The sequence below is a fragment of the Oenanthe melanoleuca genome, chromosome 5, assembly GCF_029582105.1.
Source record: "Oenanthe melanoleuca isolate GR-GAL-2019-014 chromosome 5, OMel1.0, whole genome shotgun sequence".
Classification (NCBI taxonomy): domain Eukaryota; kingdom Metazoa; phylum Chordata; class Aves; order Passeriformes; family Muscicapidae; genus Oenanthe; species Oenanthe melanoleuca.
This window is the reverse complement of record NC_079339.1, coordinates 10,248,752-10,370,647: the sequence shown is the minus strand read 5'-3', so window position 1 is coordinate 10,370,647 and position 121,896 is coordinate 10,248,752. Positions and strand designations below refer to the sequence as shown.

The 121,896-nt window shown below is 53.7% G+C and overlaps 7 protein-coding genes and 2 long non-coding RNA genes across 16 annotated transcripts in view; 5 read left to right on the top strand and 4 right to left on the bottom strand.

The window, feature by feature from the left end:
• Nucleotides 1-1,890: 1,890 nt before the first annotated feature.
• On the bottom strand, nt 1,891-6,324 carry LOC130254550 (uncharacterized). Its single transcript, XR_008840752.1, has 3 exons — nt 6,031-6,324; nt 4,343-4,449; nt 1,891-3,750 (listed from the first exon to the last, which is right to left on the bottom strand). It is a non-coding gene; the product is annotated as an uncharacterized LOC130254550 (long non-coding RNA).
• Nucleotides 6,325-17,004: 10,680 nt separating this feature from the next.
• On the top strand, nt 17,005-18,365 carry LOC130254545 (epidermal growth factor receptor kinase substrate 8-like protein 2). Its single transcript, XM_056494208.1, has 3 exons — nt 17,005-17,189; nt 17,591-17,723; nt 18,070-18,365. The coding sequence occupies exons 1-3, from the start codon at nt 17,020-17,022 to the stop codon at nt 18,139-18,141; spliced, it is 375 nt and encodes a 124-aa protein (XP_056350183.1). The 5' UTR covers nt 17,005-17,019; the 3' UTR covers nt 18,142-18,365.
• Nucleotides 18,366-21,419: 3,054 nt separating this feature from the next.
• On the top strand, nt 21,420-28,047 carry TALDO1 (transaldolase 1). The gene is made up of 8 exons (XM_056494194.1): nt 21,420-21,667; nt 23,727-23,850; nt 24,252-24,359; nt 24,928-25,059; nt 25,489-25,664; nt 25,804-26,001; nt 27,123-27,268; nt 27,779-28,047. The coding sequence occupies exons 1-8, from the start codon at nt 21,571-21,573 to the stop codon at nt 27,809-27,811; spliced, it is 1,014 nt and encodes a 337-aa protein (XP_056350169.1). The 5' UTR covers nt 21,420-21,570; the 3' UTR covers nt 27,812-28,047.
• Nucleotides 28,048-32,356: 4,309 nt separating this feature from the next.
• Nucleotides 32,357-39,205, bottom strand: GATD1 (glutamine amidotransferase class 1 domain containing 1). Of its 3 annotated transcripts, none has more exons than XM_056494204.1 (8): nt 39,089-39,205; nt 38,286-38,362; nt 37,834-37,939; nt 37,125-37,232; nt 36,277-36,371; nt 35,043-35,136; nt 34,182-34,293; nt 32,357-33,735 (listed from the first exon to the last, which is right to left on the bottom strand). In XM_056494204.1, the coding sequence occupies exons 1-8, from the start codon at nt 39,144-39,146 to the stop codon at nt 33,732-33,734; spliced, it is 654 nt and encodes a 217-aa protein (XP_056350179.1). In that variant the 5' UTR covers nt 39,147-39,205; the 3' UTR covers nt 32,357-33,731. The 3 variants fall into 3 exon arrangements, with proteins under 3 accessions (XP_056350179.1, XP_056350178.1, XP_056350177.1); XM_056494203.1 differs by having other exon boundaries at nt 32,357-33,658; XM_056494202.1 differs by having other exon boundaries at nt 32,357-33,661; nt 39,089-39,198.
• Nucleotides 39,206-39,269: 64 nt separating this feature from the next.
• On the top strand, nt 39,270-40,964 carry LOC130254549 (uncharacterized). Its single transcript, XR_008840751.1, has 3 exons — nt 39,270-39,354; nt 39,650-39,735; nt 40,780-40,964. It is a non-coding gene; the product is annotated as an uncharacterized LOC130254549 (long non-coding RNA).
• Nucleotides 40,965-45,217: 4,253 nt separating this feature from the next.
• Nucleotides 45,218-58,626, bottom strand: CEND1 (cell cycle exit and neuronal differentiation 1). Of its 4 annotated transcripts, XM_056494210.1 has the most exons (4): nt 57,089-57,921; nt 51,321-51,460; nt 49,434-49,589; nt 45,218-49,210 (listed from the first exon to the last, which is right to left on the bottom strand). In XM_056494210.1, exon 4 carries the CDS (start codon nt 49,042-49,044, stop codon nt 48,652-48,654), a length of 393 nt encoding a protein of 130 aa, XP_056350185.1. In that variant the 5' UTR covers nt 49,045-49,210; nt 49,434-49,589; nt 51,321-51,460; nt 57,089-57,921; the 3' UTR covers nt 45,218-48,651. The 4 variants fall into 4 exon arrangements, with proteins under 4 accessions (XP_056350185.1, XP_056350184.1, XP_056350186.1 ...); XM_056494209.1 differs by lacking the exons at nt 49,434-49,589; nt 51,321-51,460; nt 57,089-57,921 and adding an exon at nt 58,497-58,626; XM_056494211.1 differs by lacking the exons at nt 49,434-49,589; nt 51,321-51,460; nt 57,089-57,921 and adding an exon at nt 58,374-58,514.
• LOC130254535 (NACHT, LRR and PYD domains-containing protein 12-like) lies at nt 57,943-66,075 on the top strand. Of its 3 annotated transcripts, none has more exons than XM_056494175.1 (9): nt 57,950-58,108; nt 59,143-59,328; nt 61,191-61,351; nt 62,038-63,748; nt 64,254-64,382; nt 64,645-64,815; nt 65,029-65,202; nt 65,326-65,496; nt 65,662-66,075. In XM_056494175.1, the coding sequence occupies exons 3-9, from the start codon at nt 61,306-61,308 to the stop codon at nt 65,861-65,863; spliced, it is 2,604 nt and encodes an 867-aa protein (XP_056350150.1). In that variant the 5' UTR covers nt 57,950-58,108; nt 59,143-59,328; nt 61,191-61,305; the 3' UTR covers nt 65,864-66,075. The 3 variants fall into 3 exon arrangements, with proteins under 3 accessions (XP_056350149.1, XP_056350150.1, XP_056350148.1); XM_056494173.1 differs by lacking the exon at nt 57,950-58,108 and adding an exon at nt 58,498-58,571; XM_056494174.1 differs by lacking the exon at nt 59,143-59,328 and having other exon boundaries at nt 57,943-58,108.
• Nucleotides 66,076-66,184: 109 nt separating this feature from the next.
• Nucleotides 66,185-70,917, bottom strand: LOC130253641 (antigen WC1.1-like). The gene is given in 14 exon segments (XM_056492362.1): nt 66,185-66,517; nt 66,702-66,842; nt 67,076-67,159; nt 67,373-67,468; nt 67,616-67,759; nt 67,840-67,939; nt 67,941-68,209; nt 68,297-68,605; nt 68,680-69,063; nt 69,200-69,514; nt 69,588-69,890; nt 69,972-70,292; nt 70,381-70,701; nt 70,771-70,917. Coding segments are annotated over 14 exon segments (2,955 nt in total). The 5' UTR covers nt 70,823-70,917; the 3' UTR covers nt 66,185-66,401.
• A 14,325-nt stretch (nt 70,918-85,242) lies between these two features.
• Nucleotides 85,243-121,896, top strand: part of LOC130253630 (uncharacterized) — a 112,372-nt gene continuing 75,718 nt past the window's right edge. The window contains 41 exon segments of the mRNA XM_056492352.1: nt 85,243-85,518; nt 85,589-85,906; nt 85,994-86,314; nt 86,396-86,698; nt 86,772-87,086; nt 87,221-87,604; nt 87,813-87,987; nt 88,174-88,664; nt 88,813-88,907; nt 97,705-97,774; nt 98,007-98,147; nt 98,354-98,436; nt 98,993-99,255; nt 101,137-101,702; nt 101,790-102,110; nt 102,192-102,494; nt 102,568-102,882; nt 102,933-102,940; nt 103,058-103,784; nt 103,872-103,982; nt 103,985-104,467; nt 104,616-104,711; nt 104,925-105,008; nt 105,242-105,380; nt 105,565-105,628; nt 108,188-108,418; nt 108,922-109,171; nt 113,472-113,555; nt 114,107-114,213; nt 114,772-114,906; nt 116,735-116,807; nt 116,923-117,489; nt 117,578-117,898; nt 117,980-118,282; nt 118,356-118,670; nt 118,806-119,621; nt 119,659-120,030; nt 120,111-120,254; nt 120,405-120,499; nt 120,713-120,796; nt 121,030-121,170. Of these exon segments, the coding sequence (XP_056348327.1) occupies nt 85,467-85,518; nt 85,589-85,906; nt 85,994-86,314; nt 86,396-86,698; nt 86,772-87,086; nt 87,221-87,604; nt 87,813-87,987; nt 88,174-88,664; nt 88,813-88,907; nt 97,705-97,774; nt 98,007-98,147; nt 98,354-98,436; nt 98,993-99,255; nt 101,137-101,702; nt 101,790-102,110; nt 102,192-102,494; nt 102,568-102,882; nt 102,933-102,940; nt 103,058-103,784; nt 103,872-103,982; nt 103,985-104,467; nt 104,616-104,711; nt 104,925-105,008; nt 105,242-105,380; nt 105,565-105,628; nt 108,188-108,418; nt 108,922-109,171; nt 113,472-113,555; nt 114,107-114,213; nt 114,772-114,906; nt 116,735-116,807; nt 116,923-117,489; nt 117,578-117,898; nt 117,980-118,282; nt 118,356-118,670; nt 118,806-119,621; nt 119,659-120,030; nt 120,111-120,254; nt 120,405-120,499; nt 120,713-120,796; nt 121,030-121,170 (10,266 nt within the window). The 5' untranslated portion in view covers nt 85,243-85,466.

The following is a 121,896-nucleotide window of genomic DNA, read 5'->3' as shown; positions in this document are numbered from 1 at the left end:
TGGATTCCGGGAACACTCCTGGTGTTCTGGATATTCCCAGGAGAGGATATTCCACCACCTGCCTTTTGAGGCAGGAATTTCAGACCCTGTAAGTCAGTCACATTCTATGTGAGCTGTCCCAATGGTTGGATGGGAGAGGGAACACCCCACATTGCTGTTTGAGACATTCCCATCTGGAATGGGGGCTGATGGGACATTTTGGAGCACTGAGGCCACAAGTTCAGTCTTGAACAATATCCCCAGCGAATGCTGAGGCATCCCATGCCTGTGGCACTCAGCAAAACATCCCTGATGTGGAGCAAAAAGAGGAGAGGGGAAGTCCTGGGTTATTTGGTGGATGTTTCTAGTAATTCTGAATTTCTCCCACAACACCATTCTGGGGGAAAGCTGGTTAAAGGATAAAGACACAGAGGAACAAGTGTTGTGAACCCCCGTGGGTCTCTGGCAGAGCAAACCTTCCAGTAATCCTGATACTTCTCTCTGAGAGACTCTGGGGTCATAAGGTTTTCCAGGAAAGCTAAACAAGGACAGAGACAAGGGAATAAGCTTCCAGTTAATAATGATTTGATGGACATAGGAATGATTCTTGTACATTTGGTGCTCCCCTTTTTATTCCTGGAATAATTTTTAAATTATTCCTTTAACAAATGATCTAAATTTGAGAATTTATATTTGAGAGGAACTGGTGCAAAATAAATGTGTGGGGAGATCGTGGAATCCCCAAATGGTTTGAGTGGGAAGGGACCTTAAGGATCATTTCATTCCATCCCCTCCCGTTCCATCCACAGCCCAGGGTGCTCCAAGCCCCGTCCAGCCTGGCCTTGGACACTTCCAGGGATGGGGCAGCCGCGATTTCTCTGGGTTTATGGGCACAGGAGGAAATTGCCAGCAGGAACTGAGATGTTTCCTCAGCCCCAGCAGAGGTTTGGGAGGCAGAGGGTGGGAACAGGAGCTTTGCCCACGGCCTTGAGGGAGTCTCTGCTGTCCCAAAACACAGCAGAGCAAACGTTTGTGGTTTAACATCCCGTTAAAAGGAGATGACAGGAACAGGAATGGGCTGTGGAGCAGGGATGGTGCCCAGCAGAGGGGTGACCATCCAGAGGGTGCCACCAGTCCCTGGTGGCTGTCCCTGTGTTTGCTCTGCAGGATGAGGAAGCCAAGTGTGCCAAGGAGAAGATGAGAAGGTGTGGGAAGATGGAGACAGTGACCACTGAAGGCTGGGGAAGGCACAGGGCCAGGTAGGAGATGTTGCTGTCCAAGGAGAGGGACTTGTCTGTCCTACTGGAATTTGGGGTGTGAGGCCAATGGAACAAAGGGTTTGATTCCATTTTTTTAAAACAGCCCAAGCAGCAGAGAGCTGGAGTAATTTCCTAGCAGGAACCTGACTTAGAAGCTGCATTCCAAACTTTTGTCCACGTTTATTTTATCTCCCACATGGAGATGCCTAAAGAAGCAGAGGTGGGGTGTTCCTAACAAAAGAACATCCAAATTCATCGGTGCTAGAGGGTTCAAAATTGGAGTGTGAGTGGAGGTGCCTTTAGGACACGTCAAATTCCTTAGTATGTGAATGGAATTTAAATTAAATATCCAATTCCTGACAATCCTGCATGAACTCCAAAGCCTCTGCAAGTGTTTTACAGCCAGGGAGGGAGACAGGAGTCCAGGGTCTCTCCCAAAAAACTGGCTGCTGGTTTGTTTGACCAGGCATGGGAATGATTGTGTATTTCCTGGGGCTGTCCTTGTGGAGAGGGGTTTATTTATGTGCCCTGAGTTTATTCAGTGTATCTTCAAAACGATGGAAACTGATTTCATTGGAATGCCAGAGGTGCCAAATGCTTTCCCCTGCCAGAGCTCAGAGCCAGCCCTGTGGGAAGGGGTTTAGTGCCCATTTCCCAGTCCCTGGAGGCAGCAGCACTGGAGCACTCAAGCCAAGTGTGCCTGAGGTGCTGAGTGCTGGCAGGAGGCAAATCCAGGGACTGGGCAGTGGGAGTTTGCACTGGTGTTGGAATCCCAGACCTGGAACTGTGCTTCAGAGATCCCAGGGGATGCTGCTTCACTCAAACCTCGTTTAAAGCTCAGCATTCCTCCTGCTCCCTTGGAGTTAGGCTTGCTTCCATTGTTGCTCTTTCCCAATATTATGATTATTATTGTAAATTCCCACTCCATGTCTTCCCTTTGCTTCCCAGAGGTGGTGCTTTAGGAAAGCTCCTCCAGCCTGGGAAGGTACTTTTGTCTCCAGACTCATTCCCAGTGCCCAGGAGCAGCAGGACCTGTGCTGTTCCCAGCAGAGATGCCTTTCCTTCCTTCCCTGCTGCACTTTGGCTTTTCAAGGGCTCTCTGAGGGTCTGAGAGAGAAATTCTTTGTTATTCCAGGGCAGAATTAACCATGGTCCAACTAAAAGCAGGAGGAGTCATTTTATCCTTGCTTTTGGATACACATTTTGTGTTTTCTCTCTGTTGCTGACACCGTGTGGTGAAGCAGCAGCTCCCAACCTTGTCAGTGCTGCTCCCTGCAATAGCTTTTATTTGTGACACGATTAATTCCCTGCTGGAATCCCAGTCACAGCCCCCAAGATCAATGTGCAGTTTAAGGTCTTACACCCTGACCAGGACAATTTCCTGTTTCTAGACATGGAAAATGGGGGGAAACTCAGACTGGACTGGAGCCAGAATCCAGAATGGGGGAATGAGGCAGCGTGCTCAGCCCAGGCTGGGGCTGGCACAGGGTGTGTTCCCCATTGGATGACACCTGTGTGGAACAGATCCTTCTCTCCTTTTGTCCAAAGTCTGATGGCAAAGTATTCAGTAACTCACAAGTGGGGCCTGGAATGAAAATGGTTCTGTTAAAATTGGGCAAAGAATTCCATAAGAAAAAATGGCCATCCTTTTTATGTATGAAAATATTAGGGAATAAAATGTTGGAAAGAGGCACTTTTATTTGGTGTCACCTCTCATTTTTTGTGGCTAGAACCCTATAGTGAGCAATCAAAACAGAAGTGGGAAGGCCAGGAGCCTTTGACATCCACAGTGGACTTAATTTTCATTTTCTCTTTCAGGACAGGAAAAACCACATAACTTGTCCCATCTTTGCCAAAAGCTTTGGTGTTTGAGCAGCCAAACCCAACGGGCTCTGGCTGTGCTGGCCTGCACTGGAGGACCCCTGGTCTTGTCTGTGGTGTGGGTGAGGCCTCAGTTAGCTCCAGGGTGTCCTTGCCCTGGTCCCTGCAGTCCCCCAGGCCTGAGACACAGAGAGAGCCCTGTCCAAAGGGGCCTTTGGCTCCTTGTCAGGAATGTGGTGGCAGCCCCAGGAGCAGTTGGAGGTGAGAACTGGGGCAGTGTCTGGGGCTGATCCAGGCCAGGTCAGTGGTTCCCTGTGGGGGGTTGGCCCCACACGCTGAGTTTAAGTGGGATCAGGGTGGCAGATGCTGCATTTTGTCTTCCCTGGAAATTTCCTACTGGGATGTGGCAGTGCAGGGAGCAGAATTAAACCTGCACCTCCCATGGGCATTGCTGGCTTTGTCTCTCTGTTGTGCCATCAGCCTGTGGGAATTTGCTGCTGTCACTGCCACTGCCACCCCAGCTGGGGCTGTGTCCTCCTCGCAGCCCTTCCCAGCCCCACAGGAGCTCCAGTGGTGCCTCTGTGCCCTGCTGGGAGTGTTTGCTGGGAATGTGCCTCATCCCTGGGAGTCTCCTTTTGTTCCTGAGCAGCCAGACAGCTTTTGGGCTTGTCAGAGTTTGATTGCAGAATTCCTGAAAGGAAGAATAACAATGAGGTTTGTCAAAGTGGTGATTTCAGACCCCTCCTGACAGTCTGTGCTTCAGGTTGGAGGTTGTTGTGTATTTGCACTGCAGGGAATCAATGTCCCCTTCCCAATTCAGCCCAGCAGATCCCAAAGGCTCTTACAGGAATATTTATCCTTTGCTTCCCTTTGTGATAACTTAATCTTCACCCTGCCAAGAACCATTCCTTGATTTCTCCTGGAGCAAACCTCATGGCAGAGGCAGTTTGCAAAGGAGCCCAGAGCTGTGTTTGGAGCAGGGAGTGCTGAGAGCTGCATCTGCCTGTGCTGCCCCAGCCTGGCAACATCCACATGGACCAGCCTGGGCAGATGGGATTAGATGGAGCAGAATCCCTTCATGGAAGAGGTTTTCTCCTGTGTAAACCAGGCATGGGGCGGAACTGAACTTTGGGAATCAGCTGATTTCCCCCAGGGAGCATCACTCCCATGAGCAGGAATGACAGGACCTGTGTCCACAGCTCAGGATTCACCCAGCCAAAATCAAGAACAAAGGCTGGTTTGGGCCTGAGAACTTGAAATAACTTTGAAAAAGAAGAAATCACCTTTTTCTTCTTTCTTTCAGATGCTGGAATTGCCTCTGTGGATTTGTGCTGAGCTCTCGCTGCAGGGACTGCCAGGCCTTTATGGCTGTGAGTTCATGTTCTTCTCACTGGGGAATTGGAAATAATGATGAACTAATTGCAGAAATATTTTCTGCAACCCTTCCCCTTTGGTGCTCCACCGTGTGGGACAAGAGCAGAGAAGCAGAGGAGCAGCCTCAGGCTGGGGAGGGGCAGGAGAAAGTACTGAGGGCAAAGGGAGATCCCTGGGGGCAAATGGAGGTGAGGAGTGACAGTTTGAGGCAAAATCTGAGATCTACAGAGAAATAAACAAGGGACTTTTTTGAGGGAAAAAACTGAGGTAATGAGTTCACCCACCTTGGTCCAAGTTGTGTTTGCACAAAGTGAGACCAGAGTTGAAGGTCAATCCAAAACCAACCCTGCACAGCCTCTAAATCCCAGGATAAATTCTACAAGCTGCTCATTGAGAGACTAAAAATCCAGAAAAATGGAACCAAGAGCATTAAGAAGGTTCCTGGAAATCCCATTACAGTCTTGTCATAGTATTTTTAATGGATCTTGAAGCTTTTTATGACAACAATGCATTTCTCTATTCATTATTCACTCTGTGACTTTGGGATTTATTTGGATTTGTGGCCCTGACACTGCTCAGGAGCTGGTAGGAAAAAGAGCTCCTGGCAGGGGCAGGCTGTTTTCCCCCAGAGTGGATCCAGCTGCTGCCTACCAGGGTGGCCAGGAGGGATCTACTTTGGCTCCTGGCCTTTTCCAGGGAAAGAATGTTTTCAATTTATTCAGAAGAGATTCCAGCAGCCTCGCCAGGGCCAACTGCACAGAGAGGAATATGTCCTGCAAGCAGCAGGGGAAGGACAGGAGCACTCACACCCTGAGACTTGGATTGTCCCTCTGGGAGATGCTGGGTACAAGGATTTAGACAATTCCATATATTTGGCTGCTGAAATTTCCCAGTCCAGGGCTTTGGCTGACAAAAATTGTTCTCTGTGTGGTGCCCAGATTTGGGGTTCATCTTTGCTAGTTCAGATGAATTACAGCTACAGCCCTGAATTCCCTGCTGAATTCCTGCTGGAATAATCTCACAGTGCCTCATGGAGTGTGGATATTCTCATGCAAAGCTGCCTGTTTAACACCAGCTGTGTCAGGAACCAGCAGAGGTTCCAAGGAAGCTCAGTGGGACCAGGACAAGGACAGGTTTCTATTCCATAGAATTTGCTGTTTATAATCCTCATCCTCCAGCCCCACCCGTGTCCCTGGGGGTCACTTGACAGAGTTCCCTGGAATTCAGCAGATTCCACCCCCGAGCCTGGGCTGCAGTTGATATTTTTGAGAGGAGAAGGCAGCGAGGCAGCCCCTGTGCCCAAGGGAGGACATCTCCCTGCAGCAGCTGAGTTCATTCCAGAGCCTCAGCAGTGGCATCGGGGAGCTCTTTTCCCTGAGGAAAGGGATGCGCATCCCTGCCTTCAGGGTACCTGCAGTGTGACCCACCTGTGAAATCTTCCCATCAGTTCTGCAGCTCCAGCGGGTTGCCAGGAAAACTACCAACTTAATCCAAATGGGATTTAATTTCTGTGAGGGAAATTCCCTTGGCTTTAACGCTGCTGATGGAGGATGTCCCCAGGCTGGCGGGTAAGGGATTAGGGGTGGCTGGAACATACCTGGTAGCTGGGTGGACTTAATTTCCATTTTCTGGAAAATGCTGCGGCACCGGGAGCGCGCACCGGGGGGCTGCGGGAGCGCCGTGCCCGCGCCGCCGCTCCGTGTCCGCCAGGGGGCGCTGCGGGGGCGGCCCTGAGGGCGCGGCGGTGCCCGGGGGGTGCCGGGGCTGCCCGGGCTCTCCCCGCTCCCCGCCCGCTTCCAGCCGCGATCCAGCGCCTGCTACGGGGAAGCGCCGCCCTCCTCCCGGTACCGGCTCGGCCCCGGCTGCCCGTGGCTACAGCGGGACCCGGCGGGACCCCAGACCCGCACCGGCCGCAGTTGGAGCAGGAGCGGCAGCGCCGGGCTCGGCCCCAGCGCCCGTCCCGGAGCGGCTCCTCCCGCCCACGGTGCTGCCCTAATCCTACAGCCCAGGACCCCCAGCAGGACCCAGACCCGAATCCCCGGGCCCTGGACCCATCTCAGCCCTTCGAGCTCCGTGCAGCGCCGGGAGCAGCCCCTGGTCCGGGGCTCTGTGCAGCGCTCCGAGCGCTGGTCCCGCCGCATCCCGGGACGAGCATCCACAGCACACAGCAGAGCGGGCGCGGATCCGCCGGGATTTGCGGGCGGGGCGGGGCCCCAGCGCGGCTGGGCGGGGCCGAGGGGATTTAAACCCCGGGAATCGCCCCCTCTCTCTTGCCGCGCCATTTGCCCTCTCGACGCTCGGTTGTGGAGTTTACGGCCGGGCCGAGCTCTGTATCTGTTCCTCTTTATCTCTTTTCTTCTATGCTTCTCTTCCTCTGTACCTCTTCTCTTTCCCCACCCTCCCTCTCTTCCCCCCTAACCTGCCCCTCCCTCCCCCCTGGCCCGGTCCCCTCCTACCCCCCCTCTCTATCCCCTTACACATCTCAATCCTACCCTACCCCTCCCCTCTCCCCTTCCTCCTTCCACTTTTCTTTCCTCCCCCCTAACCTCGGCTCCCACCTGGCCCCTCTCCCTGCTCCCCTTCCCCCAACATTTTTCCCCACCTGCCTTCAATCCTCCCTCCCTCCCTCCCTCTCCTTCCTCCACCCTTCCTTCCCACCTCTCCGGCTCCCCCTGCCCCTCTCCATGCTACCTTCCACCATCTGCCTTCATTCCTTCCACTCCGTTCTGTACCCTTCCTTCCCACCCCACCTCCCCCTGTCCTCTCTCCCTGCTGCCCTGCACATCCCGATCCCCCCCCCACACCTGTTCTCGGTCCTTGACTCCCCTCTGACCACTCCCTTCCCCCCCCATTCCCCACTTACATCCCCCTCTCCTCCATTCCCGCAGCCGCGGGGCTCCCCATGCAGTTCGCAAGCACCGCCCGACACGGCCGGGGCTGCGGCTTTCCCCACATCACACTGGGGCTCCCCGGGGGGGTCGGGGCTGGAGCACCGCCCCGTGTGGGGGCTCCAGCGAGGGCAGGGCGCGCCGGGCTCCGGCCCTCTGGGCTTTATTCTCCGGCGCCCCGAGCCCCGCGGCTGCGGGAACGGAGGAGAGGGGAGGACGGGGAGAGAAGATTGGGGGGGGATGAGGCGTAGGGAGGGGCGGACCGGGATGCGGAGGGAATCGGGAGGGGAAAGCCCAGAAAGGGGGGAGAAGGAACGTGGAGAGAGCGGAGAGGGGGAATAGAAAGGATTAACGGGGTAAGGACAGGGGAGGGAGGAGTGGGGGGCGGGGGGGGTTTGGGGAGAAAGGCTGGAATAATTTGAGGGAGAGAGGGAAGAGGGAAAAACGGGGAGGAAGCAGGGCAACACGGGGAGAAGGAAGGACGGGTACAGGAGGGGAGGCCGAAGCCCCCGCGCCCCATCTGGGGAGCGCGGACGAGGAGCCCCGGCCGCACCGTGCTCCGAGTGAGCAAACAGCGAACAAGGCCATTTCCAGGGATTAAATCCCCTCGGTCCCGCCCCGCGCACCTGAGCCGGGCCCCGCCCAGCGCCCCGCCCTGCCGGGATGGGGGCGGTGCCATCGCTCGCGGCCTCGCCCCTCACACCTGCGCCGAGCCAGGGCTGCTTTCCAGCTGTGATTCCAGCTGTTCACATGGGATTTTCAGCCTGTGGGACTCCAATGAAATGCCAGGTGTTGAGCCTGAGAGAACATAATGGGAAATCTCTCTGGATCAGGCAGTGTCCCAAAGGTCTGGCAGTGCCCAGCATTCCTGTCTGGAATTTGGGGATCCCAGCACAGCCCCTCCATGGTGTCCCTGTGCACCTGGCACTGCCCACCATCCCTGGCCAGGGTTTGGGGTTCCAGCACAGCCCCCCCAGCACATCCCACTGCTTCCTCAAGCCCCCTTTAACCAGGGTCCTTTTTTGGGGTGGGGGCACCCAAACCCAGCAGAATTGACTGTAACCAGTTCTGGGGGATCTTCCCTCTCACCTCCTCACCCCATTCCTGCTGCCAAAACCCAGCCTGAGGCTCAGCTCCCCATCCCCTCAATCTCTCCAAGGAATTGCACTTGGATTTCCCAATCCAGCAGGGCAGCAATGCTGTTCTCACTGTGTATCTTAATTGCAGTAACTGCTTAAGAGATAATTAAACTCAAAGAATGAAGAGAAAATAAAGAAGAGCTGCCAGCTCCAACCAAGGGGTGCTCAAGCCCCTTCTCAATTATTTGCTTTAATTGAACAATGCAAATGAACTAATTAAAACCACATTGATACAGTTTTATTCTTTTTAATTGAGTTCTAGAAAAATACTGCTGAATAGAAAATAATCTTTTTAACTCCAAAACACATCTAGGAGATCCACAGGGCAGGGCTGCACTGCAGCCCCAAACTGAGGAGAATTGGGAGAAAAAACAATCCCAGACTGAGATTCCCAGGGGATTGGTGCAGCTTCTGCCAGCCAGAACAATCCTTGGGCTGAACACACACCTGTGAATCCCAGGAACCTGGGACATCATCAGTATCCTCAGGGGCTTTTTATTAAAAGCAGATTTCCACAAAGAATTAACAAAAAACCAGAAAATTAACCAGAAATGTAAAGGAACAGCTCCCCCAGCCCAGCAGGCTGCAGCATCCAAAAGAAAATGAACAGAAAGATGATGGATTGGGATGATCACCAATGCCAAATCCCTCGTGTGGACCAGCACTCTGCTCTGGTTTATAAACCACCACTTCTCTTAGTGGACAAACCCTTCAGCTTTGCTTCCAGTTCACCAAGTTCCCAACTGTGGCCACCAGGATTCTGATGCCCCGTGTCAGGGGGATGCAGGGACACACAGAGGCTCTGCTCCCATGGGAATGCTGCCCCGTGTCAGGGGGATGCAGGGACACACACAGGCTCTGCTCCCATGGGAATGCTGCCCCGTGTCAGGGGGATGCAGGGACACACACAGGCTCTGCTCCCATGGGAATGCTGCCCCGTGTCAGGGGGATGCAGGGACACACAGAGGCTCTGCTCCCATGGGAATGCTGCCCCGTGTCAGGGGGATGCAGGGACACACACAGGCTCTGCTCCCATGGGAATGCTGCCCCGTGTCAGGGGGATGCAGGGACACACACAGGCTCTGCTCCCATGGGAATGCTGCCCCGTGTCAGGGGGATGCAGGGACACACACAGGCTCTGCTCCCATGGGAATGCTGCCCAGGCAGCACACTGAGCTCAGCTGTGCTGCAGCACAGGGAGGTTCTTCCCAAAGCTCCGGCTGCGCTCGCTGTGTCCCGAGTTCCCACGCTGGCACAGCACAGCTCCCTCTGCCCACTGCCCTGGGAATGTCCCTAAGGTGCCACCAGGAAAGGAGCTCTTACAGACACAGAGTCTTGGGATTCAGGGGAAGAAAAGGAGTTTTCAGTCTTTAGCATCTCCCACTCCGTCAGCATTGATAGCAAACATGGCTTCAGCCTCGGGGAGACACGGAGAGTCATAGATTTTACAGATCCTGGTCTCACCTCGGCCTTTCCGCAGGTACAGCCTGGCAGGGAGAGGGAAGGGAAGAGGTCAGGAGGGACAGAAAATCATCCTAATCCACAGAGGAGCAAACAGAGCTGTGTGAACTGCCCAAGTTCATTTTCCTGTGGAGCAAGGCTCAGGAGGGAAGCATGGGCTGCGGCTCTTTCCCTGACTCAGCCATCGTAGCCAAGGCCTGGAACAGCAGCGGGGTCTGACAGTCTCTGTTAAAGCCCCAGCAGAGACCACCTTGTCCAGGGTGTCGCTGCCAGAGGTCATTCCTGCAAAACCAGGGGAAAGAAAGGGATGAACGTGGAATTAGCCAGGAGCTTTGGTCCAAAAGACTGGGAGAAAAACTCACATCCCTGGCAGAGATAAAAACAAATGGAAAAAACGCAACCAGTGGTGATGAAAAGAGAACTAAATGACTGGAACCATTTGAAATGGATAAGAGGAATGATCCCAGGGGAGGCTTAGGCTGGATATTGGGAAGTCTCTTAGAGGAAAGGCTGTCCAGCCCTGCACAGCTGCCCAGGGCAGTGGTGGAGGCTCCACCCTGGAGGGATTTAAAGCCATGTGGATGTGGCACTTGGGGACATGGACAGTGGTGGCCTCAGCAGCACTGGGGAACACAGGGATCTCCCAGGGCTCCTCCAACCTGAACGATTCCATGATCCCAAGGACTCTGTACACAGCCAGCACAGACACACCTGTCTGTGCCTGCTGCAAACATCATTTCACTTCCTCTCCTTCGCTTGGCTGCTAAATATTCCCTGGTGGCAGGGAACATGGGAGCAGTCCTTACTGCAGGAGAAGCCAACAGGATTAGATCAAATTCCCTTCAGAAAGAACTAACAGGACCCAGCCAGTCCTGTCCCAGCTGCCTGGGAAGCTCCCAGTCCCTTCCAGTAGCAAGAGAGGGAAATCACCTCGTGCTGAGGGACAATGACACGAGAGCAGTGGGGAGAGAGCGGCAGGGACAGGAGAGGAAGGGCAACACCAGAGCCTTCCAAAGGGAACACCTGCCAAATGAACCTCCAGGACCTGTGGAAAACATTTTCCAACTGAGCTGTGAGTCCATCTATTCCTGTCTTCCACTCACAGACCTTTCAGCCATGGCCAGGAGCCGCTCTGGACAGAAGGTCCCCTCCGTGTCCATGGATGTGGCTTTTCTCTCACTGAAACCCAGTTTTTACAGTAAATTAACCCCAAGTTATTGCTCTTCCATTCTGCCACAGTTCACCTCAAATACCACTGGATTTGGAGCCTTTCAGTGGCCAGGGCAGCTCCAATTGCCACAGGCAGGACGTTGGTGGAGACTGTCCCTTGTCAGCAATTACCAAGGGACCCTCAAAACACCAATCCTGTTGTTTTCATTTATGGAACTGGTGGGATTCTCAATCCTGCAATAGGCAGAAGCAACCATAACCCTGGCCTTCCCTCACTAGGACTTTCAAAATAAGCCAAGGTTTTGTGTGTCTGTTCAAATTACCTTCCAAGGCACTGATTTAACAGAAAGGGTATTCCACCATTCCTGAAATTCATTGGGAATTAGAAATGGACACAAAATAAAAAGGAATAATTTCCTATTCTGCATGGAAATAAGTAACAGATCCACACCCCCAGAACCTCAGCTCCTACCTTGAAACCTCATGAACACACATGGACACATGCAGTGACACTGGGATGTTGGAGCATCCTGGACACAACTCTCTGCCACTATAAATAACCACCAAGAGCAGATAAAGATCTGCTGAGGGATTATTCCCGGGAGCACTGTCTGGTGTTTAACCCCCAGCAGCTCAGCAAGGAAAGAAATCCCAGGTGCTTTCCTCCACAGGAGGCAAAAATACAGGCTGACTTCATCAGTCCACCCATAGGTCTTGTTTCCCAACATGAGCCCACCATAGTGACCCTTAAGGATCAGGTGCCAGAGATGCTGCACGGCGCTTTGGCTCTCCATATGTGCAGAGATGTTGGAATAATGGAATTACAGAATGGATTGGGTGGGATGGGACCTTAAAGACGACCCAGTTCCACCCCCTGCCATGGCCAGGGACACCTTCTTCTATCCCAAATGGTGCAGGCTCTGTCCAACCTGGCCTTGAACACTTCCTGGGATGGGGCAGCCACAGCTTCTCTGGGCAAACTGTGCCAGGGCCTCCCCACCCTCACAGGGAAGAATTTCTTCCCAACATCCCATCAAACCCACCCTCTGGCAGTGGGAAGCCATTCCCCCTTGTCCTGTCACTCCAGGCTCTTCCCCAAAGTCCCTCTCCAGCTCTCTTGGAGCTGCTTTAAGAACTGGAAAGGGCTCCAAGGGCTCCCCGGAGCTTTCTCCTCTCCAGGCTGAACATTCCCAACTCTCCCAGCCTTTCTGTGTAATGCTCCAGCCCTTGGAGCACTTCCTGGTCCTTCCTGGCCTCCTCTGGACACCCTTGAGGATCTCTCCATTCATGCCAAAGCCACCACAGGTTGCAGAGACAGAAGCTGCCTACAGAAGGAATCTGCTCTAAGGGAAGGGCACACACAAACCCTGCCCTGTTGGAAACACAGGGCCAGGGAAGAGCAGCCTGAGCTCCCAGTGCTGCTGGAAAACATTTCAGCTGAGGAAGGAGCTTTGTTTTGGAGACAGCAGCTCTCTCTTGGCTTTAGACACAACCAAAGGCAAACCACTGATGAGAGGCTGAATAAACAATATATTCCAGTCCTGCCCACCTCTCCCCCAGGGAACTGACAGGGTGCAGGGTTCAGACAACTCTTAATGAGACAGAATTCTAGAAAATGGGGAAAAACCCCTCCCCTTTTTCACAAGTCTTGGAAAGTTCACTTCAAACCCAGAACCAACCAGGCCACCCTTTGCCTCAGGTTTTTTTCCCAAGGGAAAGATGGCTCTTCCACCATTTAACAGTTCCAGTGCTCATTTTCCATCACCAGATACTCCATGGTACAAAACCTTCATCAAAGTACTTTTAGCTCAGAGTTTAGAGGCTTCATCTGCTTCCTTGTTTATATGAGCTCACACCCTGGAAATTGTCACACCTCCAACCTCTTCCCAAATTCCACATCAGTCAGTCCTCTGCCATGATTTGACACAAAGTTTCCAGCTTCTAATCTTTCAAAACTGGATTCCCAGACCAGCAAAGCCCCTGACCACCCACTTTTCTGTCATCAGCTCTAGGCTGGCAAAAAACCCTCAAGCCAGGCTGTTTTTCTATGGCTTTCTGCTCTAGTCTTTATAAAGATTTAGAAGCTTTACTACAAAAGAGTTCAAATCCACAGCAAAAAAACCTTAAATCCAATTATATCAGCAAAATAACTTATTTTTCTCATTCACCCCATCTCTCGTCCTGTTAGAAACATCAAGTGGTACAGATGCAGTGTGGAGCAGGGAAAGAATTAGGATAATTTCTCTTCTTCAATTCCAGTTTTCTCAGTGAGGTTGGGAAAAATAAGGAGAATTTAGTTTATGTGAGATGATTGGAGTCTGTTTTTAATGACTGGCAGGCAACACACACAGGGAAACATTTCTACCTGTCTCAGCACGGGCAAACCATAAATAGCAGGATGGAATTTTGGAACAGAAATGATCAGGTACCTTTAACCAAGGTGGCATTCTCCAGCCAGCAGCAGGATAACCACAGCTCACAGGAGAGGAGAGGAGGATCTCCCTTCTCCTGGGATAGCTGTTGTACCTGTTTACCTGCCTTGCACGCCGTCAACAGCAAATTTTCCTTATGGATAACACGTCAGAAAAAAAAAATTGCAAGTGAATTGTTAATTTGCCAGGATGACAGCCCTGGGACAGACATTTTTCCTGCTGTGCTCCTGCTCTTTTCAGAGTAGCCTGAACAAGTTTTCCAGCCAGGAGACCCCATCTCAGCACAAACAGCCACCCCTCAGTATTACAGTTATTTACACCTCGGCTCTTGGCTGCAGAGAAGTGTCCTAAAGACCCAGCAGGAGAACAGGCTCAGCACAGGTCCCTTTGCACAGTCCAGGTGCACACAAAGCACACACCAGCCTCAAATCCTCCCTCCTGACTCAGTTACCTTCTGGAATCCACAAAAGAAGGAATTCCAACCTAACTGGGATTTCCTTCCCCTCCCTGCCTGCAGGGCAAAGGCAGCGCTCCCTCCCTGGCCTGCTGGATTCATTTTGACTGCTCCAAACTCTCTCCCACAGTTGGAATTACAACTGAAATGTTCCACAGGGGTACAACCAGACCAGGAGCTGTCCCAAAGCACGTGAGCTAAAGACAACCCTGCAACCACTGTTGCAGTATCCAACACTAAATTAGTGGACCACCTAACACAGCTAATGAGGGCAGGAAAATTGATTTAAACTAAGCATAATGGGCTCATTTTCCAACGCCAGGTTTCACAGGTTCACAAAGAACTGAGCTTCCCCAGAACATGGATTTCAAAGCACTGGCCAAACCCAGCAGGTCAGAAGGGGAAAAATAGAGTTGCTGGCAGTGCTGGAAGCACTGACTGCCCTGAGTTACAACAATTTGACTTAAACTGAAGGAGAACCTGAGCCCCCATGAATCAGGCAGCCGGTATCGGTGCAGGTTACATTTCATAAGCCAGAAGATCCATGGGAAGTGCATTAAAATTGTTCCTACCTGTCCTTTCACAAAGCAAGACTGTATTTCCATATAGCAAATGTTTTTTGAATTAAAAAGATAACACTTCACTCAGCTGGAGAAAAAAAAATATGAGATCTGCTAAATTTCCCTAAGCCAGGCAACACAAAACAAAAAACAAAAACAAAACAAAAACAAAACAAAACTTTTCAGTTTGTGTAAAAAAGAGCCTTTCATTCCACTTTTTCACCATTTTCAACAACCTACCATATTCATTTTGTCTCTCTTCAAACAAAAAGTCAATTCAACTTTGAAAACCGTATATTCTGGTGTCTCAAGCTAACACATAAAAGCATTTCTCTTCCCCTGTGCCCAAATACATCTTAGAATAGAAACACCCAAACTCACTTTTCCTGGGAACCTGCAGGACTGCAGCTCAGTGTTGCCTGATGAAAACCCCACGGGTTTCCAGTGGGTTCTACCTGCTTGGATCTTCAATTCCTCTTCCCCCAGCTCCTCCCTACTCTGGCATCTGGGGCAGTTGTTTCCACTGGGCAGGACAGGGAGAGTTTCACACCTCATCTTTCCCAGGAGTTGCAAGGGAGCCTTTGGGTCCTGCCGTGTCAGCCCCCCAGGCCCTAAAGCAGCATTTCCTTCCAGGATGTGCCTCACAGCCCCCTAGGAAGGCCCCTTATGAAACCTCAACAGCCTTGGTTTGCTTGTTCCCAGCCCCAGGGGATTTCACCGAGACAAGGGCTGAGAATCTTCCTCAAAAGAGGAACAGAGGGACCCTGCCCCTCCAAACACAAACTTCTGGCCACCACCACTCCTGTTCCACCAACGAACCCACATTGGCCCTGTTATCACATGGGCCTCCACTAAAACTCCAGCTTTTCCTCCTGCAGGAATTTTGAGGCCCAGAGAGCGCCCAGGAGATTTGCCAAAATCTGCTATGATTTCATCGCACGAAACGCCAACGAGCTCTCGGTGCTCAAGGATGAAATCCTGGAGGTATGTGACCATTCCTGAGAAAAGGTGTGTCCCTTCCCCTTTCCAGGTGCAGGAGAGAGCTCAGGATACCAGCAAGCACCAACTCCAGGTGGTGTCTGAGCTCTGCTCAGATCCAAAGCTGGAACTGTGCTGTGCTGTGTCACTTCCTCAGCTCAAACACGTCAGTCCCACCGTAACCACAGTGAGAAGGGGGAACAACAACTCCCTGTCCTGCCCTGCTCATCCTCTTCTGGACATGAATCTATTCATAACACCAAGTTATTCTACACAGTCCTCAGGAGTTTCATGGGGAAAGTGACACTGGATGAAGTCTCACTGCAGTTTTCATGGAATCACTGGATGGCCTGGGCTGGGAGGGACCTTCAAGCTTATCTCATCATGAGTGTGTGGCTCACTCCCAGTTTGTGCTTCCTGCCTTTTCTGTTCCACTGCAGACCAAAACCTGGAACTCTGGGATCAGCAAATTACTGACTAGAAGTAGCAGAGAGGACTGAAAAGGTCTCAATCCCAAAAGTCCAACTGTAGATTCTCACAGATCTGTCCTTCCACATCAGGCAACAGCCAAGGGGTGATGGAAGGAAAATAAATGGCAACACAGGGGCACAGGAAAATGAGAATGTGGTTCTCGGAAACACGGAGTCCATCCCCCCAACCTCTGCTGGGATCTTCCCCTCTTGCTGTGAAGTCAGCAGGGCAGTTCCCTTATTTCACCAGCCCAAAGGGAACTAAATAACTCAAACCCAGGAAGATGACAAACTGAAGCAAAACCCCAACACCAGCCCTCGGGGAACAGGACCCTGTCTCTGTCACGACTTGGGAGCACCACTGGGAGCAAAGACTCTGCCAGATCAATTTATACTCCTGAGCACAGCTGGAGCAGGAGCTGGTGGGTGTTGAGGGGTTTTATGTCCTTTGAACAGGGCAGGAGGAACAGGGTGAGTTAGACACATGAGAAACAACTGTTCCCACTGTAAATTTGTTCACCAAAGAGGTTAAAGCAAGGTTCTCTCCCCAGTCACACTGCAAGAAACCACAAAGCAGCTTTTTTAGATCCCTCGGCTGGGATTCTGTGATCCCTCCTCTCCTTCATCCTGCAGAACTGCAGAAATCCCAGTTTCTCCCAAAGAGAAAGTGAGGTTTCAAAAGCTGAAGGGAGACTCTTGGCTCAGGGGGAAAGGGGAGATCTCCCACTCTCCTCCAGGGCCCTCCAGTGTCCAAAACCACGGCGATCTCCCTGTACACGTTTGCTCCTGATGGTATTCTGAAGGTCCAAATGCCATTGCTCACTCTGTTGCACTTAACTCACTCTGAGCACTTAAACTTGTTCTTTAGAACTAAAATACAAAAGTAAGCACTTTTCTGGGCTCTATTTACAGAGTTAATGAAAGCGCTGAGCCACATCCCCATTTTCCTTACAATTTCCCCACAGACACATTTAATGGGATTTTTGACTGAAGACTTGATTTCATTCCCTGTTTCTACAGAACTAATTCACCAAATGGATGAGCTGAACGACGAGCTGCTAAAGAAGATCACAAACAATAAAATTCAGCCTCCTCACAGGAATTTCAAAGTGGAAAAGCCTCAGCAAGTTTTTGTGCCCCTCACCTTTGAATCCAGCACTGAAGAAGTCAAAGCCTGGCTGGAGGCCAAGTCATTCAGCAAAGAGTAAGATTTGCTCTGTTGCCACCTGGAATTCTTGTCCTTCCCTGGAGAAGGAGCAGGGGAGGCTGCTGGCACCATCTCACCTGGGACAAGTCACTGGGATTTACTTACAGAGCCTGTGTTGCAAATCAGATTTCAACCCTATTCAATCTAGGCTCTATAACCAGGATCTTCAGAGCCCAGACTTACTCCCTTTCTCTTTTATAAACATTTTCTTGAAGAAAAATAATGAAGGAACTAAGCCCACAGCCACAGTGAAATGCCACTGGAATCACAGGTGCCACCCTGGCTCAGCCCCAGGGCCCTGTGATCTGGTCCCAGTGCAGCTCCCTGCCCCCATCTCCCAGTCCTCACCTCTGGTACCTGCAGCACAACCATCATCTCCCCACTTTGTGTCTCCCCAGGACCATGGAGCACCTGGGCATCCTCACTGGAGCTCAGCTCTTCTCCCTCAACAGAGAGGAGCTGAAGAAGGTGTGTGGTGATGAGGGAAACAGAGTGTACAGCAAGATCACGGTGGAGAAAAACCTGCTGGAGGTAAGTGTTTTTCTGGATAATTCCTGCTGGAATGGGGGCTGTACCAGCACTGTCAGATAGCTCATTAAACAGGCATTTTAAGAAATACAATTGAAAAAAATAAACAAAACACAATGCAACCAAAACCCACACCAGCAATAAAACACCTAAAAATTATGAAGAGTCTTTCAAGCAAAAAGGCCTCAAATCTAGAAGGAAGATCCTCGTTTCCACTAATTAATCTGCTTTTTACTGATATCACCTATCTCTTTGAAACTAACTCTACTCCTACAGCATTCATTAAATACTGTAATTTAACTACAGATTGAAGTTCAAATCCAAACTTCCTGTTTTGTTTCCATTCCAGAAAAGCAGAGGAGAGTCAGAGCTCCAAGAAATCATGAAACGCCACCAGGAAAGGATTGATTCTGCTAATTAAAGTCTCTCTGCTTTATTTCAGCTCTTAGCCCTAAGTAGTGCAGAAAAAAAGGGAATGAAAGCAATGATTCCCGGCCCAGGCCGGAGGCAGCAGAGCTCCCCTTGGGGTCCAGCTGCCATCAGAGTGACAATTCCTTGAACACTCTTGGGAAGGGTTGACATAAGACCATGTCCCACTGGGAAAGGTGTTTTAATTTTGCATGAAGTATTTTTTTTATAACTATATATTTTATACTGGAATTTTCCGTGCATGCTATCGGAGCAGGGTTCACATGGGGCTGGATGTACAAGGGCTGGACTCAAGCAAACAAAGACCCCCAGAGCTTTTCTCCGAGGCCTGTCCCTGCTGCCCCCTCGCTGGCAGAGCAGGTGTGGCACAGCAAGGAGAGGCAGCCTCAAGGCTGGAGCCTGCTCCACGGGAATAAGGCTTTGGAACCCTGCACTGGTTTGGGTTTAAGGAAAGGACATTAAAGCTCATCCTGTTCCACCCCCCATCATGGGCAGGGATGCCTCTCACAAGCCCAAGTTGTTCCAAATCCTGTCCAGCCTCGCCTTGGACACTTCCTGGGATGGAGATCACAACCTCTCTGGGCAGCCTAAGGCAGCCCCACTTCCATTTCCTCCTTGGTGCAGGTGTCCCCTGCAGCCCACGAGCACAGGCCCGGTGACAACTCCCTGTCCCCCTGTGCCCCCTCATTGGACAAGGCTGGAATGGCAACACAGATTCCCAAAGTCTGGCTGCTTCCTTAAATCCACATCTCTGAGCAGCTGAAATGAGCTCTCAGTGCCTAGAAACGAGCAGGAGTGACAAACAAAGGGATCTGGGTGTGGAAATAGGTGAGTTCCACCTGCAGAGGCCAGGGCTCAGGGCAGCTGTGCAGCCCTTCCCTGGGGCACTGATCCTGCACTGGAATGTTGTGGTGTTGCCAAACCCGGCCTCAAACCAGGAGAAGATAAGCCCTGACCATTTGCTCCCGACCCAGGCACACCCACAGCCCTTCCCAGGGTGTTGGTCACTCGTCCCCACCTTCACCTTTTCAGTGCAAAAAGTCAGCTGAAATGATTCCCAAATAGCTGAAACTCCAAAGCACACTGGGAAAGGCAGGTTTAACTCCAAATAAATGGGCATAAGGAAAAAAAATCTAATTTAGCACAGGATGTTGCTCTTGACTTCCTGTTTTCCTTCATATGTGCATTTGTATATAACAATCTGTAAATAGGGGTGAGGAAAATCTCTCTCCCTAGAGGCAGAATTTGTGATTACGCTTCCAAAATTTACTCACAATCTCAAAACTCAAGCAAGCAGCATAGTTCCTGTCCACAGCAAGTCTGGCACACTGCATCTCTCTTTAACTGACAGACCAACCTGACTGCAAAGCAGTGAAGCCAACACAGCTCCAGAGCTGCCCACAGCCCAGGGACAGTTGGGTTTTCTCTCTCAGCACGTGCTGAGTCTTTGCCCAAATTTGTGCCTGTCCTTGCACATTTAATGGAAAAAGCTTTAAAACAGCATCTGGGAAACTCGTGTCTGACTCTGAGAACGCCAGTGCACCTCAGTTTTGGCTTTATTCTTAAGTGTCTCCAATGGATAATCAGTTTTCTTCATGTGGAAGAGGACACTGCTGGCCCCAGCAGAATTAGGGTGCAGGCAGGGGAGGATCCTGGGTTTAGTCACAGCCCTGCTGGGATCTGAGAAGGGCACTCACCTTGTCAGGGAGGGATGAAGAGGACAAACCTCCTGAGAAGCCCTGGCTCTGGATTAGGGTGGAGAAGCAGGATGGCAATCACAGGAGGTGAAGAAGTTTCTAAAATGAAAATAAAAACACATATTGAGCTAGGAAACACACCACCTGCTAATCCTGGGGTGTAGAGGAAAGCAAATCACAGGGAATTATTTATCTGGGATTTAACAGGAGTGTACACAACAGCTCTGTAAAGCTGGGAGCCACAGGAACACTTCCAAAACCAAGTATCTCAGCAGACATTATTGCAAAGGAAAAGTTTACAAATGTCCAAGCAACTGAGCTGTGCATCTGTTCTGTTTGTACTGCCTGCAGACACTGCTATAAAGTACTGTACATTAATGTACCTGAGCGAAGGAGACAATGATATAACCATGCACTGTACAAGAGTTATTAAAATAGTTAAGTTATACTTATAAATCCATCTCTGTCTCTTTCATTGGGTTTTCATAATGGTATGTCACTGAGAGTCTCAGAAACTCAGAAAAATGTCTGAAGCCACACATTTCCTTTTGCGTTTGGGGACTGACATTCAGCAGGAAGGGTGGTATGGCTGGATAGCTGTGTTTTAAAAACAGAGGTGAAAATCTCACACATGATAAGAATTAAGTACCAGAAAAGCTGCAAGCTGAACTCCTTTTCTGGTCTAGTATAGTGGAAGGTGTCCCCAACCATGGCAGGGGGTGGAACTGGATGGTCTTTAAAGTCCCTTCATCCCAAACCAGTCTGGGAATCTGTGATTCCATGACTCACAAGTGAGGCTCTCCTGCTCCTTGGCAAAGAAACCAGAGTCAGTATGAACCTGTTTCCTACACAGTCACAGAATTCAAACAGGACTTAGACCTAAAGCTTCTTTGCATTATCCTTTCCTGGGCTGGGCAAAGGTTGGACAAAAGCACATTCTTGCCTATCAGGAAGGGGAATTTCTGTGGCAGCTGTGGAATAATACAGACGGAAGGAACAGCATAACCCCGTGACACAGCTAAGCGAGAGATTCTCCAGCATTTCCAGCCAAGGGCCGGCCATCCTCTGTCTCAGCTGAATAACCACAGTTAGAAGATGACCTCCTCTACAGCCCAAATAAAGTTTAGGCGAACCAAGAGCCCGAAACACCTGCCCTGCTGGGTCGGGGGCTCTCTTGGCTGTACCAGCCATTCCGAACCTTCCCACGGCAGGGGAGGAAGCAGAGAGCGCCGAGCTCCTGCAGCGGGGCAGCCGCGCCGCGGCTCCGCGCCTCCCTCAGGGCCGCCTCCCCTCAGGGCCCGTCCGCGGCCATCTTGCTCCGGCGGCGCCCGGGCCCGTGAGGGACGGATGGCTCGGGGCCGGCCGAGGGGAAGATCCCCGGGTGGTTCTGGGGACCGAGATCCCGGGGCCGGGAGATCCCGGGGCCCAGAGACCCGGGACACGCTGTGCTGGGGACAATGGCGGCGTCAGGGTCGCCAAGGCGACCACCCGCCCCGACCCCCAGGGCCACGCAGCAGCCAATCAGAACCGTTCTCTCTGCCGCTGCCCCGCCTCGGCTCCTCCCGGCCGCCTCCGTCCCGTGTCCGCGCTCCTGATTGGCCGCTGCCGCCCAGCCGCGCTGGGATTGGCGGCGGGAGCGCGAGGGCCGCGGGTGCGCGCGCAGGCCGGTCCCCTCCGGGCACGCACCGTCCCTCAAAGGCGCGCGAGCCGCCACAGCCGCCGACATGTCGGTGTCCCCCGTGAAGCGGCAGAAGATGGAGTCGGCGCTGGACCAGCTCAAGCACCACACCACGGTGGTGGCCGACACCGGGGATTTCAACGGTGAGAGGCGGCGCGAGGGGAATCCTGGCACCGCGTCTTCTCCTTAGCCCCCTGTCCCGTCCCCTGCACGGAGAGTGGGCGCGCCCGGCCGGAGGGACGCGCGCTGGGGGGAGCGAACCACCCTGCGGCCGGAGGGGGGGCGGGGGGGAAGGCGCTCGGTGGCGGCGCCTTGGTCCCTGTGCCAGGGCAGATCCCGCCCAGCCAGGACGTTTTCCAGACCCTGCCGTGATCTTCCCCCAGTGTGCCCCGAGCACCACGTTCAGCTCTGCGTGCTGTCAGGAAGAAGTGCCAGACTCAAGCCAGGCTCTGCTGTGCTAATGAATTCGGGTTTTCTTCCAGTGACCTGTCTAGATCTGGGATTTGTTTGGGTTTTTCCGAACTCAAGGCAGGGCAACCTGGTCCAGTGGAGGGTGTCCCTGCCTGTACCAGGGAGTGGAACTGAAGAATCTTTAAGGTCGCTTCCAACCCAGTCATTACAGGATTCTGTAAAAATAATGCCAGAGTGCTTTTGTTTCCATTATCTCCTGAGAATGAGCCAGCACAGTCCTTACTGAGAAAGGGAGGTGGCCTTCGATTAAAAAGCCACTTGTTCCCGAGCTGTCACTGCCTGGCCCAGCACGGACACAGAGCCTGCTCCGTCCATCAGAGCCAAGAATTCCCTCCCTGGGTGTCTCTGGGTTGTGTAGAGCAGCCCTTGAATCCGGTCCTGTCGTCACTCAGGCCTGCAGTAATCCCTCCACTGCTTGCCTAATCCTGTTGTTGTAACACTAAACAATCCTAAATGGCCACTGTCAAATGTCTTAAGAGTACTAAACTTAAGGTGAAGAGAGCACAGAGATGGCAACAGCTCAGACACAGGAAAAGAAACAAACCCCCAGGGATGGCCAAGGGGGTGTTTGTGTGCAGGCAGCAGTAAGGATTGTAGAATATCCCATGGGGATCGAGTCCAGCTCCTGGCCCTGCTCAGGACATCCCCAAGTTGTTCTCCGGGCTGCTCTTACCACCTGGGGGTTATTCTTGGAGTCCTAACAAAGCAAGAGCCTTACCTGGCTCACTCCTGGCAGGTTGAACACTGGTGGAGGTGAAGGTGGTTGTTGCTGCTGCTGGTTCCCAGTGGTGACTGTAGGTGTTAGTACAGAACAGAGTTTCATTGATGTGCTGCTCTGCTTTAAGCAGTACCTGCGTGAACTGATGTTCTGAAGGAGTGTTTTCCTCTCTTCAGGATCCTGATCACTGCCTGGGAGGGATCTATGGAAAACCAAGGCTTATTTTTAGAAAAGTTGCACACTCTCCCTTGGGGTTTCATCCCTGGCAGAAAAGCTGAGGAGAAGGGGCTGGTAATACAGATTTTGTTACTTTTTTGACATTTTAATTGCATCGTTGAAACTGCTGAGTGGCCTGCAGAGGCTCTGCCCTGTTTGCCCTGGTGCCAGGCTGTGGTTACAGCCAGACAATGTGTGCTACTGCCTGCTGGAGCAACACTTGGAATCACCTGGACAGGCGTAGCCCAGGGCTTGGGATAAGACCAAGGGTCAAGTGTCTTCCTGGCAGGACAAGGAAATGAGAAGAGCAGATACTGAGAAACTGCAACTGTTTGGAAAAGGTTTAAAAAGCAGTAAGGAAAGGTGCTGGAGTCTCACAAGTGAATTCACCTGTCCTGGCCTCATCAGCTGAACACAAGCAAAAGCCCAAATTTTTGACTGCTTGAAGGGAAGGTACCCTGTTCTTTATTTCCCTCTCTGATTTCTGGAGCTCTGCTATGCTGTTTGGGATGAAGTTTGGAAATTAGTGTTACTACTTCCTCCACCCATAATTTCTATAGGTTTATATTTTTGGGCAATTCCTGCAGTTTATAAACTTTAAAGTTTGCTTTACCTTGTGACTGCAGCCCACTTGTTCTGTACTCTGGCACAAGCCAGTCTTCAGGCAGTGTTTAAACACCACTCGGTGCTGATGTGCTCTGTCATTAACAAGTGTTTACATTCTCACCTGGTTGAGCAAAATCCTTGATTTCTCAGGCTGGCTGGCTGTTTCAAACAGGCTGGGTTTCTTTCTTTAGCCATAGATGAGTACAAGCCCCTGGATGCCACCACAAACCCCTCCCTGATCCTTGCTGCGGCTCAGATGCCAGCATACCAGAAGCTTGTGGATGATGCTGTTGCCTATGGGAAGAAGCTTGGTGGGTAAGTAAAGAGGGGTTGCATCTCAGCAGACCTATATTTAAAATGCCTTATTTATATACAAGCAACGTGCTGGGGTTTCCCCCTCGTGTATTTGTGGGTTTGTCTCCTGCCCCAAAAGGCCTCAACACTTTTGAGAAAAATTCCTTACGCCCATTCCAAATGTGCTTTTAAGAAGTGCATCCCCATTTCCCAGCTCACACCTGGCCCTCCTTGATCAGGAAAACAACAGCACTATAAGAGTGTCCAAAGGCTAATCCTGCTGGCAGGACAGAAGTGGCTCATTTGAACTCTGGAATTTAATGTTAAACAAGCTGTGAAATTTGATCTTCAAATCCACAGCAAAGTGTAAATTCACCTGGTTTTTTACTCCCATAAATGCTTTTGCTCTTTGTGGTTCTCAGGTCAGAAGAGGAGCAGATCAAAAATGCTTCTGACAAACTTTTTGTATTATTTGGAGCTGAAATCCTGAAGAGGATACCTGGCCGTGTGTCCACAGAAGTAGATGCAAGGTTGGCTCTTTTCCTTCTGATTTACCCTGGGTATTTGTAAATACAGAAAGCGACCTGATGTGAGTTGGAGAAAGAATCCTTTTTTTTTTTTTTTTTTTGCCTAGACCAGCGTGACCTATATTAATATTTAAGAGTGTGGATTTCCCTTAGTTTGAGTAGAATTTTGTAAGAAAAACAAGTAGCATTGACCTTGGATTTTCATAATCTTCCTGTTGCTGCTTAAGCAAGGGAAACCTCACACATCCAGTCATAGTTTTGCTCATTCTCTTCTATGTGATAATAGCTGCACAATTTCATAAGAGATCTGTTTGAACAGTTTTTTTCAAGACTTACACAGGACTTGGCTGTTAATTTGCTCAGTATCAATTATTGTTAATGCTCAGCTTCTGAATTCATAATGAGAAACTTCCTTCTCAAAGGGCTGACAGTCCAGGAGGAATGTGAGAACAGAAACCTGCTGTTAGCATGTAAATGCTGATAAAACAGGACAATGTTTTTCCATGGGGCCCTGGGGGAAGAGAATTTTAAAAAATCCCATGTTTTAAAAAGTGCTGCTCTTGCCTCAAAGGTTGTCCTTTGATAAGGAAGGAATGATTCAAAGGGCCAGGCGCCTCATTGACCTCTACAAGGAAGTAGGAGTTGGTAAAGATCGGATTCTCATCAAGCTCTCCTCAACGTGGGAAGGAATCCAGGCTGGAAGGTAAGGCTGTGTGTGCCTGGTCTGCTGATTCATGGCATGCTCCTGCCTGTCCACAGGCACTGACATCGCATTCTGCACTTGAATAAACAGCAGTGCTGAAAGCACGGCATGAGGAAGTCTGTCACAAGCACAGAAGGTGCTCTGCCACAGCTTGCTGTTGAAATGGGGAAAGTTTCTTCATACAAGGGCCAGGCCACAGTTTCCTCAAATACCCTGCTAAGCTGGCTGCATTTGGCTAGAGGAACAGCATTAATAAAGCAGGGTTTGGAAGCACAGAACATTTGCTGTTAGCTGACATCTTTAAAGCTTACTGAGTGTACCTTATTCCTAAATGAACTCAAGGAGTTCAGTGGTTTGAACTTAGCTTGTTCCTGAATATGAATTCCACAGGTGAGCAAAGTGCTGTTCTAAGCCAGCCTGTGTCTGCAGGGTTCTGGAGGCCGAGTATGGGATTCACTGCAACATGACCTTGCTGTTCTCCTTTGCTCAGGCTGTTGCCTGTGCTGAAGCTGGAGTTACTCTGATTTCCCCGTTTGTGGGACGGATCCTGGACTGGTATGTTGCAAATGGAGACAAGAAAACCTACGAGCCTTTGGAGGATCCAGGTGAGCACAGATAAAACACTGCTGAGAAAACAGCAGCTGCTCATTCAAATAGTTACTCGTAAAAATCCTCTTATGGCAAAATGCCAGGTTTGAGCACGTTCTAAATAATCACAATAAAGTTGCTGGTTTCTGCTTATAGGAGTGAAGAGTGTCACCAAGATCTATAACTACTACAAAAAGTTTGGCTACAAAACCATCGTGATGGGCGCCTCGTTTCGCAACACAGGCCAGATCAAAGCGCTGACGGGCTGTGACTATCTCACCATCTCACCCAAGCTCCTGGCAGAGCTCAGCAAAGAGCATGTCAAGTTAACTCCCACACTCAGTGTCAAAGAGGGTGAGTCTCCTCCTAGAGGCTTGTTCTGTCTTCTTTTCTTCTGCAATGTTGAGAGTGGAGCTCCAGCTAGTGCTGTGGCACTCGCTGCCATCCTGCTTTAGGGATAGATCCAGTTTCCTAGAGGAAATATTGTAACCTCAAGAGGAAATACTGTAGCTTCCTAACAACAGCAATGCTACAGTTGCTGACACACTGAGCACTAATTGGATTGCAACGGTTTGGAGTGTGCTTCCATACTCTGCACTTCTCCCCATGGGACAGAGAGAGAAGAGGAAAGTTAATATGCACATGTTCAGGATGAAATTTTACTGACCAGTAGCAAAGATGCCAAACTTGGTTTCATCTTAGTCTGTAGACATGCCAAGAGGTGTTTTCCTTCCAGAAATTACAAAGGAATCATACACAAGACTGATTTGATCTGGTGACACTGTGCCACAATGGCTTGGAATCCGTGTTCCCATTACACTACTTCAGGCCCAGGTTGAATGGGGCTTGGAGCAATCTGGGATGGTGGAAGGTGTCCCTGCTTGTGGCCAGGGAGTGGAACTGAAGGGCTTTAAGGTTTGTTTGCCCCCAGATTATTCCAGAATTCTGTGACACTCTCCCTTTTCTGCAGGCTCATTAAAATGCCGGTTTATATCTCAGAAAGCAGCTCTGTGCACAGCTGTAGCCATGGGTTGCTGCCCACAGGCTGCTGCTGGCCTGGGAGCCTGCTATTAAGTGAGCTTTTGTTACTTCTTGCCAAATAATCAAAGCCCTGATTGTTCAGAATATTTGCTTAGAATGTCTCACTGCTGCGGGGTGGTTGCACAATTCCTTAGAATAGGCCTGGAAGTGCTGTGCCATTCAGCGGCAGGTACCAGATAATGGCACACACAAACACTGTGCCAGGATATACTGATTTATTAGGCTACCTTTTCCCTCTTTGTTCTCCTCCAGCCATAACAGGAGCACTTTCAATCTCACATCTCAGATTGTATTCCTGCAGCAGGTCACACTGAAAGTATTTAAAATTATTCCAACACCTAGAAAGGGTCAGAACTCAAGACAATTTTAGGAAGTCAAAATTTGATAAGGATCTGATCACCTGTTCTGTTTCTTTTTCTACTTCTCCTGCACAGCTCAGGCATGTGATCTTGAGAAGATCCACCTGGATGAGAAGGCATTCCGCTGGCATCACAACGAAGACCAGATGGCAGTGGAGAAGCTCTCTGATGGCATCAGGAGGTTTGCTGCAGATGCGGTTAAGCTGGAGAGGATGTTAAAGGTGGAGATCACGTTCCTCCCATGTGCTGCAGCCAGACTGATGTGGCTAAGGATTAAACTAGTCTGGTCAGGTCTTTATACAGGTTATGTAGAACAGGCCACCTAAATTGAGTGAATTTGGTAAGCTTCACTGCATGCCAAGAAAGAATTTGTGCCAGGTGTGAGCCACACCTGTGGTTTGAGGCCGCAGGACTGGCAGCTGATCAGGATAACTGTCAAAGTGAGAAGTCCCTTAAATCTGATTCTGAGCTATCAGCAGTACAGGACACAAATAATCTGCAGGTAGTGAGCTGGAAATAAATCATGTTTGTACTTGGAGGCACTAAGAAAGAGCATATCTGCTGTCAAAGTCTTATGTCAGATTGTGGAGAGGCTTTCACATGGGATTCATCAAACTGGTTTTTGGGGAAGAAATAGTGATGATAAGTATACCTGATCTAGGCACTTGGTGACTGGCAACTCCTCACAGCATTCCCAAATTCTTACTCAGCTGTGCTTTGTTTTTTTCTAGGAGCGAATGTTCAGCACTGAAAATGGAAAATAAAAGAAGAAAAAATAATAATCAGCATTTCCCTGAGTGCTCTAAGCTGAGGTGATCACCTGAGGTTCAGTGGATGTACAAATGTCTTACCTGTACAAGTATCATGCTGTGTATGGATAGATTTCTGTATAATGCTTTTTTTTTTTTTTTTTTATCAATTTGCAAAGGGACAAGTGGAATTTCAAATTTTTGTGGCACTTTTGTCAATACATGCAAATTAAAATCGACTTGCCTTGTAACATGGTCAATTAATTGCTGCAGGAGACACCTGATACAATTTTAATTTTCAAATTCCTAATTCCAAATTCTTAATTAAGTCTTCAGTCCTAACATATTGAAGAAAACAGTTTTTAATTTCATAGGTTTTACAAGCCTCTCTTGGTGCAAAACCCACAAATACTCCTGTGAGACACACATATAAATTTTGACATATATATCTATCTTACTAGTTTATATAGATCCTGCTCTATGAAGAGTAGACAAGAACAAGTGATAGGACAAGAAGGAATAGCCTCAAGTTGTGCTAGGGAAGGTTTAGATTGGATATTAGGAAACATTGCTTCACTGAAAGCTGTCCAAGCTGGCACAGCTGCCCAGGGCAGTGGCTGATTCCCCATGCCTGGAAAGATTTAAAAGGCACATGGATGAGGCACTTGGGACAGGGGTAGTGGTGGCCTGATGGTCTCAGCAGTGATTCATTCAATGGTTCTAAGAGACCCCTGCTTATACATGGATGCAATTTGCTGTTTCCTGACAAAGTTGCCAGAACTTTAAAAAAAGAGAGAAAAGGCAGCAGTGTGGCCCCAGCACTGACAGACACGTGCTCTGTCCAGACCAAGGGAGGCACTGATCCCTCACCCCAGTGTGACACAGCAGCTCTGCTGTCAGCACATCCAGAACAACCTGGGAGCTGCTGTTCCAGCCAAAGGGACAGCCAGCTACAATCGGACACAGAGAGCTGGTGCTGCACTCCCAGCCTGCCCTGGGAATAGTGCCAGTCTACCAGAGGGAGATGAAGTCCCCAGGGGACTCATCCAGACCCTCTGCCCTACAGCTGTTGGCAAGGGGGAAGCAGACCAGCAGGCTGCCCAAAGGGAGGTAACCTTTCTTCCTGTCAAAGTCAAGCCAGCACTAAAAGCTTGACCCTTCCCCTCCCAATCCCTTCTCAATTCAAGCTATTTTGCATTTTTCACTCTTACTAAACTGAGAATTCCAATGGAGACTCCTAGAATGGTCTGGGAAGAGGACCTTAAAGACCATCTCATTCCACCCCTCTGCCATGAGCAGGTTGCTGTGCTCTAACATCACACACTGCACTCACGAGAGCAGGGTAGGGATTCAGGCACACAGAATTTGGGGACTTGGTGCTATTAAGCTGGCTGGTTAGAGGCTTGCAGCCTCTGGAATAAATGGCCCTTTTTCCCCCTGTGTGAGGCAAGAACCTCCACATTCATGGAATCTGTCTCCTCCCATAGCTGAGACACAACTGGGTCAGTAACACTGTGGAGCTCAAATGAAACTGAAACATTGCAGAAGGTGCTCATGAAGGAATAAAATACTTCAGTGAAAGGGGATAAAGAGGTAGGAAAAGGTGCCTGAGTAACTTACTCACCAACAGACACCTCTCACGAGGGGAACAAGTTATGCTTAAAATGCTCAGTCAAAAGGTCCCTTCCCTGCTGTGGTGGCAGCTGGTGTTTCCTCCTCAGCACTGGAGTTCTTTCTCTGCAGCACTGATGGATGTTATGAGGTGCCTGACATCCGTGGCTAAGCCACAGAGTCCACATCCTTTCTGAAATGGTGAAAAAAACCAAGCACCACATAAACCTTCAGCCTGCACAGCTCTTCAATCAGTCACACAAAGTGTGTTTATTCCTTAACCTCTTCCTTAACTTTCCCTCTCTTCAGCAGATGGAGAGATCTTTCCCAGGGCCCGGGCTGTGCCCTGCTTACAAATTCCTGGATTTCCCAGATCTCCATACCTCCTCAAATTAAGAAATCAAGAGATGTCTCTTGTGTCCCAGAAAGATCTGTGGCTCTCACAGTCACAAGGACAAATCGGGAATTAGGGGCAGATACAAGGTTTGGAGAAATCCCAAAAAATCAATACATAAACTTTAAAGCATTGATTTAAAAATGACAGCCCCTTTCCCAACCTTTCCTTGTGGTGGCTGCTCTCTGATTCCAACATACAGCCCTGTGCAAACATGCAAAGCTTGGAGGGGGGTTGGAGAAACTTTTCCTTCCTCCTCCAGCCATGCCTTGCATCCCATCACATACTGTGCTAAAGGGAGACACACTGCTGCTCCCAGCATGTCCTCCATTCTTGAAACAGGGTACAGGAAAGCAGAGCTATTGGAAGAACAGACACAGTAATATAGCCATTTATATTCATCCTCCCATCATGGAATTTAATTTAAAATTAGCCCTTAGATTCACTAGTTTTGTCTATCCAATACAGCCATCACAGGCCAGTACAGATGGCACCAAACCCAGACAGTTCCATTTGAAATTTTAAAGTAAATCAGGACCAAAGAGCCAGTTCCATCTCTTCTGGCCCTTGTTTGAATGTACACAAGATGAATAAAGCAACAGGTTCCATTAAAAAAGAAAGTGTTTTTTTTTACAAGATTATACTGTGGAAGCTCCAAGGAAAGAATCTTAATTAAATATATTAATACACAAATGGAATGCTGATATGACCAACAACCATCAGCTGCAGACAGGGCCAGAGTTCAAACAACTTGTCAGGATCCCCAAAAACATGAAAATTGAGATCATACCCACAGACAGGGGGCGCTGTTTTTCAGAGTTAAGCGGTTTCCCAACTGCTGCACCAGCACCCCTCTTCCAGTCTGGGTGTAAACCTGCCAGGAAAAGCTCCCATACCTTAGGGATGGTGGGCTGTCCTCTTTTTGGTGAAGAAATCCTTTGTGGGGTGCAGGACAGCAGTGCTCCTTTACAGCTGTGAGCTAACATCCAAGAAAACTCCTCATCCCTTTGGATTCATCCTGCCCCACATGCTGCAAAGGCACTCTGATGCTTCTAGCAGGTACCTCCATAACTGCCTGTAAAAATATCAGAGGAAAAGAGGATATGGTCCCAGCTATTAAGCCCAGAGAAGATGTAACACTGTGAGTCCCAGAAAAATAAATCAGTAAAACTCTAGAAAATAAAACAAAACCCCCACCCAAATAAATAAAATAATAAAACCCACCAGCTGGATGTTACCAGGAACAGATTTCCAAAGAAACAAAGGTGACATTCCTAGGACCAAAGCACCAAGCAATGCACAGTGCAATGCTGAAACAATAAAGGATTGTGTGGGATGAAAATCTCCCAAATTTGAAGGTTTTCAATCCTTTGGGAAGCAGCTTCTGCGCTGGAGACAAAAATCCCTCAGTATAAACACCACTGCTTGGATGCCTGGGATGGGATTGTTCACAGGGCTCCTCAGCTGGACCAGGTAGAAAGTACAGAAGATACAAATTGAGGTATCTAAATTCTTCCCACAGGAAGTTTAAAAGGCAAGAATCATCCAAAAATCCTTGCTCTTTGTGTAATGCCACTTCATTATTTTAGTTGATGTAAATACCTTTTAGGTAAAATAAAAGAAAATAACAAACAAACTATGAAGTTGTACATTTGTAGAACAAAATTAACACAGAAAAGAAATAGAATTAAACCTTCCTGAACACATCTGAATGACATTCAACAACTTCATGCTTTCTACATTCATTTGATCTTCTTTTCCCTGTTTTTGAACAATTTTTTCCAAATCCTGGCTAAAATTGGTCATACTGTACAAAAACTTAAGAGCTATCGTCCCTAATGGCCTCAAGTTGTGCCGGGGAAGTTTAGTTTGGATATTACGGAAAATTTCTTCATGGAAAGGGACATCAAGCACTGGAACAGGGCAGCAGTGCAGTCACCATCCCTGGAAGGGTTCAGAAAACACGTGGATGTGATCCCTGAGGTTGAGTGGTGAACATGGTGGTGGTGCTGCTGCACTGATGCTTGGACTCAACCTTAAAAGCTTTTTTCCAACCTAAATTCCATGATTCTGACTCAGATGGCTCCCAGTTTGTCAGCATGACTTGAGGAGGTAACACAATCCAGCCCACCACATCCAGAGCCACCTCACAAAGCTGCCAGCCCACACCTGCACATATCACCTCTCCAATCTTGCTGCACCACACCTTTCTCCCCCAATTTTCCCAAGAGCAACTTAATGGCTGAGGAGATAAAAGTGAATGTGTGATGGGAAAGAGTGAAACTACACACAGGAACTCATCTTTTTTCTGCTCTCATATGGGACGAAAAAGAAAGCCATCAAGTCCCCAGGCAGGGTTCTTTGTCCAACTGTTTGCTTCCCAACAGAGGCATGAGCAGAACAACTCCAGCAGGTCCTGGATGCCACAAATTAAGGAAAAAAAATTGTACAACAGGGGACTGATCAAAGCCTGTAAGTGGTCTGAACGCTCACCTGGCAGCAGATGAATGAGCCTGGACAGAACCTCATTTAAGCAATGAAAACAGGACACAGGGTGGACACCAATGTTCTATTTTTACAGGTAAGCAGTGAAAGATGTAGCAATTTTGGCAAAATCCCACAGAAACACAGTCCCTAAGGAAATACAGTCTTCTACTTCACAAACAAGATGTGGCTTTCTAGACTGAAAGAATTCCCTGATGGTGTCAACATCAAATCCCCAAGATGGATTCTCAGGAATGAAGACTTTAATTATCAAAGCTAATTGATAATTTAATTTCTACCAAAGTCCAATTTTAATTTAAACTCTGCTTTTAATTTCCATCAATGTCAAAGGTGTCTAAGATGGGGTCCAGAATGCAACAGCAGAAGACCCAAAGTCTGTCTTTTAAAACCACACTGAATTCTTGAGACAGAGCTTATAAAACGGATTTCCACAGAAAAGACAGAATTTGTGTACTCGATGACTTATTAGAACCAAAATATTGTAATATCCTAGTAAGAGAACAAAAATGCAACCCCATTTCTTTAGGGCACTGGAGGAATGTTGCCCATGATTCCAAGAGGGAAGGAAAATCAATTATCTGAAAGTTAATTTATCTACTTTCCAATATATTAAGTATGTTTGAGCCTGCAACAACTTTAAAAAAAAAAAAAAATCTCAGTCTGACTGATTATTGCTTTCCATGCTCAGCTTCAAGCCACACCTCCAGCTCAGAAGGAAGGAGAAGTCCAGACTCCACCCTACAGCTGGTTCCTGAGATGGGACCCACATTAGCCACCTGCATTTTTCAGCGCCCTAGTCCACAAAATTCCAGCAAGAGACAGCAGCAGTGTACTTCCAGAGAGGAGTATTTCCAAGAGAACAAAACCCACAACATAAGCAGCACAAAGGAGAACAAATAAACAATTGTAGGACCATGTTAAAAAAAAAAAAAAAAAAAAGCTGAGCAAACTTTTTAAACACAATCCCAGTGATGTGAACAAGAAAGGGCACGCTGTGCACCAGTACAATGCCAACCCAGAGCAAGGGCTTCAGCTTCAGCAATTTGTATTCACAGCACCAACTTTTGGGAGGTTTTGACAATACAGTTCCCCACATCTGTAAACTGAGGGTCTAGAGAAGCAGTGAGAAAATGGAGCAGCAAAAATGTAATGGGGTGTCCCAGATTCTTCTGACAACCTTCATCCATTCCATCCACACAGAACCTCTGGCACTGCCACTTCCCTGCCACAGTCACTTCAGAGTCCAGGACAGGGGTTCAGAGGGATGTTTTATCTAGGTCACAGCCATGGAAATCCTCAGCCTGCTGGCTCTTCATCCATCCTCTTTGCAAACAGACCTTCTCCTTCATTTCCTGCTGAAGGGAACACACCCAGACATGACAGGACCTGTTAGTGCACAGCCAGGACAGGACTGGTACCACACACTCACCTGAACAAAAGAAGGGGTTTGTGGTTATTCATATGTGCTCTTCTATCTGACAAAATGCCACTCAAACAAGCCAAGCCATTTCCAAAGAAATTAAATTCATTCATTCCCAGAATCCTAAATCAGAGCTGACTCAAAGCCAGCCTGCCAAAGCTCAAGAAACATGAGATGTTTCCCTGAACAGAAATGTTTACCGAAGCCTATTCAGCATTTTACTTTGCCAGTTACACTACAGCTGTGCATTTCCCCACACATTTTCATCTTCTTAGATAATCAAATGCTCTTTGCCAAAAGACACAACTGCCTGGCTGGCCTGATCAAACAGAAGTGGCACACTTCAGCAGAAAACCAAGGGGAAACCCCCTCTTCTGAGGGACAGTATTCCTGAAACCAAAAGATACAGATCACCACTGGCTATTCCCAGTTCTTTAAGCCCCATCTTGCCTCACCTGACGTTGCAAAGAATCAGAAGGTTCTGGACAGCAGGAAGGGTGGAATTCTCATTCTGTCCTGTCACCAGGTGCCTGTCCAGCACCACATGGACAGCATCTGGGCTGCTGGCTGAACACAGGAGAAAAACACAGGGATTGTGTTAGAGGACATGAGTTCAGTGCCAGAATCACACCAATGATAAACCCAACACAACATGTAACTATTTTGGCCAGACAGATTTGCTGGGTGCTGATTCTATTACTCTAGCAGAGAGGGGCAGTCTCAAGCCCCTCACCCTGAAACAATTTCCCTAGAAAATCCTTTTCTGAAAGGACAGGACTGGGTCCTTGATTCAGTTAACACCAGGTGGGTAAAGCACACATCAGGAGATTTTTGTAATAAAAACCTCAAAGTATGTATTTGAAAGTTACAATTATCTCACAATACAACATAAACTCTTCTTATGCCAGACAATCAGCTGTGATCAACATGCTACAAAAACCAAATGCTCATTTTCTGACCAATTACAACACCCCAGTGTGCTCATATCTAACAGCAAATGCACAGCACCCCAAATAGAATTTTTAAGTTATCTCATTCCATGCAAACTCTCAGATTGGTTTGGGTTGGAAGAGATCCTAAAGCTCATCCAGTCCCATCCCCCTGCCACAAACAAGAACACCTGCCACCATCCCAGGCTGCTCCAAGTCCAGTCCAGCCTGGCCTTGCAAATGACCACTGACATACTGGTATGCCACTGGGAATGCCAGATGAGAGATCCTGCCAGTGTCCTCCTCAGATGGATACAATCAGCACACAAACAGTCATTTCCCAAAGGAGACACAGAGTGCCCATCCTAGACACCAGGCATGACCCACCACTGAATGTAGCTCCAGAATCCTTCACAAAATCCTCCACAATAATGGACAAACTGGAAAAATTTGGCTGCCTCACCAGCTCGTACACAGAGGGCTGAAAGAGATCAAAAGGAAATTAGTTTGGCTGGCTGTTTACAGAAAAAGCCAAGCAAAACCAGCACATATTTCCCTGAAATTTGTATTTCTGTTCCCTCCACTGTTCTCCCAACCACAAGCAGCTTTGATGGATTTTCTGTAGGGAGCAAACTGGAAACTCTTAAGTGAGTTAAGTAAAGAGGAAAACCACCACCAAACAATTTCTGCAGGTTTGATTAACTTCAGGAAAGCACAGACCCGTCTGTCCGTGGCACACAAATATTTGGACACAGATGCTGTGCCACCTGCAGAGTCCAAAAACAGTAATCCACGTTGGAATGAATATGGGAAGCAGCTTACAGACAGAAAATTTAGGAGCACTTGGAATATTTATACGCAAAAGGAAGAATTTTAATTTTATGGTTTCTACAGCAACCATAGCTAGGCCACAACATGATTTAAAATATTTCATCATGGACTATAACAATCCATATTGAGCCATAAATAATCCTTAACTCAAACAAAAGCACATGAGAACACTAATAGGTTTTGTGAGTCACAAAATTTTAATTGCTTAACTTTCCATGTGAATTTTCCACTCTAGAAAGCTGCACTAGGGCATTCTGCATCTCTCTGACACTAAAAAATGGGTTGTGAGGTCACAGCACACAAGGTAAAGTATCAGCAGTAACCGGCTGCTATAATTGCAAGCCAGTTTGTCCAAACAGCATTTTTTCCTAAAACTTCCTCTAACTTTTTTTCTTAAGACTCCCTCTACCTTTTAAAAGGAAACAGCACCTTGAGAAATATAACTTATCTCTAGCATTCATAAAAAACCAAAAATTTTTATAAGTCCTCAACAGAAAATGCAAAGACCTGCAGCAGGGATTTCCTTTTTTTTTTTTTTTTTTTTTTTGCTTCAGTTTAGAGTTTACTGAACAATCAGAGGGAAAGCATTCCCCACATGCCATTTAAATGGGACAAACGCTTCATGCACTCAGGGCCCCTCATCAAAGAAACTCTGCACATCTTGCACAAGCCAAGGGTACAAATTGATAATTTGTATTTATAGAAAGTTCCTGGGTAAGACCAAAACCACCAGAAATCACATAGCAAAAAAAGCCCCCAAACAGCAAAATCAGGTAAAAGCTTGACTTACCCCTGTCATGCTGTATCCCTGAAAAACCCAGGACTTATCCTCATTGGTGGCACAACACAAAGCTGCCACTCCCTGTCCCACAGCACAGATAGGCTCTAGAAAAGAATTACAGCACATTTGTGAGCATCTCCAAATACTTAAAACACAAGTGGGTGTGGGGAGCCTCATGCTGCCCTCCTGCAGTGAAGTTATGCACTTAGAGTGTTCTTTTAGGTTGGAGGGGTTTTCCTGCACACTGCAGTAGCAATTACTGTAATAAGAATTACTGCAATTATTTTATTATTACACTAAGAGGAAGAACAAGAGTTGCAGCTTTTCACTTTGAGCGCCACTACTGCTCAAATGTGGAGCAGACCCCAAGTCTTGGTTAACTGCAGCCTTAATGATGATCCTGGGACATTCCTCACTCGGCTCTGAGTCTTGAATATTGATGACTTGGACAGAGCCATTTCTGTACCACTGTAAGGCAGCAAATCCTTCTTCTGAGACAAGCTCTGGAAAGCTACTGGCATTGCTCTTTAAGATACTTTAAGACCTCTTTTTCCTTTCCAAGGCTCCCTTTTTCCTATTTAAGACACGTTAGGACAGTAGTTTTTTTTCCTTTTAAGACTCCCTTTTTCCTTTTTGAAGACATTTTAGGATACTTTCGTTTTCTTCTAAGTCTCCCTTTCCTTTTTAAAAGGCCCATTAAGACACAGTTTCTCCCCTTGAAGACACCCTTTCCCTTCCCAGTTCTGAAGGTTCTTTAGCCATGCAAACACTCTGAAGTCTCTGGAAGGCAGCCATCCTGCAGAGGCAGCACAGGAGCCCTGTTTCATCCACCCAGCCCCCCGAGGATGTTCACCTACTGCTCTCAGTGCTGAAGTGCTGCAGGATCTTGGCCAGGTACCCGCTGTTGGCCAGGTCAGTCACGGCCCCGGGGCAGTTTGGGATCAGCAGGGCGTGGTACCGAGCCCCTGGTTGGGAGGAAAGCAGGAGCTGATTGTAGGACAAGTAAAAAACCCCAAAAACCTGACCATAAATCCAATGCACATTTGGGAAAAAAAAGGACAAACCCACATAAATCAGCTAAAAAAGACCTAAAGAAACTAACAGAACTACACAGAAGAGAGAAAAAGGTCCTTCTTAGGACGAGGGACACACATTTTTAATGAGCCCTGAGAATCCAAGCAAAACTTACAACTTTTCTGTCTGCTGGCTCCTAGTCCAGCAAAATATTTATTTTTATAAGTAACAATGTAATGTGTGCTTATCCACAACACAGACATTATATGTATATATTGCATATATATTAAAAGAGACTGACCATTCTAAGATAAATAACCAAATTGCAAAGCAGTTGCCAGGACTTCCTCTCAAACAGAACGTAAACCAAAAACTGTGGCTGCCACAGTTTTCTCTTGAAACACAATTTCCTCCCTTTTTTGTGTTGTTCTTCTCCAAAATCCTGGCACTAAGCAGGGGATTTCCCTTACAGTGTGATGAAAGCCCTTACAGTGAGCATTTCACTGTTTTCCTGGCAGTGGAGGTGACAGTGGCCCCTGGTGACACCCTTACCATCAATGGACTCCAGCTTGGCAGGGTTGGCATAGGATTTCATGCGGAAGTCCTGGATCCAGCGTGTGTTGCCCTCGTTCACATCCACAAAATCAATGGGCTTCCCCTGGGAATAACATGGTTCACACACTGTGGTCAGGATCACTGCACAAGCACCCATGATACTTCCTGAAGGATGGACATGTGGGATTTTGAGATGCTTTCAGCTCTCAAAAAACTCAAGTTTTCCATTTTTCCCAGTGAATTAGTGCTAACAGCTTCCCCTCTACTCTTTCTGGGAACAGATACTGGACACAGAAGTCCAAATCCATGCTATAGAAAGGATGCAGTCACTTCAGTACTGTGGTCAATAAAATACTTCTCAATATCTTTATAGTACAATTATCTCATGATAACTGAGAGATCAATTGGTTTCCGGCCTGAAATCACAGTATTTGCCCATTTCCACTCACCCCAGGAGTCGCCACTTGCAGGTTAAAGGCAGAGCTGGCCAGAGTAAAGCAGTGAAGGAACGACTGGGCTGAGACACCTGGAAAACAGATTCCAAAACCTCAGGGAAACAACAGTGAGAGTTTAATGCAGGCCACACTTTATCCAGCAAAGTACACAAGCTTGGGTGTTTGCTCATCTTGAAAGCTCTAGATAATTTCAGAGGATTATTTTGTTATGATTTAATGATTTTTAGACATCAGAAATGTACAGCCTTCGTTACAGGTGAGCTGTGTGCTGGGGAACAGAATCCTGGAATGATATGGGTTGGGAGGGACCTTAAAGCCCATGGGCAGGGACATCTTCCACTATCCCAGGTTGCTCCAAGCCCTCTCCAAACTGGCCTTGAACCCTAACAGGGATTGGGCAGTCACAGCTTCTCCGGGCAACCTGTGCCAGGGCCTCAGCACCCTCACAGGCAAAGATTCTTCCCGATAACTTCCGACCTGAGCCAACCTTCCTTCCCCTCAAAGCCACCAAAACCACACGCACAGCTGCACACGGAGGCCACACCTGCAGCGCGGACGGAAAACCAGCACAGCTGCGCAGGGAGGGCACACGTACGGCCGCACAGCTCGGCTGCAGCGACAACCACACGGGCACACGGCAAGCGCTGTGGGGCGGGCACACGCCGCCACACCGGGGACGGCCCCGCGCGGCACCGCCCCGCCGCTCGGAAAGGACAGCGAGCACGGGACACCCGCAGAGCCCGGAGCGGCGGCTCCCCGCGAACCGGCGGGGTCTTTCACCCCCGTAAGCGTCTCACCCGCGGCGGCGGCGCTGGCGACGATGAGGCAGGAGGGCTTGGCCAGTCGGTCCGACATGGCGGGGCCGCGCCTGAGGGGAGCGGCGGCGCCTCGTGCGGCCGCGCCTGCGCAGTGCGCGGGGCGCTGAGGGGCGGGGGGAAGCGCGCGGAGTCCTGAGGGGGGCGGAAAAGCGCGGGAAGCGCTGAGGGGGCGCCGCCGCCGCCGTGGCCTTTGGAAGGCCTCGGGTGTCCCGGGAGTCCCGTAGTGCCACGTCCCATCGGCAGCTGTAATTTTTTTCCTCATTTCCCCGCTTTTTTAAACCTCAGCGTTCAATTTCTGGATTTGTATCTGTCATCGCTTGTGTGAGTTTAATAGGTTTATCCCTTGCTGTCTGCTTGTGTGTTACAGACACAATGCCGTTATAAAATGAAAGATATGAAATAAAGACAGCACAATACTGCTATTGGCATTTTATTTTATTTTATTTTATTTGGCTTAATTTCTAACCTGGTTTCCTAAATGAAATGTAGCTTATGCGACCTTGTCCAGCTCTCCAATCATCTGTCTCCTTTTCTTTCCAGAACTGTGTTCTGAATCCGAACTGTGTTCTGAATCTGGATGTTCCTCGCTGCTCCATCTTTGGTACCGGAAAATTATTTTTAAAAAGGTAAAAATGCATCTCACTCGCTTTGGTTTTGCTGTTGCATGGGGTACCTCAGGACTTAGTGCCTCTCCAGCAGCCTAAGCCTTTATATCACAGAACATCACATTTATGTCCTTATTCCCTGCTTTTTAAACAAATGCAAAGGACAGTGTCCCAACCCCTCCATCAGCTCTTCCCATCTTCCCTACACTGCTCCAGGCCTGTGCAATTCCACACATTGGGAATGTGTGACTGTGGCCAGTGGGAGGGTCAAGCCTCCATCCATCCCAGCCTCTCAGCTCCAGCATTCCCACTCAGAAAACAGGAACTTATTTGATCTCCTGCTCCTGTCAAGACAAACTAAAACTTGAGTCCCCAGCTGTGTCTCTGCGGCAAAACCCTCAGATAATTACACTTTTCCAGCTGAGGGATGCCCTTTCTTCCTGACCCTGTGGAATTTACAGGATTTTTCTTCCCAGTTTGTAAGAAATTAATTTCCAAAAGCCTGCAGGCTTCTGTCGGACCCCTGACTGGAGCTGGTGTAGCACATCAACCCTGTGTGGTGACAATGCTGCCAAAACTCCTCCCCTTCGAGAGCCTGGAGGGAATCCATGCACAGGGACCCCACAGACATTACCCAGTGCTCAGGGGATGGCTTGTTTGTCAGGTGTTCCCAGGCCATCTTAGAAACAAAACCAGAAAATCAGCAGGAGAAATTTGGCAGGAGAAAAGTCACAGCAAAGAACTGGGGGTGAAGGCTGGAGACCAGCCTGTGGGATAGGGAATCTCTTGGATCAGAAATGTTTCCCCTGTGTCTCTGGGTAAATCTATGATTCAATTTAGTTCCTATCTGGGAGTAACAATAATCATCCTCTGCCTGCCTTCCCTGGGCAGGCTGGAGTTTATTTGGGGCAGGAACTGCCTTTTCTCATAGTTCTCAGGGGGATTAATAGTCCTAGAAAACACTGAGCCTTCAGGAAACACAGACATAGAATCCAGAATCATAGAATGGTTTGGGTTGGAAGGGGGACTTAATGCTCACCTCGTTCCACCCCTTGTCATTGGCAGGGGCACCTTCCACTATCCCAGGTTGCTCCAAGCCCCATCCACCCTGGCCTTGGACGTGTCCAGGGATGGGGCAGCCACAACTTTCTGGGGACAACCTCCAGAGGGAGCACCGCAGGTTCCACTCACACCCCCACATACACGAAGATGCTCACGGGAGGAATTAACAATCTCTCTATGTGTGTGTATATATATCTATATATAGTTTATTTCTCACAATCCTGGTAAGAGTTACAGGTGTATTTGGGAATCATTTACAGTTTCACAGCATATGGAGTGGCCATACAGCTTGTGATGTGAGTAACATACAGTGTGTAGAGAGCACACGATTCCGACCCATCCACCCACCACTCACACAATGGGTTTCCAAAGCTAATACTAGATTTAGCTACAGAGAAAGCCTGGAAAATGTCAGGGTACAGCGTTGGGTGTCGTACAACACCGTCAGTCACAATGGGACAAGCTAAACTACTTTAAATTTTCAATCTAGTATTTCTAGTCTACCTGCATTATTGCATTTATACGCTTTTTTTGTTTTCAAAGTCAAAGTAAATAGAATACTATATGGGAAAGGAAAAAATTCTTGACTATTTTAGGATTTGAGCTGCAGCCCATACAAAGTGTCCATAGAAGCATAGACAAGATTATAAATTCAACAAGGTATAAATTAGCTGAATAGGTTTGTGTGTAGGTAGGTGTCCATTTCCCTCCAGGAAATGTGTCTAGCAGCATATTGTTTCTGAGAGCAAAAAAAAAAAAAACCCCAAACCTGTATGTTGAACACAGGTAAAGATGTGTAAGTGCCAAGCAGGTCTGGTTGTACAGGGAAGAAATCAAGGTGTCACTTGGAAAATTCCTATTGCTTGGAAAGCACACTCAGGAGCTGATTCAAAACCCACCAAAAGAAAGGTGCCTGAGGCTTCCAAGGGAACAGCAAGCATTTCAGTCTGACTTCCAAGGGCTTTGGATCAGTCCCTGGAAAAGTAACAGAATCCAAACAAACCGAAAGCAAAATAAAAATCCCCTGTAATCTGACCTTTGAGTTCCCTTCCTACAATTTTAGTTCCTCCACAAACTTATAGCCAGCTTGCACCTACACTGAAAGAGAGTTGGTTTCCTGGGGAGGTGAAAGTTCAACTTTTAAAGGCTTCAGTTGGAACAGTCCTGGGAAAAGGCACCAGGGTTATGAAGGGCTGCACAAAACTCAGTAAAGCCAAATTATTCCCTTGTTGGTTGGTTGGTTTTTAACCAAACAAAATTGTGTGGCACCCTTGTTCTCATCAGCTTGCCCCAGAAGCTTGGCTGCTTGAAGTGGCTGTGGCAAAACCAGGGATACAATGCAGGACTTGACTGTTGGAAAGGTGATTAAAGATTCCTCTTGTCCTGGTGGGAGCTTTGGTGCTGCAGCATCATCACACAGACAGAAAGAACCTGGATGTTCATGCTTGGGCTGCTGTGCCGGGGCTGAGAAATGGAAAGGTGACAGAACTGTTTGAGGATTGCAAGCTGGGAACAACCAGAAGAGAAATGGGAACACCTGTCCAAAGCCTGTGTAACCCAAGTAATGCTTTTCAGCAGAAAAAAAAAATCTATTTAATTTGAAGAGCATCAAAGAGTAGAGGGCACAAGTCCCAGAGTATTGCATATCCAAGCACACGCTGTCCAGAGGAGGAAGCAGAGCTGTAGCACAAGGTAGATCCAAACTCACTAATTTGGAAAGCCAAAGGCTCTGATCTCTCACAGGAGGCCTACAGTTCTCTATCACCCAGTGACACCTGATCAGCTTATTCTGATGAAACAATCCTTGCACTTCCTGTACCCATAACCCTGGCACAAAAGGTGATCCTTCCAGCAGAAGTACATGTCCTCGACTTCAAAACTTCTCTTTTCCCTCTGTTTTTGGTGCTCCAGTGGGCTGACAGAGCTCTGGCTGCAGCCAAGTGCAGTGTGTGCTCATACCATGTCAGCCCCTCTCAAGCAGCCAGAACACCTCACAACTGACTGACAGGGAAGGACAAGAACAGGACCTTCCTGGGGATTTGTCATCCATGACAAATCCAGTGGCAGATGAGCACTCAGCCTCTTGCAGACTTAGACCCTCAAAGGTAAGGGGAGAGCAAAGCTTCACACATTCCCTGCTGTGACACACAGTCTGGGAGCCCAGCGCTGTCTGTATTTTTGGGGCACCACCCAAAACCTGCCTTAGCCAACCCAAAATCTGCCCCAGCTTTGGGCTATGGAGAGGCACATCTGCAGAGCTACCCAGGAAGAAAGTAGGGAAAGGAAAGGGAAGGGAATACAGTAGTGGCCAAAGAAGGAAGAAAGAACAAGCAGTGAATCAGATCAGAAACCAATGGAACCCTGCAGTTTGTAGCAGCTGAAGATCTGGTGTGAACAGACACCCCAAGAATTATGGAATTCAAAAGGAAAGCAGGTTACAGGGCTGGACTCATGATCTCAAAAAGAAGAGGAAAAAGTCGTCATAAACCCACTTTATTCAGTGGATCAAACCCCCCCAGGGCTGCGGAATGAGGGGAGGGGGGGCACAGGCTCCAAGGCTTTTTGGGGCTGTCAGTCAAGTGCCACCCATAAGACCCAAAACGTGCCAACAGATCCTCAGCATCAGCAGATTTCTCCCCAAAATAGTAAAGGACCAAATAACTCCATTGTAAATAGCAGGAAATATTCCCAATTCTAACATCTTGCAGTAGAATTTACTGGAGTACAGAACTGTTGTGCTCCAGATCAAAGTCAATTCCTCTTCATGGTGGGGAATGCCCAACCTGTACAGCAGAACTGCAGCCAGCTCATGGATGTGATGCGATATGATGATGCTTCCTGCCCCTACAGACCTCTCCCAGCTTCTTGGTAAAGGGAATGACACCACAGCAAGGCCTGGGAAGGGAATCAGCATTCCTGCTCCAGCAGGAAGAATGGACCAGGGGGATGGAAGTGTGAGCAGGCTACATTTGCAGTCCTTGTGATAGCAAAGCACGTGGAAAGCTCCTCCTAAAGTCCTGGCAATTCCCTTTAATCATGCAAAACTGGTTGTAGAAAACTTCAGATATTTTTCTAACCCTTTAACATTGCACAGAGCCAGCAGGAATTCATCTGGAAAAGGCAATTAGCAGAGGTTAATTTGCTTGGCACCAGAGCTCGTCATTTTTGAGTTTTTCTGAGGAAAAAGAAAAAGGGGGGGGAAGAGGATATAAAAGTTAGCATGTCCTTACCAAAGCTATTAAGATAATTAAATAGTGCTTTTTCTCTCCACTTCTCTGCTCTGTTCCTTGCACCCTCTCAGAATTTTTACTGACTTGAAGCTTTCCATGGATCTGATTGAAATTCCAAGAATTTCACCTTTCAAATGTATTTTTTCATTGCCTTCCTTTTCTGGTTTATTTCTCAAAGAATCATTTTTCTCTCCAGTCTCCAGCACTGTCATTTTCAACCAATTCTAAGAATAGTTAGAAGGCTGCTGAATTCTAAACCCCAGTAGCATTTCCAGGAAAAGCAGGGAATATTTTAAGGCATAAATAATCTCTCACCAGCTCCAGGGGTTTTTGGTTGCACTGCTGTTGTTCATACACAAATCCTGATGCCAGTATAAGCAGAGCTGCCTCAAAGAAGAGACTTCCCTTATGCTCAACCTAAAGAATGTTTGTGTCAATTTAAAAATAAATGTGTAATTGAGATGATTTTATGATGGCCTGTGATCATATCCCTGGTGCCAACGAGAACTCAAAGGTCAGACCATGGTGAAGCCAAAGGAAAAATTCCCTTGTTTTCTGTATTCTATGGATCAGCCTTCAAACTTTAGTCCATCAGAGACACAAATGGGTGTTTAATTTATCACCCAGCCTGAGGGAACTAAGAAATGCTTCAGGGCAAGTGACTGTTGTGTGCTGTCAATGAGTCCCAGGCAAACAGCACCTGCAGGAATGTGTTCTTACCCTCCCAAAAATGCTTCTGCATTATCCCCTGGCTGCCAGATTTGTTTTCATCCTGCTGCAGCACTGTTAGGAATAACAGGATTTATCTACAGGGTATTAAATCAGTAGGAAGAGGAAGCAGAAGCATAATCCATTTCATCTCTCTTAAAATAGAAGCAGCAAAAACCTTCCACTGAGTTGTCCAAGACAGCAAAATGACATCTTTATATTCAACTAAAATTTATGGTTCCCTAAAAAGAGATTGAGATTGGGTGCAGTAATTCAATCAAGAGTTTTAGTGATAAGCTGAAAGGTCCGAAACCAGTTTTGCCAATATTTAATTTATCAACTTGATCAAGAGTAAACTAGCAATCTAGATCTCTTCAAACCCCAAGCACAGACTCTGATTAGTTTAAAGTGTTAATTCACTCTCCCCACGGAGATGTCACTGGAAGGACTTCATACCACAAAAACCACACAAAGAAGGACATCAAGCAAATAACGGCGTGTGCTCAGTACGAGAAAAGACAACTATTTATTTAGCACAGCGAGGTCAGTCATTTCAGCCTTCTGCTTCCACAGATTTGGGGCTGAGAGAGGGGGAATCTGCTCCCTCGGCCTGGTGCTCGCTGGACATTTTTTGGCTCAGAACGAAAGCACTGCACAGCCTGGCACAGTAAGGCAGGACAGGAGGTGTTTGCAAGTCAGGGCTGCGGCGCGCTGCGGCGTCTACGCTGGATCTGCCCAGCTCAACACTAGACCCACACTTGGAAAAGCACTACAGCACATCCAGGATAGTCTAAAAGTGCCTCATTTTAAAGCAAAGAGCCCACACGACTACCCAGGGAGGGAAGCAGGGGCTAGGAGCACACCACACAATCAGCACTTCACCAGCCAGACATTCCTTGCACTGAGGAGAAGCCAGGACCGGAAAGGAATTCAGGAGCTGCATGGCGTGGTGGGAATGGCACAGAAAAGACATCACAGATACTTGGTGTGAATGCAGGGAACGAAGGAAGGGGCATCTGCAGCTTGGATTCTCTCCCCCTCCCAGGCTGCAGCAATACAACACAAAGGTTTTTACATACACACACGCAGGATGTGCTGCAAGGCACGCGCACACAGACACAGACAGGTGTTTTCCAGACCAGACTGCCAAAGAGGTGGGTTCCAGGTGCTGAACCTGGACTATTAAGTGACCACAGAAAGTGGAAAATCCCTTGGGAACAGGACAGACCATGTTAAAAAATCCCTTACAAACAGGACATACCAGGTTTGCCGTGCAGGGAGGGCTCGAATGAGTGACATGCCCCGATGAGGAGCTGCAGCCCCCATCACCACCTCTGTGGTGTTCCTGGATTAAATTGGTGGCCTTGCATCCGAGTGCTCCAAGGGCAGGCAGGATTTGGAGGTGGAGAAAAGGTTAAGGCCATTGGCTGAGAACTGTTTTTCCCCTCTTCTGTTGCCAAAGGTGAAGACAAGGAAATAAAAACATTTTAGAAAGTAAAACTGGAGACTCGAGTGAAGCAGGTGCTTCACTTTCCTCCCCCGATCTATCTATGCCCTGATCTGTGGTCAGGGCAGAATAGATAGATGCTGTGCCTAATGTCACACTAGGCCAGAGCTGAGAGGGGGGGAGGGGACAGGAAAGGTAGAAACATCTCTTGAAAACAGAAGTCACTGTCTGAAAATCACTACCTTACTTGGCAAAACATGAACCCGAGCAGGAGGGGGTGATTTCCCTTTCTTCTGAGCAACATAAGCAAAACTCCCCGTGAAAATTTCTCTGCAAAGTTGTGCTGCAGAAATCTGAGAGGAGAGGAGGACCTTCTAATTCTTCTGCTTCTAATTCTTCCCCAGGCTGTAAGTGACACACTGCTACTGGGAGACACATTCACTGCTCATGCCAAGAGTGCTTTAGGCTACTAGGATCTCACCTGGAGCTGTAGCCCTGCTTCCTAAAACTCCTGTGAGCCCAACACACCTGCTCCTGCCTCTGTCCTGGCAAAGATGGAGGCATCAACCTCCAACTGCACCAGGACACGGTGTCTGATATTCCCAGAGGCCATAGACCTCATTTTCTGAGCTCACCATAGGAGTAGCCATGCATTCCAAGACCATGTACATTCAGCATGTAAGATTTGAAGGTAAATAAGACAGACATGAGCCAAGAGAAGAATTGCCAGGTCAGGTTATACCCCTCCACTGTCCCATCCAGGGACTGTGCCAGAGGCAGACACTGCATAGGCAGCACCTGAGGAATGCACACCTCCCTCTATCTCTGCAGACCCTGAATTCATCCATCCATCCATCCATCCATCCATCCATCCATCCATCCATCCATCCATCCATCCATCCATCTCAGTAAAGGTACACAACAGGCTCTGTACCACAACTCACCCCACTATGTCACAGCCTCTATCTAAACATCACTCCTGCCCCTGCTCATGGGCGGTGGCCACTGCCAAGCTCCCATTGGACCTCACCTAATCTCTGACCCAATTTAACCCCAAAATGTAAGGGGTTTTTATAATACTGTTTTGCAGCAGCCAAGAGAAGCCTAATGGAAGCTTTCAGAGACAGATCTCCTTACCTCTTGCTGTTTAGTGCTGAGCACTGGCCAAAGCACTAAACAGCCTCTCTCCTCCCCCTCACAAGGTCTGGCTTTAGAGCCAAGGTACTCACCCATGAAATCAGGCTGCTCTCGAGGCTGGGATTTGTTTCCATTTCCAAAGTGTGGATGAGTTACAAATCCCTGCTACTACTGTCACAAGAGGGAGGTAAGAAATCCACCCAGGACAAACTCCAGTGCCCCTTGAAAGGGGTTTCCCTGGTATAAAGCAGGTAGGTCAGTGTCACTCTCATGGGGTCCCAGGCCCTCTCTGCCCCAACATCAGCTCATGTCTCCCCTTTTCCTGTCTTCCCATGTGCTGAGACCACAGCCTTCAGTGGGGGAAAAAAATCCAGTGAAAGGCCTTATCCAAAGCCCGAAAAAAATGAGCATAAATAGTCCAGCCAACCACGAGGGAGCTTGGACTGAGGCCACAGCACCCTGCAAAGCCCAGCCTAACTTCAGGAAATACTAGATCCAAAACAAAGTCTCTCTATCCTAAACACTGCCCACGTGACCCTGGTGAGCCCTGGGACCCCGAAGGCTGCAATGAGACTTCTCTGGGCCACAGCACAGCCGCTCTGGTCACTGTCCAGCTGGCAGCTCAGCCAGAAGAGTGACCTGATGTGACATCCCAGGCTCACTCTCAGCTCTGCCACGCTGCAGCCTCCACCTGCAGCTGCCCTGGTTCCTCTGGAGCACTTCCCAGGCAGGTGTTCCAAGGTGGGATGATGAGTGGCAGATACACAGACACCGATTAGGGATTGCCAGTGGCTGCTGGGTCAGGGAGCTGCCTCTTCCCTGCCACTGTGCTTCCCTTGGCCTGGGGGGGCTGGAAAAACACCCCCAGCGCACCAGGACGGGCAAGCCAGGCCTTAGCACTCCCTTTCCATCTTCTTTACCACAGCCCAAGTTAAAACAGAACCAAACAGAAACCAAAACACAAACTGGGACTGCGAATGGGACGTAAAACACTTTGGACTTGAAAACGGGACTGCAGGGGGGAAGGGGGGGTGTCTCCCAGGGAGGACAGCAGGGGAGGGGAGGGGACACCGTCATTTACACCGATCAGGAGAAGCTGTAATCTATACACAGCAGTATAAGCCAAGATATATTACATGAAAGAACACACTGAGTGCATGGAGTTACCCGCAGCGGGTCAGACTGGCACAGTTGTCTTGAACAAGACCCTGGAGTTGCAGTTGGTGTTTGTTGTTGACCTATCTAGCTCACTCTCTATATTTATAGCTATGTATAGAATTTTTCTGCATGCATTTGTCTCAAAAGGAGCTGTACAGCTGGGCTGGGTTTCTCATCCCCACCCCGTCTTGGTCTTCATTTTTTCCGGGCTAGGAATGCCACTCCCACAATCACAGCCAGCGCAGCCACCGCCACTCCTCCGACGATGATCAAGGGCTTCATGTTGTCGAAGAAGCTGCCCGGTGACTCCTCGGAGCTGTTTCCCTTGTGGTCAGAGTCAGAGGACTGGCCGCTGGCCTCCTGTGCCTCCGTGGCGGCGGGGCTGCCTTTCAGGTTGCTGTGGTTGTTGGCGATGGCGGCATCACTGCCCGCCTTCTTGGTGGCCGTGGCAGGAGCAGGCTGCTCTTTGGGGGTCTCCTTCTTGTCTGCATTCGTGGCAGGCCCAGGGTTGGGTTTTTCCGGCTTCCCAGAGCTGGCGGCCTTGGCGTCGGGTTTGTTTCCGCTTCGGACGTTGCCTTTGGAATCCATCCTGGGGTGCTCTGGGCAGTGACTGGACACGTGGGGCTATCCCAGCTCTTCTCCCTTGCCCGGCTGCTGCAGGAAGCAGAGGAGCCACCCGAGCTTAAGGCCTGAAAGCAGCAGTCTTGGGATGCTTGTTATGCTGGCAGTGTCCTACCTGGACATGGTACAGCACCTGGAGGGGGAAGTAGAGCAAGGAGAGGTGAGTGACAGGGCAAAGCAAGCCAGTGTTGCTGTGCCTGGAGGTGACAGAGGAGAACAGAAAGGAAGACTGGAAAACTCTTGGCTCCTTCTTTCAGAACTGCGAACTCCATTCAGAGCATTTACCACAGGCTCTGTGCCTGTAACAATCACAGAACCAGAGAATGGCCTGGGTTGGATGCAACCTTAAAACTCACCTTGATCATGCCACGGGCAGGGACACCTTGCACTGGATCAGAGGGCTCCAAGCCCTGGACAGCCTGGCTTTGGACACTTCCAGGGATGGGGCAGCCACAGCCTCTCTGGTCAATGTGTGCCAGGGCCTCAGCACTCTCACAGGGAAGGATTTTTCCCTTAAATCAAACAGGAATATCAAATAAGTTGGACTGACTGTCATCTATGGCTGTCACATCTGGGCATCCGTAGTTCAAGTCCATCCTGGCTGTGTGTGTGAGGCCATTTGTCAGCAATGACAAACTCACATCCAACTATCCAACCAAATAAACCTTACTTTACCTTTGCTCACCTTTTCAATTCCTTCTGGGTAAGGAGAGAACATTTTGTTCCACGGAAAAGGAGATGGATAGATCCTCCCTGCCTGTCTCACCCTCCACCCTTCCTTTAACAGCACTATCCCAAGGTGCATTTAGGAAGTGGGTAGTGTGTGATCTTGTGTGATACTCTCCCTCCAGATGTGTACTGCAGGAAAACCAGGATTAATTCCTCAGTTCTCACAGGTATTAGAGATAAAAGGATTATTCCTGCCAACATTTTGGTGGAACAACAGCAAAACAAAGTGCCAGGTCACCAGCTAGTGCAAAACAGAGAACTGACTGCACGGATTTACAGCAGAGCTGGATCTCTTGGTGACAGAGACATCTCACTCCTGTCATCTCCTTTCAGGGATTGCTGGACTTTTCCATGGAGCCAAACTGGTAATCAGCTGGGGCTGTCTTCCCCAGGGAACTGGTGGAAGCAGTGAACAGCTCAACTGCACCACAGGAATTAAGCGAAGGGATAAAGTGGGCTTTGAGGGGATGTAAAACTACTGCAACAACTTCACCCCACAAACCTGGCAGGGCAGGGCGAGCTGAGGATGGAGCTCCTGTGACTGCATTTCCATGTGATGGGAGGAGAGGACCATGCTCTGGGCATTTTGCCACCAGGCTCTGGCAGTTCAGCACCACATCAGCTCCGAGCTCAGGAAATAAAGAGGAACCAGGAGGCAGCATCGGATCCAAGCCGCCGGCTTTGCTGGTTCCCTGCTGACCTTCAGGGCTGCCAGGAGCCTGCCGGGAACTTTCTGCCTGCTAAGTGAAATCAGAGCTCATTGTCTGGATCCAGAGCTGAAGAGGCTCCTCAAAAACCTCAGCCAGCAAAGGTTCCTTCCACAGCAGCTCAGAGGGCAGATTGCTCCTCCAATGACAGGAACAAAGTCCCAGGACTGCAGCAATGATCTGTGCTGCTGACTCTGCTGGAAAAGAGGCTGACAGACATGGGGCTTTCATCCCTGTTTAGGCAGGAATGGAGGAAATCCCACAGAAATTACAGGTTTGGGACTAGAGCAAAGCTGGGCAACACCTTATGGCTCCTAAATATAAGATGGAAATGCCTCCCTCTCCTGCTTTCCCTTACTAGCCATTGCTTGGTGGCCACAGATGCTCCAGTGCCAGTCAGCTAGAGCAGACTGAGGGAACTGCAGCACCAAAATCATGGAATTCCATGGCTCTCACAGAATATCCTAAGTTGGGATGCACAAGGATTTCCAGTTCAGCTCCTCATGCTGCACTAGGCATGGTGACCATAAAACCCCATATTTCTCATGGACTGCAGCTGGACAGTGCTTGCATTCCTTAGTTTGGGATATTAAACCCTTTTGGAAAGCCTAGACTGTGCCTCTCTCATGGTTTGCTGAGTGTGTATCAGACACTTGGGTATCCTGTACCACACAAACACCAACCGGATGCTCACCCAACTTCAGACCTCGCTGTGGTCTGGGAGGGAAACAAGGGCCTGCCAAGTCCAAGAATATTTTCCTCTCAGTGCTCATTCTCTAATATTTCTGTAGATATCACCTTCCTCACCTTTTCCTATGCTTCCAGAAAGCATCCATACTGCTCTGTCAGCACAAGTCCTACATAAATCCAGGGCAGAGGCTGCACAGTCACTTCCAGGACTCTGCTCCTCTGGCTTGGGACCAATTTATCCTTTGGTTTTTTTCAATCTGGTACAGTGAGACAGAAAGAAAGAGTAAGTGGAGCCCACAACAAAAGTGGGCTCAGAAGTTAAAGCATGGAGAGTCAAATTAATTGTGGCATAAATATTAATTTATCTTCTTTGTTGCTTTGATATCAGTTAACTGGGCCACTCACACACTCTGATATTTGTGTTGTTACAGCACATGGACCAAGCATTAAACTTCTGCTCCTTCCCTAGGAAAATCACGTGCAGCCTATGGAGATGGTGAGGTAAATCAGAGAGGGGGAACTCACCTTTTTGCTGAGAAATGGGGACTCTACACAGCTCAGGCCCCTCAGTGTTTCTCCACAGCCCTCACTGATCCAGATTCCTGGGGGCAGGAAAGCTGGTTTTGCTTGGAGCCCATGCTGGGCCATGGAGCTTTGTCCTGCCACCATGCCCTGCATTGCCACAAATAGAATTTCCTAATTCTAAGTGCATTTCCACTAAAAGCAACTAAAACCCCTCATGCAGCTTAGAAAAGGTTTTAAAAGATGTAGAAACCAAACTAAGCCAAAAATCAATGTCGGCAGTTCTTAAGGTCCCACATAAAAGGGCTTTTGTCTGTGGTTTTCCATCACTGCAAGTAGCCACAGGATCACCCAGCACCTCTCCAGACCCTCTGGCCTGGCTCCTCCTCCTGTTCCTGGGTACCTTTAGCAGCACATCCTCTTCCATTCCTGTTCTTAATGCTCTTCTGTGTGCTCTTGGCTCCCTGCCTTGGGAATCATCTCTCCTCTGCATCCTGTACTTCCAAGGCCATGACCATGGGCTCATCTTTAAGCACCTCTGTCTTCCCCAGCCTGAAGAAAGAGATGCTTTCCTCATTTCCAAAAACTCAGCCTGCATATGAGGGTTCCTCCCCATTTCTTTGTCTCCTCCTCTTGCCTCATGCCATCAGGAAAACCAAGTTTTCTCTAACGACACATTTTCCTACCTTTGCTTTCTTCTTTAAAGATCCTCACATCTTTTTATCGCTCCATTCTCTCTTGTCAGCTGCTGTCTCTGCCTGTCTACCCATTCCTCCCCCCTTTCAGCTCCCTCTCTGCCTCCTACACAGGCAGCAGCACTTGGCAATAAGATTTTGTGGGAGACAGGCTTCATTCCCTCCCTTTTCCCTGCTCCCTGCTATTTCTGTTTAACAATCAGTGCCCTTTCAGGAAGGTTCTCATTGCCAGCAGTTAACCAGCTCTTTCCCAGGCTGGGAAGTGGCAGCTGGTATAATAAAACCAGGGATGAGAAAGGAGAAAAAGGAAAAGGAAAGCCTTCCAACTTGCTGCTGCTGCAAAGATTGGCACACCAACGCCACAGCTGCCCTGGGATGCTCTCAAGGTCAGTGCAGTCAGACTCACCCAGCGCAACAAGCTGCAGCCAGAGCAACAGGAACTGCTTCCCTTGGCTCCCTGAAGGGCACTTTTCCTGCCTCAAATCCCAGCAAATCACCAGGCACATCTATTCATCTGTCTGCTGCGTGCACAGATGAAAGCTGCATCAATCCTGCACTGAAGGCAGCGCATGAGTCATTGCTAAGCTGTGCCACAGCAGAGCTCCTTCAGGATGGCCCCTTCCCTCTGCAGGACCAGCCCCATCCCATCTCCAAAGCCTCTCATCCTCCCCTACTGCTGCCATTTGGAAGGAAAAGTCAGTCACTTTGCCAGGCCGAGGAGCTGCTCCAGGGTGTGAGTCTGGGGTGCAGTGGGAAGCTCATCCATTGGGTTTTTCCCTCTGCTATGAATTTCCATCAGGTCCTTGACTGCCACACTGAGACTGGCACAAGGAAGGATTTAACAATACAGTGGGGTTATGTATCAGGATTTATCCTGCAGCAAAGGTCCATCCCTACACTCTAGGTGTCCTCCAGCTGAAAACATCCATCTTGGAAATAGCTACTGACTACATCTGACCTGGAGCAATGCTGTGCAGAGAGAGCCAGAGATGGCAGGAAACACCTTATCTTCCAATTTTCCCTTCATCCCCTAATCTCATTTTCCTTTCTTTGTCACTCCTGCCTGTCTGGAAGAAAGGCACTCATCCCCCTGTGCATAGGACAGACAGACCTGTGCCCTCCCTAAGGAAGCAGCAGCTGGCACCAAAGGTGGCTCTGGTGCAGCACAGGGAGCTCCTTTCCCAGCACTCTCACCATCCCACTCTCCTCCACCTTTTCCTCTAACCCCAAAGGAATGCAGCTTGAACCCCACTGTCCTTTGGGAAGTGTCCTCAGGGGTCTGTGCCTGTCCCCTCTGCCACATTGTGGAGTGATCTGTCAGGGCTGGAAGGATTTGTGCCCAGTCCCCTCCTGCAACTGAGCAGCATTCCCAGGGCTTCAACTCCCCATTGGAAATGGGGAAAAGCAGCATTGCTCCCTTTTTCTGAGCTGCTGGAGGAACAAATGTGCTAAAGGCAGGGAGATGCCAAGCAAGCACCCATGAGAAGGACGGCAGAGTAGTGACTAAGCTTTTCCCCATGCCCAAGAAGTGCAGCGAAGGTGGATGAGGTAATGCACTGCCTCTGATATTACCACAAATGTTAAAGCAGCTTTACATAAAGAGCTTGTGTTCTCTCAGCTGCTGTGAGCAGCTCCCCAAGGAGGATTTGAGCTCCCTTCCAGGCTATTGCAGCCCCCAGCTCCTGACGCAACGCACAGCAAACGTGACACGACGCAACGCAAACCTCACACCAGCAGAGTCACTTGTCACAGATACTTCTGAACGGCCTCAGTGCTGCACAGCCAGGTACAGGCTGTACAGGAGCCTGCTGTGCTTCCCAGCCCTCCCAAACCCAACCCTCAGAGAGAGCAGCACCAAGTCGCAGCAAACACTGGTGACCCACTTCACTCTGATGAGATATTTATGAATCCTTTTCCCAATCTGTTGTTGGTTACTCCCCACATCCCTCCTCCCATCCCTGGATTAAACATTTCCCTCTCAAACAATCCCTTTGAATCTTGTGGAGAGTGTCAGATGCTGCAAGTATTTTAGCAGTGGCAGCAGCCTCAGATTGCTGCCACGGGGGGAGATCTGCCAGCCAAGCCTCTGCTCCAGGGCTGCGGCAATTGCTCTGAGCCCCAGCGTGCTCCTCACTGGTCCAGCTGGTGCTGGCAGTGGTCAAAAATCTGCACCCACAGCACGGCCAGGACACCCCTTCTCACTTCCAGTGCCACCGAGACACGTCCCATCTCTCCAGGCTGGGCAATGCATCCACACTCAGAGACTGGGCTGTACCTGGCACCAAGGGGAGGTGTGGGAACAGGACGGGTTCCTGTAGCCCAGCAGAAGCACCTTTGCCCCCCATTTGCAAAGGGAAAGGCTCTGGGATGCAGACCCTGGGCCACCAGCTGCACAGAGGTGTGACACCATGGCCAGTGTCCTCTCTGGAGGCTGCCCAGCCATGCTGCCCACACAGGTGACACAGCACTTCAGTCTCCCCAGCAGAAAGAGCCCAGGAACAGGACATATATGGTCTTTTTCTGCACCACAACCTCTGCAGATGACAAGCTCTGAGCTGAGTGTCACCTCTGCAAACCACACACATCCTGTCCCCAAAGAGCTCCTGGGATGGACGTGGCAGACATTTTCTTCTCTGAGAGATGGAGGCGGCATTGCAGACACACCACACTCCTGCCAGGAGCTCAACCTGTGTTCTTTTGGGGGGGTTTAACCCCAAACACATCTCCAACCTACCCTGGTAAGACACCCTGTCTGTACACAGCCACGTGCACAACAAAACCCAGGCACTGCCAAGCAGCCCTGGGAGAGAGAAGATTTTGTCTCCAGCCACGTGCTCCGACTGACTCCGCAGGGGTGGGCACTGAGTCACACCTGGCACGGCCCCGGCCTGCTGCCAGCAAGAGAAGTCACATCTGGCAAGGCACCTCAAATGCCACCAACCTTCCCCACACAGCTGCACTCTCAGACACATCTTACTGCAAGATAATTTCTAGAATTCGACAGAATCTGGAAATCCTTTGCTGAGACTGGGTTGGAAATATCCTGCTGCAAAGCCTGACTCATCAGGGTCCCAACACTGTCCCCAAGCCCCTAAAACAGAGTTCAGAACACTTCAATTTGCTGTGCTGACCCCACATTAATCTTGGGTTTGAACCCCCCTCAGACACAAAATCAAATTCTCTTTTCACCAGTACAATTCCTTTTTTTTTTTTGCAGCAGAGCAAAATTGTAGCTTTAAGCCTTCAAAATAACGAGGTGTTAGTTCTTCATCCTCTCTCTAGCAGGGCTGAGCATCCCTCACCCCAAGACAGAAATTGAGGGCACAAAGGAAACACTTCTCAGCCAGGATGAACCTTTTTTTTTTTCCACAGCAGCTATTTGTCAGTACACTGGACCAAAGCACTGGAGCAATAATGGGGAATACTTTGGGAGACACTGCAGCAACAGGAATCCTGGAGCCTTAACCCATGAGTGTGACTCCTCACAGGGATCTGGGTGCATCCTGAACCCTACCCTGGGCAACTCCTCATGTTTTGACTTTGCAAACAAATTTAGTTAATTTCTCTGTAATGTTTTTCCAGCTCTCCCAGAGCCAAAAATTCAATTCCAGCAACACCCTGGCTGGGACCATGGGGCTTGTCTTGGTTCTCTGCTCAGCTCTGGGTCTGTGGTGCCAGCTCAGGGATAACGTGACAGAGTCAGCAAACATTCCCTGCCTCTTGGAAAATGGTGAACACTCATTTCTTCCTACCACAAAGCCCTGTTCCTTACCCTAGGCCTGACAGCACTTGGGAAAAGCCCTTGGAAAGAGAGCAGATGTTTCCAGATTGGGGGTGCTGCTCCCCAGGCAGCCATGAGCCAGTCCCAGCTTCAGGAGGTGATTCCCTTTTTGACAGATCCTGCTTTTAAGGCATCTTTCTCCCAGTCCTGTATCCCAAATTCAATATCCACAAGCAAAAAAGGATGAGGGATATATGTGACACTGTGAAATAGCCCCAACCACTGCAGGAAGCAGCAGCAAATTCAACATCCCTCCCCAGTTTATGGGCATCCTAAATCCATCCCTTCTGCCTGATACGGCATCACCCCTCTGTGGCTCAGCAAAAATATTCTGGAGGCAATTCCTCACATGCAGAGCTGGGTCTGGAATCTGGCAGCCCCTGGATCTGCAGGCATCAGCCTGAAAACTGTTGCTCTGCAGCTGAAATCTAAGAAGCCACTGCAGGCAGACAAGGGGCCAATTCCACATGAGGCAGTGACCGTCCAGGGAGGCTCCCCACACTCTCTGGATAAAACCCATCCCTTACCTTGTGCAGCAACACCAGAGCACTCTCCTTCCCGGCAGAAAGCTGCAGAGCATCTGGGCAAGGATGGCCAAAGCTCCTCCAGCATGGAAATCCCTGCTCAGGGAGCTCCATCCCTCCCTCCACCCCATCTGCCAGCCCTGACACCTGATCCAGGATGGGGACAATGTGCCAGGGTGTTCTCCAGCCCTGCATCCCAGCAGCCTGCCAGGGGAGGGGACAGATGCAGCGGAATGAAAATGCACTTTTAGAGGAGAATTGGGATTTCTTCCCCCACCCTACCACAATATCACAGGGTTAGATGTTGGTGTTGGGCACCAACGCGGCTGAGAAATGACAGATGGAAAACACCGAAGGTCAAACCTGTGAAGGTCAGACTTTTGGAGGTCAGTTCTGAGATGGAGCAGGGAGCTTAATCCAGCAGAGTCCATCCTCCCTCTCCTGACGGCATCCTGCCCAAGCCCCACCCAGGAAAATGGAGCTGCGGCGGGGAGGTTTCCTCTTCTTGTCCCAATGCCCAAGTTCTGCCAGCCTGACCTCGATTCAATTTTTAAAATCCTCTTCTTTCCCCCGTTGCACCTCCCCAGAAGCCACCAGAAGGACGGAGAAGTAAACAGGAGCAAATCAACAGGTGCCTGCAGGCACACACCACAGGGATGCACATGGATGATGTGCAGAGAGCAGGGACACCAGACTGAAGAGCCTGAGATGTTCCCAAAGCATTCCCTCCCTGGCAGCACCCACCGTGCTCCGGAGGCCTGGTCTGGTACCCACCCCTCTCCCACTCCTTCGCTGCAATATTCTCCCTTAAAATAGCCACTACTGCCGCTGACACCTTTCTCCCTTTCGGGGATTTTTTGGGGCAGATTTCCCTTTGGGAGCTCCTCTCCAGGGTGAGATCAAAGGATACACCCCCCCAATTGATATCAAATTCTCCCTGCCCAACCAAACAACCCCCTTTCTTCGGAAAAGGTGAAGGTTGAGCTGAGCTGCCGGCTGTTGCTGCTTCCCTCCTGCCTTGGGAGCGACAGAATGAAACAGAGTCATTAAATCCATCCAGGCAGAGCAAAAGGGAGACAAATCCCGCTGCCCGTGCAGACGGGAGAGGGGGAAGCAGCTGTAAAACTGCTGGAATCCTTCTGAGGGAGCTGCCAGCTCTCCCGGCAGCGCTGAGGGCTCGGCCGGGCCGCGGCCTCCCCTCCTCCCTCCCTCAGCGCCGCTTCCGGCACATGGCGGCTCCGCTGCCCTGAGCGCGGCCCCGGAGCCTGCGGAGCGCGGTTGCGGCACCGGGAACTCTGCAGGGCCTCTCGTTCCCCTCCCGGCCCGGCCGGGCTCGGGCAGAGGCTCCGCTCCCGCACGGCACAGCCCCAGCGGCGGCTGCAGGTAGGGGAGGCGCAGGAAGCTGCGGGCGGGAAGCGCCCCGCGTGTGCACAAACACGCTCAGGCTGCCTGACCTTCAGCGAGCGGAACGCGGGGCTGCGGCGGGAAAGGAGCGCTCGGGGCCGCCGTCCTCACCCCGCGCCTTGTTCGGGCTCAAAACAGCGCTTTTTGCCTCTGGCGGGGGAAGCTGCGCGGTGCTGGCTCCAGAGGCAGCCGGCACGGCAGCCCCCAGCTCCATCCCAGGCGGCTGGAGGAGGTGGCCACTCACCTTGAGCAGGTGGCTGCACGTCTCCATTCCGCTTTGTCACCCTGTGCAGGAGATCCGCGCGTCCCGGAGCCGGCAGCCCCGGCCCTTCCAGCCCGTGCCCCCTGTCCCAGCAGCGTCCCTTACCTCTGTGCTCCGGCCGGACGAGTCCCACCTTGGGAGCGGCTCTTGCGCAGGGAGGAGGGAGGGAGACGGGCAGAGGTGGGGGGGAAACTTGGGAGTTTCCCACAATGCACCTCTGCAGACTGCATGAAGATGGAGAGCGGGGAGGAGGGAGAGGGCGCTCCAATCCAGAGGGAAGGGCTGGGATCTGTAGGGGCGGGATACCAAGGAGGGGAGGTGCAGGGTGGTAAAGGCAGCCCAGCTGCATCTGCATCTCCACATCCTCTGTCATTTGGGACTGAGCTGGCTCAGCAATTCAGAGCTATCCCTGCGGCACTGACCCCTCTGCTGCTCCATTTGTTTCTCCTCCAAATCCTGCCTGGATTTGCAGCAATTACATGAAACACAGCAACCAAGTAGGGGGGAACACACTGGGAAAAATATCTGGAGCAGGCCAGCCTGATAAATTGGGATGCCTCTGTGTAGACCACAGAAAAAAGGAGTGTGATCCTCCACCGGATAAGGGATTTCCAACTGAGATGATCCCTGGCAGTGGGTTAAGGAATGTCAGACTGAGTCGCCAAGAAGAAGCTCTGCACAGTGCTGGGAGGACACTGAAATGCTGCACCTTGGGGTAGTTCTGTGCCAGCTCTTCTTCCCTTCTCCCCAGAGTGCTCCTTGTCCCAGCAGGCTGGGGTTTGACACCCCTGCCCAGACCAGAGCCGGGCACACAGTCCAGTCCCACTGCAGAGTGCTGTCAGCCAGCCAGGCAGTGCCAGACACAGCCACCTCCTCCTCATCCTCACCAGCTAAAAGCAAAGAGCCCTCTGTGTTACAGCTTCACCCCTCCAACCAGGTACAGGGCTCAAATTCCCATCCCTGTGTCACTTCCTGCTTGTATCCCAAACCTCAGCAGGTTCTGGCATTGTCTGGAGCTCTTTTAGCCTTTATTTCAAATCAGGTTGTGTGCTATTTGCCCATCTGCCTCCATCAGTTACTTGGGACCCACCAACCACCCACCAGTGCCCAGCCAGGTGCATGTCATGTCTCAAAAATACTCAGGTTGCTGAAATCCCACTGCAAATTAAAATCCTGCCTGTTTTTGAAGAGAGCTGCAGAATGAGGGCTGGATGCAAGAACCCAAATCTCCCCGGACTGGCTGTGCTTTCAGGGGCTGCTTTGGGATGCAGCTACCCACACCCCCTCGGGGCAGGGATGAGCAAGGTTATTCCTTCTGTAGTCCTTGGCTCCAGAGGCAGCTTGGCTCAGACAGGCTGGCACGGACAGGATTAGCTGTGGCTGATGCTGATGCTCCCTCTGTTCCCTGTCTGCTCCTGTACCCAGCAGTGCCAGCACTCCCTGCTCTTCCAGACACTTGTGCCAGGCACAGCCAGGACCTTTCCATGGCTCCAAACAGCTGCTTCCCCTTCCTAAGGCCTCCCAAATCTGCTGATCTACTGACAGCAGCAGAGGGGCTGAATTCCTGCAAAGTTGGTGGAAATCCAGGGTTTAACGCAGGTGACACCCCCACCACTGCTTCCCTAGCAAAATCCCTTTGCTGCTTCTCTGTCAGGCAGGAATATCCTCAAGGTGGCAGGAGGAGGGAGGGAGCCTCCTGCAAGTGGGAAATGCCGGGTCTTGTCCCCAGAGTCTGGAGGAGCTGAGGCCAGGGGTTCCGGCAGCGGTTTCCTTGTGTTCACACACTCTGCCTCTGCCTCGGGAGATAAACAGCCCCACGTGATGCTCTCACACGCCTCAGACCGGAATTCACGTTATATTTAAATTCTGAATGTAAACTTTTACTGGGGGGGTTGTTTTAACTGAGGTAGGAAGAAGGGAAAAAGCTGTAAAAACAATAAACTTCCCCCATCTCCCCGTGGCAGTCACATCCCCCCTAAGGCAGCGCAGGCACAGCGAGCAGCAACCCTGGCCGAGACACAGCAAGGTGAAAATGGCTTTTTCAAGGTCAGAGGGAGTGGGACACCTTTAGAAACGGTGCTGCTGGATTTGCGCCCTCCCTCTCAGCTCACAGCACCTCTCAGGAGGAGTAAGCAGGAATAAGGACAGCCCTGGCTCCCGGGGAGCTCCCCCCTGTAAAACCCACAGGGGCATGTTGGTGGCAGCAGCATCCTTGGGAAGGAACACAGAATCATGGAATTGTTCACGTTGGGAAAGCCTCTGAGATTATCAGTTCCAAGCATTCCCCAGCACTGCCCATAGTCATCACTGTCCCATGTCCCCAAGGGCCACATCCACATGGCTTTTAAATCCCTCTGGGGATGGGGACTCCACCACTGCCCTGGGCAGCTGTGCCAGAAACAGTTACCCCCAGACTTATTTGACATCCTGCAAGCAGGAGGGACAATGTGCTGTCATGCTCTGAGCAGGGAAATAAGGAGTCCATAAGGAGTCCTTAACTTCCAATGTGCCTTAAAACATCCTTTCCTCCTTTCCCGATATCCCTCACAGGCAGCTTTGCTAAACACATCATCCTGAAGCTTTTTTGGTTTTTTTCCCCATCATGGAAAGAAAACCATCACTCACAGAAAATAAACTCATCAAGACAGTTACCCCCTCCTAATCCAGACAGAGGTGCCCAAAAGGCACCCACACGTGTTCATAAACTGGAGCAGGCAAACCAGGAGAGCAGGTCACAGCACAGGCTCACACCCCTTTCATCCCTGAGCATCCTAAAGGAGCCTCTCTCCTTTCCTACAGCCCCAGTTACAGCCCACCCACAGCTGGAGAGCGGAAAAAGGCCACACAGCAGCAAAACCCTGTGGCTGTTTCGGCAGCACTGTTTGTCCTTACCTCAGACTCCTGGGAAAGCAGGATGAAGGACGTTTCTCACAGTGGAATGACTTGCTGCAGCAGCCAAGGTGGGTTTGCCTGGCAGCAGGAAGTCCTTGCAGTGAAAATCCAAGCCCTGCTCCCCCTGGGGTACTATTAATAGCCTGGAATGCTGAGCAGCCTCACCTGGAGCCTCCCCACTGGCTGGCATGGGCCCGGGCTCTGAGTTCAGTCCTGGGCACTCCTATCAATGAGTCAGAGAGTCACCAGCTCTGTCCAGGCAGCTCATCCCTGCAGTGAATTACATGGGCTTGGATTTCCTCCATAAATGTGTTGTTTCAAATCACAGAATGGTTTGGGCTGGAAGTGACCTTAAAGCTCACCCAGTGCTCTCAGCGCTTTCCAGCAGCCAGCTGGGCAGATTCTTTCCTCTGGGGATGGGGATTAAGGATATTTCTGGGGAGATCTGTGCTCTGGAGCCCAGGGACAGTGCCTTTGTCCCCTGGAGCATGAGTCAGAGGCTGCAGGCAGCCCCAGGCAGTTGCATTTGTTCCCAGGTGGATGAGGATGATAAAACAAAATCTGATAGGTCAGGATCAGGACCCAGAAGGAGAACTGACCAGAGTCCCCAAATCCTCACAAATGGTGTCCTTAGTGCCAGACTGAGGAAAGCACTGAGCATTGATGGAAGTGGCTGCTGGTGTGTCAGGAGCAGGGATGGGCTGGTGGGGAATTTGTCTGGGCTGGGGGCTGACCCTGCTCCTCATCGGCACAGGGCACAGACGGGACAGCAGAGAGCACATGGTCCAGGAGTCCCCCCAGGACAGGGAGCTGGGCACCTGTGCCAGGGAGAGCCCGTCCTTCCACAGCCGCTTCACCAGCCTGAGCATCACCAGGGAGCCTTGGAGCAAGCAGGGAGCCAAGGATGGAGCTGTGGGGACCAGCCAGGGATGTGCCAGCACTGGCAGCGGGGCAGCCACCCCCAGCCCCAGCAGCACCATCAGCACTGCGCTGTTTGAGCCCGACAGAGACGGGCAAACCCCGCAGGTCGTGGTGCTGGTGGGGGCCCCGGGCATGGGGAAGACAACGATGGTCAGGAGGGTGATGCTGGAGTGGGGAGAAGGGACACTGCACACACAGTTTGACTTTGTCTTCTGCATTGACTGCAAAGCCATGGTCCTTCCCATGGAAGCCAGCGTGGCAGAGCTGGTTTCACAGTGCTGTCCTGGCCTGCGAGTGCCAGCTGGGACGATCCTGGATGGCCAGAAGAAGATCCTGTTCATTTTTGATGGCTTCGAGGCCCTGGGGTTTTCCTTGGTTCGGCCCGAAGCTGAGCTGAGCTCTGACCCCAGGGAGGTGAAGCCACTGGAGCTCACCCTGATGAGCTTGTTGAAGAAGACTGTGCTCCCCGAAGCCTCTTTGCTCATCACCGTGAGGCCAGCGGCTCTTGGGAGGTTGAGGCAGTGCCTGAAGGGTGAGTATTACGTGGAGATACTGGGATTTTCAGCAGCCAGGAGGAAGGAGTATTTCCACAGGTATTTTGAGAACTCCAACAAAGCAGATGTGGCCTTCAGATTTGCCAGAGGCAACGAGATCCTCTATAGCTTGTGTGTCATCCCTGTCATGAGCTGGACCATCTGCACTGTCCTTGAACAAGAGCTTTGTGGGAAGAAAAACCTCCTTGACTGCTCCAAAACCACCACAGGGATGATAATGTTCTACCTCTCCCAAATCCTGAAGCACAGGGACAGGGACAACCCCCAGGTTCTCCAGCAGTTCCTACTCCAGCTTTGCTCCTTGGCTGCTGAGGGTATCTGGAAGCACAAGGTCCTCTTTGAGGAGAAGGAAATCAAGGATTGTGGCTTGGACCAGCCAAGTCTTCTCTCCTTCTTCCTCAATGAAAGGATCCCAAGGGAAGGAGAAGACCATGAGAGTGTCTATGCCTTCACCCACCTGCACCTCCAGGAGTTTTTTGCAGCAATGTTTTACGTTCTGGAGGATGATGGGGAAATGGCCAGCAGTTTGGGGAAGCTTGAGAAGGATGTAAATAAATTATTGGAAAGCTACAACAAGTCCAGAAAGGATTTGAACGTAACAGTGAGATTCCTCTTTGGTCTGGTCAGCCAGAAATCCATAGAGTACATGGACAAAACCATTGGGTGCAGAATTTCAGCACGAGCCAGGGAAGAATTGCTGCAGTGGCTTCAGGGGAGGCACAGAGGCCTCTCCCTCCCTGGCCAAGCACTGAAGGTTTCAGAGATGGACACTTTCCACTTCTTGTTCGAGATGAATGAGAAGAGCTTCACACAAAGTGCATTGAATCATTTCACTGACCTGGACTTGCAGGACACCAAGCTGACACTCTATGACCAGATGGCTCTTTCCTTCTGCATCCAGCACTGGGCTGGACTGGGCTGTGTCACCCTCCAGGGATGCTCCTTCCAATGGCGGGATCCTGAGGCAGAGCTGGATGCGTCAGTGCCTTGGTAAGTCCTGCTCCTCCTTGTTTAATGACTCAAAACTGCAAAGATTTCTCTTTCTCTGCCCTGAAGGATGATTCAGATCCTCGCTGCTGAACACCAGCTTGGCCTTTCCCTGGGTAAATCAATCCTCTACAGAGGATTTACTTATCCTTGGCGAGAATAAGGAACACATGGGCTCCTCCATCCACTGCCCACCGTGGGATTGGTGGTGATGGAGCTTCTGTGCCCAGCTCTCACTCTGGCTTCCTGTCCCCCTTCTCCAGCAAAGGCAGATCCCTGGTGCTGGAATGTTAAGTGCACCCTGTGACTCACCTTCCATCTCCCCGGGTGGCTGCAGCAGCAATGCTCGAGGCCCTTCCCCCCCTCCAAAGCCACAGAGATCCCTCTGGAGGAGCCCTCCGTGCGCTGGAGGCTCTGCTCGGGGTGGGGGGTTGTGTGCCTCTGTCGCAGCCGGGAGCTGCCGGCACTGCCGAGGGCTGTGCTGCCCCGCGGCTCTGTTCCCCTGCAGCTCTGCAGTCTCGGCAGCCGGAGCACATCCCGGGGCCCTGGTCGTGCGGCAGCGGGAGGAGCTGCCCTGCCCCATCCGCCTGCTCTGCCGGGCTCTGCGGCACCGGGACAGCGCCCTGCAGGTGCTCCGGTGAGAGACGCACGGGGAGCCCCAGCCGGGGCTGGGCTCTGGGCTCTGGGATCTGGGCTCTGGGTGGGGACACCCCAACCACAGTGCAATGCCTGAGGGGGTTGGTGCTGCCCTGCTGCTCCCTGGGGACATTGGCAAGTGGCCAGGGGAGGCCAGGCCCCGTTTACCCGAGGGTGGGTGTTGTCCCTCGGGTTTGGTGCACAGGTGAGCAGCCGGAACAGGTGAGGTGTGCTGAGCCCCCATTGCCCGTGCTCTCCTGCAGGCTGCGGTGGTGCCAGCTGTCCGAGAGCTGCTGCGCGGAGCTGGCAGCGCTGCTGGCGGAGCAGCCTGGCCTGGCCCGTCTGGAGCTGGCTGACAGCTCGCTGGGTGACAGCGGCGTGCGCCTCCTCTGCGAGGGGCTGAGGGCTCCGGGCTGCTGCCTGCGCATCCTGCGGTGAGCAACCCCAGCACCCCGCGGGCATCTCGGACCCGAGAGCTCGGGAGGCGACCCAGAGGGTCCCCCTGGGGTGGCGCTGTGCCCGTGTCCCACTCTTCCCGGACAAGGAGCTCCAAGGTTGTGGCACCAGGGTGGGGACCGCCACCATGGTGGGATGGCAGTGAGTGCACTCAGGAGGATCTGAGGGTCGTTCCTGGGGGTTCCCATCAGGCTGCGGTATTCCCGCATCACCAGCGCCTGCTGTGAGGACCTGGCCGCTGTGCTGAGCACCAACACAAGCCTGGAGGAGCTGGATTTGTCCTTCAGCGAGGGGCTGCGCGATGCTGGCGTGGAGCTGCTGTGTGAGGGGCTGCAGCACTGTGCCTGCCCACTGCAGACACTGCGGTAAAGGGGCTGCAAGACAGGGAACTGCTCCTTCCTTCCTATCCGCAGCTTCCTCCTTCCCACCTGGCCAGCTCACCCAGCAGAGGCTTAAGCCCTCCTTCCCTGTCTTCCTCGGTCCCACAGGCTGGGCAGCTGCCGGCTGTCAGGCACCTGCTGCCAACCCCTGGCTGTGCAGCTCCTGCAGAGGCCCCGTCTCACCTGCCTGGACCTGAGTGACAACGAGCTGGGAGCCCACGGCGTCCTGCAGCTCTGCCGGCAGCTCCAGCATCCCGCCTGCCCGCTGCGGAGCCTGGGGTGAGGGACCTGCCACGGCCCCTGCCACGCCCGCCCAGCATTCCCGAGCTGGGGAGAAGATGCTGCGGGACAGGCAGGGCAGCAGCGGAATCACGGCTGCTTCAATACCTCCCTCCCCACAAGATCTAACACTTTCTCCTCTCCTCCTGCCTCCTCCATGCCCAGGCTGAGCACGGACGGCTTCAGCCAGGCCCTGCTGCAGGAACTGGACGCCCTGCGGGCACTGCAGCCCGCCCTGAAGATCGGCAACCTCCTGGAGCATGATGTGCCACAGGCAGGGGCCATGGCCCGGCTGCCGTGCCACCGTGGGCTCCTGCAGCGGGGCAGGAAGGCGCTGCCCTCCTTCAGAACACCTTCCCTCCTTTAGGAACAGCCCTTCAACAACCAGAGCCATTCCCAGCCGAGCTCTCAGTGCTGCCAGTGGCTCTGAGCCTGCCCCACCCCTGGGGCACAGGGTGGAAATCCTGCTGTATTTGCGGGGCAGGTAGGATCCAGGTCCTGCCCTCTCCCTTTTTCCCTCGTTGTTTGGAACAGCTGTGTGCATTTGGCTGTGCCAAATAAAGACCCCGCAGACAATCCCAGAAATCTGCAGTGCTGTTTCCCATGATCTCACCACTCCCATGGATGTGTCTAGTCCAGTTCATGCCCCACAGGCCCAATGCATGGCGGATGTACCCGGGACAGAGATGCCTGGGCCAGAGTGAGTCTCTGACCAGTCTGGGTTTATAATAGGCAAAAAGGGAAATTCACACGGAAATCAAAGAACATCCCTGCACAGCAGCTGTTTTCCTGCAGTAATGAACAGGCACAGGTGACCTCGGTGGAAAGGGCCACACCTCACCGGTGACAGGGCCCCACCACACTGCCACACACGTCCCCAGGGCTGGGGCATGGCCAGGGAATCCTCATGATGCTGTCTCCAGGGCACTGCTGCCGACATCATCATAGTCCGAGTGGTCTGGGGGCTGTTCCCAGGGGTCCCTTGTAGATCCTGGGACACTTGGAGGCGAGGAGATTCCACCTTGGGGACAGTACAGAAAGGTGCCTGAGGGGGTAGGCAGCTCCGTGTACCCTGTGACAGACCCCACATGAGCTCTGACCACAGCACCCATGGATCTGCTGCTGGCTCCCTGCCCGCCCCCACAGCCAAACCCTGGCAGGGAGTGGCTCTGCAGAGGGCACAGGGCAGCTGTGAGGCCTCTTACCTGTGGGGAGGACACAGATCCAGCTCTGCTGTGCCACTCCCTTGGATATATCCCCACTGCCTGGAGCAGGTGGATCCTGAGCCACATCCAGGACATCGTCGTAGCCATCTGGGATTCCTTGCTGGGGCCAGGCAGGGGGCACTGAGAAATGCAGAGGGGTCCATGGTAGTGAGCAGCAGCCCTGGCAGGGGTCTGGCTGTGCCATCCCCTCTGGCCTTCCCACCAGGGATGTGCTGGTGACCCCTGGGTCCAGCAGGGAAAGGCAATGCTTCACTGCACACTGACAAGGGGAGCACTTGTCCCCTCAGCTCCCCAGCCCGGCTGTGCCCCCTCTCCCCTGCTCTCCCTGCTGCCTTCCTGCCCTGGGGCCCCACCTGGGGCTGCCTCGGTGTCACTGCCCTCCACGCTGTCCCCGCTGGAATACGGCAGCTTCTTGACCCATCCCTGTGACAGGGAACCTGCAGGGGATAAACAGGGACATGGGCGTGGCCTCAAGTGGCACCGCAGGTGACAGAACCTCACACCACACAGCGTGGCTGCTCTGACACCCAGGGGACACCCCGGCCCATGGCCAGGAGCCACTGCAGGGACACCAGGACCCGAAGGTGCTGTGGGGCTGTCAGGCAGAGCCTTCACTGCACACAGAGCTGGGGCACAAGGGCTGCACCCACCTTGGCCACTGGGCACCTCCTGGTACTCCGGCATGGCCGTGTAGTCCAGCTCCTCGTAGACAGCGTTGGAGATGGCATCTGCAGCTCTGCCATGGCCTGGAAACACAGGCAGCATTTTCCTGGGGCCCTGGGCACGGTGGGTGCCACCAAGATAACCCATGTCCATGGTGAATTGTTCCAAAGGGCAGGAGCCCCTGGACCCCAAAATCAGGTCTGTCCGGGCCCCCACCCACCAGGACCCACCTCGGCGCCAGGCACGGGCACGGCACAGCAGCACGGCCAGGGCACCCAGGGCCAGGCACAGCAGCGTCCCCAGCACCACGCACAGCACAGTTGGCACAGGCACCGTCCCCACGCCCACTGCCGGGGTGCTGCTGCTGGGGACACCTGTGGGACAAAGGCAGGCAGTGAGGGGAGGGGGATCCCAGCCAGCCCGGGCTGGGGGATGCAGGCACGGGCAGAGCTACCTGTGCTGCTGGCACCCTCCGGATATGGGGTAGTGTCTGTCTCGGTGCTGCCATCGCTGACCTCCTCACAATCCACGTGGGCGTGCCCGCCAGCGCCGCAGCTGCAGCAGCTGCGGGGGTGCCGAGGGGCACCCCCAGAGTGAGCGGGCCCCGTCCTCGCAGCCCACCCAGGCCAGCCAGGCACGGGACGGCTGGCCGGGGACGGCCGACAGCCAGCCCCGGTGCCCACAGCCCAGCTGGCGGCACACGGCGGCGGCGGTGCCGGTGCTGGTGCCGTTGGAGCACACGCGGCCCCAGGTGCCGTTATAGGACACCTCCAGGTAGCCACGGCAGCGCCCACGGCCGCCTGCCAGCCGCACCGAGATCTGCTCTGCAAGGGGGGCACGGGGGTCACGGCACGGCCACCAACCCGCCGGGGCCTCTGCCGGACCCTGATCTGGCCGTGCCCGCCACTGACCTGAGCACACGGCCCCTGCCCCAAGGCCGCGCCCGCACTCGCGCTGTTCCGAGCGCCCGCATTCCCAGAGAGACTCCTCGCTCCCGGAGCACTCGGCCATGTACGGCCACAGCGGCCCCGTGCCGGCACCGAAGCGCGCCCAGCTCGGCGCCTCCAGGGCCGTGCCACAGCCCAGCTCCCGGCACACAACGGCAGCGTCCTGCAGCTCCCAGCCTTCCTGGCACACGCTGCTCCAGCTGCCACCGGAATAGACCTCCACGCGCCCGGCACAGCGCCCTGAGCTCCCCACCAGCCTCACCTGCCGGCTGCCTGCGGGCACGGAAGGACCGGGCTGGGCTGGGTGCCGGGGGCACCATACCTCCGGCTCTTCTCAGGACACTCACTTGAGCAGACGACGACGATCTCCTCAACGCTGCTGTTTCGTGCAGCGCCCATCCGTGAGACATCCTCCATCTCCTCCCGGCTGCCATCCATCTCCTCAGTGCTGTTACTCAGCACAGAGCCCATGCCCGAAATGTTGTCCACCTCTTCAGTCATGATGTCCCCCTTGCTGTGGCTGCTGTTCAATGCAGCGCCCGTTCCCAAGGCGGTGTAAACGTCCTTGGGCATACCACAGCCCAGCACCCCACACACCATATGAGCATCCCATTTACTCCACTGATGCAGAGGCACACGGCGCCAGGCCGGGCTGGTTATGTTCTCCTCCAGCCGCCCATCGCACAAGCTCTGACCGCCCACCAGCCGCAGGGACGGGACGGAGTCAAAACCTGCCAAACCAGCAGCAGAGCCATGGGGCTGCGGCTCAGACCGCAATCCACTCCAAAATAACCCTGCATCTTCTGCCCCTACTTCTTGGGGAGTTCCAAGAGCCGTAGAGGCTCCTCCCGCGGATGCCCTACACACCTGAGCAGCTGACAGCAGCGGCGTTCCCGGGGGCACAGGGCGGCTTCCCCAGCACAGACACGGGGCACTGGCCCGGGTGCCGCTCGCTCCCGCTGCAGCCGAAGGTGTCCGGCCGCAGCGGCCCCTCCCCGCTGCCGAAGGAGCCTCCCGGGGGCACGGCGAGGGCGCGGCCGCAGCCCAGGTGGCGGCACAGGACGTGCGCATCGGGCAGCTCCCACTCGCTGGCGCACACGGAGCCCCACGTCCCCCTCACGGCCACCTCCACTCGCCCGGAGCATCCCGAGCTGCTGTTCCCCAGGCGGAAGCCCGTGTAGGCTGCGGCAGGAAGGGCGGTGAGGGCGGCCATGCCGCACGGAGCCCAGGAGCCCCCGCTGTCCCCGGCACTTACGGGAGCAGATGATGCTGGCACGGCCGCTGCAGCCCTGCCTGGGGGCCGGACGCCGAGCGCAGGTGCTCAGGAGGGGCTCGGTGCCATTGCACTGGAAGCCCCCGTCCCAGAGCGATCCCGGTGCCGCCCCAACCCGGCCACTGCCGCCCATGGCGAGCGCCTCACCGCAGCCCAGCTCCCTGCACACCACCTGGGCCGCCTTCATGTCCACCTGATCCTCACACACACCAAGCCAGGCCCGGCCCTGCCGCACCTCCAGCTGCCCGGCACAGGCTCCGGCACCTCCGGCAAGCTGGGAAAATCCTGCAGAAGCAGCGGAGGATCATTGGCGAGGGATGAAGGGCATGAAGTGGCACTTCCCCCCTATACTAACTAAGCTCCTACCTTTGCACACAACCGCAGTGTCCCAGACATGGATGCTGACATTATAGGGTCCCCAGCCACGGATCTCGCAGTCCCACAGAGTAGCCTCGGATCCTTGGCAGTCCACCAGCACCAGACTGATGGGCCCGTCCCCTTCGCCGAAGCTCTCGCGAGCAGAGTAGGCACCGGCAGCCGAGCCACAGCCCAGCTGCTGGCAAACCACCTCAGCGTCCTCCATGTCCCAGCTGTCGTCTCCCACAGAGCCCCAGCATCCTTGCACCTTCACCTCCACCCTCCCGGCACACGGATTGTCGCCGCCCGCCAGCCTCAGCTCCACGGCATCTGCACCAGGCCAGGGCCACGGGTCAGCCCTGCCCGGGATACTCCAGCACAAGGCGGCTTTCCCAGCACGGCCAGCGTGTCCCCTCACCTGTGCAGGTCACCCCCGCATCCCGCTCGTGGCCGCAGAAGTGCCGTCCCCATCCGAAGTGCGGACACTCCTCCAGCGCATTCTCGGTGCCGTTGCAGAACACGGGCTGCAGCCAGATCCGCCCGGTGCCCTGACCGAACGGGGCGTACGGGGACGCCCTGGCCACCTGGCCACAGCCCAGCTGCCGGCACACCACGCTGGCCCATCGGTCGTCCCAGTCGAAGTCGAAGACACAGACGGAGCCCCACTCCCCGCCGTGCTCCAGCTCCACGCGCCCGGCACAGCGCCCGCCGCCGCCCACCAGACGCAGCTCCCCGGAGCCTGCGGCACGGAGGCTGCTGAGCCGGGCCCGGCACCGCCGCGGGCCCCGCTCCCAGCGCCCGCACTCACCCGCACACAGCTGCACGCACACGAGCAGCGCCAGCGCCAGCAGCGGCCCCATGGCAGCGGCCCCGAGCCAGCGCAGCCAGGCCACGTCTCGCCAGCGCCCGAGCCAATGCAGGCAGCAGCAGCCGGGCAGCCTTTAGCAGGTGCCTCATCGGCCGCCTCTGGGCCGCGGCCTCCAATCACCTGCTCCGTGCCCAAATATGAGCCTGGCCTCCGCTTCTGGCGTCACACACCTCGCCACAGTGGGCTGCCAGCCGGATGTGCCCGGGGAGGCAGCCCCCCACCCACCACACCTGCTGGGGGGCCCTTCCTGTATCCCCCGAGCCTAGCTCTTCTGCTGCTGCAGCCTGCCAAGAGCCACCTGATGAATGGGGACAGCCTTCACCCACAGACCACGACAGAGCAGCTGCAGGTGCACAGCTGCAGAGCTGCCAGCCCTAATCTCTGGGGCGCTGCCCTGCCGGGGTGCTCGCAGCCCCGCGGGGGTGGCAGCAGCCCCCGGCTCCGCTCGGCGCTGCCAGGTGCCGGCTCCCCGGTCCCTCGCGGCGGCGCTGGCACATGGCGCTGCTGCCGCAGCTGTGGCCCCGCGCTCGCCTCGCCGCCAGGGCAGGAAGGAGGCGCTCAGCCCCCGGCGCCTCCCGGCCTCGCCACCGACCGCACGCAGCTCCCGACACCTGCACTGCCGCCGAGAACGCCGCGGCTCCGCGCTGCTCCTGCCCCGCCGCTCCGTGCCCCTGCGGCTCGGCAGCCGCGCTCCAAAGGAAACTTCCCGGGCTCAGCCCTCACCACACTCTCTGTCGGCACATTCCCAATGCAGGAATCCACTTTCTCTGGCAGCACCTTCACAGCTGCGGTTCCATTGACCCGCGCCGATGCCGGAGCTTCTCCAAACACCCACTCCCTGATCCAGATCTCACATTTCCTCCCCCGTTCAACAGTTTTTCAGGAGTCCGTTCCCGTTACTCGTTTACTGTGGATGACCACTACACCAGCTGGAATCCCTCATGGGGCGACCATCATCTGCTCAGGTGAGTGTCACAGGAAGGGCTGGAGGTGCCGGTGCCCCGGGCACCCAGCCCAGCCCGGTCCTTCCGTGCCCGCAGGCAGCCGGCAGGTGAGGCTGGTGGGGAGCTCAGGGCGCTGTGCCGGGCCGCGTGGAGGTCTATTCCGGTGGCAGCTGGAGCAGCGTGTGCCAGGAAGGCTGGGAGCTGCAGGACGCTGCCGTTGTGTGCCGGGAGCTGGGCTGTGGCACGGCCCTGGAGGCGCCGAGCTGGGCGCGCTTCGGTGCCGGCACGGGGCCGCTGTGGCCGTACATGGCCGAGTGCTGGGAGCGAGGAGTCTCTCTGGGAATGCGGGCGCTCGGAACAGCGCGAGTGCGGGCGCGGCCTTGGGGCAGGGGCCGTGTGCTCAGGTCAGTGGCGGGCACGGCCAGATCAGGGTCCGGCAGAGGCCCGGCGGGTTGGTGGCCGTGCCGTGACCCCCGTGCCCCCCTTGCAGAGCAGATCTCGGTGCGGCTGGCAGGCGGCCGTGGGCGCTGCCGTGGCTACCTGGAGGTGTCCTATAACGGCACCTGGGCCGCGTGTGCTCCAACGGCACCAGCACCGGCACCGCCGCCGCCGTGTGCCGCCAGCTGGGCTGTGGGCACCGGGGCTGGCTGTCGGCCGTCCCCGGCCAGCAGGCGTCCCGTGCCTGGCTGGCCTGGGTGGGCTGCGAGGACGGGGCCCGCTCACTCTGGGGGTGCCCCTCGGCACCCTGGCAGCTGCAGAGCTGCGGCGCTGGCGGGCACGCCCACGTGGATTGTGAGGAGGACAGCGATGGCAGCACCGAGACAGACACTACCCCATATCCGGAGGGTGCCAGCAGCACAGGTAGCTCTGCCCGTGCCTGCATCCCCCAGCCCGGGCTGGCTGGGATCCCCCTCCCCTCACTGCCTGCCTGTGTCCCACAGGTGTCCCCAGCAGCAGCACCCCGGCAGTGGGCGTGGGTCGGTGCCTGTGCCAACTGTGCTGTGCGTGGTGCTGGGGACGCTGCTGTGCCTGGCCCTGGGTGCCCTGGCCGTGCTGCTGTGCCGTGCCCGTGCCTGGCGCCGAGGTGGGTCCTGGTGGGTGGGGGCCGGGACAGACCCGGTTTGGGGTTCCAGGGGCTCCTGCCCTATGGAACAGCTCAGAATATGGACAGGGATGATCTTGGTGGCACCCACCGTGCCCAGGGCCCCAGGAAAATGCTGCCTGTGTTTCCAGGCCATGGCAGAGCTGCAGATGCCATCTCCAACGCTGTCTACGAGGAGCTGGACTACACGGCCATGCCGGAGTACCAGGAGGTGCCCAGTGGCCCAGGTGGGTGCAGCCCTTGTGCCCCAGCTCTGTGTGCAGTGAAGGCTCTGCCTGACAGCCCCACAGCACCTTCGGGTCCTGGTGTCCCTGCAGTGGCTCCTGGCCATGGGCCGGGGTGTCCCCTGGGTGCCAGAGCAGCCACGCTGTGTGGTGTGAGGTTCTGTCACCTGCGGTGCCACTTGAGGCCACCCCTATGTCCCTGTTTATCCCCTGCAGGTTCCCTGTCACAGGGATGGATCAAGAAGCTGCCGTATTCCAGCGGGGACAGCGTGGAGGGCAGTGACACCGAGGCAGCCCCAGGTGGGGCCCCAGGGCAGGAAGGCAGCAGGGAGAGCAGGGGAGAGGGGACACAGCCGGGCTGGGGAGCTGAGGGGACAAGTGCTCCCCTTGTCAGTGTGCAGTGAAGCATTGCCTTTCCCTGCTGGACCCGAGGGCCACAAGCAGATCCCTGGTGGGGAGGCCAGAGGGGATGGCACAGCCAGACCCTGCCAGGGCTGCTGCTCACTGCCATGGATTCCTCTGCATTTCCCAGAGCCCCCTGCCTGGCCCCAGCAAGGAATCCCAGATGGCTACGACGATGTCCTGGATGTGACTCAGGAGCCCCCTCCTTCAGGCAGTGGGGACATGTCCAAGGGAGTGGCACAGCAGAGCTGGATCTGTGTCCTCCCCACAGGTAAGAGGCCTCACAGCTGCCCTGTGCCCTCTGCAGAGCCACTCCCTGGCAGGGTTTGGCTGTGGGGGCGGGCAGGGAACCAGCAGCAGATCCATGGGTGCTGTGAGCAGATCCCAGGTGGGGTTTGCTTGTGTGGACAAGGTGATGCCTGTCCCCTCAGGCACCTTTCTGTGCTGTCCCCAAGGTGGAATCTCCTCCCCTCCACGTGCCCAGGATCTACAGGGGACCCCTTGGAACAGCCCCCGGGCCACTCGGACTATGATGATGTTGGCAGCAGCGCCCTGGAGGCGGCGCCATGAGGATTCCCTGGCCATGCCCCAACCCTTTGGATGTGTGTGTGGCAGTGTGGTGGAGCTCTGTCCCCAAGGGGAGGTGGCCCTGCTCACAGAGTTTACCCCTCCCTATCCATTTCTGCAGGAAAACACCTCCTTTTTAGGGATATTCTTCAATTTCCCTGGGAATTTCCCTGTTTTTCCTATTAAAACCCAAAGTATTCAGAGATTGACTGCCCAGTCTGGAACCTCACTCAGGCCCAGGCACTTCCATCCCGGGTACAGCAGCCATTCCCTGGTGTCCTGATTCGAAGGACAGCTGTCTACCAATAAAGGCAGAATCATCCCTTTGAGATGCAAAATATTAACCTCTTCCTCCAAATTGTTACTATAATTTTGAAATTCAGGACCTCTCAGGCAAAGATATGGGAATTAGAAATGACAGTTCTTTACTAGGAAAATTAAAAAAGAAATGCAGTATTACAAAGAACAATCCCAACCCTGACAGAGTCAGAATACAAGCTGACACCCTGTCAGTCAGGGTGTTGGTAGCAGTCCCATTAAATGGAGGCTGCAGTCCTCCTGCAGTGGCAGATGTGGTTCAGCTGAAGCAGTGCTCCTGTAGAAGGTGCAGATTTCCTCTGAAGGTCCAGGGATGTGGAAAAAAACGGGTCTGGTTTTCTTCCGGAATCCATTGAAGAGAAGGTAACTTGTCCAAAATCTCAGTTTTTATCTGGGCAGGAAAGGCTTGGCTCCTCCCCCTGGCTGGACATCTCCAACGGGATGATGTAATTTCACCAGTAATACTGATCAGTGGGACTTAATGTGCCAGCAGGAGATGATATCTTCCTGGAGGGAGGATGGGTTGTGGAAAAGATAAAGATGATTGCCTCACCTTGTCTTAAAGATGGCCCAGCAGCAGATAGTGTGTGCCACAGAGATAAGGAAATCACTGCCCCACCCGGCTTCAGCAGACGGTGATAGAATACACATTTCTGGCCACATCAACCCAACAAACAGGGAGAGTCAAATTAATTGTGGCATAAATATTAATTTACCTTCTTTATCACTTTGATAACAGTTAACTGGGCCACTCACACACTCTGATATTTGTGTTGTTACAGCACGGGGACTCCCTCAGCATTAAACTCCTACTCTTTCCCTAGGAAAATCATGTGCAGCCTATGGAGATGGTGAGGTAAATCAGAGAGGGGGAACTCACCTTTTTGCTGAGAAATGGGGACTCTGCACAGCTCAGGCCCCTCAGTGTTTATCCACACCCGTCACTGATCCAGATTCCTGGGGGCAGGAAAGCTGGTTTTGCTTGGAGCCCATGCTGGGCCATGGAGCTTTGTCCTTCCACCATGCCCTGCATTGCCACAAACAGAATTTCCTGATTCTAAGTGCATTTCCTCTAAAAGCAACAAAAACCCCTCATGCAGCTTAGAAAAGGTTTTAAAAGATGTAGAAACCAAACTAAGCCAAAAATCAGTACCTGGGTAGAGAAGCTACCTGTGAAAGTCCATGTAGATGCCCATGTCCCCAAGAGTAGAGCTAATGAGGAGCACCAAACAACAAGCAGGTAGATCAGGCTGCACAGATAGAGGTGTCAAAGATAGATTTAGATTGGCAGCACAAGGGAGAGTTGTTCCTGGCTCACTGGGCCCACGATGCCTCAGGTCATCAGGGCAGAGATGCCACCTCTAAGTGGGCACGAGAGCGAGGGGTGGATCTAACCATGGACAGTATTTCTCAGGTTATCCATGACTGTGACACGTGTGCTGCCATCAACAAGCCAAGCAGGTGAAGCCCCTCTGGTATGGGGGGCGATGGTCCAAATATAAGTACAGGAGTCCTGGCAGATTGACTACATCACACTGCCTCAGACCGCCAGGGCAAGCGCTACGTGCTGACCATGGGGGAGCCACCACTGTGTTGTAATGCTGAACAAGGTTTAGACCTCGGTGGACATGTCTGTACAAATCTGGGCCTTGTGTGTGTGCACCAGACAAAAACTATATTTAGTCCCTATGTTTTGCTCTTCAGTAATTTCTGCATATTTTGCTGTCCGTTCACACGCTTCTTTCACACGCCAGGTGTTTTTGTGTATTTCTTAGTTTACCAGTGTTTATATCAGGTGCACAGTATGAGAAAAATCTGGGAGACTTTCAATAACTGGTTGAAACCCCCAAGGCCACTGGAACATAAACTCTGCTAAATAGGAGAAGAAGTTGAAAACACAGAATACCAAGATGAGAAGATTCAAGATAACAGAGATGGTGAAGATCCTGAAGCCCACCAATTCTGGACTTTCAGGAGTTTGAATGAATGGATCAATATCTTAAAATTACCAATTTTAAAGTGTGTCCTCACGTGGGCGATGATTCTAGAAATGTATAATTAGGATGAATTAGAAACAATAATCATATTGATTTGCTGACCAGAAGTCCAGTTTTTCCCGTCATTTGGTGACCCGACGACGTGATATACCGTGCACGTCGTGTGCATGAATGGAACTGTAACTCTTTAGACTCAGGCTCTGAAGGGGGTCCGCGCATCGGAAGACACGGGCAGCCCAGTCGCGGCTGCTGCGGCGGGACCGCAGCGGCGGGAGTCGCTGTGCGGCTCCCAAGAGAATGGCAAGAATACGGGAGAGAGAAAACTCCGGCGGGCGGCTCGGAAGGAAGCAGGAGCACGGGGCGCAGAGACATTCCTGAGAAAAGCTCCGAGAGAAAAGCGTGCGCAGAGCAGCGAAGAGCTACGGTAAAGGGGAGCGGCTGGGGCTGGAGGGATGGAGAAATTATTATCGACAGAAAAGCAAGAAATGCAGACCAAGTTAAATATCCTCCAGCATATCCTCTCTGTGAGAGCAGTGTAGTACGACCCAGAGAGTTTAAAAAGCCTATTTAGATGGGGTCAGGGAAAAGGATTTATTTCGGGCGACCCTGCGGCTGCCTTTCGGCGTTTGTACGAGAGTGCTCTGTGGGGAAGAGACAGTGGTTTTGTCCTCACCATCAGCAATCCCCGAAGCAGTGTTGCAGGCTCCGCGGGAGGTCTCGGGCAGTGACAGCGCGGACCACAGTCCGTATTGGAATCAGAAAAAACAGGAATAGATGCTTCCTTGCCAACATCGGAGGCAGAAAAACCTACGGGCTGTCCCGTGGTGTCCCCTGGAGAGTTACCAGCAGCCCCGGGAGGACAGTCACTGGAGCTCAGTCAGAGCAGGCATTCAAATGTAGATCGCGAATATTCGCATGCAGAGCGATTGCCCCGGCAGCGAGAGAGAGAATCAGCACAACTAAGAACTGCAGTCGATCAACAGATGAGAGAGAGAGAAAAAGCCCGACCGCTTCTGCTGGCGGGGGCGAAGAGAAGGGACAGCTGTTCCCCCGGCAGAGCTGCGTGTGCCGCAGCGCCGCTCTCCCGGAGGAGAGAGGGAGGCGGAGCGCACCGGCTTCGCTTCCCGGCAGGGACAGGTCCCGAGAGAAAGTTTGCTGGTTTCGGGCCGTGCCGAGGAAGGCGGAGAATGTCGGACCCTCGTTTTGGGTGTGTTAGTTTGGAGCGTGTGCAGCAGAAGAAAGGGGAGGGGGGCCCGGGGCCGGGCGGAGAGAGCTCTGGACATGGGGGTCGCTACCCCGGACATGATGCTGGGGATGGTTTTTTTTCCAGCCCGATGCTCGGCGGCGGCGCGGGCTCCAGTGTTCCCCCGCAGTGGCGCGGTTCCTACCCCGACGGGAAAAAAAAAAAAAAAAAAAAAAAATAGAGAGAAGGGGTGGCAGTTAAACGTGGTTAGTGGTTAAAGTGGGTTTTTAGGGTTTACTGAGGAGTTCAAACTATCCGAGTGCACTGCAGCACAGTTATAGTGGTATTGGTTTTTACTATAATAATTAGAAATTTATATACCAAGAATATTTGCAGGCAGATAACGTTCACGTCCTTTTGGTTCAGGGAGCTCTTCCTTCACGGGTGGTTTTTTGGAGCCCAGATACGTTCTGTTAAGATTGACTAAGGCTAAGTTCTATTAAGTTAATTCTGTTAGATTTCATTTTATGAAGTTTCAGTGTCACTGAGTTTACAAACTTTTGTGCCAGTTATGTTTGGAATCAATACTGATTAACTGAGTTCTCTTAAGCGTGCTTGTGTTCTACTGAAGTGATAATTAACAGTATTAATTGTATGGTGTGAATTTATCAATTTTTAATAGGCAAACTCATGGATGTTGATGTTGTATTTGTTGTATATACAGCCAGCATTTTTATGTGTTTTAACATCTCTTGGTGTAGTTATCTATGAGACCTGTGCCATTTTCAGGATCTTTTCTGTGTCTTTTTTAGTTGCATATGTATCTCTTTTATTCAGGCTGCCTCTCTGTTGTCTCATGATTTTCAGTGTTTTCAGAGTTTCAAGTAATGATATTTAAGCTTCATTGAAAGCCTCCTCTAAACTGATGATCTTGTGTGTTTTTGTGAGAGAGAACAAGCCTGAGGAAAAAGTTCAGAGAGAACAAGATGCTGAAGAAGTTCGGTTGTTTTCTCACCCTGAGGTGTTTGCTTGTAGCTTGTGTTCTTAAGAATCTTGGCTTTTTTTTAAGAAATCTCTCAGGGAATTCACTTCCAATTAGGGCCTGGGCTCTGGCCACATCCTGGCTCTACCTGGATGGGAAAATGCCATCAGACCCAGGTGTTTAGTGCATCAAAACAATACTCGAGTTGTTTGACTTGGCAATTGGACCCTATCAATATGACAGATGGACTCATTTTTGAAGTGAGCTTGATATAATCAAAAGGGTTTCGTTTTCTTGGTTATTAGGAAGTTGTTTTTTCCATAAATAAAGTTAATGATTCGCTAGATAAAATAAGATGGAATAAGATATGATAGGATGAGATAAGATACGATAAGATAATATAAAGAATAAAAGATAAGCAGTATAAGAATAATGTAAAATAGTGTAAGGATAAGGTAAAATAGTATAAGGATAAGATAAAATATTATAAGGATTTGATAAGGATGTGATAAGGATAGATACGATAATAAGATAAGATGATAGTTAGCAAAGATTATTTGGCTGGTGCGAGAAAAAGAAGGGGAAATTGTTTTAATGCTGAACAAGGTTTAAACCTCGGTGGACATGTCTGTACAAATCTGGGCCTTGTGTGTGTGCACCAGACAAAAACTATATTTAGTCCCTATGTTTTGCTCTTCAGTAATTTCTGCATATTTTGCTGTCCGTTCACACTTCTTTCACACGCCAGGTGTTTTTGTGTATTTCTTAGTTTAGACCAGTGTTTATATCAGGTGCACAGTATGAGAAAAATCTGGGAGACTTTCAATAACTTGTTGAAACACTCCAAGGCTGCTGGAACATAAACTATTCTAAATCAGGAGAGAAGAAGTTGAAAACACAGAATACCAAGATGAGAAGATTCAAGATAATGTGAGGCGGTGAAGATCCTGAAGCCCACCAATGATGGACTTTCAGGAGTTTGATGGGTGGATCAATATCCTAAAATTAGTAATTGTAAAGTGTGTCCCCACGTGGGTGATGGTTCTAGAAATGTATAATTAGGGTGAATTAGAAACAATAAATCAGCTTCTGCAAAATCATATTGATTTGCTGACCAGAAGTCCAGTTTTTTCCTGCACCATGGCATGGTTGGAGACCTCCCCTGTGCCTCATGCCACTGCTTGGAACACCATCCTGGGCCTTGAGAAACAAGTCCTTTGGAGGCATGGCACCCCTGAGAGAACTGAGTCAGACAATGGGACTGATTTCAAGAACAGCCTTATAAGCACCTGGGCTAGAGAACATGGCACTGAGTGGGTGTGCCATATCCCCTGCCATGCACCAGCTGCAGGCAAAGGGGAGGTACAATGGACTGTTAAAAACTACCCTGAAAGCATTGGGTGGGGGATCTTTCAAGATTGGGAGCAGCATCTAGCAAAGGCCACCTGGATAGTGAACACCCGAGGTTCCACCAACCGAGCAGGCCCTGCCCAGTCTGAGTCCTTGCATACAGCAGATGGAGATAAAGCCCCAGGAGTGCATGTCAGAGGTTTGTTTGGGAAAACAGCTTGGATCAATTCTGCCTTGATACAGGCAAACCCATTCCTGGGATTGCCTTTGCTCAGGGACCAGGTTGCACATGGTGGATAATGCAGAAAGATGGGACACACGATGTGTACCTCAGGGAGATCTGATTGTGGGGTGAGAATAATATGTAAATATTACTTTGGATGTCACTGGCATTGTCTGTATAGACTGTCCTATATATATAAAAATGTATGATGTAGTGTTTATAGAATTGGAATATATTATAGATATAGTAGTAATCTGACAATATGGGGATGAGGGGTTGAATGTCTTGGGGTGACTTTATGATGCTTGTATCCTCAAATCGTCTGTTGGTGTTGAATATTGAAATCTGCAGCTTTAAGTCTGGTTCCAGCAGTGAAGGTCAAGAGAAAGAGGTGCAGTGTTATCAGAGACTGCACTTGCTCCCCTGCCTCCTTCACACAGACCATGTTGTCTGCAGTGGTGGCAGGAGAGATCTCTTTTTGCTTTTAGTTAGTTTTTCTGGCTAGCTGAGGCAAAGGAGTTCATCTGGATGTTCCTTTCCATTTTTCTTGGAATTGTTCAAAGCTGCTCTGGACTGAAAACCCAGAAGAGCAGCGGGGGCTCACACCTGTGGCACACCAGGCCTGGCCTGGGCCACAGCATTTCCCAGCACTGGAGGGACTGAGAACAGCCTGAGTGAGCCGGGCTGCAACCCACGAGAGGGACTCTTCTGAATCTGTCATCTCTTCAGAGTGGGGAGAGGTTTTGCTGTTTGGTATTGTTCATTTTTGTGCTGGAAGTGCTTTGTCAGTTAAATAAGAAGCTTTTTTCCCACTTCTCTCTGAGGGAGTATTTTTTCCGCGAGCCAGCTGAGGTCCCTCATTCAGAGGTTTCCTCCCAAATTTCCCCTAAAGCAGGACAGAGGACTAGGCCATGTTTGACCAACCTGATCTTTTAGGACCAGGTGACCCGCTGGTGGATGCAGGAAAGGCTGTGGATGTTGTGTACCTGGACTTCAGCAAGGCCTTGGACACTGTCTCCCACAGCACACTCCTGGAAAAGCTGGCAGCCCGTGGCTTGGACAGGAGCACTCTTGGCTGGGTTAAGAACTGGCTGCAATGCTGGGCACAGAGAGTGGTGGTGAACGGTGCTGCATCCAGCTGGGAGCCTGTCACCAGTGGTGTCCCTCAGGGCTCTGTGCTGGGACCTGTTCTGTTCAATATTTTCATTGATGACATGGATAAGGATATTGAGTCTTTCATCAGTAAATCTGCAGATGACACTAAGCTGGGAGCATGTGTCAATCTATTGGAAGGTAGGAGGGCTCTGCAGAGAGATCTGGAATGGTTGGAGGGATGGGCAGAGTCCAATGGGATGAAGTTTAATCAGTCCAAGTGCCGAGTCCTGCATTTTGGCCACTATAACCCCCTGCAGTGTTACAGGCTGGGCATGGTGTGGCTGGACAGTGCCCAGGCAGAAGGGGACCTGGGGGTGATGGTGGACAGCTGACTGAACATGAGCCAGCAGTGTGGCCTGGTGGCCAAGAAGGCCAATGGCATCCTGGCCTGGATCAGGAATAGTGTGGCCAGCAGGAGCAGGGAAGTTATTCTTCCCCTCTACTCAGCATTAGTGAGGGCACACCTTGAGTGCCTTCCTGCCCTGGTGTCCCTGCAGTGGCTCCTGGCCATGGGCCGGGGTGTCCCCTGGGTGCCAGAGCAGCCACGCTGTGTGGTGTGAGGTTCTGTCACCTGCGGTGCCACTTGAGGCCACCCCCATGTCCCTGTTTATCCCCTGCAGGTTCCCTGTCACAGGGATGGGTCAAGAAGCTGCCGTATTCCAGCGGGGACAGTGTGGAGGGCAGTGACACCGAGGCAGCCCCAGGTGGGGCCCCAGGGCAGGAAGGCAGTGGGGAGAGCAGGGGAGAGGGGACACAGCCGGGCTGGGGAGCTGAGGGGACAAGTGCTCCCCTTGTCAGTGTGCAGTGAAGCATTGCCTTTCCCTGCTGGACCCGGGCCACCAGCAGATCCCTGGTGGGAAGCCAGAGGGAATGGCACAGCCAGACCCCTTCCAGAGCTGCTGCTCACTGCCATGGACCCTCTGCATTTCCCAGACCCCCTGCCTGGCCCCAGCAAGGAATCCCGGATGACTACGACGATGTCCTGGATGTGCCACAGGATCCCCTGCTCCAGACACTGGGGACGTGTCCAAGGGAGTGGCACAGCAGAGCTGGATCTGTGTCCTCCCCACAGGTAAGAGGCCTCACAGCTGCCCTGTGCCCTCTGCAGAGCCACTCCCTGGCAGGGTTTGGCTGTGGGGGCGGGCAGGGAGCCAGCAGCAGATCCATGGGTGCTGTGGTCAGACCCCCAGTGGGGTCTGTCTGTGGGGACAGAGCTGCCTGCCCCCCTCAGGCACCTTTCTGTGTCCTCAAGGTGGAATCTCTCCCCTCCAAGTGTCCCAGGATCTACAAGGGACCCGTTGGAACAGCCCCCGGGGCACTCGGACTATGATGATGTCGGCAGCAGCGCCCTGGAGACGGTGCCATGAGGATTCCCTGGCCATGCCCCACCCTGGGGACATTTGTGGCAGTGTGGTGGGGCCCTGTCCCCAGGGAGGTATGGCCCTGTCCACAGAGATTACCGCTCCCTCTACAGCAGAGCAGGAAAAAAGCTTCACTGTGGGCATTTTCTTCAATTTCATCGGGAATTTCCATTTTATCCTATTAAGCCTTCATCAGAATATTGTCAGAGATTCACTGCTGAGGCTGGGACCTCACTCTGGAACAGGCACTTGAATCCCGGGTACATCAGCCCTTCACTGGGGTAGCGGGCAGAAACTGGAAGGAAGGACATATAAAAAGGATTGGTGTGATCAGGGATAAGAACATGGGAGATTGTTTAGTATTGTCTTCGGGGTCTTTATTTGGAACTTCCAAATGCACACAAATGTTCCCAGCAACAGCGAGAGGAAAATGGAGACGCCAGGACCCGGCACTGCGAGCTGGGCTGGGAATGGCTCTGGTTGTTGAAGGGCTTTTCCTGAAGAAGGGCAGGTGTTCTGAGGAGGGCAGCGCCTTCCTGCCCCGCTGCAGGAGCCCGCTCTGGCAGGGCAGCCGGGCCATGGCCCCTGCCTGCGGCACGTCATGCTCCAGGAGGTTGCCGATCTTCAGGGCGGGCTGCAGTGCCCGCAGGGCGTCCAGTTCCTGCAGCAGGGCCTGGCTGAAGCCGTCCGTGCTCAGCCTGGGCATGGAGGGATCGTGGCAGCAGCAGGGGCTGCTGAGGCGGCGATAGCGCTGCCCGATGAGAAGCGCCGGCAAAGAGGCTGGGAGGCGAGCGAGGGCCCCCCGAGGGATCGGTGCACTCGGAGAGCTCCTGTCCCCTGTGGCCGGGGCAGCAGCCACCCAGGCACCAAGGCCGCTCCCGTTCGGGTGTCCCCAGCTGAGCCGCTCTGGGCTCAGTGCCGTGCGTGTGTCTGTGCCAGGGACAGCTCCGGGACACTGCCCGGTGCCGCAGTGCCCGGCAGAGCAGGGATGGGGCAGGGCAGCTCCTCCCGCCGCCGCCCAGCGAGGGAGCGGCACGTTCTGGCCGTGAGCAATTGCTGCGGTGCGGTGGATGGGGAGCAGCTGCAGTTCCAGCTGCTCCGTTTGCTCCAGGTGGGAGCCCGAGAGTAGAGGTCGAGTGTAGTATTTCTGTGGAGATGAACACGACTGGCACCAACATGAGTCTTTTATTACTATTTCTGCATACATCCTTTGAATGGAGTTATTTGCCCCCAGTTCTGATTCCTTCCCTATAGGCACCTTCAAATACCACACAGTCTCCTTTTCTTACAGGCTGCTCCGCTCAGCACTGACGCCTTCTTTCCTCTCTGCGAGTTTCCTTCTTCATTCTACAGCACTGCCTAAACCACAAGCTGTTCGTGAGCCGGCCGCATAACCCTGACTGTGCCTTACACAGGATGTTTCTTACCTTGTCCGTCCCTTCCCTCCTCAAAGTACAAGCAGCAGAGACTCCTGGTCTCAAATTCCAACTCCATCTGCAACTGTAACATCTGAGAGTTAAGAATTAAGAGTTAAGCCACTCATTTTTAACACACAACCTCATTGGGGAAGAATGACTTCTGTACTAATTTTGAAATTCTTTTTGTACTCGTATAAACTCTTCTACTACAGCCGTGGAGTACGATCCTTTGCATAAGAAAGGGCCGGAGAACATAGTTGGTCTCGGTCAGGTGAGGGACACTGAGAGAGACAGCAGGAGGCTGGGATGAGGAGAAAGGGAGACTTCAGAGTGAATTTTTTGTGCTTGGAATGTAGTGGGGGGAGCGGGGGGAAGGGGGCAAGGATGGAGGCAGGGGCTGTGGGCAAATCCCAGTTCCTTTACCTTGGACCATCCCGGGAAGCACCAGCTGGAGTTGTTTCTGTGTTCCTTCGGCCGCAGGAAATGGATTTACGATGGGCAATTCCTGCGACTTTGCCGTGGGAAACCTGGGGTGGAACGGGGGAGGAAATGGATGTGGGAGTGGGTGTTGGGAGAAGCTCCGGCATCGGCGCCGGTCAGTGGAGCCGCAGCTGTGAAGGTGCCAGCAGTGAAAGTGGATTCCTGCATTGGGAATGTGCCGACAGAGAGTGTGGTGAGGGCTGAGCCCGAGAAGTCTCCTTTGGAGCGCGGCTGCCGAGCCGCAGGGGCACGGAGCGGCGGGGCAGGCAGCGCGGAGCCGCGGCGTTCTCGGCGGCAGCGCAGGTGTCGGGAGCTGCGTGCGGTCGGTGGCGAGGCCGGGAGGCGCCGGGGGCTGAGCGCCTCCTTCCTGCCCTGGCGGCGAGGCGAGCGCGGGGCCACAGCTGCGGCAGCAGCGCCATGTGCCAGCGCCGCCGCGAGGGACCGGGGAGCCGGCACCTGGCAGCGCCGAGCGGAGCCGGGGGCTGCTGCCACCCCCGCGGGGCTGCGAGCACCCCGGCAGGGCAGCGCCCCAGAGATTAGGGCTGGCAGCTCTGCAGCTGTGCACCTGCAGCTGCTCTATCGTGGTCTGTGGGTGAAGGCTGTCCCCATTCATCAGGTGGCTCTTGGCAGGCTGCAGCAGCAGCAGAGCTGGAGGCTCGGGGGATACAGGAAGGGCCCCCCCACGCAGGTGGTGGTGGGTGGGGGGGCTGCCTCCCCCGGGCACATCCGGCTGGCAGCCCACTGTGGCGAGGTGTGTGACGCCAGAAGCGGAGGCCAGGCTCATATTTGGGCACGGAGCAGGTGATTGGAGGCCGCGGCCCCAGAGGCGGCCGATGAGGCACCTGCTAAAGGCTGCCCGGCTGCTGCTGCCTGCATTGGCTCGGGCGCTGGCGAGACGTGGCCTGGCTGCGCTGGCTCGGGGCCGCTGCCATGGGGCCGCTGCTGGCGCTGGCGCTGCTCGTGTGCGTGCAGCTGTGTGCGGGTGAGTGGCGGGCGCTGGGAGCGGGGCCCGCGGCGGTGCCGGGCCCGGCTCAGCAGCCTCCGTGCCGCAGGCTCCGGGGAGCTGCGTCTGGTGGGCGGCGGCGGGCGCTGTGCCGGGCGCGTGGAGCTGGAGCACGGCGGGGAGTGGGGCTCCATCTGTGTCTTCGACTCCGACTGGGAAGCCCGATGGGCCAGCGTGGTGTGCCGGCAGCTGGGCTGTGGCCAGGAGGCCGCGGTGTCCTCGAACGCTCCGTTCGGTCAGGGCACCGGGCGGATCTGGCTGCAGCCCTTCTGCAACGGCACCGAGAATTCGCTGGAGGAGTGTCGGCACTTCGGATGGGGACGGCACTTCTGCGGCCACGAGCGGGATGCGGGGGTGACCTGCACAGGTGAGAGGACACGCTGGCCGTGCTGGGACAGCCACCTTGTACTGGAGCATCCCGGCAGGGCTAAGCCATGGTCCTGGCCTGGTGCAGATGCCGTGGAGCTGAGGCTGGCGGGCGGCGGCAGTCCGTGTGCCGGGAGGGTGGAGGTGAAGGTGCAGGGACGCTGGGGCTCGGTGGAAGACGACAGCTGGGACATGGAGGAGGCCGAGGTGGTTTGCCAGCAGCTGGGCTGTGGCTCGGCTGCCGGTGCCTACTTGGCCCGCGAGAGCTTCGGCGAAGGGGATGGGCCCGTCAACCTCATCTCTGTGAATTGCATTGGGAACGAGTCCAGGCTCTGGGATTGCTCGATTGCTCTTTGGGGACCCTATAATATCAGCATCCATGAGGAGGACACTGCCGTTTTGTGCCAAGGTAGGGCCTTAGTTAGTATAGGGGGGAAGTGCCACTTCATGCCCTTCATCCCTCGCCAATGATCCTGCGCTGCTCCTGCAGGATTTTCTCGGCTGGTCGGAGGTGCCGGAGCCTGTGCCGGGCAGCTGGAGGTGCGGCAGGGCCGGGCCTGGCTTGGTGTGTGTGAGGATCAGGTGGACATGAAGGCGGCCCAGGTGGTGTGCAGGGAGCTGGGCTGTGATGAGGCGCTCGCCATGGGCGGCAGTGGCCGGGTTGGGGCGGCACCGGGATCGCTCTGGGACGGGGGCTTCCAGTGCAATGGCACCGAGCTCCTCCTGAGCGCCTGTGACCGGCGTCCGGCCCCCAGGCAGGGCTGCAGCGGCCGTGCCAGCATCATCTGCTCCCGTAAGTGCCGGGGACAGCGGGGGCTCCTGGGCTCCGTGCGGCATGGCCGCCCTCACCGCCCTTCCTGCCGCAGCCTACACGGGCTTCCGCCTGGGGAACAGCAGCTCGGGATGCTCCGGGCGAGTGGAGGTGGCCGTGAGGGGGACGTGGGGCTCCGTGTGCGCCAGCGAGTGGGAGCTGCCCGATGCGCACGTCCTGTGCCGCCACCTGGGCTGCGGCCGCGCCCTCGCCGTGCCCCCGGGAGGCTCCTTCGGCAGCGGGGAGGGGCCGCTGCGGCCGGACACCTTCGGCTGCAGCGGGAGCGAGCGGCACCCGGGCCAGTGCCCCGTGTCTGTGCTGGGGAAGCCGCCCTGTGCCCCCGGGAACGCCGCTGCTGTCAGCTGCTCAGGTGTGTAGGCATCCGCGGGAGGAGCCTCTAGGGCTTTTGGACTGCCCAGGAATTAGGGTCAGAAGATGCAGGGTTATTTTGGAGTGGATTGCTGTCTGAGCCGCAGCGCCATGGCTCTGCTGCTGGTTTGGCAGGTTTTGACTCCGTCCCATCCCTTCGGCTGGTGGGCGGTCAGAGCTTGTGCGATGGGCGGCTGGAGGAGAACATAACCAGCCCGGTCTGGCGCCGTGTGCCTCTGGAGCAGTGGAAGAAATGGGATGTCCATATGGTGTGTGGGGTGCTGGGTTGTGGTATGCCCAAGGAAGTTTACACTGCCTTGGGAACGGCCGCTGCATTGAACAGCAGCCACAGCAAGGGGGACATCATGACTGAAGAGGTGGACAACATTTCGGGCATGGGCTCTGTGCTGAGTAACAGCACTGAGGAGATGGATGGCAGCCGGGAGGAGATGGAGGATGTCTCACGGATGGGCGCTGCACGAAACAGCAGCTTTGAGGAGATGGTCGTCGTCTGCTCAAGTGAGTGTCCTGGAAAGGGCTGGAGGTGCCGGTGCCCCGGGCACCCAGCCCAGCCCGGTCCTTCCGTGCCCGCAGGCAGCCGGCAGGTGAGGCTGGTGGGGAGCTCAGGGCGCTGTGACGGCCGCGTGGAGGTCTATTCCGGGGCAGCTGGAGCAGCGTGTGCCAGGAAGGCTGGGAGCTGCAGGACGCTGCCGTTGTGTGCCGGGAGCTGGGCTGTGGCACGGCCCTGGAGGCGCCGAGCTGGGCGCGCTTCGGTGCCGGCCGGGGCCGCTGTGGCCGTACATGGCCGAGTGCTCCGGGAGCGAGGAGTCTCTCTGGGAATGCGGGCGCTCGGAACAGCCGCGAGTGCGGGCGCGGCCTTGGGGCAGGGGCCGTGTGCTCAGGTCAGTGGCGGGCACGGCCAGATCAGGTCCGGCAGAGGCCCCGGCGGTTGTGGCCGTGCCGTGACCCCCCTATGCCCCTTGCAGAGCAGATCTCGGTGCGGCTGGCAGGCGGCCGTGGGCGCTGCCGTGGCTACCTGGAGGTGTCCTATAACGCACCTGGGCCCGCGTGTGCTCCAACGGCACCAGCACCGGCACCGCCGCCGCCGTGTGCCGCCAGCTGGGCTGTGGGCACCGGGGCTGGCTGTCGGCCGTCCCCGGCCAGCAGGCGTCCCGTGCCTGGCTGGCCTGGGTGGGCTGCGAGGACGGGGCCCGCTCACTCTGGGGGTGCCCCTCGGCACCCTGGCAGCTGCAGAGCTGCGGCGCTGGCGGGCACGCCCACGTGGATTGTGAGGAGGACAGCGATGGCAGCACCGAGACAGACACTACCCCATATCCGGAGGGTGCCAGCAGCACAGGTAGCTCTGCCCGTGCCTGCATCCCCCAGCCCGGGCTGGCTGGGATCCCCTCCCCTCACTGCCTGCCTGTGTCCCCACAGGTGTCCCCAGCAGCAGCACCCTGGCAGTGGGCGTGGGTCGGTGCCTGTGCCAACTGTGCTGTGCGTGGTGCTGGGACGCTGCTGTGCCTGGCCCTGGGTGCCCTGGCCGTGCTGCTGTGCCGTGCCCGTGCCTGGCGCCGAGGTGGGTCCTGGTGGTGGTGGGCCGGGACAGACCCGGTTTGGGGTTCCAGGGCTCCTGACCTGTGGAACAGCTCAGAAGATGGGCAGGGGTGATCTTGGTGGCACCCACCGTGCCCAGGGCCCCAGGAAAATGCTGCCTGTGTTTCCAGGCCATGGCAGAGCTGCAGATGCCATCTCCAATGCTGTCTACGAGGAGCTGGACTACACGGCCATGCCGGAGTACCAGGAGTGCCCAGTGGCCCAGGTGGGTGCAGCCCTTGTGCCCCAGCTCTGTGTGCAGTGAAGGCTCTGCCTGACAGCCCCACGCACCTTCGGGTCCTGGTGTCCCTGCAGTGGCTCCTGGGCCATGGGCCGGGGTGTCCCCTGGGTGCCAGAGCAGCCACGCTGTGTGGTGTGAGGTTCTGTCACCTGCGGTGCCACTTGAGGGCCACCCCCATGTCCCTGTTTATCCCTGCAGGTTCCCTGTCACAGGGATGGATCAAGAAGCTGCCGTATTCCAGCGGGGACAGTGTGGAGGGCAGTGACCACCGAGGCAGCCCAGGGGGCCCCAGGGCAGGAAGGCAGCAGGAGAGCAGGGAGAGGGGACACAGCCGGCTGGGGAGCTGAGGGGACAAGTGCTCCCCTTGTCAGTGTGCAGTGAAGCATTGCCTTTCCCTGCTGGACCCGAGGATCCACACAGATCCTGGTGGGAGGCCAGAGGGGATGGCACAGCCGACCCCTGCCAGGGCTGCTGCTCACTGCCATGGATTCCTCTGCATTTCCCAGAGCCCCTGCCTGGCCCCAGCAAGGAATCCCAGATGGCTATGACGATGTCCTGGATGTGGCACAGGATCCCCCTGCTCCAGGCACTGGGGACATGTCAGGGGAGTGGCACAGCAGAGGTGGATCTGTGTCCTCCCCACAGGTAAGAGGCCTCACAGCTGCCCTGTGCCCTCTGCAGAGCCACTCCCTGGCAGGGTTTGGCTGTGGGGGCGGGCAGGGAGCCAGCAGCAGATCCATGGTGCTGTGGTCAGAGCCCAGGTGGGGAGTGGGGGGACACGGAGCTGCCTGCCCCTCAGGCACCTTTCTGTGCTGTCCCCAAGGTGGAATCTCCTCCCCTCCAAGTACCCCAGGATCTACAAGGGACCCGTTGGAACAGCCCCCGGGGTACTCGGACTATGATGTGTCGGCAGCAGTGCCCTGGAGACAGCACCATGAGGATTCCCTGGCCATGCCCAAGCCCTGGGACATGTTTGTGGCAGTGTGGTGGGGCCCTGTCCCCAGGGAGAGGTGGTCCTGCCTACACAGTGTACCCTCCGTATACATTTCTGCAGGGAAACACCTCCTTTTTTAGGGATATTCTTCAATTTCCCTGGGAATTTCTTTTTCCTATTACAACCCAGAGTATTTAGAATTGACTGCCCAGTCAGGAACCTCCCTCGGCCAAGGCACTTCCATCCCTGGTACACCAGTCTCTGGTGTCCTGGTTAAAGGACAGCTGTCTACCAATAAAGGCAGAAGCTTCCCTTAGATATGCAGAATGTTAACACTCTCCTTCAAATGATTACTATAATTTTGAAATTAGGGGTTCTAAGGCAAAGATTTGGAAATTAGAAATGACAGTTCTTTACTAGGAAAATTAAAAAAGAAATGCAGTATTACAAAGAACAATCCCAACCCTGACAGAGTCAGAATACAAGCTGACACCCTGTCAGTCAGGGTGTTGGTAGCAGTCCCATTAAATGGTGGCTGCAGTCTCCTGCAGTGGCAGATGTGGTTCAGCTGAAGCAGTGCTCCTGTAGAAGGTGCAGATTTCCTCTGAAGGTCCAGGGATGATGTGGAAAAAAAGGGTCTGGTTTTCTTCGGAATCCATTGAAGAGAAGGTAACTTGTCCAAAATCTCAGTTTTTATCTGGGCAGGAAAGGCTTGGCTCCTCCCCTGGCTGGCATCTTCCAACGGGATGATGTAATTTCACCAGTAATACTGATCAGTGGGACTTAATGTGCCAGCAGGAGATGATATCTTCCTGGAGGGAGGATGGGTTGTGGAAAAGATAAAGATGATTGCCTCACCTTGTCTTAAAGATGGCCCAGCAGCAGATAGTGTGTGCCACAGAGATAAGGAAATCACTGCCCCACCCGCTTCAGCAGACGGTGATAGAATACACATTTCTGGCCACATCAACCCAACAAACAGGGAGAGTCAAATTAATTGTGGCATAAATATTAATTTACCTTCTTTATCACTTTGATAACAGTTAACTGGGCCACTCACACACTCTGATATTGTGTTGTTACAGCACGGGACTCCCTCAGCATTAAACTCCTACTCTTTCCCTAGGAAAATCATGTGCAGCCTATGGAGATGGTGAGGTAAATCAGAGAGGGGGAACTCACCTTTTTGCTGAGAAATGGGGACTCTGCACAGCTCAGGCCCCTCAGTGTTTCCACAGCCCTCACTGATCCAGATTCCTGGGGGCAGGAAAGCTGGTTTTGCTTGGAGCCCATGCTGGGCCATGGAGCTTTGTCCTTCCACCATGCCCTGCATTGCCACAAACAGAATTTCCTGATTCTAAGTGCATTTCCTCTAAAGCAACAAAAACTCATGCAGCTTAGAAAAGGTTTTAAAGATGTAGAAACCAAACTAAGCCAAAAATCAGTACCTGGGTAGAGAAGCTACCTGTGAAAGTCCATGTAGATGCCCATGTCCCCAAGAGTAGAGGCTAATGAGGAGCACCAAACAACAAGCAGGTAGATCAGGCTGCACAGATAGAGGTGTCAAAGATAGATTTAGATTGGCAGCACAAGGGAGAGTTGTTCCTGGCTCACTGGGCCCACGATGCCTCAGGTCATCAGGGCAGAGATGCCACCTCTAAGTGGGCACGAGAGCGAGGGGTGGATCTAACCATGGACAGTATTTCTCAGGTTATCCATGACTGTGACACGTGTGCTGCCATCAAACAAGCCAAGCAGGTGAAGCCCCTCTGGTATGGGGGGCGATGCTCCAAATATAAGTACAGGAGTCCTGGCAGATTGACTACATCACACTGCCTCAGACCCGCCAGGGCAAGCGCTACGTGCTGACCATGGGGGAAGCCACCACTGTGTTGTAATGCTGAACAAGGTTTAGACCTCGGTGGACATGTCTGTACAAATCTGGGCCTTGTGTGTGTGCACCAGACAAAAACTATATTTAGTCCCTATGTTTTGCTCTTCAGTAATTTCTGCATATTTTGCTGTCCGTTCACACGCTTCTTTCACACGCCAGGTGTTTTTGTGTATTTCTTAGTTTAGACCAGTGTTTATATCAGGTGCACAGTATGAGAAAAATCTGGGAGACTTTCAATAACTGGTTGAAACCCCCCAAGGCCACTGGAACATAAACTCTGCTAAATTAGGAAAAGAAGTTGAAAACACAGAATACCAAGATGAGAAGATTCAAGATAACAGGAGATGGTGAAGATCTAAGCCCACCAATTCTGGACTTTCAGGAGTTTGAATGAATGGATCAATATCTTAAAATTACCAATTTTAAAGTGTGTCCTCACGTGGGCGATGATTCTAGAAATGTATAATTAGGATGAATTAGAAACAATAATCATATTGATTTGCTGACCAGAAGTCCAGTTTTTCCCGTCATTTGGTGACCCGACGACGTGATATACCGTGCACATCGTGTGCATGAATGGAACTGTAACTCTTTAGACTCAGGCTCTGAAGGGGGTCCGCGCATCGGAAGACACGGGCAGCCCAGTCGCGGCTGCTGCGGCGGGACCGCAGCGGCGGGAGTCGCTGTGCGGCTCCCAAGAGATGGCAAGAATACGGGAGAGAGAAAACTCCGGCGGGCGGCTCGGAAGGAAGCCGGCAGGAGCACGGGGCGCAGAGATTCCTGAGAAAAGCTCCGAGAGAAAAGCGTGCGCAGAGCAGCGAAGAGCTACGGTAAAGGGGAGCGGCTGGGGCTGGAGGGATGGAGAAATTATTATCGACAGAAAAGCAAGAAATGCAGACCAAGTTAAATATCCTCCAGCATATCCTCTCTGTGAGAGCAGTGTAGTACGACCCAGAGAGTTTAAAAAGCCTATTTAGATGGGGTCAGGGAAAAGGATTTATTTCGGGCGACCCTGCGGCTGCCTTTCGGCGTTTGTACGAGAGTGCTCTGTGGGGAAGAGACAGTGGTTTTGTCCTCACCATCAGCAATCCCCGAAGCAGTGTTGCAGGCTCCGCGGGAGGTCTCGGGCAGTGACAGCGCGGACTCACAGTCCGTATTGGAATCAGAAAAAACAGGAATAGATGCTTCCTTGCCAACATCGGAGGCAGAAAAACCTACGGGCTGTCCCGTGGTGTCCCCTGGAGAGTTACCAGCAGCCCCGGGAGGACAGTCACTGGAGCTCAGTCAGAGCAGGCATTCAAATGTAGATCGCGAATATTCGCATGCAGAGCGATTGCCCCGGCAGCGAGAGAGAGAATCAGCACAACTAAGAACTGCAGTCGATCAACAGATGAGAGAGAGAGAAAAAGCCCGACCGCTTCTGCTGGCGGGGGCGAAGAGAAGGGACAGCTGTTCCCCCGGCAGAGCTGCGTGTGCCGCAGCGCCGCTCTCCCGGAGGAGAGAGGGAGGCGGAGCGCACCGGCTTCGCTTCCCGGCAGGGACAGGTCCCGAGAGAAAGTTTGTGGTTTCGGGCCGTGCCGAGGAAGGCGGAGAATGTCGGACCCTCGTTTTGGGTGTGTTAGTTTGGAGCGTGTGCAGCAGAAGAAAGGGGAGGGGGGCCCGGGGCCGGGCGGAGAGAGCTCTGGACATGGGGGTCGCTACCCCGGACATGATGCTGGGGATGGTTTCTTTTTCCAGCCCGATGCTCGGCGGCGGCGGCGCGGGCTCCAGTGTTCCCCCGCAGTGGCGCGGTTCCTACCCTCGACGGGAAAAAAAAAAATATAATTAAAAAAAAAATAGAGAGAGGGGTGGCAGTTAAACGTGGTTAGTGGTTAAAGTGGGTTTTTAGGGTTTAACTGGAGGAGTTCAAACTATCCGAGTGCACTGCAGCACAGTTATAGTGGTATTGGTTTTTACTATAATAATTAGAAATTTATATACCCACAATATTTGCAGGTAGATAACGTTCACGTCCTTTTGGTTCAGGGAGCTCTTCCTTCACGGGTGGTTTTTTGGAGCCCAGATACGTTCTGTTAAGATTGACTAAGGCTAAGTTCTATTAAGTTAATTCTGTTAGATTTCATTTTTATGAAGTTTCAGTGTCACTGAGTTTAAACAAACTTTTGTGCCAGTTATGTTTGGAATCAATACTGATTAACTGAGTTCTCTTAAGCGTGCTTGTGTTCTACTGAAGTGATAATTAACAGTATTAATTGTATGGTGTGAATTTATCAATTTTTAATAGGCAAACTCATGGGATGTTGATGTTGTATTTGTTGTATATACAGCCAGCATTTTTATGTGTTTTAACATCTCTTGGTGTAGTTATCTATGAGACCTGTGCCATTTTCAGGATCTTTCTGTGTCTTTTTTAGTTGCATATGTATCTCTTTTATTCAGGCTGCCTCTCTGTTGTCTCATGATTTTCAGTGTTTTCAGAGTTTCAAGTAATGATATTTAAGCTTCATTGAAAGCCTCCTCTAAACTGATGATCTTGTGTGTTTTTTGAGAGAGAACAAGCCTGAGGAAAAAGTTCAGAGAGAACAAGATGCTGAAGAAGTTCGGTTGTTTTCTCACCCTGAGGTGTTTGCTTGTAGCTTGTGTTCTTAAGAATCTTGGCTTTTTTTTAAGAAATCTCTCAGGGAATTCACTTCCAATTAGGGCCTGGGCTCTGGCCACATCCTGGCTCTACCTGGATAGGAAAATGCCATCAGACCCAGGTGTTTAGTGCATCAAAACAATACTCGAGTTGTTTGACTTGGCAATTGGACCCTATCAATATGACAGATGGACTCATTTTGAAGTGAGCTTGATATAATCAAAAGGGTTTCGATATTTTTCTTGGTTATTAGGAAGTTGTTTTTTCCATAAATAAAGTTAATGATTCGCTAGATAAAATAAGATGGAATAAGATATGATAGGATGAGATAAGATAGATAAATAATATAAAGAATAAAAGATAAGGCAGTATAAGAATAATGTAAAATGTGTAAGGATAAGGTAAAATAGTATAAGGATAAGATGAAAATATTATAAGGATTTGATAAGGATGTGATAAGGATATGATACGATAAGGTAAGATAAGATGATAAGTTAGCAAAGATTATTTGGCTGGTGCGAGAAAAAGAAGGGGAAATTGTTTTAATGCTGAACAAGGTTTAAACCTCGGTGGACATGTCTGTACAAATCTGGGCCTTGTGTGTGTGCACCAGACAAAAACTATATTTAGTCCCTATGTTTTGCTCTTCAGTAATTTCTGCATATTTTGCTGTCCGTTCACACGCTTCTTTCACACGCCAGGTGTTTTTGTGTTTCTTAGTTTACACCAGTGTTTATATCAGGTGCACAGTATGAGAAAAATCTGGGAGACTTTCAATAACTTGTTGAAACACTCCAAGGCTGCTGGAACATAAACTATTCTAAATCAGGAGAAAAGTTGAAAACACAGAACACCAAGATGAGAAGATTCAAGATAATGTGAGGCGGTGAAGATCCTGAAGCCCACCAATCCTGGACTTTCAGGAGTTTGGATGGGTGGATCAATATCCTAAAATTAGTAATTGTAAAGTGTGTCCCCACGTGGGTGATGGTTATAGAAATGTATAATTAGGGTGAATTAGAAACAATAAATCAGCATCTGCAAAATCATATTGATTTGCTGACCAGAAGTCCAGTTTTTTCCTGCACCATGGCATGGTTGGAGACCTCCCCTGTGCCTCATGCCACTGCTTGGAACACCATCCTGGGCCTTGAGAAACAAGTCCTTTGGAGGCATGGCACCCCTGAGAGAACTGAGTCAGACAATGGGACTGATTTCAAGAACAGCCTTATAAGCACCTGGGCTAGAGAACATGGCACTGAGTGGGTGTGCCATATCCCCTGCCATGCACCAGCTGCAGGCAAAGTGGAGAGGTACAATGGACTGTTAAAAACTACCCTGAAAGCATTGGGTGGGGGATCTTTCAAGAATGGGAGCAGCATCTAGCAAAGGCCACCTGGATAGTGAACACCCGAGGTTCCACCAACCGAGCAGGCCCTGCCCAGTCTGAGTCCTTGCATACAGCAGATGGAGATAAAGCCCCAGGAGTGCATGTCAGAGGTTTGTTTGGGAAAACAGCTTGGATCAATTCTGCCTTGATACAGGCAAACCCATTCCTGGGATTGCCTTTGCTCAGGGACCAGGTTGCACATGGTGGATAATGCAGAAAGATGGGACAACACGATGTGTACCTCAGGGAGATCTGATTGTGGGGTGAGAATATATGTAAATTACTTTTGGATGTCACTGGCATTGTCTGTATATGTGTCCTGTATATATATAAAATGTATGATGTAAGTGTTTATAGAATTGGAATATATTATAGATATAGTAGTAATCTGACAATATGGGGATGAGGGGTTGAATGTCTTGGGGTGACTTTATGATGCTTGTATCCTCAAATCGTCTGTTGGTGTTGAATATTGAAATCTGCAGCTTTAAGTCTGGTTCCAGCAGTGAAGGTCAAGAGAAAGAGGTGCAGAGTTGTTATCAGAGACTGCACTTGCTCCCCTGCCTCCTTCACACAGACCATGTTGTCTGCAGTGGGTGGCAGGAGAGATCTTCTTTTTGCTTTTAGTTAGTTTTTCTGGCTAGCTGAGGCAAAGGAGTTCATCTGGACTGTTCCTTTCCATTTTTCTTGGAATTGTTCAAAGCTGCTCTGGACTGAATACCCAGAAGAGCAGCGGGGGCTCACACCTGTGGCACACCAGGCCTGGCCTGGGCCACAGCATTTCCCAGCACTGGAGGGACTGAGAACAGCCTGAGTGAGCCGGGCTGCAACCCACGAGAGGGACTCTTCTGAATCTGTCATCTCTTCAGAGTGGGAGAGGTTTTGCTGTTTGGTATTGTTCATTTTTGTGCTGGAAGTGCTTTGTCAGTTAAATAAGAGCTTTTTTCCCACTTCTCTCTGAGGGAGTATTTTTTCCGCGAGCCAGCTGAGGTCCCTCATTCAGAGGTTTCCTCCCAAATTTCCCCTAAAGCAGGACAGAGGACTAGGCCATGTTTGACCAACCTGATCTTTTAGGACCAGGTGACCCGCTGGTGGATGCAGGAAAGGCTGTGGATGTTGTGTACCTGGACTTCAGCAAGGCCTTGGACACTGTCTCCCACAGCACACTCCTGGAAAAGCTGGCAGCCCGTGGCTTGGACAGGAGCACTCTTGGCTGGGTTAAGAACTGGCTGCAATGCTGGGCACAGAGAGTGGTGGTGAACGGTGCTGCATCCAGCTGGGAGCCTGTCACCAGTGGTGTCCCTCAGGGCTCTGTGCTGGGACCTGTTCTGTTCAATATTTTCATTGATGACATGGATAAGGATATTGAGTCTTTCATCAGTAAATCTGCAGATGACACTAAGCTGGGAGCATGTGTCAATCTATTGGAAGGTAGGAGGGCTCTGCAGAGAGATCTGGAATGGTTGGAGGGATGGGCAGAGTCCAATGGGATGAAGTTTAATCAGTCCAAGTGCCGAGTCCTGCATTTTGGCCACTATAACCCCCTGCAGTGTTACAGGCTGGCATGGTGTGGCTGGACAGTGCCCAGGCAGAAGGGGACCTGGGGGTGATGGTGGACAGCTGACTGAACATGAGCCAGCAGTGTGGCCTGGTGGCCAAGAAGGCCAATGGCATCCTGGCCTGGATCAGGAATAGTGTGGCCAGCAGGAGCAGGGAAGTTATTCTTCCCCTCTACTCAGCATTAGTGAGGGCACACCTTGAGTGCCTTCCTGCCCTGGTGTCCCTGCAGTGGCTCCTGGCCATGGGCCGGGGTGTCCCCTGGGTGCCAGAGCAGCCACGCTGTGTGGTGTGAGGTTCTGTCACCTGCGGTGCCACTTGAGGCCACCCCCATGTCCCTGTTTATCCCCTGCAGGTTCCCTGTCACAGGGATGGGTCAAGAAGCTGCCGTATTCCAGCGGGGACAGCGTGGAGGGGTGTGACACCGAGGCAGCCCCAGGTGGGGCCCCAGGGCAGGAAGGCAGCGGGGAGAGCAGGGGAGAGGGGACACAGCCGGGCTGGGGAGCTGAGGGGACAAGTGCTCCCCTTGTCAGTGTGCAGTGAAGCATTGCCTTTCCCTGCTGGACCCAAGGGCCACCAGCAGATCCCTGGTGGGAAGCCAGAGGGAATGGCACAGCCAGACCCCTTCCAGAGCTGCTGCTCACTGCCATGGACCCCTCTGCATTTCCCAGACCCCCCTGCCTGGCCCCAGCAAGGAATCCCGGATGACTACGACGATGTCCTGGATGTGCCACAGGATCCCCCTGCTCCAGACACTGGGGACGTGTCCAAGGGAGTGGCACAGCAGAGGTGGATCTGTGTCCTCCCCACAGGTAAGAGGCCTCACAGCTGCCCTGTGCCCTCTGCAGAGCCACTCCCTGGCAGGGTTTGGCTGTGGGGGCGGGCAGGGAGCCAGCAGCAGATCCATGGGTGCTGTGGTCAGACCCCCAGGTGGGGTCTGTCTGGGAGACACGAGCTGCCTGCCCCCCTCAGGCACCTTTCTGTGTTGTCCTCAAGGTGGAATCTCCTCCCCTCCAAGTGTCCCAGGATCTACAAGGGACCCGTTGGAACACCCCGGGGCACTCGGACTATGATGATGTCGGCAGCAGCGCCCTGGAGACGGTGCCATGAGGATTCCCTGGCCATGCCCCACCCTGGGGACATGTTTGTGGCAGTGTGGTGGGGCCCTGTCCCCAGGGAGGTATGGCCCTGTCCACAGAGATTACCGCTCCCTCTACAGCAGAGCAGGAAAAAAGCTTCACTGTGGGCATTTTCTTCAATTTCATCGGGAATTTCCATTTTATCCTATTAAGCCTTCATCAGAATATTGTCAGAGATTCACTGCTGAGGCTGGGACCTCACTCTGGAACAGGCACTTGAATCCCGGGTACATCAGCCCTTCACTGGGGTAGCGGGGCAGAAACTGGAAGGAAGGACATATAAAAAGGATTGGTGTGATCAGGGATAAGAACATGGGAGATTGTTTAGTATTGTCTTCGGGGTCTTTATTTGGAACTTCCAAATGCACACAAATGTTCCCAGCAACAGCGAGAGGAAAATGGAGACGCCAGGACCCGGCACTGCGAGCTGGGCTGGGAATGGCTCTGGTTGTTGAAGGGCTTTTCCTGAAGAAGGGCAGGTGTTCTGAAGGAGGGCAGCGCCTTCCTGCCCCCTGCAGGAGCCCGCTCTGGCAGGGCAGCCGGGCCATGGCCCCTGCCTGCGGCACGTCATGCTCCAGGAGGTTGCCGATCTTCAGGGCGGGCTGCAGTGCCCGCAGGGCGTCCAGTTCCTGCAGCAGGGCCTGGCTGAAGCCGTCCGTGCTCAGCCTGGGCATGGAGGGATCGTGGCAGCAGCAGGGGCTGCTGAGGCGGCGATAGCGCAGCCCGATGAGAAGCGCCGGCAAAGAGGCTGGGAGGCGAGCGAGGGCCCCCCGAGGGATCGGTGCACTCGGAGAGCTCCTGTCCCCTGTGGCCGGGGCAGCAGCCACCCAGGCACCAAGGCCGCTCCCGTTCGGGTGTCCCCAGCTGAGCCGCTCTGGGCTCAGTGCCGTGCGTGTGTCTGTGCCAGGGACAGCTCCGGGACACTGCCCGGTGCCGCAGGCCCGGCAGAGCGGGATGGGGCAGGGCAGCTCCTCCCGCCGCCGCCCAGCGAGGGAGCGGCACGTTCTGGCCGTGAGCAATTGCTGCGGTGCCGGTGGATGGGGAGCAGCTGCAGTTCCAGCTGCTCCGTTTGCTCCAGGTGGGAGCCCGAGAGTAGAGGTCGAGTGTAGTATTTCTGTGGAGATGAACACGACTGGCACCAACATGAGTCTTTTATTACTATTTCTGCATACATCCTTTGAATGGAGTTATTTGCCCCCAGTTCTGATTCCTTCCCTTATAGGCACCTTCAAATACCACACAGTCTCCTTTTCTTACAGGCTGCTCCGCTCAGCACTGACGCCTTCTTTCCTCTCTGCGAGTTTCCTTCTTCATTCTACAGCACTGCCTAAACCACAAGCTGTTCGTGAGCCGGCCGCATAACCCTGACTGTGCCTTACACAGGATGTTTCTTACCTTGTCCGTCCCTTCCCTCCTCAAAGTACAAGCAGCAGAGACTCCTGGTCTCAAATTCCAACTCCATCTGCAACTGTAACATCTGAGAGTTAAGAATTAAGAGTTAAGCCACTCATTTTTAACACACAACCTCATTGGGGAAGAATGACTTCTGTACTAATTTTGAAATTCTTTTTGTACTCGTATAAACTCTTCTACTACAGCCGTGGAGTACCGATCCTTTGCATAAGAAAGGGCCGGAGAACATAGTTGGTCTCGGTCAGGTGAGGGACACTGAGAGAGACAGCAGGAGGCTGGGATGAGGAGAAAGGGAGACTTCAGAGTGAATTTTTTGTGCTTGGAATGTAGTGGGGGGAAAGGGGGCAAGGATGGAGGCAGGGGCTGTGGGCAAATCCCAGTTCCTTTACCTTGGACCATCCCGGGAAGCACCAGCTGGAGTTGTTTCTGTGTTCCTTCGGCCGCAGGAAATGGATTTACGATGGGCAATTCCTGCGACTTTGCCGTGGGAAACCTGGGGTGGAACGGGGGAGGAAATGGATGTGGGAGTGGGTGTTGGGAGAAGCTCCGGCATCGGCGCCGGTCAGTGGAGCCGCAGCTGTGAAGGTGCCAGCAGTGAAAGTGGATTCCTGCATTGGGAATGTGCCGACAGAGAGTGTGGTGAGGGCTGAGCCCGAGAAGTCTCCTTTGGAGCGCGGCTGCCGAGCCGCAGGGGCACGGAGCGGCGGGGCAGGGCAGCGCGGAGCCGCGGCGTTCTCGGCGGCAGCGCAGGTGTCGGGAGCTGCGTGCGGTCGGTGGCGAGGCCGGGAGGCGCCGGGGGCTGAGCGCCTCCTTCCTGCCCTGGCGGCGAGGCGAGCGCGGGGCCACAGCTGCGGCAGCAGCGCCATGTGCCAGCGCCGCCGCGAGGGACCGGGGAGCCGGCACCTGGCAGCGCCGAGCGGAGCCGGGGGCTGCTGCCACCCCCGCGGGGCTGCGAGCACCCCGGCAGGGCAGCGCCCCAGAGATTAGGGCTGGCAGCTCTGCAGCTGTGCACCTGCAGCTGCTCTATCGTGGTCTGTGGGTGAAGGCTGTCCCCATTCATCAGGTGGCTCTTGGCAGGCTGCAGCAGCAGCAGAGCTGGAGGCTCGGGGGATACAGGAAGGGCCCCCCAGCGCAGGTGTGGTGGGTGGGGGGGCTGCCTCCCCGGGCACATCCGGCTGGCAGCCCACTGTGGCGAGGTGTGTGACGCCAGAAGCGGAGGCCAGGCTCATATTTGGGCACGGAGCAGGTGATTGGAGGCCGCGGCCCCAGAGGCGGCCGATGAGGCACCTGCTAAAGGCTGCCCGGCTGCTGCTGCCTGCATTGGCTCGGGCGCTGGCGAGACGTGGCCTGGCTGCGCTGGCTCGGGGCCGCTGCCATGGGGCCGCTGCTGGCGCTGGCGCTGCTCGTGTGCGTGCAGCTGTGTGCGGGTGAGTGGCGGGCGCTGGGAGCGGGGCCCGCGGCGGTGCCGGGCCCGGCTCAGCAGCCTCCGTGCCGCAGGCTCCGGGGAGCTGCGTCTGGTGGGCGGCGGCGGGCGCTGTGCCGGGCGCGTGGAGCTGGAGCACGGCGGGGAGTGGGGCTCCATCTGTGTCTTCGACTCCGACTGGGAAGCCCGATGGGCCAGCGTGGTGTGCCGGCAGCTGGGCTGTGGCCAGGAGGCCGCGGTGTCCTCGAACGCTCCGTTCGGTCAGGGCACCGGGCGGATCTGGCTGCAGCCCTTCTGCAACGGCACCGAGAATTCGCTGGAGGAGTGTCGGCACTTCGGATGGGGACGGCACTTCTGCGGCCACGAGCGGGATGCGGGGGTGACCTGCACAGGTGAGAGGACACGCTGGCCGTGCTGGGACAGCCACCTTGTACTGGAGCATCCCGGCAGGGCTAAGCCATGGTCCTGGCCTGGTGCAGATGCCGTGGAGCTGAGGCTGGCGGGCGGCGGCAGTCCGTGTGCCGGGAGGGTGGAGGTGAAGGTGCAGGGACGCTGGGGCTCGGTGGAAGACGACAGCTGGGACATGGAGGAGGCCGAGGTGGTTTGCCAGCAGCTGGGCTGTGGCTCGGCTGCCGGTGCCTACTTGGCCCGCGAGAGCTTCGGCGAAGGGGATGGGCCCGTCAACCTCATCTCTGTGAATTGCATTGGGAACGAGTCCAGGCTCTGGGATTGCTCGATTGCTCTTTGGGGACCCTATAATATCAGCATCCATGAGGAGGACACTGCCGTTTTGTGCCAAGGTAGGGCCTTAGTTAGTATAGGGGGGAAGTGCCACTTCATGCCCTTCATCCCTCGCCAATGATCCTGCGCTGCTCCTGCAGGATTTTCTCGGCTGGTCGGAGGTGCCGGAGCCTGTGCCGGGCAGCTGGAGGTGCGGCAGGGCCGGGCCTGGCTTGGTGTGTGTGAGGATCAGGTGGACATGAAGGCGGCCCAGGTGGTGTGCAGGGAGCTGGGCTGTGATGAGGCGCTCGCCATGGGCGGCAGTGGCCGGGTTGGGGCGGCACCGGGATCGCTCTGGGACGGGGGCTTCCAGTGCAATGGCACCGAGCTCCTCCTGAGCGCCTGTGCCCGGCGTCCGGCCCCCAGGCAGGGCTGCAGCGGCCGTGCCAGCATCATCTGCTCCCGTAAGTGCCGGGGACAGCGGGGGCTCCTGGGCTCCGTGCGGCATGGCCGCCCTCACCGCCCTTCCTGCCGCAGCCTACACGGGCTTCCGCCTGGGGAACAGCAGCTCGGGATGCTCCGGGCGAGTGGAGGTGGCCGTGAGGGGGACGTGGGGCTCCGTGTGCGCCAGCGAGTGGGAGCTGCCCGATGCGCACGTCCTGTGCCGCCACCTGGGCTGCGGCCGCGCCCTCGCCGTGCCCCCGGGAGGCTCCTTCGGCAGCGGGGAGGGGCCGCTGCGGCCGGACACCTTCGGCTGCAGCGGGAGCGAGCGGCACCCGGGCCAGTGCCCCGTGTCTGTGCTGGGGAAGCCGCCCTGTGCCCCCGGGAACGCCGCTGCTGTCAGCTGCTCAGGTGTGTAGGCATCCGCGGGAGGAGCCTCTAGGGCTTTTGGGACTGCCCAGGAATTAGGGTCAGAAGATGCAGGGTTATTTTGGAGTGGATTGCTGTCTGAGCCGCAGCGCCATGGCTCTGCTGCTGGTTTGGCAGGTTTTGACTCCGTCCCATCCCTTCGCTGGTGGGCGGTCAGAGCTTGTGCGATGGGCGGCTGGAGGAGAACATAACCAGCCCGGTCTGGCGCCGTGTGCCTCTGGAGCAGTGGAAGAAATGGGATGTCCATATGGTGTGTGGGGTGCTGGGTTGTGGTATGCCCAAGGAAGTTTACACTGCCTTGGGAACGGCCGCTGCATTGAACAGCAGCCACAGCAAGGGGGACATCATGACTGAAGAGGTGGACAACATTTCGGGCATGGGCTCTGTGCTGAGTAACAGCACTGAGGAGATGGATGGCAGCCGGGAGGAGATGGAGGATGTCTCACGGATGGGCGCTGCACGAAACAGCAGCTTTGAGGAGATGGTCGTCGTCTGCTCAAGTGAGTGTCCTGGAAAGGGCTGGAGGTGCCGGTGCCCCGGGCACCCAGCCCAGCCCGGTCCTTCCGTGCCCGCAGGCAGCCGGCAGGTGAGGCTGGTGGGGAGCTCAGGGCGCTGTGCCGGGCGCGTGGAGGTCTATTCCGGTGGCAGCTGGAGCAGCGTGTGCCAGGAAGGCTGGGAGCTGCAGGACGCTGCCGTTGTGTGCCGGGAGCTGGGCTGTGGCACGGCCCTGGAGGCGCCGAGCTGGGCGCGCTTCGGTGCCGGCACGGGGCCGCTGTGGCCGTACATGGCCGAGTGCTCCGGGAGCGAGGAGTCTCTCTGGGAATGCGGGCGCTCGGAACAGCGCGAGTGCGGGCGCGGCCTTGGGGCAGGGGCCGTGTGCTCAGGTCAGTGGCGGGCACGGCCAGATCAGGGTCCGGCAGAGGCCCCGGCGGGTTGGTGGCCGTGCTGTGACCTCGGTGCATCCCTTGCAGAGCAGATCTCGGTGCGGCTGGCAGGCGGCCGTGGGCGCTGCCGTGGCTACCTGGAGGTGTCCTATAACGGCACCTGGGGCCGCGTGTGCTCCAACGGCACCAGCACCGGCACCCCGCCGCCGTGTGCCGCCAGCTGGGCTGTGGGCACCGGGGCTGGCTGTCGGCCGTCCCCGGCCAGCAGGCGTCCCGTGCCTGGCTGGCCTGGGTGGGCTGCGAGGACGGGGCCCGCTCACTCTGGGGGTGCCCCTCGGCACCCTGGCAGCTGCAGAGCTGCGGCGCTGGCGGGCACGCCCACGTGGATTGTGTGGAGGACAGCGATGGCAGCACCGAGACAGACACTACCCCATATCCGGAGGGTGCCAGCAGCACAGGTAGCTCTGCCCGTGCCTGCATCCCCCAGCCCGGGCTGGCTGGGATCCCCCTCCCCTCACTGCCTGCCTGTGTCCCCACAGGTGTCCCCAGCAGCAGCACCCTGGCAGTGGGCGTGGGGTCGGTGCCTGTGCCAACTGTGCTGTGCGTGGTGCTGGGGACGCTGCTGTGCCTGGCCCTGGGTGCCCTGGCCGTGCTGCTGTGCCGTGCCCGTGCCTGGCGCCGAGGTGGGTCCTGGTGGGTGGGGGCCGGACAGACCCGGTTTGGGGTTCCAGGGGCTCCTGACCTGTGGAACAGCTCAGAAGATGGGCAGGGGTGATCTTGGTGGCACCCACCGTGCCCAGGGCCCCAGGAAAATGCTGCCTGTGTTTCCAGGCCATGGCAGAGCTGCAGATGCCATCTCCAACGCTGTCTATGAGGAGCTGGACTACACGGCCATGCCGGAGTACCAGGAGGTGCCCAGTGGCCCAGGTGGGTGCAGCCCTTGTGCCCCAGCTCTGTGTGCAGTGAAGGCTCTGCCTGACAGCCCCACAGCACCTTCGGGTCCTGGTGTCCCTGCAGTGGCTCCTGGCCATGGGCCGGGGTGTCCCCTGGGTGCCAGAGCAGCCACGCTGTGTGGTGTGAGGTTCTGTCACCTGCGGTGCCACTTGAGGCCACCCCCATGTCCCTGTTTGTCCCCTGCAGGTTCCCTGTCACAGGGATGGATCAAGAAGCTGCCGTATTCCAGCGGGGACAGTGTGGAGGGCAGTGACACCGAGGCAGCCCCAGGTAGAGCCCCAGGGCAGGAAGGCAGCAGGGAGAGCAGGGGAGAGGGGACACAGCCGGGCTGGGGAGCTGAGGGGACAAGTGCTCCCCTTGTCAGTGTGCACTGAAGCATTGCCTTTCCCTGCTGGACCCGAGGATCACCAGCACATCCCTGGTGGGGAGGCCAGAGGGGATGGCACAGCCAGACCCCTGCCAGGGCTGCTGCTCACTGCCATGGATTCCTCTGCATTTCCCAGAGCCCCCTGCCTGGCCCCAGCAAGGAATCCCAGATGGCTATGACGATGTCCTGGATGTGGCACAGGATCCACCTGCTCCAGGCACTGGGGACATGTCCAGGGGAGTGGCACAGCAGAGGTGGATCTGTGTCCTCCACAGGTAAGAGGCCTCACAGCTGCCCTGTGCCCTCTGCAGAGCCACTCCCTGGCAGGGTTTGGCTGTGGGGGCGGGCAGGGAGCCAGCAGCAGATCCATGGGTGCTGTGGTCAGAGCCCAGGTGGGGTCTGTCAGGGGGGACACGGAGCTGCCTGCCCCCTCAGGCACCTTTCTGTGCTGTCCCCAAGGTGGAATCTCCTCCCCTCCAAGTGTCCCAGGATCTACAAGGGACCCGTTGGATCAGCCCCCGGGGTACTCGGACTATGATGATGTCGGCAGCAGTGCCCTGGAGACAGCACCATGAGGATTCCCTGGCCATGCCCAAGCCCTGGGGACATGTTTGTGGCAGTGTGGTGGGGCCCTGTCCCAGGGAGAGGTGGTCCTGCCTACACAGTGTACACCTCCGTATACATTTCTGCAGGGAAACACCTCCTTTTTAGGGATATTCTTCAATTTCCCTGGGAATTTCTCTTTTATCCTATTAAAACCCAGAGTATTTAGAAATTGACTGCCCAGTCAGGAACCTCCCTCGGGCCAAGGCACTTCCATCCCTGGTACACCAGCAGTCTCTGGTGTCCTGGTTAAAGGACAGCTGTCTACCAATAAAGGCAGAAGCTTCCCTTAGATATGCAGAATGTTAACACTCTTCCTTCAAATGATTACTATAATTTTGAAATTAAGGGGTTCTAAGGCAAAGATTTGGAAATTAGAAATGACAGTTCTTTACTAGGAAAATTAAAAAAGAAATGCAGTATTACAAAGAACAATCACAACCCTGACAGAGTCAGAATACAAGCTGACACCCTGTCAGTCAGGGTGTTGGTAGCAGTCCCATTAAATGGTGGCTGCAATCCTCCCGCAGTGGCAGATGTGGTTCAGCTGAAGCAGTGCTCCTGTAGAAGGTGCAGATTTCCTCTGAAGGTCCAGGGATGATGTGGAAAAAAAGGGTCTGGTTTTCTTTCGGAATCCATTGAAGAGAAGGTAACTTGTCCAAAATCTCAGTTTTTATCTGGGCAGGAAAGGCTTGGCTCCTCCCTCTGGCTGGCGCGTCTTCCAATGGGATGATGTAATTTCACCAGTAATACTGATCAGTGGGACTTAATGTGCCAGCAGGAGATGATATCTTCCTGGAGGGAGGATGGGTTGTGGAAAAGATAAAGATGATTGCCTCACCTTGTCTTAAAGATGGCCCAGCAGCAGATAGTGTGTGCCACAGAGATAAGGAAATCACTGCCCCACCCGCTTCAGCAGACGGTGATAGAATACACATTTCTGGCCACATCAACCCAACAAACAGGAGAGTCAAATTATTGTGGCATAAATATTAATTTACCTTCTTTATCACTTTGATAACAGTTAACTGGGCCACTCACACACTCTGATATTTGTGTTGTTACAGCACGGGGACTCCCTCAGCATTAAACTCCTACTCTTTCCCTAGGAAAATCATGTGCAGCCTATGGAGATGGTGAGGTAAATCAGAGAGGGGGAACTCACCTTTTTGCTGAGAAATGGGGACTCTGCACAGCTCAGGCCCCTCAGTGTTTATCCACACCTGCCACTGATCCAGATTCCTGGGGGCAGGAAAGCTGGTTTTGCTTGGAGCCCATGCTGGGCCATGGAGCTTTGTCCTGCCACCATGCCCTGCATTGCCACAAACAGAATTTCCTGATTCTAAGTGCATTTCCACTAAAAGCAACAAAAACCCCTCATGCAGCTTAGAAAAGGTTTTAAAAGATGTAGAAACCAAACTAAGCCAAAAATCAGTACCTGGGTAGAGAAGCTACCTGTGAAAGTCCATGTAGATGCCCATGTCCCCAAGAGTAGAGCTAATGAGGAGCACCAAACAACAAGCAGGTAGATCAGGCTGCACAGATAGAGGTGTCAAAGATAGATTTAGATTGGCAGCACAAGGGAGAGTTGTTCCTGGCTCACTGGGCCCACGATGCCTCAGGTCATCAGGGCAGAGGTGCCACCTCTAAGTGGGCACGAGAGCGAGGGGTGGATCTAACCATGGACAGTATTTCTCAGGTTATCCATGACTGTGACACGTGTGCTGCCATCAAACAAGCCAAGCAGGTGAAGCCCCTCTGGTATGGGGGGCGATGGTCCAAATATAAGTACAGGAGTCCTGGCAGATTGACTACATCACACTGCCTCAGACCCGCCAGGGCAAGCGCTACGTGCTGACCATGGGGGAAGCCACCACTGTGTTGTAATGCTGAACAAGGTTTAGACCTCGGTGGACATGTCTGTACAAATCTGGGCCTTGTGTGTGTGCACCAGACAAAAACTATATTTAGTCCCTATGTTTTGCTGTTCAGTAATTTCTGCATATTTTGCTGTCCGTTCACACACTTCTTTCACACGCCAGGTGTTTTTGTGTATTTCTTAGTTTAGACCAGTGTTTATATCAGGTGCACAGTATGAGAAAAATCTGGGAGACTTTCAATAACTGGTTGAAACCCCCCAAGGCCACTGGAACATAAACTCTGCTAAATTAGGAGAGAAGTTGAAAACACAGAATACCAAGATGAGAAGATTCAAGATAACAGGAGATGGTGAAGATCCTGAAGCCCACCAATTCTGGACTTTCAGGAGTTTGAATGAATGGATCAATATCTTAAAATTACCAATTTTAAAGTGTGTCCTCACGTGGGATGATTTCTAGAAATGTATAATTAGGATGAATTAGAAACAATAATCATATTGATTTGCTGACCAGAAGTCCAGTTTTTCCCGTCATTTGGTGACCCGACGACGTGATATACCGTGCACATCGTGTGCATGAATGGAACTGTAACTCTTTAGACTCAGGCTCTGAAGGGGGTCCGCGCATCGGAAGACACGGGAGCCCAGTCGCGGCTGCTGCGGCGGGACCGCAGCGGCGGGAGTCGCTGTGCGGCTCCCAAGAGAATGGCAAGAATACGGGAGAGAGAAAACTCCGGCGGGCGGCTCGGAAGGAAGCAGGAGCACGGGGCGCAGAGAATTCCTGAGAAAAGCTCCGAGAGAAAAGCGTGCGCAGAGCAGCGAAGAGCTACGGTAAAGGGGAGCGGCTGGGGCTGGAGGGATGGAGAAATTATTATCGACAGAAAAGCAAGAAATGCAGACCAAGTTAAATATCCTCCAGCATATCCTCTCTGTGAGAGCAGTGTAGTACGACCCAGAGAGTTTAAAAAGCCTATTTAGATGGGGTCAGGGAAAAGGATTTATTTCGGGCGACCCTGCGGCTGCCTTTCGGCGTTTGTACGAGAGTGCTCTGTGGGGAAGAGACAGTGGTTTTGTCCTCACCATCAGCAATCCCCGAAGCAGTGTTGCAGGCTCCGCGGGAGGTCTCGGGCAGTGACAGCGCGGACCCACAGTCCGTATTGGAATCAGAAAAAACAGGAATAGATGCTTCCTTGCCAACATCGGAGGCAGAAAAACCTACGGGCTGTCCCGTGGTGTCCCCTGGAGAGTTACCAGCAGCCCCGGGAGGACAGTCACAGAGCAGGCATTCAAATGTAGATCGCGAATATTCGCATGCAGAGCGATTGCCCCGGCAGCGAGAGAGAGAATCAGCACAACTAAGAACTGCAGTCGATCAACAGATGAGAGAGAGAGAAAAGCCCGACCGCTTCTGCTGGCGGGGGCGAAGAGAAGGGACAGCTGTTCCCCCGGCAGAGCTGCGTGTGCCGCAGCGCCGCTCTCCCGGAGGAGAGAGGGAGGCGGAGCGCACCGGCTTCGCTTCCCGGCAGGGACAGGTCCCGAGAGAAAGTTTGTTGGTTTCGGGCCGTGCCGAGGAAGGCGGAGAATGTCGGACCCTCGTTTTGGGTGTGTTAGTTTGGAGCGTGTGCAGCAGAAGAAAGGGGAGGGGGGCCCGGGGCCGGGCGGAGAGAGCTCTGGACATGGGGGTCGCTACCCCGGACATGATGCTGGGGATGGTTTCTTTTCCAGCCCGATGCTCGGCGGCGGCGCGGGCTCCAGTGTTCCCCCGCAGTGGCGCGGTTCCTACCCCGACGGGGAAAAAAAAATTAAAAAAAAAAAAAATAGAGAGAGGGTGGCAGTTAAACGTGGTTAGTGGTTAAAGTGGGTTTTTAGGGTTTAACTGAGGAGTTCAAACTATCCGAGTGCACTGCAGCACAGTTATAGTGGTATTGGTTTTTACTATAATAATTAGAAATTTATATACACAAGAATATTTGCAGGCAGATAACGTTCACGTCCTTTTGGTTCAGGGAGCTCTTCCTTCACGGGTGGTTTTTTGGAGCCCAGATACGTTCTGTTAAGATTGACTAAGGCTAAGTTCTATTAAGTTAATTCTGTTAGATTTCATTTTATTAAGTTTCAGTGTCACTGAGTTTAGGCAAACTTTTGTGCCAGTTATGTTTGGAATTAATACTGATTAACTGAGTTCTCTTAAGTGCTTGTGTTCTACTGAAGTGATAATTAACAGTATTAATTGTATGGTGTGAATTTATCAATTTTTAATAGGCAAACTCATGATGTTGATGTTGTATTTGTTGTATATACAGCCAGCATTTTTATGTGTTTTAACATCTCTTGGTGTAGTTATCTATGAGACCTGTGCCATTTTCAGGATCTTTTCTGTGTCTTTTTTAGTTGCATATGTATCTCTTTTATTCAGGCTGCCTCTCTGTTGTCTCATGATTTTCAGTGTTTTCAGAGTTTCAAGTAATGATATTTAAGCTTCATTGAAAGCCTCCTCTAAACTGATGATCTTGTGTGTTTTTGTGAGAGAGAACAAGCCTGAGGAAAAAGTTCAGAGAGAACAAGATGCTGAAGAAGTTCGGTTGTTTTCTCACCCTGAGGTGTTTGCTTGTAGCTTGTGTTCTTAAGAATCTTGGCTTTTTTTAAAGAAATCTCTCAGGGAATTCACTTCCAATTAGGGCCTGGGCTCTGGCCACATCCTGGCTCTACCTGGATGGGAAAATGCCATCAGACCCAGGTGTTTAGTGCATCAAAACAATACTCGAGTTGTTTGACTTGGCAATTGGACCCTATCAATATGACAGATGGACTCATTTTTGAAGTGAGCTTGATTTAATCAAAAGGGTTTTGGTGTATTTCTTGGTTATTAGGAAGTTGTTTTTTCCATAAATAAAGTTAATGATTCGCTAGATAAAATAAGATGGAATATGATAGGATGAGATAAGATACGATAAGATAATATAAAGAATAAAAGATAAGACAGTATAAGAATAATGTAAAGAATAGTGTAAGGATAAGGTAAAATAGTATAAGGATAAGATAAAATATTATAAGGATTTGATAAGGATATGATACGATAAGATAAGATGATATGTTAGCAAAGATTATTTGGCTGGTGCGAGAAAAAGAAGGGGAAATTGTTTTAATGCTGAACAAGGTTTAAACCTCGGTGGACATGTCTGTACAAATCTGGGCCTTGTGTGTGTGCACCAGACAAAAACTATATTTAGTCCCTATGTTTTGCTCTTCAGTAATTTCTGCATATTTTGCTGTCCATTCACACGCTTCTTTCACACGCCAGGTGTTTTTGTGTATTTCTTAGTTTAGACCAGTGTTTATATCAGGTGCACAGTATGAGAAAATCTGGGAGACTTTCAATAACTTGTTGAAACCCCAAGGCTGCTGGAACATAAACTATTCTAAATCAGGAGAAGAAGTTGAAAACACAGAATACCAAGATGAGAAGATTCAAGATAATGGAGGTGAAGATCCTGAAGCCCACCAATGATGGACTTTCAGGAGTTTGAATGGGTGGATCAATATTCCTAAAATTAGTAATTGTAAAGTGTGTCCCCACGTGGGTGATGGTTCTAGAAATGTATAATTAGGGTGAATTAGAAACAATAAATCAGCTTCTGCAAAATCATATTGATTTGCTGACCAGAAGTCCAGTTTTTCCTGCACCATGGCATGGTTGGAGACCTCCCCTGTGCCTCATGCCACTGCTTGGAACACCATCCTGGGCCTTGAGAAACAAGTCCTTTGGAGGCATGGCACCCCTGAGAGAATGAGTCAGACAATGGGACTGATTTCAAGAACAGCCTTATAAGCACCTGGGCTAGAGAACATGGCATTGAGTGGGTGTGCCATATCCCCTGCCATGCACCAGCTGCAGGCAAAGAGGGGAGGTACAATGGACTGTTAAAAACTACCCTGAAAGCATTGGGTGGGGGATCTTTCAAGAGCTGGGAGCAGCATCTAGCAAAGGCCACCTGGATAGTGAACACCCGAGGTTCCACCAACCGAGCAGGCCCTGCCCAGTCTGAGTCCTTGCATACAGCAGATGGAGATAAAGCCCCAGGAGTGCATGTCAGAGGTTTGTTTGGGAAAACAGCTTGGATCAATTCTGCCTTGGATACAGGCAAACCCATTCCTGGGATTGCCTTTGCTCAGGGACCAGGTTGCACATGGTGGATAATGCAGAAAGATGGGACAACATGATGTGTACCTCAGGGAGATCTGATTGTGGGGTGAGAATGATATGTAAATGTTACTATTGGATGTCATATATATTATATTATACACATGTATGATGTATGTGTTTATAGAATTAGAGTATATTATAGATATAGTAGTAATCTAACAATATGGGGATGAGGGGTTGAATGTCTTGGGTGACTTTATGATGCTTGTATCCTCAAATCGTCTGTTGGTGTTGAATATTGAAATCTGCAGCTTTAAGTCTGGTTCCAGCAGTGAAGGTCAAGAGAAAGAGGTGCAGTGTTGTTATCAGAGACTGCACTTGCTCCCCTGCCTCCTTCACACAGACCATGTTGTCTGCAGTGGATGGCAGGAGAGATCTTCTTTTTGCTTTTAGTTAGTTTTTCTGGCTAGCTGAGGCAAAGGAGTTCATCTGGACTGTTCCTTTCCATTTTTCTTGGAATTGTTCAAAGCTGCTCTGGACTGAATACCCAGAAGAGCAGCGGGGGCTCACACCTGTGGCACACCAGGCCTGGCCTGGGCCACAGCATTTCCCAGCACTGGAGGGACTGAGAACAGCCTGAGTGAGCCGGGCTGCAACCCACGAGAGGGACTCTTCTGAATCTGTCATCTCTTCAGAGTGGGGAGAGGTTTTGCTGCTTGGTATTGTTCATTTTTGTGCTGGAAGTGCTTTGTCAGTTAAATAAGCAGCTTTTTTCCCACTTCTCTCTGAGGGAGTATTTTTTCCGCGAGCCAGCTGAGGTCCCTCATTCAGAGGTTTCCTCCCAAATTTCCCCTAAAGCAGGACAGAGGGCTAAGCCATGTTTGACCAACCTGATCTTTTAGACCAGGTGACCCGCCTGGTGGATGCAGGAAAGGCTGTGGATGTTGTGTACCTGGACTTCAGCAAGGCCTTGGGCACTGTCTCCCACAGCACACTCCTGGAAAAGCTGGCAGCCCGTGGCTTGGACAGGAGCACTCTTGGCTGGGTTAAGAACTGGCTGCAATGCTGGGCACAGAGAGTGGTGGTGAACGGTGCTGCATCCAGCTGGGAGCCTGTCACCAGTGGTGTCCCTCAGGGCTCTGTGCTGGGACCTGTTCTGTTCAATATTTTCATTGATGACATGGATAAGGATATTGAGTCTTTCATCAGTAAATCTGCAGATGACACTAAGCTGGGAGCATGTGTCAATCTATTGGAAGGTAGGAGGGCTCTGTAGAGAGATCTGGAATGGTTGGAGGGATGGGCAGAGTCCAATGGGATGAAGTTTAATCAGTCCAAGTGCCGAGTCCTGCATTTTGGCCACTATAACCCCCTGCAGTGTTACAGGCTGGCATGGTGTGGCTGGACAGTGCCCAGGCAGAAGGGGACCTGGGGGTGATGGTGGACAGCTGACTGAACATGAGCCAGCAGTGTGGCCTGGTGGCCAAGAAGGCCAATGGCATCCTGGCCTGGATCAGGAATAGTGTGGCCAGCAGGAGCAGGGAAGTTATTCTTCCCCTCTACTCAGCATTAGTGAGGGCACACCTTGAGTGCCTTCCTGCCCTGGTGTCCCTGCAGTGGCTCCTGGCCATGGGCCGGGGTGTCCCCTGGGTGCCAGAGCAGCCACGCTGTGTGGTGTGAGGTTCTGTCACCTGCGGTGCCACTTGAGGCCACCCCCATGTCCCTGTTTATCCCCTGCAGGTTCCCTGTCACAGGGATGGATCAAGAAGCTGCCGTATTCCAGCGGGGACAGCGTGGAGGGCAGTGACACCGAGGCAGCCCCAGGTGGGGCCCCAGGGCAGGAAGGCAGCGGGAGAGCAGGGGAGGGGACACAGCCGGGCTGGGGAGCTGAGGGGACAAGTGCTCCCCTTGTCAGTGTGCAGTGAAGCATTGCCTTTCCCTGCTGGACCCGAGTCACCAGCACATCCCTGGTGGGAAAGCCAGAGGGAATGGCACAGCCAGACCCCTTCCAGAGCTGCTGCTCACTGCCATGGATTCCTCTGCATTTCCCAGACCCCCTGCCTGGCCCCAGCAAGGAATCCCGGATGACTACGACGATGTCCTGGATGTGCCACAGGATCCCCCTGCTCCAGACACTGGGGACGTGTCCAAGGGAGTGGCACAGCAGAGGTGGATCGTGTCCTCCCCACAGGTAAGAGGCCTCACAGCTGCCCTGTGCCCTCTGCAGAGCCACTCCCTGGCAGGGTTTGGCTGTGGGGGCGGGCAGGGAGCCAGCAGCAGATCCATGGGTGCTGTGGTCAGAGCCCAGGTGGGGTCTGTCAGGGGACACGGAGCTGCCTGCCCCCCCTCAGGCACCTTTCTGTGCTGTCCCCAAGGTGGAATCTCCTCCCCTCCAAGTGTCCCAGGATCTACAAGGGACCCGTTGGAACAGCCCCCGGGGCACTCGGACTATGATGATGTCGGCAGCAGCGCCCTGGAGACGGTGCCATGAGGATTCCCTGGCCATGCCCCAGCCCTGGGGACATGTGTGTGGCAGTGTGGTGGGGCCCTGTCCCCAGGGAGGTATGGCCCTGTCCACAGAGATTACCGCTCCCTCTACAGCAGAGCAGGAAAAAAGCTTCACTGTGGGCATTTTCTTCAATTTCATCGGGAATTTCCATTTTATCCTATTAAGCCTTCATCAGAATATTGTCAGAGATTCACTGCTGAGGCTGGGACCTCACTCTGGAACAGGCACTTGAATCCCGGGTACATCAGCCCTTCACTGGGGTAGCGGGGCAGAAACTGGAAGGAAGGACATATAAAAAGGATTGGTGTGATCAGGGATAAGAACATGGGAGATTGTTTAGTATTGTCTTCGGGTCTTTATTTGGAACTTCCAAATGCACACAAATGTTCCCAGCAACAGCGAGAGGAAAATGGAGACGCCAGGACCCGGCACTGCGAGCTGGGCTGGGAATGGCTCTGGTTGTTGAAGGGCTTTTCCTGAAGAAGGGAAGGTGTTCTGAAGGAGGGCAGCGCCTTCCTGCCCCCGCTGCAGGAGCCCGCTCTGGCAGGGCAGCCGGGCCATGGCCCCTGCCTGCGGCACGTCATGCTCCAGGAGGTTGCCGATCTTCAGGGCGGGCTGCAGTGCCCGCAGGGCGTCCAGTTCCTGCAGCAGGGCCTGGCTGAAGCCGTCCGTGCTCAGCCTGGGCATGGAGGGATCGTGGCAGCAGCAGGGCTGCTGAGGCGGCGATAGCGCTGCCCGATGAGAAGCGCCGGCAAAGAGGCTGGGAGGCGAGCGAGGGCCCCCCGAGGGATCGGTGCACTCGGAGAGCTCCTGTCCCCTGTGGCCGGGGCAGCAGCCACCCAGGCACCAAGGCCGCTCCCGTTCGGGTGTCCCCAGCTGAGCCGCTCTGGGCTCAGTGCCGTGCGTGTGTCTGTGCCAGGGACAGCTCCGGGACACTGCCCGGTGCCGCAGGGCCCGGCAGAGCGGGATGGGGCAGGGCAGCTCCTCCCGCCGCCGCCCAGCGAGGGAGCGGCACGTTCTGGCCGTGAGCAATTGCTGCGGTGCCGGTGGATGGGGAGCAGCTGCAGTTCCAGCTGCTCCGTTTGCTCCAGGTGGGAGCCCGAGAGTAGAGGTCGAGTGTAGTATTTCTGTGGAGATGAACACGACTGGCACCAACATGAGTCTTTTATTACTATTTCTGCATACATCCTTTGAATGGAGTTATTTGCCCCCAGTTCTGATTCCTTCCCTTATAGGCACCTTCAAATACCACACAGTCTCCTTTTCTTACAGGCTGCTCCGCTCAGCACTGACGCCTTCTTTCCTCTCTGCGAGTTTCCTTCTTCATTCTACAGCACTGCCTAAACCACAAGCTGTTCGTGAGCCGGCCGCATAACCCTGACTGTGCCTTACACAGGATGTTTCTTACCTTGTCCGTCCCTTCCCTCCTCAAAGTACAAGCAGCAGAGACTCCTGGTCTCAAATTCCAACTCCATCTGCAACTGTAACATCTGAGAGTTAAGAATTAAGAGTTAAGCCACTCATTTTTAACACACAACCTCATTGGGGAAGAATGACTTCTGTACTAATTTTGAAATTCTTTTTGTACTCGTATAAACTCTTCTACTACAGCCGTGGAGTACCGATCCTTTGCATAAGAAAGGGCCGGAGAACATAGTTGGTCTCGGTCAGGTGAGGGACACTGAGAGAGACAGCAGGAGGCTGGGATGAGGAGAAAGGGAGACTTCAGAGTGAATTTTTTGTGCTTGGAATGTAGTGGGGGGAGCGGGGGGAAGGGGGCAAGGATGGAGGCAGGGGCTGTGGGCAAATCCCAGTTCCTTTACCTTGGACCATCCCGGGAAGCACCAGCTGGAGTTGTTTCTGTGTTCCTTCGGCCGCAGGAAATGGATTTACGATGGGCAATTCCTGCGACTTTGCCGTGGGAAACCTGGGGTGGAACGGGGGAGGAAATGGATGTGGGAGTGGGTGTTGGGAGAAGCTCCGGCATCGGCGCCGGTCAGTGGAGCCGCAGCTGTGAAGGTGCCAGCAGTGAAAGTGGATTCCTGCATTGGGAATGTGCCGACAGAGAGTGTGGTGAGGGCTGAGCCCGAGAAGTCTCCTTTGGAGCGCGGCTGCCGAGCCGCAGGGGCACGGAGCGGCGGGGCAGGGCGGCGCGGAGCCGCGGCGTTCTCGGCGGCAGCGCAGGTGTCGGGAGCTGCGTGCGGTCGGCGAGGCCGGGAGGCGCCGGGGGCTGAGCGCCTCCTTCCTGCCCTGGCGGCGAGGCGAGCGCGGGGCCACAGCTGCGGCAGCAGCGCCATGTGCCAGCGCCGCCGCGAGGGACCGGGGAGCCGGCACCTGGCAGCGCCGAGCGGAGCCGGGGGCTGCTGCCACCCCCGCGGGGCTGCGAGCACCCCGGCAGGGCAGCGCCCCAGAGATTAGGGCTGGCAGCTCTGCAGCTGTGCACCTGCAGCTGCTCTATCGTGGTCTGTGGGTGAAGGCTGTCCCCATTCATCAGGTGGCTCTTGGCAGGCTGCAGCAGCAGCAGAGCTGGAGGCTCGGGGGATACAGGAAGGGGCCCCCCAACGCAGGTGTGGTGGGTGGGGGGGGCTGCCTCCCCCGGGCACATCCGGCTGGCAGCCCACTGTGGCGAGGTGTGTGACGCCAGAAGCGGAGGCCAGGCTCATATTTGGGCACGGAGCAGGTGATTGGAGGCCGCGGCCCCAGAGGCGGCCGATGAGGCACCTGCTAAAGGCTGCCCGGCTGCTGCTGCCTGCATTGGCTCGGGCGCTGGCGAGACGTGGCCTGGCTGCGCTGGCTCGGGGCCGCTGCCATGGGGCCGCTGCTGGCGCTGGCGCTGCTCGTGTGCGTGCAGCTGTGTGCGGGTGAGTGGCGGGCGCTGGGAGCGGGGCCCGCGGCGGTGCCGGGCCCGGCTCAGCAGCCTCCGTGCCGCAGGCTCCGGGGAGCTGCGTCTGGTGGGCGGCGGCGGGCGCTGTGCCGGGCGCGTGGAGCTGGAGCACGGCGGGGAGTGGGGCTCCATCTGTGTCTTCGACTCCGACTGGGAAGCCCGATGGGCCAGCGTGGTGTGCCGGCAGCTGGGCTGTGGCCAGGAGGCCGCGGTGTCCTCGAACGCTCCGTTCGGTCAGGGCACCGGGCGGATCTGGCTGCAGCCCTTCTGCAACGGCACCGAGAATTCGCTGGAGGAGTGTCGGCACTTCGGATGGGGACGGCACTTCTGCGGCCACGAGCGGGATGCGGGGGTGACCTGCACAGGTGAGAGGACACGCTGGCCGTGCTGGGACAGCCACCTTGTACTGGAGCATCCCCGGCAGGGCTAAGCCATGGTCCTGGCCTGGTGCAGATGCCGTGGAGCTGAGGCTGGCGGGCGGCGGCAGTCCGTGTGCCGGGAGGGTGGAGGTGAAGGTGCAGGGACGCTGGGGCTCGGTGGAAGACGACAGCTGGGACATGGAGGAGGCCGAGGTGGTTTGCCAGCAGCTGGGCTGTGGCTCGGCTGCCGGTGCCTACTTGGCCCGCGAGAGCTTCGGCGAAGGGGATGGGCCCGTCAACCTCATCTCTGTGAATTGCATTGGGAACGAGTCCAGGCTCTGGGATTGCTCGATTGCTCTTTGGGGACCCTATAATATCAGCATCCATGAGGAGGACACTGCCGTTTTGTGCCAAGGTAGGGCCTTAGTTAGTATAGGGGGGAAGTGCCACTTCATGCCCTTCATCCCTCGCCAATGATCCTGCGCTGCTCCTGCAGGATTTTCTCGGCTGGTCGGAGGTGCCGGAGCCTGTGCCGGGCAGCTGGAGGTGCGGCAGGGCCGGGCCTGGCTTGGTGTGTGTGAGGATCAGGTGGACATGAAGGCGGCCCAGGTGGTGTGCAGGGAGCTGGGCTGTGATGAGGCGCTCGCCATGGGCGGCAGTGGCCGGGTTGGGGCGGCACCGGGATCGCTCTGGGACGGGGGCTTCCAGTGCAATGGCACCGAGCTCCTCCTGAGCGCCTGTGACCGGCGTCCGGCCCCCAGGCAGGGCTGCAGCGGCCGTGCCAGCATCATCTGCTCCCGTAAGTGCCGGGGACAGCGGGGGCTCCTGGGCTCCGTGCGGCATGGCCGCCCTCACCGCCCTTCCTGCCGCAGCCTACACGGGCTTCCGCCTGGGGAACAGCAGCTCGGGATGCTCCGGGCGAGTGGAGGTGGCCGTGAGGGGGACGTGGGGCTCCGTGTGCGCCAGCGAGTGGGAGCTGCCCGATGCGCACGTCCTGTGCCGCCACCTGGGCTGCGGCCGCGCCCTCGCCGTGCCCCCGGGAGGCTCCTTCGGCAGCGGGGAGGGGCCGCTGCGGCCGGACACCTTCGGCTGCAGCGGGAGCGAGCGGCACCCGGGCCAGTGCCCCGTGTCTGTGCTGGGGAAGCCGCCCTGTGCCCCCGGGAACGCCGCTGCTGTCAGCTGCTCAGGTGTGTAGGCATCCGCGGGAGGAGCCTCTAGGGCTTTTGGGACTGCCCAGGAATTAGGGTCAGAAGATGCAGGGTTATTTTGGAGTGGATTGCTGTCTGAGCCGCAGCGCCATGGCTCTGCTGCTGGTTTGGCAGGTTTTGACTCCGTCCCATCCCTTCGGCTGGTGGGCGGTCAGAGCTTGTGTGATGGGCGGCTGGAGGAGAACATAACCAGCCCGGTCTGGCGCCGTGTGCCTCTGGAGCAGTGGAAGAAATGGGATGTCCATATGGTGTGTGGGGTGCTGGGTTGTGGTATGCCCAAGGAAGTTTACACTGCCTTGGGAACGGCCGCTGCATTGAACAGCAGCCACAGCAAGGGGGACATCATGACTGAAGAGGTGGACAACATTTCGGGCATGGGCTCTGTGCTGAGTAACAGCACTGAGGAGATGGATGGCAGCCGGGAGGAGATGGAGGATGTCTCACGGATGGGCGCTGCACGAAACAGCAGCTTTGAGGAGATGGTCGTCGTCTGCTCAAGTGAGTGTCCTGGAAAGGGCTGGAGGTGCCGGTGCCCCGGGCACCCAGCCCAGCCCGGTCCTTCCGTGCCCGCAGGCAGCCGGCAGGTGAGGCTGGTGGGGAGCTCAGGGCGCTGTGCCGGGCGCGTGGAGGTCTATTCCGGTGGCAGCTGGAGCAGCGTGTGCCAGGAAGGCTGGGAGCTGCAGGACGCTGCCGTTGTGTGCCGGGAGCTGGGCTGTGGCACGGCCCTGGAGGCGCCGAGCTGGGCGCGCTTCGGTGCCGGCACGGGGCCGCTGTGGCCGTACATGGCCGAGTGCTCCGGGAGCGAGGAGTCTCTCTGGGAATGCGGGCGCTCGGAACAGCGCGAGTGCGGGCGCGGCCTTGGGGCAGGGGCCGTGTGCTCAGGTCAGTGGCGGGCACGGCCAGATCAGGGTCCGGCAGAGGCCCCGGCGGGTTGGTGGCCGTGCCGTGACCCCCGTGTCCCTTGCAGAGCAGATCTCGGTGCGGCTGGCAGGCGGCCGTGGGCGCTGCCGTGGCTACCTGGAGGTGTCCTATAACGGCACCTGGGGCCGCGTGTGCTCCAACGGCACCAGCACCGGCACCGCCGCCGCCGTGTGCCGCCAGCTGGGCTGTGGGCACCGGGGCTGGCTGTCGGCCGTCCCCGGCCAGCAGGCGTCCCGTGCCTGGCTGGCCTGGGTGGGCTGCGAGGACGGGGCCCGCTCACTCTGGGGGTGCCCCTCGGCACCCTGGCAGCTGCAGAGCTGCGGCGCTGGCGGGCACGCCCACGTGGATTGTGAGGAGGACAGCGATGGCAGCACCGAGACAGACACTACCCCATATCCGGAGGGTGCCAGCAGCACAGGTAGTCTGCCCGTGCCTGCATCCCCCAGCCCGGGCTGGCTGGGATCCCCCTCCCCTCACTGCCTGCCTGTGTCCCCACAGGTGTCCCCAGCAGCAGCACCCTGGCAGTGGGCGTGGGGTCGGTGCCTGTGCCAACTGTGCTGTGCGTGGTGCTGGGGACGCTGCTGTGCCTGGCCCTGGGTGCCCTGGCCGTGCTGCTGTGCCGTGCCCGTGCCTGGCGCCGAGGTGGGTCCTGGTGGGTGGGGGCCGAGGACAGACCCGGTTTGGGGTTCCAGGGGCTCCTGACCTGTGGAACAGCTCAGAAGATGGGCAGGGGTGATCTTGGTGGCACCCACCGTGCCCAGGGCCCCAGGAAAATGCTGCCTGTGTTTCCAGGCCATGGCAGAGCTGCAGATGCCATCTCCAATGCTGTCTACGAGGAGCTGGACTACACGGCCATGCCGGAGTACCAGGAGGTGCCCAGTGGCCCGGTGGGTGCAGCCCTTGTGCCCCAGCTCTGTGTGCAGTGAAGGCTCTGCCTGACAGCCCCACAGCACCTTCGGGTCCTGGTGTCCCTGCGGTGGCTCCTGGCCATGGGCCGGGGTGTCCCCTGGGTGCCAGAGCAGCCACGCTGTGTGGTGTGAGGTTCTGTCACCTGCGGTGCCACTTGAGGCCACCCCCATGTCCCTGTTTGTCCCCTGCAGGTTCCCTGTCACAGGGATGGATCAAGAAGCTGCCGTATTCCAGCGGGGACAGTGTGGAGGGCAGTGACACCGAGGCAGCCCCAGGTAGGGCCCCAGGGCAGGAAGGCAGCAGGGAGAGCAGGGGAGAGGGGACACAGCCGGGCTGGGGAGCTGAGGGGACAAGTGCTCTCCCTTGTCAGTGTGCACTGAAGCATTGCCTTTCCCTGCTGGACCCGAGGATCACCAGCACATCCCTGGTGGGAAGGCCAGAGGGGATGGCACAGCCAGACCCTGCCAGGGCTGCTGCTCACTGCCATGGATTCCTCTGCATTTCCCAGAGCCCCCTGCCTGGCCCCAGCAAGGAATCCCAGATGGCTACGACGATGTCCTGGATGTGGCACAGGATCCACCTGCTCCAGGCACTGGGGACATGTCCAGGGGAGTGGCACAGCAGAGGTGGATCTGTGTCCTCCCCACAGGTAAGAGGCCTCACAGCTGCCCTGTGCCCTCTGCAGAGCCACTCCCTGGCAGGGTTTGGCTGTGGGGGCGGGCAGGGAGCCAGCAGCAGATCCATGGGTGCTGTGGTCAGAGCCCAGGTGGGGTCTGTCAGGGGGGACACGGAGCTGCCTGCCCCCTCAGGCACCTTTCTGTGCTGTCCCCAAGGTGGAATCTCCTCCCCTCCAAGTACCCCAGGATCTACAAGGGACCCGTTGGAACAGCCCCCGGGGTACTCGGACTATATGATGTCGGCAGCAGTGCCCTGGAGACAGCACCATGAGGATTCCCTGGCCATGCCCAAGCCCTGGGGACATGTGTGGCAGTGTGGTGGGGCCCTGTCCCCAGGGAGAGGTGGTCCTGCCTACACAGTGTACACCTCCGTATACATTTCTGCAGGGAAACACCTCCTTTTTAGGGATATTCTTCAATTTCCCTGGGAATTTCTCTTTTATCCTATTAAAACCCAGAGTATTTAGAAATTGACTGCCCAGTCAGGAACCTCCCTCGGGCCAAGGCACTTCCATCCCTGGTACACCAGCCAGTCTCTGGTGTCCTGGTTAAAGGACAGCTGTCTACCAATAAAGGCAGAAGCTTCCCTTAGATATGCAGAATGTTAACACTCTTCCTTCAAATGATTACTATAATTTTGAAATTAAGGGGTTCTAAGGCAAAGATTTGGAAATTAGAAATGACAGTTCTTTACTAGG

What these genes read in the sequence shown, in the direction of transcription:
- LOC130254545 (XM_056494208.1), top strand. Translation starts at nt 17,020, where the DNA reads ATGGATGAGCTGAACGACGAGCTGCTAAAGAAGATCACAAACAATAAA. An exon ending in GCCAAGTCATTCAGCAAAGA is followed by an intron (nt 17,190 to 17,590) that starts GTAAGATTTGCT and finishes GTGTCTCCCCAG; the next exon opens with GACCATGGAGCACCTGGGCA. An exon ending in TGGAGAAAAACCTGCTGGAG is followed by an intron (nt 17,724 to 18,069) that starts GTAAGTGTTTTT and finishes TTTCCATTCCAG; the next exon opens with AAAAGCAGAGGAGAGTCAGA.
- TALDO1 (XM_056494194.1), top strand. Translation starts at nt 21,571, where the DNA reads ATGTCGGTGTCCCCCGTGAAGCGGCAGAAGATGGAGTCGGCGCTGGAC. An exon ending in TCCACAGAAGTAGATGCAAG is followed by an intron (nt 24,360 to 24,927) that starts GTTGGCTCTTTT and finishes CTTGCCTCAAAG; the next exon opens with GTTGTCCTTTGATAAGGAAG. An exon ending in CACACTCAGTGTCAAAGAGG is followed by an intron (nt 26,002 to 27,122) that starts GTGAGTCTCCTC and finishes TCTCCTGCACAG; the next exon opens with CTCAGGCATGTGATCTTGAG.
- GATD1 (XM_056494202.1), bottom strand. Translation starts at nt 39,146, where the DNA reads ATGTCGGACCGACTGGCCAAGCCCTCCTGCCTCATCGTCGCCAGCGCC. An exon ending in CAAGCTGGAGTCCATTGATG is followed by an intron (nt 37,233 to 37,833) that starts GTAAGGGTGTCA and finishes CCTCCCAACCAG; the next exon opens with GGGCTCGGTACCACGCCCTG. An exon ending in AGGGATACAGCATGACAGGG is followed by an intron (nt 35,137 to 36,276) that starts GTAAGTCAAGCT and finishes GATCTCTTTCAG; the next exon opens with CCCTCTGTGTACGAGCTGGT.
- CEND1 (XM_056494209.1), bottom strand. Translation starts at nt 49,044, where the DNA reads ATGGATTCCAAAGGCAACGTCCGAAGCGGAAACAAACCCGACGCCAAG.
- LOC130254535 (XM_056494174.1), top strand. Translation starts at nt 61,306, where the DNA reads ATGAAGGACGTTTCTCACAGTGGAATGACTTGCTGCAGCAGCCAAG. An exon ending in TGCTGCCTGCGCATCCTGCG is followed by an intron (nt 64,816 to 65,028) that starts GTGAGCAACCCC and finishes GGTTCCCATCAG; the next exon opens with GCTGCGGTATTCCCGCATCA. An exon ending in TGCCCACTGCAGACACTGCG is followed by an intron (nt 65,203 to 65,325) that starts GTAAAGGGGCTG and finishes TCGGTCCCACAG; the next exon opens with GCTGGGCAGCTGCCGGCTGT.